General features: G+C 44.3%; 1 protein-coding gene across 1 annotated transcript; it reads right to left on the minus strand.

The window, feature by feature from the left end:
• Positions 1–17,685: 17,685 nt before the first annotated feature.
• On the minus strand, positions 17,686–105,053 carry LOC138261029 (metalloproteinase inhibitor 1-like). The gene is made up of 6 exons (XM_069209644.1): positions 104,952–105,053; positions 86,078–86,243; positions 77,028–77,125; positions 73,042–73,156; positions 64,081–64,196; positions 17,686–19,001 (listed from the first exon to the last, which is right to left on the minus strand). The coding sequence occupies exons 2-6, from the start codon at positions 86,199–86,201 to the stop codon at positions 18,789–18,791; spliced, it is 666 nt and encodes a 221-aa protein (XP_069065745.1). The 5' UTR covers positions 86,202–86,243; positions 104,952–105,053; the 3' UTR covers positions 17,686–18,788.
• Between the last annotated feature and the right edge of the window lie 39,126 nt (positions 105,054–144,179).

Below are 144,179 nucleotides of genomic sequence, written 5' to 3' on the forward strand. Positions count from 1 at the left end.
CCATTTGGAATGGATGCACTCACAGGGATGATGGCCTGCTGGGGACAGCAGACCACCATGTCTGTGACTGCTTTTTAAAGAAAGCAGTTTTTTTTTAAATGCAGCCCATTTTCCTTAAAAGAAAACAGGATGCATTTCAAACAAAAACTGAAAAGCTTTCTTTTCATTTTTTCAGAGGGACCACTACCAGCTCTGAAAAAATATTTTTGCATCTATTCACAAAGGGGAAGGGGTCCCATTGGGACCCCTTCCCATTTGCGAATGGGTTACCACCAATTTGAAATTGGTGGTAACTGCAATTGTTTTAGGACTGCAATTGCAGTCACGAACCAATCAGATATTCCCCCTTGGAATGCCCCTTCCGAACTGCGAGTTGCAATCCCTATTTTGCGATTTGGTATTTGCATGCCTGTTTTCAAAATAGGGATAGTACATTGGGAAAGACCATTATGGGGTCACAAAAGGACCTTTATTTCTTAGGAACATGGGACATAACAAAGAATACCTATAACCCATGAAGTAGCAACAAACGAATAAAGCATAGTTTGCATCTTGTACACCATTCTTAGATAAGGAACAAATACGTTCATACTTGCTTCCCCCATACTCCTTTTTATGGTTCCAATATAAAGACAGTTTTACCTAAAATTCACATAAGAACTGGGAACCTTATGATCAGTCACATTAATGAAGAAAAAACATGGATTCAGCAAATATTATAAATTAGATTTTACAATCAACTCCAATTCCTTCTTTTTTGCAAGATCCTTCATGTAACTAGCAGCATTCAGATTTTGCAAGACTCTCTTAATAACCCAAATTAAAATTAGCATGTAAATACACTAGAAACATTAAAATGTATTGCAGCAACATAGCTCACATAGAACATGGCTTACTGAAGAAACTATAGGCCCTTTTAAGAGTTTGACACAAACATGGTGGGTAAGCAGTGCTTAATTTGTGCTTGTTGTTTCCGGTGCTGAGCACCGGCACTTATTTTTGCGGGCCGGTGCTTACTCTTCTGCCTCAAGCATTAGCTGCAAGCAATAGACACATATAGGAAAGATGGAGAAAGGGAAAAACGAAAAGGCGTCACAAAGAGAGAAAGTAGAAAGCTGCTGGAGTTAGGTGAAGGGGCAGGGAGGGGCTCTAAATGGATTGAAGAGGCCTGAGATAACTTCAGGATTGCGCCTCCTCAGTATTCCGTGTTCCCACATTTAATTGCAGCAGCCGCGTGTTTGAGGAGTGCTTTGGGCTCCAGCACGTTTTTATTTACAAATTAAGCACTGTGGATAAGCCTGTCTGCCAAACTGACAGTGCTCGAATTGCATTCAGAGTCGGGCAGACTGTCATTTTTCCATTGGCATTGCCACTGCTGGCTCTGCATACAGAAAGTCTTCACTGAGGGCCAGAAAGTGCATCGTATCATCTGCCAGATGGTATATACAAAGGGAACATAGAGGAGGAGACCACCATGATCCTGAAATTTATTGTGAGGAACTACAAGAGACTGCATGGTCTCCAGTCCTACAGCAGCTGTTCCTCACAGAAGGCAGCTTTATGTCAGCAGTTGGCCATGGCAGTCACTGCATTGGGGGAGGAAATCCAGATCATGAATGACATCAAGAAGAAGTGTCAGGATGAGAAGAAGAGGGTGAAGGAGAAGTACACCAGGATAGAGGTGATCAAGGCTCTCCCAGTTGTACAAACAGAAGCCTACCTCCGACTCACCCCACTTTAGAGGGATGTCCTCTCCATCATAGACCCGCAGCTGCTCCATGAGCTGCCTATGACTGATGACCGCAATGTGGTGCCAGGTATTTTGCAATGTAACAATGACACTAAATGACTGTTTACGATACTCATTAAATGTGGCCATGAATAGTGTCCCAAATAAGAGCTATCTGCATGGAGACTCTGCCCCTCGTGTGTCTCAGTTGGTCTATTACACTATAAGTACCAGAATCCTTTGTGATGACAATAGAAATTTACAATACCTCAGTCACAAACAGTGAGCAATCACTGCTGTCTCATATACTTCACACTGGTGTATGGCAATAGAAAAGGTCCCTCTTACATTTACCACTGCTGTTTGCATGTAGATGCAAATGTGTAGTCATGTCACAGGTTGCACATAACCAAACATCTTGGACATGGCTGATGCCCTTTCTGTTCTGTTGCCACATACATCCAGAGAACAGTCACACACTGGAGCACTGATCCCTGCACCATCAGTGAGGCAACGTCATGGAGCACAACAACCCATATCATCAGCACAAACTGGTTCATAAATATGGCTAGGGAAAGCAATTCCCCCATATTCTGCACCAGTCAATTCATAGGTAATGTACATGGAATGCATGAACTGTGTCAAACCTGTGAAGTGAACTATGTATGCTTGTGTCTCACGTGTCAACTACTATGTTCACTGAACACACACATAACATTGTAGGCCCTGTGACGTTGTCCAGAAAGGTACAGCCTGCGGTGACCTCTGCAACATGTATGGGTGTGACTTCTGGTCTGTGTTGTAAATGTCCTCAGTATGTGGTGTCTGTCTATTGTCACTGTTGTCACTCATCCCCATATGCTCATATATGGCTCATAACAGTATGCCCCACACCAACCTGACCTGTTGGCCAATGATATATCTACCAAATCTGTATGTGTACATTACCTACCCATGGGTTCATATGGGCCCTCATGTACACTGATTTTTGCCTGGGTCAGTGCAGGAGGTATACATGTGACAGGTCTCAATGACTCACCTCTTGGGGTGTAAGGTGTTTGTGCCTTCCTAGGTATATATGGCTCTGTCACTCTGGGGAACTGTCACAAGTGTTCCCTTTGTTCATGGAATTTCATTCAAGTGGAGAGTGAGGCAACACAGTGATTGGTCCACTCCACTCCACACAGGCCACTTCAAACCATGCAAAGTGGCCTGCTGTGGCTTCATAGACTTCACTTACTGGTGTGTGCAGCTAGAGTTGCACTAGGACCACACCGTTGACAACATGACCGCCCTCAAGAACGCTACCCGCGAACACCACCACCTGATCCGCGCTGCCAAAAGGAACTTTTTCACCGACAGACTGGACAAAAACAGACACAACAGCAGAGAACTCTTCAGCATCGTCAAGAAGTTCTCCAACCCCAGCGCCAACGCCGTCACGCCGTCACAGGATTTGTGCGAATCCCTCGCCACTTTCTTCCATCGCAAGATTAGCGACCTCCACGACAGCTTCGGACACCAGACCCAACCAAACACCACCGAACCGGCATCCATGGCCATCACCCTCAACAACTGGACCCACATCAACACGGAAGAAACCAAATCCATCATGAACTCTATCCACTCCGGCGCCCCTTCGGACCCCTGCCCGCACTTCATCTTTAACAAAGCCGACGACATCATCGCCCCGCACCTCCAGACCGTCATCAACTCTTCTTTTTCTTCTGGTACCTTCCCCGAATGCTGGAAACACGCCGAAGTCAACGCCCTACTTTAGAAACATACGGCTGACCCGAGCGACCTGAAAAACTTCCGCCCCATCTCTCTTCTGCCTTTCCCAGCCAAAGTAATAGAGAAGACCGTCAACAAACAGCTGACCACCTTCCTGGAAGACAACAACCTGCTCGACCCCTCACAAACCGGATTCCGAACCAACCACAGCACTGAAACCGCCCTCATCTCAGTCACTGACGACATCAGAACCCTGATGGACAACGGTGAAACAGTCGCCCTCATTCTGCTCGACCTCTCGGCTGCCTTTGACACCGTCTGTCACCGCACCCTAATCACCCGCCTCCGCTCCACCAGGATCCAAGTCCAGGCCCTGGACTGGATCGCCTCCTTCCTCGCAAACCGTTCCCAAAGAGTTTACCTCCCTCCGTTTCGCTCAGAACCCACGAGATCATCTGCGGCGTACCCCAAGGCTCATCACTCAGCCCGACACTCTTCAATGTCTACATGAGCCCCCTCGCCAACATCGTACGCAAGCACGACATCATCATCACCTCCTATGCCGACGACACCCAACTTATACTCTCCCTCACCAAGGACCCCGCCAGCGCCAAAACCAACCTACAAGAGGGTATGAAGGACGTCGCAGATTGGATGAGGCTCAGCCGCCTAAAGCTGAACTCTGAAAAAACGGAAGTCCTCATCCTCAGCAACACCCCGTCTGCCTGGGACGATTCCTGGTGACCCACGGCCCTCGGCACCGCACCGACCCCCGCAGACCACGCCCGCAGCCTCGGCTTCATCTTGGACCCTCTTCTCACCATGACCAAGCAAGTCAACGCCGTGTCCTCCGCCTGCTTCCTCACCCTCCGCATGCTCCGCAAGATCTTCCGCTGGATCCCCGCCGACACCAGAAAAACCGTGACCCACGCCCTCGTCACGAGCCGCCTGGACTACGGCAACACCCTCTACGCCGGGACCACAGCCAAACTCCAAAATCGCCTGCAACGCATTCAAAACGCCTCGGCCCGCCTCATCCTCGACATACCCCGCAGCAGCCACATCTCCGCACACCTGAGACACCTGCATTGGCTCCCAGTCAGCAAAAGGATCACCTTCCGACTTCTCACCCACGCACACAAAGCCCTCCACGACAAGGGACCGGAATACCTCAACAGATGCCTCAGCTTCTACGTCCCCACCCGCCTCCTCCGCTCCTCTGGCCTCGCACTCGCTGCTGTCCCTCGCATCCGCCGCTCCACGGCGGGTGGGAGATCTTTCTCCTTCCTGGCGGCCAAGACCTGGAACTCCCTCCCCACCAGCCTCAGGACCACCCAGGACCACTCCGCTTTCCGGAGACTCCTAAAGACCTGGCTGTTCGAGCAGCGATAACCCCCCCCTTTTTCCCCTAGCGCCTTGAGACCCGCACGGGTGAGTAGCGCGCTTTATAAATGTTAATGATTTGATTTGATTTGATTTGATTTAAGAGTGATCCTCCGGGGCCATGAGGGGCTCATTGAGTTGTCCCCAAGTCCATCATGGAAAGGTGGAGTCACAACCTCTAGATACTTGCTGACAAGATGCCAGGAAACAACTGCTAAAGTCATGTTGTTGGTGAGGGGTGTATTGATACAAGCAGGCTTGCATTTTGTGAGAGTGGTAGAGTGTGGCAAGTTGGGTGTAGAGGAGGAGAAGAATGGGCATCTAGTGGTTGAACAGCACATTATGAAAACAGTAAAGCTGGGGACCAGCCCAGCTTTTCTACTTGAGCAAGATGTGGGCTAATTTAATACTGCCAATATCCCTTTGCCAACAATATCACAAATGACTGAACCTCTGAATAGATGGCCACAGGATGTGTGCTGTGCGGTATACAGTGTGAGGTAACACAGAACATGATATTGAACACAGACATTTGAAACACAAGCCAAAGGGTAAGTGCACAGCAGAGATGGCTTCCCTCACAGTCGATAATTAGCAATGTTGACCTGTTGGTGGGGGGGGAGTTAAATAAATGTCAACCAAACCTTGTTTGATAATTGTGTATATCAAACATGTACCTGTCAATGTACTGACACATTCTGATGTGCAAAAAGTGCCCAGCTCTTCATGTTCTGGAAGACTCCTTTACAAATTAGCACATACCACATCATACTTAGGATGCATGATGCCAATGAAGATGTAGGTGTGTCCAGAGGTAGCCAGTGTAGGACACTCAAGTCATTCCCGTCCTATAGCTCTCAGTGATGTCCACTTACATGTTTGCCTATAAGTGTGAAACATTGTTGATCTGGGGCTTGGTGTAACTTGTAGATCACTTGTCCATATCTTTAACATGTACATGTGGAATAATCGCCATCACCCTTTGCTATAAGTAAAAGATATGTATGTTATGTTACAGCTGCTGCCAGGACAACATCACTAAAAAGGATAACACCATCCAGGGGGTTAGCAAACATCCTGGCTGCAGCAGTCAAACCCACTGCCATCCATCCATAAGGTAAGTATGCCATATGGCACAGTAACCTATTGATAACCCACCTTTGAACAAGAACCAATTCCTTGTGGAAGTAGATGAGCATATGTTGCCATTTGTGGATCTCTCCTGTAGCTGGTGTGCAACACGTACCCTAAAAAGATTAGTGATGCTTATGTCAGGTGTGCATAATCACATTTAATACATGGGGAATAGTAACCAAGGTGCCACCTCTCTCCAAAGCTGCTGGATCACAGAACAGTTCTTCTGCTACACACTCAAGGAGCCCAGTCCAGCAGCTGACATCTAGGGGGATCTCAGTACCATATAGACCTGTGGTTGGAACTGATGAGTTTGCTTAGGTATTTCATATGTGCATTTGTTAGAAATGGGGTCTTTGGTTGGCAGTCAGGTTACCCCCTGTCCAAGCAAGGAGCCTCACTCTAGTCAGGGTAAAGGAGAATCACCCTCAGTTAACCCCCACTCACCCCCTTGGTAGCTTGGTAGCTTGGCATAAGCAGGCAGGCTTAACTTCAGAGTCTAGGTGTGAAGTATTTGTACCAACACACACAGTAACTCAGTGAAAACACTACAAAAGGACACAACACAGGTTTAGAAAAATAGGTAATATTTATCTAAACAAAACAAAACCAAAATGACAAATATCCACCATACACAAGTCAAGTTATGAATTAAAAAGCAAAAAGAGTCTTAAATCCTTAGAAAACAGTGCTAACATTCTTGAAAAAGTACCTGGGTTTCGTCAAAATAACACTGCACGGGCGAGTGTGCATTGGAAAAGGCCAACGATTCGTCGATTACTCACTTGCCAGCAAGACCGTGCGTCATTCCTCCTCTGGACGGGTCGATGTGCATTGTTTTTCCTCTCCACAGGGGAGCGATTCATCGATCCGGATAGGCACCTCAGGTCCGGGCAGGGTTTGCATTGTTTTTCCGCACGCGAGCGAGGTTTGCGTTGAAAATCCAGTTGCACAGTATCTGAAAACAGAGCTATGTGGGGTTGCAACGTTAACAGCCTCCGTCAGCGGGTGTTGCGTAATGTTTCTCCAGCGCGAGCGTTGATCTTCCAGTCGCGATGCAGATGGAGCGCTGATTTCAGCTGTGAGGCTGGCGGCGCATCATTTCTCAGCCCCGTCTCGGAAGGTACATCGAAAATTTCCCTACACGGTGGTCTGTGGGTGGATTTTAAGCCTTTGTCTGCCAGCTTCACCTTTCAAGGGCCCAGGAACTGGATAGGGCACCACTTGGCAGGGCAGGAGTCTCAGCAGAGAGTCCAGGTGCTGGCAAGGGAAGTCTTTCATGGCCCTGAGACTTCAATAACAGGAGGCAAGCTCAGGACAAGCCCTTGGAGATTTCTTCACAAGCAGAAATGCACAACAAAGTCCAGTCTTTGTCCCCTTTCACAGGCAGAAGCAGCAACTACAGGATAGCTCCACAAATGCAAGTCACAGGTTGGGCAGCACTTCAGCTCTCCTCCTTGACAGGTTCCTCTTGATGTCCAGAAGTGATCTAATTTCCAGGGGTTTGGGTGTACTTCTTATACCCATTTTGGCCTTTGAAGTAGGCCTACTTCAAAGGAAAGTCTCTCTTGTTTGTGAGATGCTGCCTTGCTCAGGCCAGGCCCCAGACACACACCAGGGGGTTGGAGACTGCATTGTGTGAGGGCAGGCACTGCCCTTTTAGGAGTAAGTGACCACTCCTCCCCTCCCTCCTAGCACAAATGGCTCATCAGGATATGCAGGCTACAGTCCAGCTCCCTTTGTGTCACTAGTGTCACTGTCTAGAGAGAGGTGCAAACAGCCCAACTGTCAAACTAACCTAGACAGGGAATCCAAAAACAGGCAGAGTCACAGAATGGTTTAAACAAAAAGATGCCTACTTTCTAAAAGTGGCATTTTCAAAGACACAATCTCAAAACCAACTTTACTAAAAGATGTATTTTTAAATTGTGAGTTCAGAGACCCCAAACTCCACATGTCCATCTGATCCCAAAGGGAATCTACACTTTAATCATATTTAAAGGTAGCCCCCATGTTAACCCATGAGAGAGATAGGTCTTGCAACAGTGAAAAACAAATTTGGCAGTATTTCACTGTCAGGACATATACAATACCTAAGTACATGTCCCACCTTTAACATACACTGCACCCTGCCCATGGGACTATCTAGGGCCTACCTTAGGGGTGTCTTACATGTAAAAAAAAGGGCAGGTTTAGGCCTGGCAAGTGGGTTCAGTTGCAAAGTCGAATTGGCAGTTTAAAACTGCACACACAGACACTGCAGTGGCAGGTCTGAGACATGATTACAGGGCTATTAATGTGGGTGGCACAACCAGTTCTGCAGGCCCACAAGTAGCATTTGATTTGCAGGCCTGGGGCACCTCTAATGCACTGAACTAGGGACTTACCAGTAAATCGAATAGGCCAATCATGGAAATCCAATTACACATACATTTTACATAGGAGTACTTGCACTTTAGCACTGGATAGCAGTGGTAAAGTGCCCAGAGTACCAAAAACAGCAAAAACTGTGTCCAGCACACATCAACAACCTGGGACACAGAGGCAAAAAGTTAGGGGAGACCATGCCAAGGTTGACAAGTCTAACAGCATTGAACACCTCAATGTCACAGTGTGAGCTGCCACATTTATAAGAACTTAACCCTGATCACATGTGGATCATCCGTTGAATTGAAGATATATTTTGACCAATATCTGTGTTGCACTGCATCGTGTTGTAAGCCACATACTTAGCCTGTTGCAAATCCTGTCTCACAGGTGATGATGACGAAGATCTGATTCCGGATGAAGGAGCAACTACCAGTGCTGTGTGCTGAGTAATCTGACTGGCAAACCCACTTCTCTTCCGAGTTGCCTTGTCAGCTTTCAGAACAGCACAGGAGGAGAAGGAGGAGGAGGAGAAAGTAGTGGAGGGGGGAGATCAGGGGCTGAATACAAGTAATGTGAAGGCAAATTCCCAGACCACTCCATTTGGCCCATGCAGCTCACCAACAAAGCCCAGATCTCCTGTGTTTGGCATGGTGACTCCTTACACAAGCCAAAGGATACCTATTCTCCTTAACACCGATCACAGCTCACCTCTTCACAGCCCTCACATCCAGATCAGACATGTTGGTTCCCCTACACCCTCCTACTCTGACAGTATCTCCCTGGTCTTCTATCCAACATCTGAGGGACTTGCCAGCCCTGGTGAGGAGTAGGTAGACCCTAGGCACAAATCTACTCCTCAAAACCTCCCATTTGGGACCACCTCTCTGCTCTTGGACCTGCTGTTTGTATTCTGAGGACGTCAAAGGTAGAGAGGGCTGTCAGGTATACATGTTGCAGAGCTGGAGGAAGATTTTTTCCATCAGCATTCAGATGTGAGGAAGGATATTTGTGACATAAGGGCTACACTGTCTGACATGTCTACCTCACTGCAGGACATGTGCCAACTCCCACAGTTGGTGCACAGGATGACATATGTGTTGGAGACAAAGGATAGATACTGGCAAGACATGGGGAAGAGGATAAATGACATCATGGCCTTACAGAGGAAAGAGAGTTCAAGACAGCATGCATTAAGATGATTTAGGGAATACTCAAAATGATACCAAATCCTTCACAGTCAGTGCATGGAGGGGAACCAACACATCTACCTGTATCATCCCACCTCCAACCCCTGGTTAGGTGACCTGCACCGCCCCCCCAAATCCATGATGGGAACACTCACCTTGGTCACGGCCTCAAATGCACTGTCATGTACTCTCCCTGTACAGGCTCAAAGACCCCCTGTCCGCGCAGACCCCCACACTGGACAGGCTCAGACATCTCCCGTCCAGGCAGAATCCTACCCTGGACAGGCTCAGGCACCTCCTGTCCAGGCAGACTCAAACACTGGATTGGCTCAGACACCCGATGTCCAGGCAGACCCCCCCACATTGGACAGGCTCAGAATGGATCACAGGACCATGCAACCCGGGGGATTCCAGCAGGCACCATATGGATGGAATAAGCCTCAGACTTTTCCTGTCCCCACTACGGTAACTCTCACCATCTGGCCTGAAACACTTCCCTCACTGGGTTGGAAAAATATATGCATACGCGGACCACCACGTTGTGAGGCAATGCAAGTTTGGGCAATCTAGGCACACAACTGGGTTTCTGTAACTGGGACGTCATTGGAATAGCGAAGGTGGGAGACCTATGGATGAATGGCACAGTCCTTTCCTTCTCAGATCTTCTGGCAGAATACCAGCTGGCACCCACAGAAACATTCTGGTACCTACAAATCCAACACACACTATTTTCAGTGCTACTGAAAGGGGCAGACCCCCCAAAGTCCACCCCACCTGAAGAGTGATTATTAACTGAATGCATGCCCAAGAAGGCCATTTCTCTTACCTATCGGAAACTCATTAATAACTCCCCTGACGTTTGTGGGAATTTGAAGGGCCAATGGGTGCGAAACCTGGGGGAACTGGACATTGGGGAATGGCAGGAGGCTCTCGCTTCCCCGAGGGAGGTGGCTGTGTGCTCTAGATTCTGGTTAGTCCAACTGAGAATCCTCCACAGAAGCTACTACGCTTGCACAACTTTGGTAAAGATTGGCAGGGTGGCTCGCCCCATTTGCTTTCGAAATTGTGGTGAGGGGGGACTTTATATCATATGCTATGGAGCTGCCCGGTCATACAGGGTCACTGGGAATCAGTGGTGTCATGCCTCAACACTGTGTGTGGGAATGTTGTTCTGCTCTCCCCTAAGTGGTGCCTGTGGAATATATGGATTGAAACAGATCTCACCCACTTGGACCGGGTATGGATGAGCCTGGGGTTGATAATAGCGAAACGTAATATTGCGCCTACATGGAAAGCAAGTCGACCGCCTGAACTGGCGGACTGGAAACTTGATCTGGACTGGTGCATGTTTGCATGACGCGTGATATACGCAAGCAAGGGGTGCCCAAAGAAAGGGATTGGAATCTAGGGAAAGTGGAATGCCTATAGAGGTGGTTTGTGTACTCCACTCCGACCCAGGGGGGCAGAAGACCGCAACCAGACATGATTGTATGTTTAGGATGTGCTTTGATTTTGCCACAGGGGGGAGAGAGGGAGCCATGGAGAATCCTCTGGGAGTAGTAGCGTGATCAGACTAACATCCTAATGTCGTTCACTATGCTGCCACAATGTTTTGTTTGTTGTTCTTTTGCAATAAAAATAATTGATTAAAAAACAATGTGGGTAAGACATGATCACTATGACCAACTGTGTACAGTTGTATCATGTGGAATCCAGGGACTAAGTTAACCTTTGTGGCAAGATCACCCTGCCAAGTGTAGACCTGGTAGCCTCAAAATATTGCATATCATCTGCTGTGTAGCATAGTCTGATCCCACCTAAATGCTTCAATGGGTGTACAAGTGCAAACCAGACGTTGGCCCTGACCTTTGCAAAGCTGTGGGTACATGCATTGGGGGATGCCTGAAACTATCAGCCATTCTACATGACATGTGCCACATTTGGCAGTTCAAGAATGCCAGTTGGTGCTGTACACCAGTTAGCACGTGTGCAAAGTTAGCTCAGCTAGTTAGCTGTTAATGCACTGTTGTAAGGACATGTACATTTGTTCATCCTTGGGAATTCTGGAACCATTTTGTGTGAGACAGGTATTCTAAAGTCAGCCATTACTCCAGGATACAAGAAATGATATTTTACACTAATGATACACACAACCAAGGCATGCATGTCACAGCATCCGACATAAGAAATGTGACCACTTGACCTCACATTCGACAGTGTTTGGACCATCTATTTGTCATTGCACCCATCAGTGATAAGGCCCTTCCTTCAGCAGTCATGGTGGAGGCATTGTATTTCTTCACATAAAACCATGAGTGGTGGCTATTTCCCCTGTGGTGTCCAGCACACTACAATTCCCGGAATGCATCTTGGTCAGTGCTTCCAAAGGGATCCCATGGGGCATTGGCCCTATGACTGCTGCTGCAATTGTTGTGATTTTGTGCAAAGAGACATGAGAGGCACTGAAAGAGCATGTATGTCACAGCATCTGTCATAAGAAATGTGACCACTTGACCTCACACTGGACAATGTACGGACCAGCCATTTGACATTGCACTCAGCAGTGATAAGGCCCTTGCTTCAACAGTCATGGTGGAGGCATTGCATTTCTTCACATAAAAGCATGCATGATGGCTAGTTCCCCTAAATTCTCCACCACACTACAAGTCCCAGAATTTACTTTGGTCAATGCTTCCAAAGTGATCCCATGGGGTTTTGGCCCTATGACTGCTACAGCAAATGCCCAGATTCTGTACATGATGACGTGATACATGTTTGTACAGCTCTGTTATCACACCATGCTACCAGACACAGCATGCAGACAATGCACTCGCCAGATCTCTGCTGCTCCAACTCCTCCAGCTGAGCATGAAGGGCTGGCCAGGCTGTACTCAGGACCCTCTTGTGCAGTGGTGTGAGGTGGGGCCAGTGCACGTGGGGCTGAGAGGACTGCCTCAACAGTTCTTGGGCCCTTAGATGGGCCCAACGTTTCAGGTCCTCCCAGTGCTTGCAGCACATCCTGGCCAGCCAGTGGTATACGCCCACTGCACTGCAGCACTGCGCAATCTGCACCCAGAACCTGGCACATGTGGCATTGCTCAAGTGGTCCTCGGAGACCCCATGAAGCTGATGGTAGTGGTCCAGCACCACCCCCCAGTTAAGATGTCCAGTTATCTTTCAATGAAAGAGGGCGCCCTCTCATCAACTTCCTTAGCCATGTTGGGAACAGTAAGGGTGGACTGAGCAGCAGGATGGCGGAGGATCCTGTCCATAGCAAAGGATGACTCCGAATGGTTACAAAATGGCTGCCTGCAACTTCCTGTCAGGGACTGCCTGCCTTACATTTCCTCTGTGTCACTTCCTGTTGATTATCATTGGGTTCCGGCCCGGTGCCGGATTCTACGCCCGAGTGTGGATCATCCGCAACCGGAACATATGCTCTGCATTCGAAGTGTCGGATCCACTTACGGGTGTGGCACTGTAATCAGAACGGAAATCCTCAAAAAAAAGAAATTTTAAGTGAAAAATCAAAATCAAATGTGACATATGCAAGCATGTAGGGATTGCAGGTTTACTGGGGTAGTAATTGAATGTTTTGTGGTTACACTTTACACTATAGGACTTCCCAGCACAGTTTTTAACTTTGCAGTGCATTAGGTAGAATTGGTCAACAAATCTCTACTCAATCTTGGGAAACTGTGCTGTATCACCAACCCAGGCTTAGGTTGTCATGTCAATCCCTGGACACATAGTATCAAGTACACTAAGGGCCAGAGAAAGACTGGGAATCCATTGCAGCACTGACTAGTTTCTCATCCCCTCCAATACAGAAACCGTAAGTTCAAGTGTGTGGATCATGCAGGATTGCTGATTTTAACTGGTTGCACATATAGGCATGCCAGATTTGAAACAATAAACCGTAATTAGACTTTCCCCCTTCCCTCCAGTGCCTGTGACAAATGCCTAATACACCCCTGGCCAGTCAGGACATGCCCAGGACCTACACACTACTGTCAGTGGCCCCTCATCATTGTATATGGGTTGCAATCACTACACTGCAATATCTCATGGCAGGAAAATGCACCTTTGTTAATGGGGCAGACCTTCTGATGTGACACCTTCACCCCAATGAGCAACACCCTTTGTGAAGCAGGGGCCTCTTGTGATACAATCTAGGGAGGTCTCACACATGCTGATCTTTGATCCCCAGAGCCAATGAGGCCTTAAGTTATGTCTGACAGGCTAGTCCATGACATATGCACATGAAACATGCACAATCTTTTGACTCCTGGGAACAGCATTTGTATACAGACATCAGGTATGAGAAGCAAAGTCTCAGGATGGCTTGCTGCAATGGTCCTATGCGGAGGCCCAAACTTTGTGTCAGCTACATTATAGAGGGTTGGCTCAAGGAGGCTTTGAAATATGGGACGCCTTCATTGTAAGCATTGAAGCTAAGAATGACGTGCACCCGCCTTGAGCCCCCTATACATATCACTGCACTGGACAGACACATGGTTTTCCCTGCATTTGGGTCTGTTAGTGTTGCCTTCTTGACCCCCCTGACGAGCTACTGTGCTACTGCAGCTCCCATTTGCACGGTAGATACCGGATGGGGAGTTCCTATCCTCACACGGCCGGTCATAATATAGCCAAGGCTGCCCCCTTGATACTATCGTCCGACACAACTAGACAAGCACAACGGGGCGCTGCTGAGCGCTCTGTAGTTATGTGATCGTGCTCCTCATATCAGACACTAGCATTCCACCCTCATATATAATATAACTTCACTAATTCTTATTAAGTGGCATAGTTAATTGTTGTGGTTTCAATAGTACCTTTGTATGATTATTATAATTCATGCCTCTATGACTATGTAATTGTTTTATTCATCTATGTGAGCACCTGCTCTGTGAGTCTCTGCTGCAATTAATAAAGAGATTTGAAAAAAAAAAGTCTCAGGATGGCTTATGCAGACAGAGTGTTAGATGTCCACCAATCATCATTGACAAAAGACTGCAAACCACATGAAGGCCATGACACAAATGTTGCTCAGGTGAAAAAAGTGTCAACCAGCTAGTCACGCACCTGCATACCCTGCCCTCTATTTTGAATAATGGCCCAGTTGCCTGGATTTAGACCTAGCTGGGGGTCCAGGTATGTGTAAGCTAAAAGGTAATGCTATGTTGTGGAATATGCAACAGGCTACTATAATCTTGCACACAACCTGAAGAGATACATCAGCAACCCCCTATACGGTCAAGACATATAAATCTTGACTTTATGAGCCCACAACTGCCTTCAATGATGGCTCGTGTATGTCTGTGTGCCCTATTGTATCTCTGCTGAGGTACAGTGGTTGTATGTCTAAATGGTATGAGGGGAGAGTGCATATGCAGCATCTCCTGAGGAAGGAAAAGGAATGACATTAAAAAAATGTCCCTCATGCATCTGTATAGTACATGATGTATGAATTAGTACATGCTGTGTCTGTTTGGGGCATGAATGTGGGATGAGGATCAGTTCTGCCTGATGTTTGTGCACATGTACATACACAGTTATACATATCATACTTGTGTGGTGCTTACTGAGTAGCCACATGTTGCCAAATTCTCCCACTGCTATCTGCCGGACACGAGTTGACCTGCGGAATACATAGTTGTCATGGGTACTTCCTGAAAATACTGCATGCACATCAATGAAGCTACCACTTGCATCACAGACACCCTGCATGTTGATAGATTGTCAGTGGTGTCTGTTGCATAAGATGTGTACATTGTGGCAAGGTGGCTGGAGGGCCTCATGAGTGCAATCAATTGCACCCAGCAAACATGGGAAGCGGGAAATGAGGAAGAAATCCCTATATACCCTTTGCCCTCTGGCCAGTGTATGGAGCATTCGTATGTGGCGATGGGCATTCTTATTGATGCAGCTCAGTTCCTGATGCAGGCATCAGGACTGGGTTGCCTGGTAGATACCTACAAGGTCTCCTGTGACCCTCTGGAATGACCCTGTAGCAAAGAAATAGAGAGCTGCTAAGATCTTGACATAGGCTGGGATGGCGTGAAAGCGGCAGGTCACTGAGTCAAGGTCCTGCTCCCACTCACAAACCATCTCCAAGATGAAGGAGGGAAAACGATATCTGGCCAGGACATCTTGGCTGGACATCCTAAAGAGGCTTATCCTTTGTTTAAAGACCCTCTCTACTCTCCTCCTTCTTCTCCTCAAATGATCCTGTCGCATAGCAAGTGGCAAACCAACAACATATTTAGCAACATGTTGCAAGGTCTGAAGAGTTTGTATGTGTCGGCTTTGCTTTTATGCATGCTGCAAGGCCAGGACTGGGTGTGGGCTGAGATGTTTCAGCTGGGCGGGGGATGGTAGGCACTTACATAGGTGTGCCATCATGCATTGCTGCCTGATCCGGCCCGACTGTGGATCATTCAGCCCATGCGCGGATGATCTGCCACAAGCGCCAATGATTCGGCCGGAGTACGGATGAGCCGCCTGAGTGCAGACGTAAAGATACTACTCGTAACATACCTTTGTGAATACCCAGAAGTCATAAACTTACACTTTTGTTCTTAACTTAGACCAAAAGTGTAAGTGTACCTTTGTGAATCGAGCCTGTCGTTTCCAGCACAATAAATTACTCACAATAGGTATCAAAAACATTTTTACTTTCAGTTCACATCAAAAGCAATCATGACTCTTATTGGCCCAAAAAAATGGTACCAATGTCTTTGAATTATTGTCAACTGAAGGCATAGTTTAAATCAACTAGGATAACTAATAAAAATGAAAGAAGCATTGGCGGGACAAGGCATTGGCCTACCTGCCTTGGCAATGATTTACACTTCTTTTAGTGTATGTGCACATGTGAGAAGGAAAAATGCTGCCACTCACAGTACAATAGAAGCAGTGGTTTAAGTGGGCTGGCATATTGCCCATGCTGTATGATGTGGTAGACAGAAGCAAAATGTGAATGACAGATAACCAGACTAATGGGTGAAAGGCAGACCTATTTCACCCCTATGAATTTATGTAGCTTTTTAATCAGATGTTTTATATAACATGAGGCTAGTTATATGACTAAAGCTGTCCCTGGGCCAGACCTAATGAGGCATCTTGTAAATCTGTGATAATGTGTATATTGATCATCAAACTTTGTGGAAAGAGTTTGAACGATAAAAGGAACCTGGACTTCGCTGTTCATGGCCTCTGTCAACCAGCTGTCATACATGGTCTTATCAGTCTCTGTTTTCATTTCATCATACCGCTCAGGCCTGGTGTGTTGCATCCTTCTGCCCTTACTGCTGGACTTGAAATAAATGTTATTTCTATTTTTGGGCATAACTCAGTCCTGCTATTCTATTCTTCTAGGTCATGCACACCTTTCCATCAGCACCAACATATTGTTAGTATCCTCTGTCATCAGATTTGGTTATTGGGAATTATGCTTCAATTTTGTAAAACCAGATGAGCATTCATTTTTTCAGTCAGATGTATTAGGAGCATGTCCTCATCCCTTCGACCTTTTTCATCTGTTCAGCATAACTAAATCCTAACTTGCCTGTCTATCCTTTTATAGCAATCCATCTGTCCACAACACATCAGCTCTGACCTCATGTCTCCGATAGTCGCACCACACACTGCACACAGTCCTGCTTCAATACAATTCCCAATTTAACAGTCAGCTCCACAAGCTGCGCCGGTCTTACTTTGCAATGCCTTGCTTTGGATTTATGTACTGTTTAAAGAGCTAATATCTAGCTACTGGTTTGGAAGCATTTCCTAAAAGAACCTATTGGTTGCACGCTAGCATTTCTGCTATTGAAACTATTCACTGAGCATCCTCTAGCTTGCACAGCACCTGGTATCTGACCACAAAAGGTATGTGCTCTTCCTGGCTCCAAGCATGGATGACGTCCTGGTACAGGATCATGAGCTACATTCTGCACTGCTGTGGCAGTGTGACTTGTGAAATGTTATCACTGGCTTCCTTTCGGCAGACGTTAGACAAAATAAGGCACAACAACAAAGCCCACGCTCCTTCATGAGTTGAATCAACAGATTATGGTGTGTACAACTTCTCCCATTACATACTGACCAGCAATCTCCAATTTATATAAAGAATGAAGACATGAGAACATTGCTGATTGTTTATTCACGTTTTTTTCTTTCAAAATGCTAGATAAGCAACTAGAAGTCATCAAAATTCACAATTAAGTCATAATCACAAAAACATTGCTCAATAAGATTAATATAGTTGTAATTTACTTAAAACATAAGAAAGAGCAACGATGTAATGCAGAAACTGACCTTATCACTCCACTGCCACAAAACCAAGTTCTGCCATTCACGAAGGAATGAACTATATTACGGACAAGCGTGAGACACAACGAACTAACGGGCATATTTAAGAGGCCCTACTGCCACCTTAGCGCCACCATAGCATAATTTATTTTACGCTAATATGGCACTAAAGTGGCTTTTTCCCCGCACTATAATTACAGAGCGACACAATGCAAGCATTGCGTCCCTTTGTAAACCCTTGCACCACATTATGCCTGTGCCAGTCATGTTGGATGCAAGCGGGCTTTCGGCGGTAGGAGGGCCACAAAAATGGCGCAGTGAAATTTAACAGTTTTCACTACACCATTTTTGGCGTCATTTTTAATGCGTGCTCAGAGCAGGTGTTAAAATTACGCTCTCCAAGAAACCTGTGGGCCTCCTTGCTCTTTGCTGCACTAACGTCAAAATACTTGATGCCAGTGTAGCAAAGCGCCGCAATAGCATCAAAAATGTTCACGCTATTGTGCTAACGACCACCATGGTGCACTGTATTATAAATACGACAAAACCATGGTGTTGTTAGGTGCCAGTAGGGGAGGTGCTGACAAAGTGGCGCATCAGCTCTGATGCGCCACGTTTTCCTAAATATGGGCCTAAATACGCAAGGATGTTGCATGTGAAATGAATAGAAGAAAACAACTTGTGTTTGTCTTACTATAATATTTTTGGGTGGGTTCTACAACACTATGCAGAAGGTTGACACATTTATACACCACGATGAAGTATATATATGTTTCTAAACCGGGACATCTCTAGAGAACTGATATATCAGATTAAAATTACATTTCCATGTTTGAGGTGGCTTTGGTTGTATGTGATGAAAACAGGTTGGAGATACCTTACGTCATTACTGATTTTGTGATTAGGTTGCTTATCTGCAAAGATGTGCCATAGATCTACACTACTGTTGTTTCCAGCAATGTTGTGGATAAGGTTGAGAGCAAGGTGTCATCTGGCTGCCAGGTGCAGTGACCATTCTCATTGCGTTCACACGTTTGCTCTTTCTCTTCTCGGTCACTGTACTCTGAATCCAGGGGATTCCAGTCGCCACCCCAGTTTAAAGTGCAGTAACTACTTGTATCCTTGCTGCATTCTGATGGATAGCAGATCTACGGTGATGAAAAAGAAAAGCGCAGTCATTAAGAAACTAAGTTAACTTGAAAACTGCATGTATACTATAGCTAAATCTAGAAAAACAACTCTTCTGATTATTTTTTTTAAAACAATTTTTCGTAAATGTCTTTTTTATATGGCTCAAAGAATCTGGGGCCAAGTGTACTAACACTGAATTTGCCAGAAGTGGTTCTAAATTGCACACTGACTTTTTGCTAATACACTGATTTGCACAAAAGACAATTGTTGATGGACAGTTTTGTCCTATTATAAAGTTATTTTTTATATTTACTTTTTTTCATTTTAACATTTTTATTTTGGCCCTCATATTTGAATCAGAGGCTACAAGTCCAGGGTCTGCAAAGTGTCATTCTCTTCCTACATCAACGTTAGGGGGTCTATATAAGTCAGACTGCTTCAGGAGGAGAGTTTCCGAGTGGCTGGAATTAACATTACCAGGCTAAACCAAGCTATTAAGAGATGATTTGCTTGGTTAACAGCATGCTCACTCAATTTTAATGGATCAACTCTCACAAGAGGATCATTATTTGTGACGAATAATGGCCCCTATCTTTTTCTGCTCCCATTTACTACCTGCTTTGAGGAGAGGTTGTAGGTAGAAAGGGAACCATTTCGCGCATAGAAGGAGGTTGGACAGGGGCTATAAAGCATTTGCCTTAAAAGGCCCCAGTTCTCCTAGAACCACTTGGGATTTTGCTAGGTACTTTTCCACACCTGAGTAAAATCCAAGTATTCCCTGGCACTTGTACAATGGAACTGATGTGATTGACTCAAATGGGTGTTGCGGTCTTGAGACAACCCGCTTCGCGGTGGCGGTCGGATCCCCGCACTCCAGGCGGTCTGACTGCCACATTGCGACCCTGGCTATTGGACTGCCAAGGGGACCGTTGTCACCGCTCGGAATAAGGTTTCAGACAGAAGGTGGACTTGTGGTCAGCCACGGCAACACTTTACTCAGCGCCGCCATGCTGATCACGACTCCTGTTTCTGGCAGCCTTTCCATGATGGGGACCCTGGTGGAAACACAGTGCAGGGGGCCACAGGGGGGCCGCTGCACTGCCCATGCCAGCCATGGCGGCGCTTAACTCAGTGTTGCCATGCTGATCACAACTCTTTTTTCTGCCAGCCTTTCCGTGGCAGGGACCCCTGTGGAAACACAGTGCTGTGGGCCACAGGGGGGCCCCTGCCCAGCACCCTCAGAATGTGCACTGTCTGCTCTGCAGAGCAGACAGTGCGCATTCCAAGGGTGCTGCTGTGCTACGTTATTGGCCTCAGCTCCCTTAACAGAGCCAAGGCCAATACCGTAGCACAGATCCCACCAATGTGACCAGTGGGTTTGTTGTAATACGATGTTCCCGCTGGTCAGCTCAGTGGGAACATCGTGATACGACTGGGGAAGGCAGCCGGTATGATGGCTGACTCCTGCTCGCAGCATTGGCGGTCAGAGTTTTCCGACTGCCAAAGTTGTAAAGAGCCCCATAATATATTTTTAAAAATATTGAGCTACAGAAATTGAAACAAAAATATTGTGATGCAGAAACATCTTTGACCTTAATATTGACCTTTTTAGTAAGTGATACCGTTTTCAAAAATATCTGTGGTTTTAATAGCATTTTCAATAATATACGGTCTGATTCAGAGTTTGACACAAGGGGTTACTCTGTCACAATGTGACTGATATCCCAGCCGCGTATTATGATCCCATTATGCCCTATGGAGATCAGAATACAGCAGATATCTGTCACGTTTTGATGGTGTAACTCATCTGCCAAACTCTAAATCAGGCCCATAGTTGTCAATAATGTTGCTTTTAAATTAATTTAATGTGCTTAAGTAATATATTATTTTAAATTTTAAATATTGTTTGTATAATTTTTAACAATATTTTTATTTCTAATTTAATTTTGAATAGTAATTTATAGTGTTGTTGCGGGATGTGAGGTTTGTAGGGGTACAGGGTGGTATGTTAATTAAGTAAAATTACTTAATAATTATTTAATAATTGTTATTAATTATTTAATTGTTATTAATTATGTTAAGTATGTACATTTTACGTTTTTCAGGTATATGTTAGACGTGGGTTTCTGGGTGTGGAGGCATGTAGTGCGGGAAGTGAATTAAGTTTAATTAAATAATAAAAAATTAGTAATTTGTATGAATTGTTTATTTGATTATTACTTATGTTAATTGTGCAATAATCATATTTTTCATTTATATATTATGTGCTGACTATTGGTTTTATAGGGGTACACAGTTGTTTTCACTTACATATTCAGTGTGGGCGGTTGGGTTTGTAGGAATATAAGGTCAGAAGTGTATTAGGTAATAATTAATTATCAATTAATTATTAATTTCTTATAAATCATTTAATTCATTAATAAATATAGGTTGTGTAACACTTGAATTTTTTAAGTTATATGTTAGGTGCAGGCTGACGTGTTTGCTATAGGGTGGGAAATTAATTATTAATAAAAAATGTTTAATTGATTATTAACTATGTTAATTGTGTTGCATTTACTTATTTTAGCTATAATTCAGTGTGAGCTAGTAGGTTTGTGAGGGTGTAGTGTGGTAAGTTAATTAAGGAAAAAGCAAATTACAATTTTTAAAAATGATAATTAAATATACATTTTTTGACTCATCATATTAACTGTTTAGTCAATTTTTATATTCATATTTTTTTTGTTTGAATAATAACGCTCATATTAAGAGTTTTATATTTGTTACAAGTTAATAGGGCTATGTTTTATATATGTTATGGGTCTGTTGCACAGTCTGAAGTAGAAATAGTAATTGTTACCCCTCTGAAGGCCAACATATTTCATACTGTTGCACAGACTGGCTTGGAAATAGTACATTTTACCTCTTCAGAGTTCAATACTTTCCCTACTGTTGCACAGACTGGAGAGGGAATAGTAGATTTACCCCTCTGAAGTCCAACACTTTCCCTACTGTTGCACAGACAGAAGGTGGAGTAGTAAAATCAACACCTTCAAAGGCTAACGTTTTTCCGACTGTTGCAGAGACTGGAGTTGGAGTAGCTAATTTTACTCCTCCGGAGTCCAACGCTTTCCCTACTGTTCACAGACTGGAGTGGGAATAGGAAATTTAACCCCTCAGGAGGCCAATGCTTTCCCTAATTTTGCACAGACTGAAGTAAGACTACATTCAACCCCTCTGGAGTCAAACTCTTTCCATTCTGTTTGACAGACTGGAATGGGAATAGTACATTTTACCCATCTGGAATCCAACGTTTTCCCTACTGTTGTATAGACTGCAGTTGGAATAGTAAATTTAACCTTTCCAAAGTCCATCGCTTTCCCTACTGTTGCACAGAATGGAGTGGAAATAGTAAATTCTACCCCTCTGAAGACTAACACTTTCCCTAATGTTGTGTGCATTGGAGTAGCAATAGTATATCTATTATTCCAGGCTTTACTATTTTTTCATATTGTTTAAATATATGTAATATCATTATTTGTTTATTTGTTTATTTATATATATATATATTGCAAAGTCCAAAGCTCCAAACGGGCCCACAACCCAAGGGGCACTCCGGTAGAAATATTATTACATCCCACAGAAAAAAACTGTCACTCAGAGGGAAGGTCAAAAAGAGTATTTACTCCAAATACAATGAGTTTCGGCCACCTCTGCGGCCTTGATCAAACAATTAGTTCAACATCTTCCCACTGTCAGATAATAACAGTGAACATAAACAATGTACAAAATTCCCAACAGGATGCATCGTTTCCATCTTGGAATGTAGCACTCTGAAAACGCTGTAATTTCTAATAAATATCAGAGCTGGTGATATCGAAATTTCACAGGCTTATAATCACATGTGCTCTGAATTCAACAAGATAGTTAAGTACACATGATTTGATTTAACATACAAAATATCAATCGCAACATTTCTTATCCATGTGATGAATCCCACTCTTGTATTAATATCGTATCACACTGTTTCTTGTCACATAGAATTCATTCTGTTATTGCATGAAACAGACCTAAATGGGGCATACCAGAATGGACTAACTTTTGCCCCTCATTCAGTAATACTATAATTATACTTAACTCTAACCTTGCGAAATGATATTTATAACAAAATCCTTCACTCAGACATGTGTTCTCAGCATGTTTGTAATATAGCATTATATTATTTACGAAAACCAGCTCATCAATGTCGTTATATATAACACATTTGTCAAATCCCTGTGTCTCTCCAGGATTGTTTGCGTACAGTGCAATTACTCCTCAGTCAAGCCCAAGTGGGTGTAACCCCGACCAATCAGTGTATCCAGACTCAGAATTACAAAATCAAAAAAGAGAAAGAAAGAAAAAAGCTGACTCAGTGAAATGTGTTCTTAGTCCCAAATCTATAGAAACAAAACAAAGAAAAGAGGGGGAGGAAAGCAAAAAGAGCAGAAATAATCAAATTATCAGAATTTCTGATGAAAACCAGTGATATTTATTCTACACATTTTATAAATATTTTCTTGTAAAATAGGCTCTGATATACTTTCATACCTAATGTAAGTCACTCTCAACCAACAATATTCTTCATATTTAAAACAACACATTTTCTATCAGTAATCTTAGACTTATCTAATGGGTTTGTAGGTAAATGCTAAGTTCCTCATCCAGGTTTAAACCGCCAGGGCTCAAGGTTTCACAATCAATGATTAACCTGATTCCCTCTGTCGTTGTCTGAGAGTTTGATTTTCTTCTTTGGGATTGTGTTAAGTTTGCTCTACAGCACAGAAGAAAAGTTTATTCTGGTCACTCCCATGTTTCTCCCTGAAATGTCTAGCTACTGGGTATTTAACATCCCCATGGTCAATTGTTCTAAAGTGTTCTTGAACCCTTTTCCTCATGGTGCAAACAGTGCTACCAATATATCTTAAGGGTCACGGTCATGTTAACATATATACCACATATTGGGAACTACAGGTGAGGAACTGTTTTTTTTCTGTTTCCTCTTCCCAACTATGGTATATTCACTCACATTGGGACTGTTTTTACAGGCCTTATACTGATCACATGGGAAAAAACCTTTCAGATCCATTTCCCTATTATTTTCACTTAAGGTGATATCATGTCGTATTAGCAGATCTCTTAGGGATTTAGCCTTTCTGAATGTGATCAACGGTCTTTCTCCCACTTCACCTCTAATAACAGGGTCACTTTTAAGAACTTTCCAGTGTCTAGTAAGTATTTGTCTAATTTCATTGACATTGCTATTACGGGTAAAAATACATCTTTTTATCATATCTGAGACAGGCAATTCATTCTCAAAAAGAAGAGATTCCCTATTTACCTGGGGCACTCGTTTTTTTGCTTCATTAAAGACCCAATTGGGATTTCCTCTCTCCTTAAACCTGGCCAATATGTTCTTGGTTTCCTCTCTATATGCGGTCTCTGTGCTACAATTCCTTTTGGCCCTAAGGAGTTCCCCATATTGGATACTCCACTTCAAACTTGCTGGATGGCCACTATCTGCATGTAGGACACTGTTCGCAGCTGTGGGCTTTTTATACAGATGTGTATGTACCTCCCCTTTAACCACCTCCACTGTAGTATCAAGATGTTCAATTCTGGTTTTGCTCAGAGCGTATGTAAACACTAAATTCAAAGAGTTCCTATTCAGGCAATCAATAAACTCCTTTGCGCTATTCTCTGAGCCACTCCAAATGACAAACAAGTCATTGATGTACCTGAGCCACAGGGCTACTTGTTCTATATATTTATAGAGGATTTCATCAGAAAAAATCTGTTCCTCCTAACATCCCAAAAAAAGATTGGCAAAACTAGGGGCAAAACAAGTGCCCATCGCCGTCCCTCTGATCTGGCGATAAAGATCACCATTAAAGAGAAATATATTGTTCTCCAAATAATTTCTCATCATCCCCAATATCATGTTGATATGGTCATAAAGTCTAATGGGTCTTGCTCTTAAGAAATGTTCACATGCAGCTATACCCAAATTGTGATCAATAGTGGTATATAAAGAGCTGACATCTAAAATCATAAGACAGAAATTAGAATCCTACAGGATGCCATTGACTTTACCCAAAAAGTCCTTTTGTCTCTAACATATGGGGAAGACAGGAAAACTGTCACCCACGCCCTGGTCAGCAGCTGACTGGACTATGGAAACGCCCTATATGCAGGAACATCAACCAGACTCCTCATCCACGCACACAAGGCCCTCCACAACACAGGCCCAACCTACCTCAACAAAAGACTCACCTTCCACAACCCCACCCGCAACCTTCGCTCCACCAGCCTCGCCCTCGCCTCCGTTCCCCGCATCCGCCGCACCACCGCCGGAGGAAGATCCTTCTCCCACCTGGCCGCCAAGACCTGGAACTCCCTACTGTTCCACCTTCACCAGACCCAAGACCTCTTAACTTTCAGGAAACACCTAAAGACATGGCTTTACGACCAGTAGCTTTCTCCCCCCCCAGCGCCTTGAGACCCTAACGGGTGATTAGTGCGCTTTATAAATCGTACGATTGATTGATTGATTGTGCGTATTCTCTTAATACCTCATCTACATATTTAGACACATTCCCTGTACCACTTTCTCTAGAAGAGACTATTGATCTCCCAGGGGGATTTTTCAGGTCCTTTTGTACCTTGGGCAAAAGATAAACTACTTTTAATCTAGGATGTTTTGTTTAAAAAAATTGTATTCTTCCCAAATTAGTAACCCTTTGCCTCTCCATTCTGTGGGTTTGTCCAAGAGAAGTACAATACTGTTGGCATAACTAGTTCTATTCACTTTCAGGTAAAAGGTGTCATCATTCAGTTGTCAGGTAGCTTTTTTTTACATACATATCCCTATTGAGCACCACAATGTTTACTTCTTTATCTGAGGGCCGCATCATGATCTTCTCATCTTTTGCTGATGTCTCAATAGCTTGGTGTTGTGCTGGAGTCAAATTGATAAAATTGTTGGTATGGATTTTAATTAATATTTTTTTAAGGTTGCAAATTACTGTCTCCTGAAATGTATCAATATTGTTATGTGGAAGATAATGGCAAAAGGTTGAAGGTAACCTAAAGTCACTTTGACAAGAATCATCATGTAAAACACCAAGAATATCCAATAACCTCCTGTGGTGTCAAGTCCTTCAGTTTCCATTGCCAATTCATGTAATGTTGTAAGTACCTCTATGTCCCTAATTGTCAGAGTCTCTGCCAACAGGTCCTTTGGGTTAGGATTGCTTTCAACTTTGGAAACATGTTTGAGTTGGTGAAACTTCGATAACTTCAATTTTCTTACAAATTTGAATAGGTCAGTTCTAATGTTTACATAATCAAACGTCCAAAGAGGACAGAAGGAAAACCCCAGATAAAGTACTTCTTTTTTGGGATCCGTAATGTCTCTATCTGAAAGATTAATAATTGTTTTATTAATCAATTCTTGATCCATTAATTCTTTGTTAAGGGGCCTCTGTTGGTTTTTCCCATTTGCCCCGATATATTTGTTCCACTGTTTCCATTTCCTCTGCCTGTTCCTCTGTTTCCTTTGTTTGCTCCTCCTTGTCCTCTTCCTCTGCCTCTGTTTCGTGCGGTGGATCCCCTGCCTCTCCTTCTTGTGGTCATAAATTCCTGTGCTACCTGTTGTTTCCTTCTTAGCAGTCAGTATTGGTCTAAAAAAGTTGTTACTTTTTGACTACTGTCACTACGCGAAGTTATATCCGAGAACACAGACATGTCTGTGTCTGTTCCTATGTTATTGTCACTCCCACGTGTTTGTGTTTTTTCTTCCACACAGTCCACATTACTGACTGCTACCTTTCCATTCTCTACATTGTACTTGCAGTTGTATCTCAGGGTTCTACCTTTCTCATAACCACCCCAATCTCTTTGGAACTTGCATTGTTTTTCTGTTTTAATATCATCCTCATGTATTTTCAACCTATTAATTTCAGATTTGAATTGATTGATTACCTCTTGTTCAGGTCTATCTTGTAGTTCTTTCTTAATGGAATCTATCTCAGTTAGTAGTTTTTTCTATCCATCCATGCATATTTAATCCAAATTTTGCAACATTCTTTATGAGCTTATAGCTAAATTATCTGCCAACTCCTCCAACATTTGTGGGTTAGGTGTCTCGTAAGAGGGCATAATGTGAATTCTAAGGCCCCTTGGGACCACCCCATTGTCGAAATAGTTCTGGAGTGATGTGGCTTCCCACCATTTAGATATTTTAGCTCTGTTTAGCTTTTCAGATTTTTTGATTCTCTCACACACATTGTGTTAATTATCTCCTTGTTTGGACAGTCTTGGTTCCCCTGAATGAATCACTGCAAACAGAGCCTGTGCAGCGGCCCTTCTGGTATTGTCAATTTACTCCATTAAGAATTCCCAAACGTTACACACTAATCTTAAATTTAGAGGGACCCTCAATCTTCTTTCCCCTGTCCTAAATGGTCAGGTTCCCTCTGCTGGACTGTTCACTCTTCCAATGCCGAGTTTGGTTCCCCTTTGTGTCTGTATGCACTGTTGCGTAAAAGAGGTGTGCTTGCTTTGATCAGCATTTACAGTTCAACGTATTTTAACTAACAAGTACTGCGGATGAGAGAGGGTAGTCCACCCAGGTATCATTCCGAATTCAGGTCCAAATACAGGACCCCCTATCTGAAGGAAACCCTGCATGTCATTCAACTCTCCAGGCACCTCCCGTCCTGATAGGTCTCTCCCTCGGGACTCACCTTTCACAGACGCACTCCATCCAGTGTCGTACCGAACAGTCTCTAAATCTCTTCATTCCACGTAGCATCAATGAACAGCTTGCCGGTTCCAGCTTATCATATGTTGCCTGTGCACACCATACCAAGCCCACAACAAGTCTCATTGTGGACGAAACTAGCCGGTTCGGGTCCCGTATAAAAATTGCAAAGTCCAAAGCTCCACACGGGCACGCAACCCAAGAGGGGTGGAGCGTGCAATGGCAGAGCCCTCCGGTAGAAATATTCTTACATCTCACAGAAAAATATGCTCACTCAGAGGGAAGGTCAAAAAGGGTATTTTCTCCAAATACAACGTGTTTTGCCCGACTCCGCAGCCTTGATCACATGATTAGTTCACCATCTTCCCTGTGTCAAATAATAACTGTGAACATAAACAATGGACAAAATTCCCAACAGGATGCGTTGTTGCCATCTTGGATTGGAGCACTCTTAAAACGCCGTAATTTCTAATAAATATCAGAGCTGGTTATATCGATTTCACAGTCCTCTACTCACACTTGTGCTCTGAATTATACAGGATACGTAAGTAAACATGGTTTGATTTAACATATCAAATACCAATAGCTACATTTCTTATCCATGTGGTGAAATCCACACTTGTATCGATATCGTATTACAGTGTTTATCTTGTCACATACAATTCATTATGTTATTGTATGAAACAGACCTAAATGGGGAAATGTGTATCAATACATCATTTATACCAGAATGGACTCATTACTGCCAGACATTCAGTAATATTGTAATTATACTTAATTCTAACCTTGCGAAATGATATTTATAACAAAATCATTCACTTGGACATCCTTCACTCAGGCCAGCTATGCAGGTTTGTACCTAGGCTGGTGGGAGGAACAGGTGCTTGGGAACATCAACCTTTTTGAAACCCACGTAGTCCTCTGGGTCAGATATATTGATGACATCTTTTGTATCTGGCATGGTGATGCAGATATGACAGGTAAACTTGTTGATATCCTAAATGAAAACTCTTTAAATTTAAAGTTTTCAAGTCGGATTGACTCTAAACCCATTGAATTTCCTAATGTACGAATAAGCAAAGAGAATGGGAAGTTGACGAGCACTCTAAATAGAAAAGAAACAGCTGGCAATAGCTTGCTGCACGCTATGAGTAGACACCCCATTAGCTTAATACAAAGTATCCCATATGGTGAACTACTACGTGCTCAACGAAATTGCAGTTCAGACGTGGCTTTTTTATCGGAAGTCAAGATCATGACTAAGAGATTCAGTCAAAGAGGTTACAGCCAACATGTCATTTTCAAAGCTGTACAGAAGGTAATGCAAGTCAACAGACAAGATTTACTAGTAAAAAAGTTGAAATTCCAACAAGATAAACAACCTATAAGGTTTATCACTACGTACCATAGTAGTATCTATGAGCTTAAGAGAACCTTTAGAAAATATTAGCCGGCTTCGAAAACAGATGACATTTTGGCAAAAAGTCTTGATGATTACCCACACTTTATCTTCAGCAGATGTATCTCTCTAAAAGATTCACTTAGCATGTGTCTTTTACCACAAGGGGAAGTTAGAAATCCAATTCAAGGTTCTTATGTGTGTGTCAAATGTAAAGCCTGTACACATAGCACCAACACCAACAGATTACAATTTCCTACATGCCCAAAACCTTTTGACATCAGAAAGCATTTATCATGTACTTCGGAGTATTGTGTTTACACATTAATTTGCCCTTTTAATAAATATTACATTGGCAGTACCATTCATACAGTCAAGAAAGAGTTCTGGAACATGTGAGGGCCATCAGTCATAATGATAAAACTTATCCAGTTGCCAGGCACTTTAAAGAATTTCAGGACCCAAAAAATTATTTATTAAGATGTGTTGTTCTGGAGAGAATTCCAGTTAGGGAAAGAGGTGGGAATAGAGTATTGGAGTTGAGAAGACTTGAGTCAAGATTTATTATTGGCCTCACCACAATACAGGCCATTGGACATAATACAGATGAGGAATTGGCAAGTCATATGGACGAATATCAATGTTGCAGGGCTCGGAGAATAGGGCCAGATGTAGCAATTTTGAATTTGCGATTCAGAAATTGAGAGTCGGTGCGATTCGCAATTTCCGAATCGCAAATTCGGATGCAGAACGGTGTCTCCGACACCGTCTGCGAATCGCTATGGGGTCGCAAAGACCCACCTCATTAATATTAATGAGGTGGGTCGCATTTTGCGACCCCATAGCGAGTCCCTGCGCTCACAGGGATGGTGGCTCCATATCTGTGACTTCTTTTTAAATAAAGCAGTTTTCTTTTTTTTGTATTGCAGCCCGTTTTCCTTAAAGGAAAACGAGTTGCAATACAAAAAAAAATAACGAAACCATCTGTTTTTGTTTTTTCAGAGCAGGCAGTGGTCCATTGGACCACTGCCTGCTCTGAAAAAACATTTTTGGCAACATTCACAAAGGGGAAGGGGTCCCATAGGGACCCCTTCCCTTTTGCGAACGAGTTACCACCAGTGTGACACTGGTGGTAACTGGAATTGCTTTGCGACCGCGTTCGCAGTCATAAAGCAATTTAGCATTGCGGTGCGAGTCGCAAATAGGAAGGGGACACCCTTCCTATTTGCGAGTCACATTCACATTTTGAGAGTCGGTACCGACTCGCAAAATGTGAATGAGCATCGCGATGCGCATTTTGCATGGCGCAAACTGCGATTTTCGCAGTTTGCACCATGCAAAATGCTACCTACATCTGGCCCTTGGTTTCTTTGCCCCCTCAATCATGACGATGGTTTGTCTGTATATATATATGCTTATTTTAAGGGCAATTTTAAAAATATGTTTAAAAAACATGTTAAAAATATGTTTTTAATTTTTATTTTTATTCACTTGATAGGTGGTAAAGCAATAAAACTATTGTATCCTTTGCAATGATTTATCCAGATTTTTTATCTTTGAACATCATAACAACTCTTGTCATTTGAGCAAAGTGTGAAAACTCAAACTAAAATTGTTTGCCCACTTGGGCTATACATGTTTGATTAAAAACGAGAATGTAACAAATATAGTATAAAAAGCAAAATACAATAGATAATACACTTGGGTAGATATGATTAAAGTGTACGATTGTTTATTGAGAAACGATTATATAAGATCGATAGTTATCTGAGTATCTAGTATTGCAATTTTTGCAAATGTCATTATTATTTACACTAATCTAATTAAATTTACTTTCTGGCAATCTAATAGAATGAAATTACTGATGTGTAAATAAAGCATGGACCATCGAATGTGATATTGGTCCTGCTGGTTTATTTTATTTTATTTAATTCCTTTATTTTGCTTTAATTGTTTTATTTAGATGGTTTAATATGATTAGAGTAATTCAAATTTTTGTTGAAAATCGTTCAACGATCGCCGATATGGGCTGTGAAGTTTGGTCACGATGTGATCTGATGTAAACGTCAGGGAATAAAAGGTCCAATTTAATTGGTGAGGTATAAACAAGTGCCATGTTAGTTGTTAATGTCAATGTTGAATTATGTTAGAATATAAACTTGCAACAGCTTAAATTGCAAATTGTTCGAGCACAAAATTATTTTAAAGATGGCTGACACTTTTCTGTTATATTTACATGGCTGCGAATTCAAAGTTCGTTTTAATTGTTAACTGTTGTTTGATGCACTCAGCATTTACAAAAGAAAAAGTCAAAGGGTTATTCACCCGTGAACAAGGAAACTTCGTTTCCGAAACGCGTTGGGTGTTTGTTTGCTCATTAAAACTTCACTTCGACTAAGTGGTGTGACGGAGACTCGTTATTTTCAACCATAGCGAGATAAGACGCCTCGCCCTGCCAGATAACTCTTGTTTGGATTTATGAGGGTCGCGACCTGGTTTCTGTCTGTCGTGTTGTTGGCATCGGAAAAAGCAACGTTTTTGGGGCTTTTTTATATATATAATTTTTCATTCAATATTTTTAGTAAATGTCTTTTTGATTTTGTAAATTGTACATTTATTTAATATTTTGCATTTGATTTGCAATTTTTTCTGTTTTTCTGTTTATATGTGTGTACATATATATGCTTCTAGGTATATATGCTTTTTAATAGTAGTACATTTAAAATAAAATCCCTATAATGTAAAATATATAAAAATATATATTTTTAATGATAGTGTTATGTTTTATATATATGTATATATCAACATACAAACACATATATTTATGAGTATATGTTTATGTAAGTATATATTCATATATAGAATTAAATGTTTAGTTTATAATATAATTTATGTAATATATTAAAACATTTAAGATTTACTATTTATATTAAAAATCTATATTTTGATATGTTTCAATGTTATTAGTGTAAAATATTGTTTTCGATATTTTTATACTTACCTTTATAGGTTTGGGAAACATTTTTGAAATTGATATTTTTGACACTATATTTATGTGTCACAATTTGTTTGTGATCAATATTATGTCACTGATCAGCTGAAATGGTATTCCTCGACCAGGATACAGCTCCAGCCCTGTTCTAATGGGGCCCCATGAGAAAATATCATTAGGAAGATGGAATTAATTCAAACAGACCATATAGTTCTCTTCAAGACAGAAGATTATTCTAAAGTCTGTGCTCCGAAATGCAGCAGTTTTTATGTCTTTCAGTTTTTATCAAAATACCCATAACCTTTGCTTCTCATCTCACAGGGTTTTTTTTTTATAATGATTTGCTTCATGCAGTATTGCAAAAGTCACACTGCATATGAAGTAATCAAAACATACAAAGACTTGGAGGTCAAGCATATAAAAACATAGGAAACATAAGACATTTGAAGTAGTGCTAATGCTAATATTGACGTTACATATGTTATTAAATGTCATATATAATCTCTGATTATGTAAAACCTAGTAATACTGTATGGTTTAAATATATTTTTTGTGTTTTTATGAACTTTTTCACTGCAAGAAATTCATGAATACTTCAATCATTTTGCATATTTGTGCTAAAATCTGTATGTTTCATTCCAATTTTCATGCACAGTCCATTGTCATTAGTTTAGGTTTACAGTGAACAACCTAGAAGCTGATGTCCTAACATCCATTACGGAATCTCACCTATTCATATTATTTTCGTATAAACCCTAGATTTGTTGATCGCAGATCATAAAATACAGTGCTTGAAAATTCAGGTTGTCGGCAAGTATTTGAGCCCCTTCTGGTGTGGGGCAACATAAAGTTAATAGTTTCCTATTTATATTTTTCTAAGAACCCAAGCACACAATCAACTAAACCTATGGAAATGTAGCTGGTAAAACCATTCCTCAATAGAATTAAACACCAGAGATATTCTTCATTTAAAAACATACATTCTAGTTTTAGATACATTCTACACACATTGGAGACCAACACTTAATATTCATAGTTAGATAAAAAGCACCAGTATAGAATGACTTTGAAATTACTTATCTATCCTCCTCTTTTCCTTTTGCTGCTTTCAGGCATAGTGTGGGCCTTTTTAACTTGTTTTCCTAATCTACTGGGTTAAATAGTATTTATGGATAATATGAAAGGTGTGACAAACCACTGTGCTCACTCTACTGAGTGGTCTGTAAAAAGGCTCAATGTTCATGTTGGACTTCTTGGCAGTGACAGTCTGCAAATCAGTGCCCACTGAATTTGCTTTTTCCTTAAACTTGAATCCATTTTGGACAAACTACTTGGCACATTTAGCTTTTGTAAAACTCTGTGAGAAAAGGCACACACACTGCATGAGTAGCATAAAAGTCAAATAAGTAAAAAAAGGGTTTATTGTGTAGTCCTTTAGAATACAAATAGCTACACATGCATGATTGCCTTTTTATTTGAGGGTCAATAAAAGATCAGAAAGTGATCATTAACTGTTAATCCTAACTTTGAGAGCAGAGCCATTTGTCAGTAGAAATACAGCCAATAATTGAATCCACAATCCTTCAAACACACCTGTAAAAGTACCAAATCAGATGCAGTGAATCAGACTAAGGGCCCTTTCACGAATTTGGTAGACGGAAACACCTGTCTACAAAACTACTGACGTGATGGTAGCAGCAATGCTGGCTACCTCCCGGCTAGCCTTTGCACTTGTTTTCCCCCAACCTTTTCATTGCATTAAAACTGCCATGAAAGGCTGGTGGAGACCAAGGTTGTTATCAGCAAGGAGGCGCTGCACCGCCGTCAGCCCGTCAGGATCACTGATCCTGGCCGGGACGGCAGTGGGTTGGGGGGTCTGTCCGCCAACCTTGTAATGTGGCAGCCAGACCGCCACAACTTCAGTGGTCCGATACCCACTCCGGCATTGGTGGTCCTCGTAATCAGGCCCTCTGTCCATCACATTTGATGTGGCAGTGCCCTTCCTACAGAGCAACTTCTTTGTGCCCTATGATGACTCCTCTCTTATGGGGAATCATGTTGTTATATTTAATATGCTTGACCCACACTATACTAAGACTTCCAAGAGCAGTAAGAGCTCCCAAAGTGGCAAAATGGCAAGAAAGGGATTGCAAAGATAGCAAACATAAACCATTGCCTGCTCTCAAAGTAAATAAAAAGGCTCCTTTTAATTCAAAGTGTAATTGTTATAAAAATACAGTATATTGAATTCGAAAAAGGGAGGGTAAGTAAGTAAACAATGGTCAGCTGTACTGGATGTTGCTGTGAGGCCTATGTACTTTTAACAAACCAGAGGTCCATAGATCTATAAACTGCCAGAGATGTGAATTCAACATTTGTCTTCCCGGTATTGCCTCATTAATTTAAGCACTCAGGCCCTCTTTACGAGTCTGGCGGTAATGAGACCGCCAGCCTCGCGAGCCGTATTACGAGTTGTGAGGTTTGGCTGAAACCAAACCTCCACAGCTCCGCCTGGCCCGCCGGTGTGGTCGATCCAATGTGGCCGGCGGTGACCTCCTCCAATCCGGTGGCAGGCCTCAGGCTGCCGTTGGGATTACAAGGTTGCAAACCACTGGGCTTTCCATGGCGGTCACCCCGCCACAAAAACACTGGGGGTCACGCACCCTGCGACAGGAATCTCCATTCCCGTCACCGGCACACACATACACATATGTCCACTCACATGCACACATCCCCCCACCCATCCTCACACTCCCGAATCCCCCTCTTCATGCATGCATTCACATACACACACATGCAGCACAGGCATACATCCACTCAGACACCCCCAATCACTCGCATGCATCCACTCAGACACCCCCACTCACTCACATGCATCCACTCAGAAAACCCCACTCACTCACATGCATCCACTCAGACACCCCATACACGTGCACATACATGCACACACTCACTCACATTCATTCTCATACACACACGCATTAACCATCCCCCCTCTGCACACATGCACCCAAACACAGACACACAGACCCCCTCTCCTTTCGGACACCCACTTACCTTCTGAGTCGAGAAGAACGACCGGGAGGGGATGGGTCCTGGCGGTCTTCCCTCTCCGCCACCACCACGCCAGCAGGACACCGCCAAGCAGTATTACAACTCGTAATACGGCGGACTGAGTCATGCTGGCATGGCGGTGCCGGCGAGGGAACAGCCTCTGCACCACTTGCCACCAGAACGAATGATGGCTGCTTTCCACCTCAATAATGGTGGAGAGCAGCCACCACTCGTAATATGGCGGTCTGCTGACCGCCACCACTGGTGGTCATCTGCCGGGTTTGGCCTTGGCGGTCAATGAAATTGACCGCCAAAGTCGTAATGAGCGCCATAGTCTCTCCCTATTCATGAGTTTGATGACCATATTCAATGATTTATAGACAATAATCACCCTGCTTTTCAGTTTAGGATTGTCACATCCTCCCCAGCCCGGGAGCATGCACAAGAACATGCCACATATGGAGCGTGTAGTTAGCATCTTTATTCATCAGTGTACAACATTCAACTGACTTCTCAATATCCCAGAACCATTAAAGACCACACCTTAACACCTCCCAGATTGATTGCATAATCTCTTGCTTGAATCTGCCCCAGGCAGTGGTGTCCTAGTGCTCACAGTCCTAGGTCACATCTCCTCCCCTTGCTAACCCACTCGCTGCCACGCCTTATCCCCCTCAGGTGCCAGGCCTTTTTTTGGCTATTTGCAGCAGTTTTCGCTTAGGCCCTCATAACATTTTGTCCACATAAGCTACCCACGCCAAATTGGCATCCTTTTTTCCAACATCCTAGGTCTTCTAGAGGTTCCCAGAGTTTGTGGTTTCCACTGAAGGAGACCAAGAGATTAGCCAAAATACAGCAAACATTTAGGGGGTCATTCTGACCCTGGCGGTCGGTGACCGCCAGGGTCACCGACCACGGGAGCACCGCCAACAGGCTGGCGGTGCTCCGAAGGGCATTCTGACCGCGGTGGTTCAGCCGCGGTCAGAAAGGGTAAACCGGCGGTCTCCCGCCAGTTTACCACTGCCCTAGAGAATCCTCCATGGCGGCGGAGCGCGCTCCGCCGCCATGGGGATTCAGACACCCATGAACAGGATGGCGGTAGGGGGTGCCGCGGGGCCCCTGGGGGCCCCTGCAGTGCCCATGCCAATGGCATGGGCACTGCAGGGGCCCCCGTAAGAGGGCCCCACAAAGTATTTCAGTGTCTGCAAAGCAGACACTGAAATACGCGACGGGTGCAACTGCACCCGTCGCACCTTCCCACTACGCCGGCTCAATTCTGAGCCGGCGTCCTCGTGGGAAGGTAGATTTGCTCTGGGCTGGCGGGCGGCCTTTTGGCGGCCGCCCGCCAGCCCAGGGCAAATCTCAAAATACCCTCAGCGGTCTTGCGACCGCGGAGCGGTATTTTGACGGGGGAACATTGGCGGGCGGCCTCCGCCGCCCGCCAATGTTAGAATCACCCCCTTAGTGTTTTTTTTTTGTTTTAAAGGAGAAAAAGGGCTGCAGAAGAAGGCTTCTGGTTTTGTCCCTGAAAATGGCATCAACAAAGGGTTTGCAGTGTTAAAATCACCATCTTCCCAGCTCTCAGGAACAGGAAGACTTGAATCAGAAAACCCCATTTTTTAACACAATTGTGTCATTTCACTGGGACATACCCCATTTTTACTATTTTTTCTGCTTTGAGCCTCCTTCCAGTTGGTGACAGAAATGGGTTTGAAACCAATGCTGGATCACGGAAAGCAAAATTTCTGAAAAGTAGACAAAATTCTGAATTCAGCAAGGGGTCATTCGTGTAGATCCTGCTGAAATACAAAAATATTGAAATTGAGGTGAAAAAAACAGTCATTTTTCTCCATGTTTTACTCTGTAGCTTTTTCTTGCGATGTCAAATTTTTTCAAACAATAAACCGTTACATCTGCTGGACTCTTCTGTTTGTGGGGAAATAAAGGGCTTGTAGGTTCATCAAGATCCCTGGGTACCCAGAGCCAATAAATGAGCTGCACTATACTGGGTGTACAGCAATTCATTTGCTGAAATATAAAGAGTGAAAAATAGGTATCAAGGAAACCTTTGTATTTCTAAAATGGGCACAAGATAAGGTGTTGAGAAGCAGTGGTTATTTGCACATCTCTGAATTCCGGGGTGCCCATAATAGCATGTGAATTACAGGGCATTTCTCATATAGACGTCTTTTTTACACTCTGTCTTACATTTGGAAGCAAACATTTTTAGAGAAAGACAAGGGGCAATAACACTTGTTTTGCTATTCTGTGTTCCCCCAAGTCTCCCGAATAAAAAGGTACCTCACTTGTGTGGGTATGCCTAATGCCCGCAGCAGGAAACACAACATGGACACATCACATTTTTACATTGCAAACTGACGTCTTTTTTGGAAAGTGCCTAGCTGTGGATTTCGATATCTAGCTCAGCGCCTAGAAAAATCTACCAAACCTGTGCATTTTTGAAAACTAGACACCTAGAGGAATCTAGTATGGGGTGACTTGTGGGGCTCTTACTAGAATTCTACCCAGAATCCTTTACAAACCTCACAATTTGGCCAAAAAAATACCTTTTCTTCACATTTCAGTGTCTGAAAGTTCTGGACTCTGAGAGGAGCCACAAATTTCCTTCCACCCAGCATTCCCCCAAGTGCCCCGATAACAATGGTACCTCAATTGTGTGGGTAGGCCTAGTGCCTGCCACAGGAAATGCCCCAAAACAAAACATGGTCACATCACATTTTTCCAAAGAAAACAGAGCTTTTTTTTTTTTGCAATGTGCCTAGCTGTGGATTTGGCCTCTAGCTCTGAAGGCACCTAAGGAAACCTACCAAACCTGTGCATTTTTTTAAACTGGACACCTAGGGGAATCCACCATTGGGTAACTTGTGAGGCTCTCACAAGGTTCTGTTACCCAGAATCCTTTGCAAACCTCAAAATTTGGCGGAAAAACCACTTTCTCCTCATATTTCAGTGACAGAAAGTTCTGGAATCTGAGAGGAGCCACAAATTTCCTTCCACTCAGCATTACCTCAAGTCTCCCGATATAAATGCTACGTCACTTGTGTAGGTAGGCCTCGTGCCCGCGAAAGGAAATGACCTGAAACACTATCTAGACACATCAAAATATTTTAATACAGAACTACCTGTTTTTGCAGGGGTGGGGGGCACCTACATTTTTGGTCCTGGGCTCAACAGTCATATCGGAAAACCTACGAAACACAAACATTTCTGAAAACTAGACATACGAGGGAGTCCAGGGAGGTGTGACTTGCGTTGATCCCCCAGTGTTTTCTTACCCAGAATCCTCAGCAAAGCTCAAATTTAGGAAAAAAAAAATCTAATTTTTCCCACATTTCTGTGTAGGATCACCGCACCAAGACAAATTTCCTACCACCCAACGTTCCCCTGTAAAAATTATACCTCACTTGCATAGGTAGGCCAAGTGCCTGTGACAGGGAAGAGACAAAAACATGCCGACATTGAGGAGAAACCAAAGCAGATCCAAAAGGGCAGTTTGAAAAAAAATATTTTTAGGCTAAGAAGTGGGGCAGAATTTTTATCGGTATATCGGTTCCATCACAAAAATGTGGGAAAATGTGTGATTTCCAGCAAAATTGGAGGTTTGCAGGGCATTTTGGGTAAGAAAATGGTGTGGGGTGCATGTGAAGCACACCACCCTGGACTCACCCAGATGTTTAGTTTTCAGATGTGTCTAGGTCTTGTAGATTTTTCACTATGGCAGTGTCCCAAATTCCAAAACGTGCAGCCCTCTCCATTCCAAGTGGGACAATTTTGAGAGTTAGCCAAGTTCTCATGGCCCAAATGTAAAACCAAAAACCCAAAATAATCAAATGACCTCTTGCTTGCCGTGGGATAACATGTTTTAGTGTGCAGGGGACAACTGAAAGATTGTTACCCCCTTCAGTTGGGGTGGGGGCATAACCATGTCCATACTGGTTGGTAGCAACCAGCCCACTATTTATGTTTTTTAATCCCTGGCATATCGTATCATTTCTGCCCCCCCGGGCAGTGGATTGGGGGTAATTACCCCATCTGCCTACCAGTGGGCAGAACAACTTTGTCCCCATTTATTTGGGGTAGGGGTATGGCCATAACCCCACCCTCTTTTTTTTAAATAAATTCTTCCCTGGTGCCTGGAGGGGTTTTACCCCCCCCCGGGAGGCAGATGAGCCTTACAAAAATAGGCCGATCTGACCCCAAGTGGGGCAGAAATTGCCTAAAATTAATTTGCACCCCAGGGGAGCGACCCTTGCCTAAGCGGTCGCTCCCCATGCATGAAATTGGTGCCAAAAAAAATCCCTGGTGTCTAGTGGTTTCAGATTGGCCTAAGAAAAATAGGCTGATCTGCCCGCAAGTTGGGCAGAAATGGCGTAAAATAAATTTGCCCCCCAGGGGAATGACTCTTGCCTAAGGGGTCGCTCCCCATCTGTGAAAAAAAAAAAATCCCTGGTGCCTAGTGGTTTCTGCATCCCTTGGGGGCTGATTGGGCAAATAAAAATAGGCTGATCTGCCACCAAGGCAGAAATGGCCTAAAAACAATTTGCCCTCCCCAGAGGAGCGACCCTTGCCTAATAGTCGCTCCCCTTATCAATGTAAACAAGTACAAAAAAATCCCTGGTGTCTAGTGGATTCGGCCTAATCAATAGAGGCTGATCTGCCCCCGGGGGCAGGAAAAGCCTAATAATTATTTGCCCCCCTGGGAAGCGGCCCTTGCCCAATGGGTTGCTCCCCTTATGTAGTACCACAGTAACAAAACTAAAAAAATCCCTGGTGCCTAGTGGGCATTTCTGCAGCCCGATCCCTTTGGATCGGGCTAAAGAAATGCTTACAGAGACATGAAAGGAAAGGCCTTTCCTTTCCTTTCATGCCTCTGCCTGCCCCCTCCTCCCGAGCGGATGAGAAATGCTAAGCATTTCTCTTCCGCACTGTGCTGGAAGCAGGTGACCTCTGATGAGGTAAGTGCGCAATCGTGTGCTGACCTCATCACACGTCACTGGGGGGATTAGAGGGGTCGGTGGAAGGTGAAGCAATTCCCCTTCCATCCTCAAAGGGGGGGTGTGCGCTCCTCCCGTGGCCCCGGTGCAGGACGAGCTGTTCTCTTCCCCGGTACACGTGAACCATGTGCGAGGACAAGGCCACCTTGCCCCAGGCACCGTAGCAGTTAAACAAAAAGACAGAAACAAAAAAATGAACAAATAGCAGCATTACATTTTCTTGATCAGCCATCTGGGCTCTTGCACAGTTCACCCAGACCATGTGACATGAGATAGTTGAGCTGTACCTGGGGTGGATCCCGAGTGTACAGGGTCTGGTGTCTGATTACGGCGTTCAGGTGGGTCAGCCATTGGGCTTGCATCGATCGATGATCGGGGAGATGGATGTTTGAAATTTGACAAGTCCCTAGTGATGGATTTTCCAGGATGATGCACCATTATTATGTGTCCCTCGCTTTCACAACTTTCAAAGGTTCCACATCAAATGGAAGATTGGTCTTCACTTTTGCTTTTGTTTAACAAGAACCCAGTCACCCTCATTGAACATGATCTCCTGAGTTCGGTGATGCTGATAAGCATATTTTTTCATCTGACATTTCCAAGCAGCGTCAGTAGCTCAAGCCTCGTCATCATTCAGGGTTTGCTGGGGGTCCACAACAGTGACTTGGTTTTTATTCCTCTCCTGAACATCAGGGTGGCAAGACTCTCACCAGTGGTTGAGTGAGAAGTTGATTAATGGGCACGGAGGGCTTGACCTAATGCACGAGTCAGCTCAATTCCCTCGATCGATGCACGTTGGATCACTGGTTTCAAGGTCCCCATAAACCTTTCCATGACACTGTTGCCTAGAGTCTAGTTATAAACTCCTTTAACTCCTTGCTGCTGAACGGTGGTCCACCACAATGGACCATTGTCAAACTTGATGGTGTCTGGTCTGCCCCTCACTGCAAATTATCACCCAATCACTCCATGACTTTGTCGTGAGTTGTCAATAACATGTCCTTCACCAGAGGAAAACAGGAATGCTCGTCGATGACCACCATAAGATGGTGTTCATTTACCAGAGGCCCAAAGAAGCCTACGGCTATTCTTTCCCATGCATGCGCAGGAAGATTGGACATGGTTAGTGAATGCTGGGTCACCTTGGAAGAGAGGCAATGGCATAAATGACACTCCCTTAATTCTTTCTCAACCTTCCTGTCCAAGCAAGGGAAACACTTTTGATCTCTTAAGGCCCTTTTGATGGCTACAATGCCATGATGACCTTCTTGAGCAAGTTCAATGACTTGGGGTCTGATTATGAGTTTGGCGGAAAGGGCATCGTTGTTGAAACAGTGTTGGAGCAACCCCACTGACCTGGTCAGTGAACTGCTCTGCCTCCGTGCAACTCCACCAGCAACTGCAGCCCATCTGTCTTGATCACCAACCCTGGTCAGGATTTCTAGGCCCTCAGCCACCTGCAAGCTCCTGCCTGCGCCTCATCCCTGGTGTCTAGTGGGAGAGCTCTGCTCTTCGGCTAGTCTGACGCGTTTTGCCTTCTATTTTCCATTATGTGCCCTTTCCTCTCTATTCCGGTTATTCTCGCTTTCACCCTTGTTTTTCTGTATTTTTTCCCTTTTCCGTGCTTTCCACCTCTGATGCCCCCGCAGCCCACCCCCCTTTTTAGCGTAGTTTTTCCGCTCCCGTCTCCCAGCTGTCCTCTACTCCCCCCTCTCCCTACTTAATTTGCGGCCATGCGCAGAGGGCGTGCCGCTGGCGCGCCAAAGGTGTGCCAAAGGCAAGCCCGACTGCACCCGTCCGCAACCCGATCACAACCAGTGCCAGGACCCCTGGACCTCTCACCCGCCACCTCTACACGCCATCAGCTCAATCGCACTCAACCCAGGACGTGACAACAACTGTAAGCAGGCATCACCAAGAGACACAAAGGGACCCTTCACCTGTTGCCACTGCAGATTCACCAGCCTGCACAACTCCACCCCTGAGGACCCACAAAGCAGAACACAACCTCAGATGCATCCTGACCAACACACGCTCCATCCACAGGCAGACTATCAAACTCTGGAACCTCAACGACACAACATCCCCGGACGTCGCCTTTCTCACAGAAACCTGGCTAAATCCCTCCTCAGCTCCAGACATCGCCATCACACTCCCTGACCCCTACAAGATCATCCGCAAAGACTGCACGAACCACCCAGGGTGAGGCATAGCCATCGTCCCTGCGCCTCTCCACCAACACCGAAGACACCACGACCAACATGGAACTCCTCCACTTGCAGATTGGAACCAACCCAAACACCACGTTGTGGGCCACCCTCATCTACAGGCCGCCTGCCCCCCCCCCCCATTCTGCAACACCAGCGCCGACCTGGCCACCCACGCACTCGCTTCCAAGGACTACATCCTCCTCAGGGACCTCCACTTCCACTGGGAAAACCCCATCGACAACAAGTCCACGACTCTGCTCGAAAAACTTGCCAATCTTGGACTCAAGCAACTTGTCACTTCACCCACCCATTCCGCCAGACACACAATGGACCCCATCTTCACCGCCAGCAACCACATTTCCATCATCACCGAAGTCCATTGGACCGACCACCGCTGTATCCACTTTACCTTCAACAAACCACCTGACCGACACCTCGCTCACCGACCCAGCCGCAGGAACTGGAATAAGATCTCCAAGGACCAGCTACTCACCAGCCTCAATAACTCACCCCCTGAGTCGACTTCGACACAAACACAGCCAAGGACTCTGCAACAACCTCTCCACCTACTTCCACCATATGATATAAGACATCTACAACAGCTTCTCAGCTGAGGACAACTCCACACCCACCATCATCATACCCACCACCGAAGCTCCTCCAAACCCCACCACCTACTCAGTTGGGCCAACATCTCTGACGAAGAAACCCTCAACATCATGAACTCCATCCACTGCGGCTCACCCTCTGACCCCTGCCCCCACAACATCTTCAACAAAGCAGGCAGCACCATTGCACCCAAACTCCGGCACATCATCAACTGCTCGTTCAAAACCGCAACCTTCCCAGAAATCTGGAGCCCTTACTGAAGAAACCCACCGCAGACCCAGATGACCTCAAAAACTTCTGGCCCATCTCTCTGTTCCCCTTCCCAGTGAAAGTCATCGAAAAAGCTGTCAACAGACAACTCACCAAACACATTGAATACAACAACATCCTGGACCCTTCACAATCAGACTTCCTGAGCAACCACAGCACGGAGACCGTCCTCCTCGCCACCACAGATGACATTTGCATCCTCCTAGACAGGGGTGAGACTGTGGCTCTCATCCTCCTCGACCTGTCCGCCGCCTTCGATACCATCTCCCACCACACACTACGGAATCATCTCTATGATGCCCGCATCTGCACAGGGTACTAGAATGGATCACCTCCTTCCTCACCGACTGGACCCAAAAGGTCAGACTCCCCCATTCTACTCAGAGGCCACCAAAATCAACTGCAGCATCGCACAAGGCTCCTCTCTGAGCCCCACTCCCTTTAACCTCTACATGGCCCCACTAGCAACCATCGCCAGACACCACGTGCTCAACCTCCACAATGGAATGAAGGCAGTAGGCGCATGGATGAAGGATAGCTGCCTCAAGCTAAATCCCGACAAAACAGAAGTCCTCGTCATCAGCAACAACCCCTCTGCCTGGGACGATTTGTGGTGTCCCACTGCCCTCGGAAGCACTCCGGCCCCTACCGACCATGCCCGCAAGCTCGGTTTCATCCTGGACTCAGCACTCTCAATGGACCGTCAAATCAGCGTAGTATCCTCTGCCTGCTTCAACACCATGCGCATGCTCCGGAAGATCTTCAAATGGATCCCAAACGAATACAGAATAACAATCACCCAGGCCCTCGACAGCAGTCACCTAGACTACGGCAATGCACTCTATGCCAGAACCACTACCAAGGTATGGAAAAGACTTCAACACATCCAGAATGCCTTTGCCTGTCTCATCAAGAACGCCCCTAGACACAGACACACCTCCATCCTACTGAGACCAGCACTGGCTCCCAATAGACAAGAGAATAACATTCAAGCTTCTCATGCATGCCTACAACGCCTTTCATAATGCCGGACCAGAATACCTCAACCGCAGACTCCACTTCTACACGCCCACCAGACAGCTCTGCTCCGCCAACCTCGCCGCCATCCCACACGTCTGGGAGACAACAGCTGGAGGAAGATCCTTCCCACACCACGCCGCCAAGACCTAGAACTTCCTTCCCATCCACTTCAGAAGACATCCTACTCTACCGCAATTCAGAAAAGACCTCAAAACCTGGCTGTTCAACTGATCCCCACTGAACATAAATGACTGTTCACTTGCTGCCCCCCCCCAGCGCCTTGAGACCCTAGCAGGTGACTAGTCTGTTGGCTCTACAAGTCTGTTGATTGATTGATTGATTGGACTCCCTGGCCACAAACTTGGTGGTCCGCCCGCTGAATTTCAATGTTGGCGGGTTGCTGAATGAGAGACTGCCGGAGTCCCGCCAACTCCTCTACCCATTTGCGACCATCTCAATGGCGGCATGGGGAAAAGCAGCTGTCAGAGGATGGTATAGACAAGGTTTCTGCCATACGGATTATGAATTGTCTTTCTGTCAAAGAAGAAAACAGGAATGCTCGTCGATGACCACCATAAGATGGTGTCCGTTCACCAGAAGCCCAAAGAAGCCTACGACTATTCTTTCTCATGCACGCGCTGGAGATCGGACATGGTTAGTGGACACAGGTTCACCTTAAGAGAGACGGAATTGCATAAACGACATTCCTTTAATTCCTTCTCAACCTTCTTGTCCAAGCAAGGGAAACACTTTTGATCTCTTAAGGCCCTCTTGGTGGCTACAATGCGATGATGTCCTTCATGACCAAGTTCAATGACTTGGGGTCTGATAATGAGTTTGGTGGAAAGGATACCAGCGTTGAAATCGCGTCGGATTCTCTGGCCACCAACTTGGCAGTCCGACACTGAATTACGATGTTGGCGAGTTGCTGATTGAGAGACATAGTCCTGCCAAATCCACTATCCATTTGAGACAGCCTCAATGGCGGAATGGGGAAAAGCAGCTGTCAGAAGGCGGTATAGACAATGTTTCTGCTATCTGGATTAAGAAGCGCCTTTCTGTCGAGCCAACTGTGGTGGGGAAGCCACCTATTTGAGACAGCAGAATTGTAGGAAACTAAGTGCAAACTCACCCATTTCCTTTTCTTTCCTTCATCCTCCGACGTTGACCCCTTTGTCCAGGGCCCCCTTCACAGCAGCAAGGTGACCTGGAAGGAAACGACCCCGCTGGGGCCAAAATCGAGGTAAGTATGGTTAGACTTTTCATCCTTGGCGTGGTCTCCCTTAACTTTTTGCCTCTGTTCCCCAGGTTGTTGATGTGTGCTGGACTCTGATTTTACTGTTTTTGTTACTCTGGGCACTTTACCGCTGCTAACCAGTGATAAAGTGCAAATGCTCCTGTTTAAAATGTGTACGTAATTGGTTCTCCATGATTGGCATATTTGTTTTACTGTTAAGTCCCTAGTAAAGTGCACTAGAGGCACCCAGGGCCTGTAAATCAAATGTTACTAGTGGGCCTGCAGCACTGGTTGTGCCACCCACACAAGTAACACTGTAATCATGTCTCAGACCTGCCACTGCAGTGTCTGTGTGTGCATTTTTACACTGTAAATTCGACTTGGCAAGTGTACCCACTTGCCAGGCCTAAACCTTCCCTTTTCTTTCATGTAAGGCACCCCTAAGGTAAGCCCTAGGTAGCCCCAAGGGCAGGGTGCAGTGTATGGATAAGGTAGGACATTTTGGGGGTTATTCCAACTTTGGAGGAGGTGGTAATCCGTCCCAAATGTGACGGATTTACCACCAGCCGTATTACGAGTTCCATAGGATATAATGGACTCGTAATACGGCTGGTGGTATATCCGTCACTTTACCGTCACTTTTGGGACGGATTACCACTTCCTCCAAAGTTGGAATAACCCCCATAGTAATGTGGTTTATATGTCCAGACAGTGAAATACTGCCAACTTCGTTTTTCACTGTTGCAAGGCCTGTCTCTCTCATAGGATAATATGGGGGCTACCTTTAAATATGATTAAAGTGTAGATTCCCCTAGAGAGTAGATGGACATGTGGAGTTTGGGGTCCCTGAACTCACAATTTAAAAATACATCTTTTAGTAAGGTTGATTTTGAGATTGTGCATTTGAAAATGCCACTTTTAGAAAGTGAGCATTTTCTTGCTTAAACCATTCTGTGACTCTGCCTTGTTTGTGGATTCCCTGTCTGGGTCAGTTTGACAGTTGGGTTGTTTTTCACCTCGCACTAGACAGTGACACAAAGGGAGCTGGGGTGTGACCTGCATTTCCTGATTAGCCATCTCTGCTAGGAGGGAGGGGTGGAGTGATCACTCTCATCTGAAAGGACTGTGCCTGCCTCTGACAATGCAGACTCCAACCCCCTGGTGTGTGTCTGAGGCCTTGCCTGGGCAAGGCAGGATTTCACAAGTAGGTGTGAGTCCCCTTTGAAGAAAGGTGACTTCAAAGACTAAAATGGGTATAAGAAGGGCACCCAAATCTACAGACTTTAGAAACACTTCTGGAACCAAGAGGAACATCTGCCTGGAGAAGAGCTGATAGCTGAGGAAGAAGTGCTGCCCTGCCTGTGACTGTGCTTTGTGGAGCTTTCCTGCAGTGCTGCTTCTGCCAGAGTATGAGGGCAAAGACTGGACTTTGTGTGCCTTCCATCTTGTGAAGAAATCTCCAAGGGCTTGATTTAGAGCTTGCCTCCTGTTGTCTGAAGTCTCAGGGACAGCAAAGACTTCTCTCTGCCAGCACCTGGAGTCTCTGGAGAGACTCCTGCTCTGACAAGTGGTGCCCTATCCAGTCCCTGGGCCCTTGAAAGGAAAGCTGGTGGAAATCCAAGGAAATCGACTTCGGACGACTCCGGAGCGACGCCGCTGCTGAATCTGGTAACGCCGCCTACACCCGACGGCGTGACCTTCGCTGGAACGCCACACTCTTCGCAGGCCCGATGCCACAGCAGCCCCGCTGAAGTCCGCGACTCCGTGGAAGTCACTGCACCACGTCGTGACCGACGCCGCTCGAAGTGCACGGATTCAACGTTTCGCACAGACGCTGCGATCCCTGCCTTTGCGCATTGGCTTGTTTTCAGTCTTCACCAAAGGTACTGTACTTGGGGGTCTACACGACTCCGTGTCCGGCGCCGCTGGTGTCGGCTTGTTGGGAACAACTCCGTCACGACGCCGTCTTAACATCTCATTGAAGCATTTTTGTTTCTAAACGCTATTTCTGAGTTTAATCTTTAAAAATTCATAACTTGACTTGTGTATGTCGGATGTTTGTCGTTTTGGTGTTGTTTTGTTTAGATAAATATTTCCTATTTTTCTAAACTGGTGTTGTGTCATTTTGTAGTGTTTTCATTAAGTTACTGTGTGTGTTGGTACAAATACTTTACACCTAGCACTCTGAAGTTAAGCCTACTGCTCTGCCAAGCTACTAAGGGGGTAAGCAGGGGTTAGCTGAGGGTGATTCTCTTTTACCCTGACTAGAGTGAGGGTCCTTGCTTGAACAAGGGGTGACCTGACTGTCAACCAAAGACCCTATTTCTACCATTGGTGATCAGCGGTTGGGATTTGGACATGTATTTGTACTTGACATACGGTAATTAAGTGTACACTACTGTTTGAGTTCAGACCACTACGTGGCCACATACTACTAGTCTTGTGATTTTATTTGTTTTCTATTTGGACTGTTTTTGCTCTGCATTCATTTTTTTTCTCGCTGATTCCTTGATTGACTTTCTTTGGAACTTCATTTTGGAACTTATTTTTCTGCCTTTGGAACTTTACACTTGTTTTTGAATCTTCATCATGTCCCATGCTGGAGATGCATCAGTTGGAGCTGACTTTGACCTTGAGAAATTGGAGAGTTATACCAAAGCTCAGTTAAAGCAGTTCTGTAAAAGTTTTGACTGTCCCATTAAGAGCTCATCCAGGAAGGAGGAGCTGCAAAAGGCGCTGAGGGCCTGGGTGACAGCCAAGAGCACTGAAGGGCACACAGAGGATGAGGGAGATGAGGAGGATGAGGAAGAGTGTTCAGTACACAATGGCACTGTGGGTGGGCCTGTTATGTCCAAGGAGAAGGTCTCCAGGGCAGGTAGCAGTGTCTCATCCAAGGGTCTGACACCTGAGGAGTTACAGAACAGACAGGCAGAAAGGGAGTACCAATTGGAGCAGAGGAGACTAGCCCTTGAGGAGAGGAAGTTAGCGATGGCTCATGAGCTTAGCTTGAGAGAGATGGATCATAGAAGCCAGTCCAGTAGAGATGGTGGCAGCAATCCTACAGTGCAGCCTGAGAGAAGGGTACACATCCCAAAAGACCTTGTGAGGGATTATAAGAGGGAGGATGATATCTACTTGTGGTTCAAGGGTTATGAGTCAGCTCTCCACATGAACCTGGTCCCTGAAGCTCATTGGGGGGAAGCCCTGTGGAAGCATATTGAGGCAGAGGGGAGGGACACACTGACAGCCTTAGGGGATGCTCAGGATCTCACCTACCCTGTCATGAAGGAGGCCTTACTCACCAGGTATGGACTCACCCCTGAGCAGTACAAGGAGAAGTTTAGATCCTACAAGAGAAAGGTCCCAAACATGGTTGGAATGTGTTGATTCTTTTTGCAGGTAACTGGATGGTTGGGTGAAGGGCAGTAAGGTAAACATGTATGAGGGGCTTTATAATTGAATTGCTTGGGAGCACTTGTACAGTTTATGTTTTCCAGAGCTGCGCTAGCACCTCATTGACAGCAAGCTGACTGACCCCAGGAAGCTTGCACAGGAAGCGGACCGCTGGGAGAGCACCAGGGTCCAAAAGAGGTATGTGGGAGACCACGCCAAGGGTGGGCAGGGTCTCTCTCAGAAGAAAGGGGGGGGGGTTTAGGCCAAACAGGGGGAGTTCTCTAAAGGGCCCCAAACTGATTCCCAGGGTAAGGATTCCCAACCCCCCAGTGAAAAGAAGCCATGGTTGTCCAAAGGGAAGCCAGTGGCAGGTGGTCCCCCACGTAAGTGCTATGCATGTGACCAGGTGGGTCATGTGAGGGGGGACCCCAAATGCCCCAAAAGTACACTGGCACCCACTGGTGCACCATCCCAGGGTTTGCCCAGTGTAGCGCTTGGGGAGGAGTTGGTTTCAGGTGGGTGGGAACCAGCAGAAATGACCCTTGTCTCACTAGGGGACAGTGAGATGGTCCAGAGAAACCTAGTGCCTGATAACACTAAGAAGTACAGGCAATGGGTGACCATCAATGGACAGAGGGTGGAGGCTCTGAGAGACGCAGGAGCCAGTGTGACTACAATGAGGAGTCACCTGGTGTCTGAAGAGCAGATTGATCCCCGGGTACTTCACCAAGTAGTTGTGGTAGACAACTCTGAGCGCCTCTGCAGAGTGATGCAGGTTCCCTTTGAATGGGGGGTGGGGGGGTCTCAGGTTCCTGGAAAGTAGCTGTGAGTCCAACCATGCCTGTTGATTGTTTGCTAGGTAACGACCTGGAGGATTCCCCTTGGAAGGAGGTGGAACACAGGTCTCACTTGGAGATGTTGGGTCTGCCTGGGTGGGTATGCGTATCCACCCGGTCTATGGCAGCCAATCAGGGTAATCAAGAACCCCTGGAGCCTGAAACAGTGGTCCAGGGGACTGCCAAGAAGAGGAAGGTTAGTGGGCACGGGAAACAGACCCAAGGTTCCCACGGTCCAGGAGGAGGCAGACACTGAGGGTGAAGCCCCGGAACCTACAGGGGAGCAGGTGGCTGAACTGGGGGAGGTCCCTGAGCTGTCACAGTGGCAGCAGGAAGGGGGACCCACCAGGGAAGCATTCTGCACAATGCAGAAGGAGTGCCCTACCCTTGAGGGGCTGCGGCAGCAGGCTGCAGCCTAGGCGGCTGGCGAGGCGCCAGGTACTCACCTGATATATTGGGAGGATGGCCTCCTGTATAGTGAGCCTAAGGTTCCTGAGTCTGGGTCAGCTCGTATGCTGGTGGTACCCCAGTGCTTCAGGGCCTTCCTACTGGGTTTGGCTCATGATGTGCCTTTGGCAGGATATCTAGGGCAGGACAAGACCTATAAGAGGCTTGTCTCCCACTTTTACTGGCCCTTGATGCACAAGCAGGCAGCTGCTTATTGTAGGTCTTGTCAGACTTGTCAGGCAAGTGGCAAGAGTGGGGGGAAATGCAAAGCTCCCCTCCAACCTTTACCTGTAGTCAGTACTCCCTTTGAAAGGGTAGGGATTGACATTGTGGGGCCTCTGGATCCCAAGACAGCCGACAGCCATGGGCAACAGGTTCATCCTGGTCTTGGTGGACCATGCCACCCGGTACCCAGAAGCCATTCCTCTAAGGACGGTCACTGCCCCTGTGGTGGGACGTGCCTTGATGGGAGTTTTTACCCGCATGGGGTTCCCCAAGGAAGTGGTATCTGATAGAGGTACAAACTTCATATCTACTTATATGAAGTCTCTGTGGAAGGTGTGTGGAGTAACCTACAAGTTCACCACCCCTCACCACCCCCAAAGTAATGGTCTGGTTGAGAGATTCAACCGCACCTTGAAAGGCATGATTCAGGGCCTGTCAGAGCCCTTGAGGCGTAAGTGGGACGTCCTCTTGCCATGCCTTCTGTTCGCTTACAGGGAGGTGCCTCAAAAGGGACTTGGCTTTAGCCCCTTTGAGCTCATCTATGGCCACCCTGTGAGGGGACCGCTCAGTCTGGTGAAGGAGGCTTTGGAGAAAGCTCCTAGTAAACCACCCCAGGATGTATTTAGCTACATGCTGGCACTAAGAAACCATACTGCCCGCTTCAGGAGTGTCGCTCAGGAGAACCTGGAAGCAAGCCAGGAGGATATGAAACGGTGGTACGACCAGAATGCCACTCTGGTTGAGTTTCAGCCTGGACAAAAAGTGTGGGTCATGGCACCAGTGGAGCCTAGGGCTCTTCAAGAAAAGTGGACTGGGCCTTTTGAGGTGGTGGAAAGAAAGAGCAAGGTCACCTATCTGGTAGACTTGCAATCCCCCAGGAACCCTTTGACGGTCCTACATGTCAACCGCCTCAAACCACACTTTGAGCGAACTGAGCTATCCATGCTCCTAGCGACAGATGACGGGATGGTGATGACTGAGCTATCCATGCTCCTAGCGACAGATGACGGGATGGTGGAAGAGAGTGAGCCTCTTCCTGACCTCCTGTCTGCAGGAGAGAAAGATGGGTCTGTGGAGGGAGTGATCCTCTCCCCCTCCTTGACTGAGGAACAGCAGAGGGACTGTTGCCACGTGTTGGGACAGTTCTCCTCGCTGTTTTCCCTGATCCCAGGAGTCACACACCTGTGCACACATGATGTGGACACTGGGGACAGTACACCTGTTAAACACAAGGTTTACAGGGTGACTGACAGGGTCAGGGCTTGCATTAAGGAGGAAGTCTCCAAAATTTTAACCCTAGGGGTCATTGAGCACTCCAGCAGTCCTTGGGCCAGCCCAGTGGTATTGGTCCCAAAGGCTGCTGCTCCTGGTGCCACTCCAGAGCTTAGGTTCTGTGTGGACTACCAGGGTCTCAATGAGGTCAGCAAGACTGACGCACACCCCATCCCCCGAGCTGATGATCTCATTGATCGGTTAGGAGCTGCCAAGTACCTCAGTACGTTTGATTTAACATCTGGGTACTGGCAGATTGCCTTAACTGAGGGGGCAAAGGAGAGGTCAGCATTCTCTACCCCAGATGGGCACTTCCACTTCAATGTGATGCCCTTTGGGATGAAGAATGCCCCTGCCACCTTTCAGAGGTTGGTCAACCAGGTGTTGGCAGGACTGGATGAGTTCAGTGCCTCCTACCTGGATGACATTGCTGTGTTTAGTTCCACATGGGAGGAACACCTGCAATACCTCTGGAGAGTGTTAGAGGCCCTGCAGAAGGCGGGACTCACTATTAAGGCGAGCAAGTGCCAAATAGGGCAGGGCTCTGTGGTGTACTTAGGACACCAGGTGGGGAGTGGCCAGGTGGCACCCCTACAGCCTAAGATTGACACGATTCTGGCTTGGGAGCCTCCCAAGACCCAGACTGAAGTGAGAGCCTTTTTAGGTCTCACAGGATATTACAGGAGGTTTGTTAAGGGATATGGTACCATTGTTCCCCCTTTAAGTGAGTTGACTTCTAAGAAGCAACCCAAGAAGGTGATCTGGACAGAGGCTTGCCAGAACGCTTTTGATGCCCTGAAGGCTGCCATATGCACCTGACTACTCCAAGGAGTTTGTTGTGCAAACAGATGCCTCAGAGCATGGTATTGGAGCAGTACTCTCACAGCTGAATGAAGAGGGCCTAGATCAACCCGTAGCCTTCATTAGCCGGAGGTTACTACCCAGGGAACGTAGGTGGAGTGCCATAGAACGTGAAGCGTTTGCTGTGGTCTGGGCACTGAAGAAGCTAAGACCCTACTTGTTTGGGACTCACTTTCGAGATCAGACTGACCACAGGCCCCTCAGATGGTTAATGCAGATGAGGGGTGAGAATCCAAAACTGTTGAGGTGGTCCATTTCTCTACAGGGGATGGACTTTATGGTGGAACATCGTCCTGGTACAGAGCACGCCAATGCTGATGGTCTGTCCAGGTTCTTCCGCCTTAGTGATGAGAACTCCCACTTTTAGCTGGGGGGGACACGTGTTAGACTTTTCTTCCTTGGCGTGGTCTCCCTTAACTTTTTGCCTCTGTTCCCCAGGTTGTTGATGTGTGCTGGACTCTGATTTTACTGTTTTTGTTACTCTGGGTACTTTACCGCTGCTAACCAGTGCTAAAGTGCAAGTGCTCCTGTTTAAAATGTGTACGTAATTGGTTCTCCATGATTGGCATATTTGTTTTACTGTTAAGTCCCTAGTAAAGTGCACTAGAGGTGCCCAGGGCCTGTAAATCAAATGTTACTAGTGGGCCTGCAGCACTGGTTGTGCCACCCACACAAGTAACCCTGTAATCATGTCTCAGACCTGCCACTACAGTGTCTGTGTGTGTATTTTTACACTGTAAATTCGACTTGGCAAGTGTACCCACTTGCCAGGCCTAACCTTCCCTTTTCTTACATGTAAGGCACCCCTGAGGTAGGCCCTAGGTAGCCCCAAGGGCAGGGTGCAGTGTATGGATAAGGTAGGACATATAGTAATGTGGTTTATCTGTCCTGACAGTGAAATACTGCCAACTTCGTTTTTCACTGTTGCAAGGCCTGTTTCTCTCATAGGATAATATGGGGGCTACCTTTAAATATGATTAAAGCGTAGATTCCCCTAGAGAGTAGATGGACATGTGGAGTTTGGGGTCCCTGAACTCACAATTTAAAAATAAATCTTTTAGTAAAGTTGATTTTGAGATTGCACGTTTGAAAATGCCACTTTTAGAAAGTGAGCATTTTCTTTCTTAAACCATTCTGTGACGCTGCCTTGTTTTTGGATTCCCTGTCTGGATCAGTTTGACAATTGGGTTGTTTTTCACCTCGCACTAGACAGTGACACAAAGGGAGCTGGGGTGTAACCTGCATTTCCTGATTAACCATCTCTGCTAGGAGGGAGAGGTGGAGTGGTCACTCTCATCTGAAAGGACTGTGCCTGCCTCTGACAATGCAGACTCCAACCCCCTGGTGTGTGTCTGAGGCCTTGCCTGGGCAAGGCAGGATTTCACAAGTAGGTGTGAGTCCCCTTTGAAGAAAGGTGACTTCAAAGACTAAAATGGGTATAAGAAGGGCACCCAAATCTACAGACTTTAGAAACACTTCTAGAACCAAGATGAACCTCTGCCTGGAGAAGAGCTGATAGCTGAGGAAGAAGTGCTGCCCTGCCTGTGACTGTGCATTGTGGAGCTTTCCTGCAGTGCTGCTTCTGCCAGAGTAAGAGGGCAAAGGCTGGACTTTGTGTGCCTTCCATCTTGTGAAGAAATCTCCAAGGGCTTGATTTAGAGCTTGCCTCCTGTTGTTTGAAGTCTCAGGGACAGCAAAGACTTCTCTCTGCCAGCACCTGGAGTCTCTGGAGAGACTCCTGCTCTGACAAGTGGTGCCCTATCCAGTCCCTGGGCCCTTGAAAGGAAAGCTGATGGAAATCCAAGGAAATCGACTTCGGACGACTCCGGACCGACGCCACTGCTGAATCCGGTAACACATCCTGCACCCGACGCCGTGACCTTCGCTGGAACGCGACGCTCTTCGCACGCCCAACGCCGCAGCAGCCCCGTTGAAATCCGCGACTCCGTGGAAGTCGCCGCACCACATAGTGTCTGACGCCGCTCGAAGTGCACGGATTCAACGTTTCGCACAGACACCGCGATCCCCGACTTGGCGCATTGGCTTGTTTTCACTCTTCACCAAAGGTACTGTACTTGGGGGTCTACACGACTCCGTGTCCGGCGCCGCTGGTGTCGGCTTGTTGGGAACGACTCCGTCACGACGCCATGTTAACATCTCATCGAAGCATTTTTGTTTCTAAGCGCTATTTCTGAGTTTAATCTTTAAAAATTCATAACTTGACTTGTGTATGTCGGATTTTTGTAGTTTTGGTCTTGTTTTGTTTAGATAAATATTTCCTATTTTTCTAAACCGGTGTTGTGTCATTTTGTAGTGTTTTCATTAAGTTACTGTGTGTGTTGGTACAAATACTTTACACCTAGCACTCTGAAGTTAAGCCTACTGCTCTGCCAAGCTACCAAGGGGGTAAGCAGGGGTTAGCTGAGGGTGATTCTCTTTTACCCTGACTAGAGTGAGGGTCCTTGCTTGAACAGGGGGTAACCTGACTGCCAACCAAAGACCCCATTTTTAACAAGTATGTTTTGCAGGTTTCTCCCATTGACTGGACTGGGCATATATGGTCCGGACTCCAGCAATGGAAATGTACTCATACAAGCAATTTTTTCACATATCGCATGCATATGTGTACATTTCACAATTATTTAGTTAAAATGTACACACTTGCATGAGCACATGAAAAATATTTCTTGAATTACTGACCGTGTCCCGCGCGAATCCCCTGCCATCAGAAGCACCGCTGCCGGGCCATCGGTGACACCTAAATACAGAAGACGAAAGACTGACGACTTCATGGTGTTTTTGGGGCTGTTGCCAAGCAGAAAGGCGGTGAAAGCACCAAACTCGTAATCAGGCCCATACTGTCTCAAACTCGCTGGTATGTCACTCCAGGATCCTCTTAACACACACAGGGGGTCATTCTGACCCCCGCCGGCGGCGGAAGCCGCCCGCCTGGCGGGAACCGCCAGAAGACCGTACCGCGGTCAAAAGACCGCAGCGGTCATTCTGACTTTCCCGCTGGGCTGGCGGGCGACCGCCAAAAGGCCGCCCGCCCAGCGGGAAAGCACCAGCAACGAGGAAGCCGGCTCCGAATGGAGCCGGCGGAGTTGCTGGTGTGCGACGGGTGCAGTTGCACCCGTCGCGATTTTCAGTGTCTGCTAGGCAGACACTGAAAATCAATGTGGGGCCCTGTTAGGGGGCCCCTGCAGTGCCCATGCCATTGGCATGGGCACTGCAGGGGCCCCCAGGGGCCCCACGACACCCGTTCCCGCCAGCCTGGTTCTGTCGGTGAAAACCGCCAGAACCAGGCTGGCGGGAAGGGGGTCGGAATCCCCATGGCGGCGCTGCGTGCAGCGCCGCCGTGGAGGATTCACAGGGGCAGGGGAAAACCGGCTGTAAACCGCCGGTTTCCCTTTTCTGACCGCGGCTTTACCGCCGCGGTCAGAATTGCCCTTGATGCACCGCCAGCCTGTTGGCGGTGCATCCTCCAACCCCGGCCCTGGCGGTCCATGACCGCCAGGGTCGGAATGACCCCCACAATGCCTTCTTTAATGACAGACAATTCATCTTGGACATTTCGGTACTTTTGAAATTCAACTCTCTTTTCATGACTGTGCTGAAATGGTGTTTTTAAGGACATGCAAGTCCTTGTCGACATTTGTAGCAGTGATAATTGGTTCACTGGACAGAGCCACAGACGTGATCTACTTGAATTTGATGAATTCTTCAGCAGTTTACAACAATGAGCTGTGACGTTGTAGAGGTATTTGTGAGAAATAATCAGCAGGGTTTTGATTCTTTCCGGGTTTGTGCACAATCGTATAGTCATACTCTTGTAGACGTAATCCCCACCTTTCAGTGGAAGAGGGCATCTTTGTCTTTGGATTCCTGAAAATGATTACAGTGCCTGGTGGACTGTGACGATCATGAAATGCTTTCCATACAAAAAGCACATGAAAATGTTTGCAGGCCGACACTACAACTAAAATATTTTTTGCCGGCTCGGAATAGGTACCTTCTGGGTTAGTCAAGCTATGAGCGGCATACGTTACGATGTGTCTTCAAGCATTTGGATGCCCATTATGCTGAGCAGGATTGCTCTCACCCCCACCAGGCTTGCATCAACAGTGATCGAAATGTGCAGTTTAGGATCAATGCAAGCCATCTCAGTAGCATTTTCAATTGCATGTTTTATACTTTTGAAGTTGTAGTCACATTCAGTTGACCATCAGAATTGGACATTTTGTTTAGACAGGTCTTGCAATGAGACACTCACTATGACAAAGTCATTAATGTACTATGAACAATTGCTGGCCATGCCCGAGAATGACCATACCATGGTTACATCTTGAGGAGGACTGGTGGCTTTTAGTGCTCGTACTTTATCAGGATCATGAGTCATCCCTCCATCAGAAAATATGTTCCCAAAGAACTTGAGTTTTGTTTTGTGAAATTTACACAGAGCAAATGCTACTCTGAGGTTTGTTAGATGAACATGATTTTGTGCAATATCTCCTGCCCTCTAGTTCTACAGGCCTAGAAACAAGCAGTGATCTCCCACATCCCAAAAGCATGATGGTAACCTTTTTGTACAGAACATCTAGTAAGGTAATAACAGATCGATATTGTATTGCTAAATACTGCCCTATGACTTTATAGGTGATTGGATTTGCCTTTACTGCTCTTTAGGAGTACTAGCAGTGCTTCCTCAGTCTGTTCGCTACTGGAGGTCCTGACATCAGACGTAACCATCTCTCTTTTGCTTCCTTTACTCTATTTTGCCCTATGAGTGACTTAGTAATGAGTGATATTCCTCTTATTGTTTATCGAGTCCCTCCATGCAGAGACTTCAATTCTATCATCAGAGGGGGCCCACATACCAGTATTTGAATGAAACCGCCAGAGCACATTCAATGCTTAGTGTAATGCTCAAGAAATCAGAACACCTCATAAGCAATTAGGGTCAAACTGGCATATGGGGCAACCAGGCAGTGCCTTATGGGCTGGTCTGACAGGTCACTGTGTGAACCCGTTTTTTGGCTATTTGTGGGCATTTTTATAGTCTGCTGGGCTGGTTTTTACTATTGTTTCTCTGATATTGAAACAAACATTGCCTGCAGCAAGCTCAACTCCATTCAGCTTTCCATACCTTGCAAAACACTTATACAGCAAGTTCAAAACAGCCTCAATTTGCAAACTTAGGTCACTTTTAGCTATCCCTGTCACTAATGGTAGAGGCTTTTATTTGGTGCCCGGTCCTATTTTCTATCCCATTCCAACCCTGTACGTAATGAAGAACAATCACAGGAGAAACCCATACTCTTGCACGCATACACACAAATTAATACTAGGCTAAAAATGCCTACCAAAGCACAACTAAAGTATTCAAAAAAGTGATTCTTGGAATATTGGAATTAATCTCAGTCACTGGTAATTACTCAAGGATTCACCCCAGTATATTGGACGGTTCTCGTTGGAGCAGGGTCAAGACTGATTTGGATATGGTTGGGTCCAAACTGAAGTGGCATGGTGTGCAAAATAACAATGGTTTGGGATGCAGCCTGAGTAATTACGAGTAGCTGAGATTAATTCAAGCATTCCACCCATCACTCTTAGTATACTTAAGTGTGTCGTCCAAAGTGGGACAGGTATTCCCAGATGTGGGTCCTGTGCACACTGTGTCACTAGAATCAAGGTACACCTGGCTGATGGGCCCTATTAAGGGTGAAACCAGTCTTAGGTTGCTTGTGTTCTGGTTCAGGGAGGACATGGCCTGGTTGGAATGTTCCTTTTTGGAGCAGGGCCAAGACTGATTTACGTATGGCTGGGCCCACACTGAGGTGACATGGTGTGAAAAATAACAATGGTTTGGGGTGTGGGTTTGAGCAATTACCAGTGACTGAAATTAATTCAAGCATTTCACCTATACATTGTTGGATACTACAGTGTAAGAAAGTCATACTTTTGCCCTGATCACCCCCACTTTTTGACTGATACTGGTAGTTCCTACGCTGACTGTGCTCTGAGCTCTGGTAACCAGACCCAGGGCCAGTGCTCTATTAAAAGAGATATGCAAATTATGCATAATTATAATTGGTTTTGACAGCCTACATATAAGTCCCTAGTATCTAATAGGGCAGAGAGGATAAGATGCCCAGTATATGTAATGCACTCTAGTGTGCATTGCAGCATTGCTGTAGTGCCTGCTGTCATTTAAAAGGTAGTGCTGCTTTGCAGGCTGCTTCTAAAAGTAAATAATATGAACATTCAAATATGGAAATAAAAGTACTTCCAAAGTCTCAAACTACCTTATTTTTACATATGTCAGGCTTAAGGTCTCCCCTAAGTGCCCCAGTGGTCGGGTACATAGTAACTACAAGCGGGGACATTGTAAAAGATGTTTTGTATGCCCTGGCGAGGGAAACCTGCCAATTTAATTTTCCTCACTGAGGTACAGTAGTTCTATAGGCTAACATTGGGAAACATTTTTAAAGTAGAACTATTAATAGAAATAGGCTACAATTTCCATTCTTGGACTCAAAATCCAATATTCTGCCAGTTAGATTTTTTGTTAAGCCAAAATCTATCTCTTCCATTTTCCCCAGGCAGATAGAGCCCCAGTAATGAGATTATCAAGTGGCCTGGTGAGGGAGTGTTTAGGGAAATCACCAATCCAGTGAATGGCTTAGCCATATATTAACTCCAAGGAGGAATTTCCTACACTTTAAATTTTGGAAGAGTAGTGCTTACTGGGATTGATTTTTGCCACACTTCACAGAAAGTGGTTACTCCAGAGGGTGGCACCCTGCACCCCATTCTGTCAAGGTGCTCCCCTTCCTTGCCAGCCCAGGAGCACTGGATAAATATGTGCGAGTTGCTCAGCAACTCAGATCACTGTCTCAACTACAAGGAGAAGAAGGACTGCTCACTGGAACCCTGGTCTGCACCAAAAAGGAATGCACTGTGCATGACTGCACCTGCTGCACACTGAGGAAGTACAGCTCTGAGGCCTCGGCCTGGCTTCAAGACAGGGAAGGAGTGGACTCCCTGACAACAACAGTGTTAGAAATGGGATCTTTGGTAGACAGTCAGGTTACCCCTGTTCAAGCAAGGACCTTCGCTCTAGTCAGGGTAAAAGAGAATCACCCTCAGCTAACCCCTGCTTACCCCCTTTGTAGCTTGGCAGAGCAGTAGGGTAACTTCAGAGTGCTAGGTGTAAAGTATTTGTACCCACACACACAGTAACTTAATGAAAACACTACAAAATGACACAACACAGGTTTAAAAAATAGGAAATATTTATCTGAACAAAACAAGACCGAATCCGGGCAGACCTTGCGTTGTTTTTACACGCCCAGCGGTACTTGAGTCAGAAATCCAGTCGCACGATGATACGAAAACCACGCAGCGTGGGTTGTGCTCTCCCAGCCTCCGTCAGCGATGCTGCGCATCGTTTCTCCTGCTCCGTGTGTCGATTCTTCAGTTGCGTTACCAGCGAGCGTAGATTTTCAGCTGCAGAGCCGGCAGCGAGTCATTTCTTCAACCGCTGATCGGAGTCGCGTTGATCTTTTCCCCACACAGCGCTCTGTACATGGATTTCCTTTTCTTTAGGCTGCCAGCTTCTCCCTTCAGGGTCTCCAGAGACTCCAGGTGCTGGCAGAGAGAAGTCTTTGCTGTCCCTGAGACTTCAAACAACAGGAGGCAAGCTCTAAATCAAGCCCTTGGAGATTTCTTCTCAAGATAGAAGGCACACAAAGTCCAGTCTTTGCCCTCTTACTCTGGCAGAAGCAGCAACTGCAGAATAGCTCCATAAAGCACAGTCACAGGTAGGGCAGCTCTTCTTCCTCAGCTCTTTAGCTCTTCTCCAGGCAGAGGTTTCTCTTGTTTCCAGAAGGGTTTTCTAAAGTCTGCGGTTTTGGGTGCCCTTCTTATACCCAGTTCCTCCTTTGAAGCAGGCCTACTTCAAAGTAAAGTCTCTTTTGAATGTGAAATCCTGCCTTGCCCAGGCCAGGCCCCAGACACTAACCAGGGGGGTTGGAGACTGCATTGTGTGAGGACAGGCACTTCTCTTTCAGGTGTAAGTGACTACTCTTCCCCTCCCTCCTAGCACAGATGGCTCATCAGGATATGCAGACTACACCCCAACTCCCTTTGTGTCAATGTCTAGTGTGAGGTGCAACCAGCCCAACTGTCAAACTGACCCAGACAGGGAATCCACAAACAGGCAGAGTCACAGAAATGGTATAAGCAAGAAAATGCTCACTTTCTAAAAGTGGCATTTTCAAACACACAATCTTAAGATCAACTTTACTAAAAGATGTATTTTTAAATTGTGAGCTCAGAGACCCCAAACTCCACATGTCCATCCACTCCCAAGGAGAATCTACACTTTAATCAGATTTAAAGGTAGCCCCCATGTTAACCTATGATAGGGACAGGCCTTGCAACAGTGAAAAACGAATTTAGCAATATTTCACTGTCAGGCCATATAAAACACATTACTATATATCCTACCTTAACCATACACTGCACCCTGCCCTTGGGGCTACCTAGGGCCTAGTTTAGGGGTGTCTTACATGTAAGAAAAGGGAAGGTTTAGGCCTGGCAAGTGGGCACACTTGCCAAGTCGAATTCACAGTTAGAACTGCACACACAGACACTGCAGAGGCAGGTCTGAGAAATGATTACAGAGCTACTTATGTGGGTGGCACAACCAGTGCTGCAGGCCCACTAGTAGCATTTGAGTTACAGGCCCTGGCACCTCTAGTGCACTTTACCAGGGACTTAACAGTAAATCATATATGCCAATCATGGATAAACCAATTATATACAATTTACACAGGGAGAATATGCACTTTAGCACTGGTTAGCAGTGGTAAAGTGCTCAGAGTTCAAAAGCCAACAGCAACAGGTCAGAAACAATAGGAGGCAGGAGGCAAAAAGATTGGGGATGACCCTGCATAATTGAAAAAGTCCAACAAACAGGTTAAAAGAGCTTTACCTACAACATCCCTACCAAGGAGGACCCAGCTGCTCACCTTCAGCTGGACTTTTGAGGATGCGCCAGGTGCAATCTTAGAAACATAGTCCCAACCTCCAAAGGGCTATCTCAGAGCTTCTAGACTCTTGGATTGGTGGTGTGGACCACTGGAAATCCAAAGGAGGACTTCTGGAAGGAGATCCAAAAATTTGGAGAAGGTTGGAGAACTCCAGAAGGTGACCGGCCTATCGACGAGAGTCAAGCCCCCGTCAATGAACTGCGACCTGGCCTGAGCTTTTCACAATCCACTAGACTGCCAGGAGGTGACCGGGAACCCACGCTGAGCCAAACCGAAGATATTGCATAGAATCCCGGCTTGACGAGGAGCCTAGCCGGACGAGGAGAGAAAAAGCCTCCAGAAAAACAACTAAGTTTGAAGGTAAAAGTTTGATAGAGGCTTCCCATTCAGTGTATCCGAGTAGGGCTCCATCGCAGTCAGCCTCAAATTGCGACTTGGTCCCAGTCAAGTGCGACCAGGTGTCCCTGGTCGTGCCATTGGTTTTTAAGCATAGGAAAGCAAGGAAAGCAAATATTTGTATTTATTCTTTAAAAATTCATATCTCCGGTTCCTTAGATTGGATTTTAGTTGTTTTGATGTCATTTTAAATATAAAAATCTTTCCTATTTTCATAAAGTGGTGTTGGATTTGTATTGTGTGTTGTGTTTTGCTTATCTAATGTATTGGTGTCTTCTAAGTTAAGGCTGTCTGCTCGTTGTCAGCTACCAGGGTTTGAGGAAGGTATTCATTTACAGAGTCCTTGACTGGACCTTACAATGTGATTGTGGCCTTATTACTTATTACTAATGACAAGTCCCTACCTATCACTACTAATAACTCACTTCTCAACATTCAGTGTGTCATGCTAAGTGGTAAAGGTCTGCCCAGACTTGGGTGCCGAGCACACTGTGTCACTGGAACAAGCGATACCTCGCTGGTGAGCCCCAATGAGGGCGAAACCGGTCCTAGGCTCCTTGTGTTCTGATTCGGGAATGACAAGACATAGCAGTTTGAGTTGGACGGTTCCTATTGGAGCAGGGGCAAGACTGATTTACAAATGGCTGGGTCCCAAGTGAGGTTGCATAATGTGCAAAATAACGATGGATTGGTGTTTGCTCCAAGTAATTACCAGTGGCTGAGATTAATTCAAGCAGGCTTATTAAAAAGGCATTTTGCTAGAGGTATTATTCATTTTCCTAATAAGGTAGCTGAACATGTGATGGGTGGTAAAGACCAAAGATACTCCATGTCATTATATGGTTTAGATCTACACAGTGTATAATGGAATAATATGTGTCCGTAAACTCCCCTCTGTTGCCTTTTTATGATATACATTGCCTATATCCTTTTCTTTTTTTCTACACTGCTGCCTTCAGCCCTTTGAGTTCACGAGGGCCACAGAAGACAAATCCCCTTTACTCTGATGATTTTATACTCTTCTTAAAAGCCATGCTAACAGAAATTAACATACACTAGGGGGAAAGGGCTACTAAGTACAAATTGATTATGCAATTGGCAAAAGATACAACTGAATATCTGATCTGTCTATGTATATATATGCTGCTCTCTGGTAAAACAGATCAGAGTCCTCTAGATAGAACATTCAACATTAGATCAATTACCGGGCTACCCTGCATTGTTTTAAAGGCTCTTTTAATAATATTGGTTGTTTTTCATGAAACTTTTCAGTGTAGAATTAAGCCAATTGCCTATAATAAAACAATGATTGTTCGAGAATTACTAATTGATACATGTATAGTTCATAAATTCTCTCGTTATTTTAGTGGCTTTCCATAATTTATAATTAATATCTCATTATTTTAACTGTACACGTTTAACTTCTAACTGGAGTTTTTATAACTTTGTAATCAAATTGATATAAATCTATATGGTAAAGTAGTAGTAACACAAGGCAGCTATTCTGAACTACCTCTAAGTCACATTCAGTACGTCCACGTGCCATTCAGTACCTCCGTATGACATGCAGTACCTCCACGTGCCATTCAGTACCTCCGTATGACATGCAGTACCTCCACGTGTCATTCAGTACCTCCATGTGACATGCAGTACCTCCACGTGCCATTCAGTACCTCCAAGTGACTTACAGGCCCTCAAGGCCCTCTTCTCTTAAATGACATCCCGAACTGTTTGGCAACTCGTTTGTTTTTTTAAAGTTTGATAGAATTGAGATATTGTTCTTGCAATATATCTGTTTGTTTTCTAGTCTAGTTGATAAAGTTGTACATACAGATCCTTCTTTCACAAGCCCCTCGCCTAGTAAAACTTTGGTACAGGTCTATGAGACTTCCGGAGGACATAGAAGTTGATAAAAATAATGTTTTTTCCAATTCCCTCCTAGCTCTTTGCTGTGCCGCTGGTAAGTGATAACTCCTTATTCATCAAGCATTGAAGCATCAGGGCTCGAAGGTTACTCACTTTGCAGTCACAGTTGTATGCACCTTCGAACCCACTTTTCTGAGCCTCAGGTAACTGACTCCAAAGCACAATGTAGTTGCAGTGGATCACCTCCAGGCGGCCATTCATCATGTTACCTGTCAGTGAAGTGATAAAGAAAAGGCACTGATTAACTCTTGTTACATCACAATATATTATGTTCATGACTTTGGAAAAAGTAATTGCTGGGCAAATCTTGAACTGCATCAGTTATGCATTTGTGGTTTTCCCTCCAGCTTCTCTTCCCACTGGCCTGACTCCTTTTTATTTTTGCCCGCAAGCTTCATTTTTCTTACATTTTCCACAGGGGTTGCCTCAGTTGAAAATATGCCAGAACTTCAGTGTGACAGAAAATGATTCAGGGTGTGAATTGTTTATATAGCCTGCGGTATTCCTGAATATTTATCATGGCTCCAGTTCTCATGGAACAATGTTGGCTTTATGGGATCAAACCACATACCCCGTAGCCACACCATGTTATTTATCCTTGACTCTGAATACACTTCCTGATCCTAAGGCGTAACACATGCTCCATAATTTGTGGTTTGAATCTGGCTTCCAGAAATGATTGATTCAATTTCAGTACATATGAATTCACCAACCACCTTAAATTTACCTAGCTTGCCAGACTCATTTGTCCCTCCCAGCATGTCAGACAAACGCCACTGGAGTGCAACCCAGCCCTTCTCCATAGGGGAGGCAAAGGAGCCACAGCAGAATGTTTCCAGAGGGTAGGGCCAGTGCTTAACATGAGTCAGTGGTTTCTGGTGCTCTGCACTGGCACCTAATTGTCAACACTGGCACTTAGGACAGTCTGCCACACGGGGGCACAAAAACAGATTTTTATTAATTCAATATACAATAAAATGACTAATACCTGCTTCTAAAGACATTCTTTTAGCTTTGTGGACCCGGAATAGTCCACATTGTCACACTGGTAGGGTGTGATGGCCAGTGACATTCTTTTAGCTTTGTGGACCCGGAATAGTCCACATTGTCACACTGGTAGGGTGTGATGGCGGTGGTTGTGTCATTTCTGACTTTGGCAGCGCTGGCAATGGCAATGGGTGGTGCAAGCTGCAGTGACCTCCTGACCAGGGCCCTAGCACTTCATTTTTTACACATTCAGCACTTGGTTGGCACTCGGTTGGCCTGATCACTGCTGGGAACGCCAGCTTCTATGCCACCCTCCACACTGAAAGTCACCCAGCCTCCTGAGTAGGGTACCATCTAGGTGTGGGAGCGTGAATTTGAAGATGCTGCAGAAGAGATTCAGAGTGAATGCATTCATTCTATGATGTGGTGGAGAGTTTACTTGACGGAATTGAGATTGGAGGCATCCTTTAATATGGAATAACGTAGAAGGAACCCTTGAGAGACTACACATCAGAAAGCTGCAGTGTTTTAATTAGATCTTGTTCCTTCTTCGTCAACTCTCATAGAGAACAATGGCAACACCTTTGATGTGTGAAATATGTCTCTATTCTTCTTAATGTTCTTGGTGGCATAACCATTCCAAGATACCCATTAGAGTTCTATCCTATCATTTATGCTTCAGCCCTTTGCCTCCTTTCTTATCATCTCAAAGTTAATTTCTAGGATCAAGAGAGAAATAATAAACGAAAATACAATCACATTTGTTTACCATAAAAACAACTCTTATTTGTGTTTCTATTTACAGAACCCGAAAAGGGGTGTTGTCTTTCGTGCACAGAAGCTTTAGTCTGGCCAAGCACACACATCCCTCCACTCCCAATCGCATGCCTGTGAGCACCTAAACATTTTAGCTGTGAATTATCAAAAATGTCATAAAGACTTGTTTCCCCCCACCTCACTGTGCAGTCATTTCTAAAACCATTCTTCTTAATTTCTGAAGTAATCATAATCCCTTCTTCACAAATAGTTTATTCATTTAGCAGTAATCTTCTGAAGTAGCCTAATTACTTATCTGTAATCTTCATTAATCCGAGTTCAAGACTTGCAGGTCAGTCCTCACAGAATGAGGATGAGCCCTCAGCCCCAAAAGCGCTAATTAATTTACTTGCCTTCTATTAAATTCCAGCAAATAAAAGTTTTTACTTTTCCAAACTGCTACTTATCTCCTTCCTGCTCCTCTGACTATGAATCTTTTCAGCCAGTAGCCAGCACAGAATACATGCCAAGCATTGGCACAATGGAAGTGGTCGGAGGAGCCACCGGGGAAGTAGGGGCATCCTGTCCTGTGATGATGAAAGGCCTTGGAGTCAGAGCAGTTGAATATCTTCGTAAGAGGTGCCAGTGTTTCGCCAATATTTCCCAGAGCTGCCAATGGTTAGTATTACATTCTCTGATCGATATCGGGCTGTTTTGTTTAGAAGATTGTCTTTCTTTTTTCAATAAGATGTCAAACAATATGGCATGTCTCATCATGACTCTTGGGCTTTTACCTGCAACTTCTAAAAAAAATCCTTACTTGAAACCTTCCACCGCAAATCTGAGAGCTAATATTTATTTCCTCCTGGCTGACATTTATGGTTAGCTTCATGCTGTTTTGATTATAAAAAAATTATCATAGTTTTTCGGAGTGTTTCACAGTCTCCTTTCCAAATTATAAAAATGGCGTTGATTAATCTTCGCCAAAGATAAATACGCTAAGAATATTTTTATTAATGGTGTTCTCTGCAAATTCTTATTTCCACCAACCCATCACAATATTAAAGTGTGACAGGGTAAATGTACATCCCATCGCAGTTCTTCACCTTTGTAAACATGTGAAATGGTTATGGGTGAGAACAACTTCCATCTTTTTTCACATTTGTGAATGGTCGATAAAACGAACCCATCTTGATTTAAGGAAATACTCGACTGATTTAATATCATCATGTTGTTGAAATACATCCAAATATGTTCACAAAGACGTTTTTTAAGTCCATCCTGCTACACAGGTCGCATTCGCAAACTGCGAGTCTCAATACCAAATGTACAACAGTGTCTTCAACACTGTTAACGATTCGCAGTAGGTCGCAAAGGGACCTGCCTCATTAACCCATTCTGTGTCTATGGGAAAAAGCTTTCGTACATATGGCCCTAATATTCATGAGGCAGGTCGCACTTTGTGACCCATTGTGAATGGCTACAGTCACATCGATGGTGGCCTGCTGAGGACAGCAGACCACCATGCCTGGGATTGCTTTTAAATAAAGCAATCTTTTTTGTAATGTAGACCGGGATGCATTACAAAAAGAAAACTGCATGTTCTTATAAAATGTTTCCACCCATATTTGAAAAGGGGAAGGGGTCCCTTTACAAATGGGTTACCACCAACTTGAAGTTGGTGGTAACTGCGATTGTTTTGCAACCGTCACAAAACAATCATACAAATGGGTTACCACCAACTTGAAGTTGGTGGTAACTGCAATTGTTTTGCAACCGTCACAAAACAATCATACATTTTACTGCGACTCGCAATTAAGAAAGGATGCCCTTGGCACAGCCCTTCCTGACTGTGACTTGCAAACCTATTTTGCGATTCGGTAAATAGATTACCAAATCTTAAAATAGTATTTATACATACCAAAGTGCTTTTATCTGTGCCCAAACGACCCGATTCTACAAATAGCTCATAAGGGGTTAGAGCCCCTGCATGACCTGCAATAGTCTGTAGCAGTGACTTCTCTCCCTCCACAAAGATGGTTAATGATGGGGCCTGCAGCTGCAAAGACTTCTCGTTCATCGGGGTTGTTGCCGAAGTTTAAAGGGGATGCAGATGCTGCGTCATTAATGTTTGTAGCAGACATTTTAACTGGTGTACCCGCTCCTTCTGCTGTTGACACGCCATCTTTAAAAATAGTGATTAGCTGGTTTAGCGGCCTTAAGAGAGTAGACTGCAGGTTTAGACTTTCTGAAGCAGTTCCAACTCCACCAGACTCATCAGGTCCTTGACTCAGTGGCCCAGATGCAGGAGAGACTAGAGTTTCAAAAAACTCAGGAGCGCTTAAGTCAGCCTTGTCCCTTGAGCCCATGACGTCTATACAGCAGTTCAGTGCCCCAGAGAGCATCACCCCGGGTATGCACGCCCTGTGCTTAATAGATTGCTAGTAAGGCTTATGACCGCTGACACAGGTTCTACCTAAGAAAATGTAGGGTTGATGTGGTTGGTTTGGCTACTGTCATGATGCTCCAGATCAAGGAGGTTTTTGGGGCTCATGGGACAGACCTCCACCACTTCCCGCTCCCATGCTGAGGCGTGCGAGAGGCTACCCGAGCTGGCTCTCTGCCTTTCATGCCTCCCTCTGTCCCTGCCTTTACTCAGTTTGCCACAGTTGCAAGAGTCTGTTTTAAAGGTACCTGCGTTTCTGGAGTTTCCAGACTGAGATTTAGCACTGGCCATATCAGTTCTCAGTTCTCAATACTCAGCTGCTGTTTCTGTATATTGGCTAGCCAGTGCCACTCCTGTGTGGAGCCAAATTGTTTTAGGGACTCCCAGTGACCAATACAGTTCTGCCGTACCTTGGTTAGAAATGCACACCTCTAGGGCTCAGAGCTCCCGTCTCATTTAGGAAGTTATCCAGCTGTTAACAGTCAACAGTCAGTGACAATGTGGTCCATCAAGTTTTTAGTACGCTGTGTTGAATAATCCTTCGCAGAAGGGTAAGGAATAAGGATATCAGAGCATGAGCCGGGTTAGCGAAAATGTCAATTACAAACAGATTCGACAGTCCAGTGATAACATTAAGAGGGATTTATCTGCGCTCAGTGCCTGGCAGCAGGAAAGGTTTTAGCTGCACCTTTAATAAAGTTCAAAAGCTCAAAAGTAAATTTGTTTTTACAGATATCACTCCTCCCCATTGGGGACTCACCATCTCTCACCAACTCCTGCTACTTCAACCTCAGACCTTTTGGAAGATGTCAAGTCGACCACTCGTCATAGTGATCATCATATAACTTGTGACCAGGATAGAAGCTGCAGGTTATAGGGCAGTGTGTTAGAAAAAATGCCTACCCGGGCCCAGGAAGGTTTTGGAAGGGAGACAAGGCCCTGGCAGGACGGCCGTTCGTCTGAGGTGATCCGGTAGTGGCAGTGGTGAGCAGGAGATGGCAAAGACATACACTCCAAAATTGTTCACCAAAGGTTTATTGCTAAAAAAAAAACATGTAAAGTGTACAGGGAGTTTGTCTGCACTTCCTGTGCACTTTACATGGTGTTATGGTATGCCTGCACTTCCCATGCACTTCTCATGGTGTTTATGGAGCAATAAACCTTTGGTGAACAATGTTGGAGTGCATATCTTTTCCTTGTTGGATGGGGCCTTGGACATTTGCATAGATCGTCTCTCACACCAATAAAGCTCACCGCTGGGCCTCTCCTCCTCCATTTTGCTCACTTTATTATTTTTATTTTTATTGGCCTTAGGGTTCTGTGCAATTTATCACTGCTAACCAGTGCTAAAGTGCTTGTGCTCAATCCCCTAAGAACATGGTCAAATTGGCTTATCCCCAATTGACATAAATAATTTAAAACCCCCTTGCCAAATCCTAAACTCCCTTTTTATAACACATACATCACCCCTAAGGTAGGCCCTAGGTAGTCCAGAGGGCAGAGTACCTTCTAATTTAAAGGTTGGAATGTACCTTTTAAGACAGAAGGCTCCAATAACCTTGAACCCATCATCTGGACACTGGCATCTGTGAGCTTGGTGCCATCCCAGTTCTGGACCCTTGGAAGTGGCTCTGACTGCCTCTTTGGATCAGGGGAAACTGATACATCTCCTCTGCTGCATGGCATAACCCTGAGCAGAAGTGACACATTGCCATTGCTTTGAGTGGATTGGATCCATCTCATCCCATCGTCTCATCAGAACTGCCTCTGCATAACGCATCCTGGTCGCACAGGACCTTGCATCCGTCATCGACAGCAGCCTCCATGATGATGCCATACTTCTATTTGTTAGGGTGGACCCAGGAGTCATGGCCTCCCACTACCTGAAGCCAGACCTAAATGTGGCCACCAGGGGCACCCTAAGAAAATTTTGTGGACCAACTGAAGAACAGAAGAGGACTCGACCTGCTGACTTTTTTAATTAACTCCCAAGTCATATTCCATTTAAAAAGATTAAGCTAGCCTTTTCTGCCTTTTATCCACAACAGCATGTTGTTATCTTCCAGAGAGAGTGTTAAAGTTCATCTGCACCTAAACACTGATGTGTTAAATCATCAGGGAACACAAGTCTGAAACAAACAATCCAGCATCTATGTCTCAGGGTTTAACAGTAGATATTAAAGGTAACATGTAGACTGAGTTGATATATTTTCATCTCACTGGTTTAGACCAGTTGCATCTCAGATTCAAAAAAATCCCGCTTGATTTTGTAGTGCAGGCTAAATGTCGGTGGTCAATATCCTATGTGAATCCCTGGAATTAACCAATGAGTTGGTGAGGCCTTCATGCCATGTTATCACAGGAGGTCATGCTAGACTGCCATAGCATTCACTCTTGTGCCAAGAGTCGATCCCATCATGAGCGGAGCTGAGCCCAGCTGATAGTGTGTTTTCCTTCCAAAGGCACACTTGCTTCCTGGGTGAAGTCTGATAAACACAGCTGATCCATTGTGAACAGCTATGCAGTGCACTGGGCCCCAATAAACTTTAGAGGCAAGGTAGCTATTCCATGCTCTTATAGTGTAGCTCATAGAAGAAGAGCTAGTGTGGTGGGCCGCTAGAAACATTCTAAACAGGTTAGAACTGTTCATTTTTTTCTCACTGCTAGAAACATGCACAAGCGCTGTTTTAATATATTCTGTGTGGTTATTATTCATGTACACAGCCGCAGACTAAGGGGCAGATTTAAGAAGGCCTAGCATCTCTTTGCACCACATTAGCGTCATCTTTTTTTATGCTAATGTGGCTCAACGAGGCAAAAATCTCTGCGCAATATTTACAAAGTGGCACAATGCATGCATTGCACCACTTTGCAACACCATGCGCCACATTATGCCTGTGCCAGGCATCATGTATACAAGGGGGGGGGCATTTCAGGATTAGGAGGCCCGCAAATATTTCACAATGAAATCTACAAGATTTATTTGCTCCGTTTTTGGCATTGTTTTTAACGCCTGCTCAAGGGCATGCGTTAACATGACGCACCCATTGTAATCAATGGGTCTCCTTGCACTTTGCTACACTAGGGTCAACATTTTTTACACTAGTGCAGCAAATTGCCACAATAGCATCAAAAATGTTGGCGCTATTGTCCTATCTACCGCCCGGTGTGGCATATGTTAAATCTGGTGCAACCATGGTGTTGTTAGGTGCCAGTAGGGGGGCACTAAAAATTTGGGGCATCAGAGCTGATGTGCTACTTTTTCATAAATCCGGGCCTAAGAAGTTAAAAATCTTAATGGGAACAATGCTTAAAAGCATCCGGCCAGCAAGAGGACTTGCTTCGGAGCAAATCTTGAACTTTTCCCTTTCTGAACTTTTTTTGCCAAAACCAAAAGCTTCAGCAGGACCTTGTTCAATGCCTATCCAAATACGTGAGGACTTAGGTGGATATAGTCTGCAGCTCTGCTCCACCTAAGGATTTTGACTTCCATTTTTGCGACCAAAGGCCACATGTTTGAAATTCAGGTTTTGCGACTCGCAAATTGCGAGTCGCAAAACCTGATGTACAACAGTGTCAATGACACTGTTTGCAATTCCCAATGGGGTCGCAAATGACCTACCTCATGAACATTCATGAGGTAGGTCACAATTTGCCACCCCATTGGGAAAGGCCGCCCTCACAGGGATGGTGGCCTGCTGGAGACAGCAGACCTCCATGTCTGTGACTGCTTTCAAATAAAGCAGTTTTTATGTTTGAAATGCAGCCTGTTTTCCTTAAAGGAAAACTATATGCATTTCAAAAACAAAAAATGAAAAAATATTTTCGCTGCCATTCACAAAGGGGAAGAGGTCCCATGGGGACCCCTTCCCGTTTGCGAATGGGTTAACACCAGTTTGAAACTGATGCTAACTGTGATTGTTTTGCAACCGCATTCACGATCACAAAACAATCATACATGGGACTGAGACTCGCAATTAGGAAGGGAACACCCCTTCTTAATTGCGACTCGCAAACTCTTTTTGCGATTCAATAAATAGATTACTGAATAGCAAAAATGGGTCTGTACATCCCACATTGCATTTTTCAAGTCGCAAATGACCAGATTCGCCGTTTGCGACTTGAAAAATGCTTCGTACATCTGGCCCCAAATCCCAAGATAAAACCTCCACCGGATCAAACCTAGTGGGTGTATCTGATTCATGCTCCATCGAAGTCATCTTGAAATCACACCTGGGTCCCATTTTACCACGACAATTGACTACCATTGGTGGTTAGCTCTTTTAGCAACATTGTCCCATAATCTCTAAAAAGTCACATCTCAAGCTCCATTTACCGGATTATTGTTTTGGAGTTATTTTAGTTTTAAATGAAACTACAGGTTACTAATCCACTTATTGCTTGGTGTTTTGACTTTATTACTGTTACTGTTTTGGTACTCCATACATACCATACACATAGCTTTAAGTTAAGCCTGTCTGCTCTTTGCCATAGCTATTATGGATCTGATCAAATGTTTAATACGTGCCTTTGAGGGTTCACCTTGACAAGAGTTGTGATTATTCCTTGGGGTGGGCAGTGACATATTTTACATTAAAATCCATTTTTTTACAGATGTTAATGACACAAATACCAAAGACAGCAGTGGGGAAAGAGTTTTCTACTTCGCAAATCTGACTCTCATAATAGACCATGCACTGGAATAACTACATTTCCTGCATTCGCCTTCTGTTATAATCTGAATTGTATTTCTGTTTTTGGTTTTTCCTATTCAGTCCCATGTGTTCTGCATCCGTCTATTACTAACTTTGGGAGCTACGTACCTCATCCCAAATGTTCATTTAATATTATTAGAAAGGTCTTACCTGTGATCAAGTATTTCTTATTGTAATTGCTCTGACTGACGTAATATTCACAATAGTATAGTGTTGAGGTGTAGATAAACTTTAGGTTCTGGATCTCAGCGCTACCTTTGAACACCTGCAGAGGTTGTTGAAAAAGATTCAGGATTTCAATACTTTGCCATATCTATCAGCATTGCTGCAAACGTTCTCCTCACAGTTTTGCTTTCCTTGCCCTCAGCCAGAAGGGTGTATTACAGTGAAAGAAGCCTCTAATACAGGCAGCTTGTGCCTGAGTTTGCTCAGATGCAGTTTAATGGTTAGACATAGATAAATATAACAGACTGATCAATCTTTTTTTCGTACACTATTGCTCCCCCATTGAAGCCATCTTATGTGTTATTGTCTACAGTCCTGACATTTTAAATGGACCCATGCGCTTAAGTGGCACACATCACACACTTTATTTATGTTTATTTGTATGTTTATTTATGTATTTATTCATGTTTGATTATTTACCTATAAGGCAAAACAAACAATAAACCATCGTATTCAGATACACTAACATATACACTTCAATTCAAATTCAAATTCAAATAAACATAGTTTTTATGAAAAATATAACCCTTCCCCCTACATTAGCAATTAATAGGTTACTATTGCATCTTTTCTTTGGTCTTAGAAGCACCCTTTTTAAGTAGGCAAGACTCTCTGAGTTACCCAGAAAACATCCATGAGAACTGAGGCTTCCATATCCAATGGAAAACTCCTAACTTGTTCAAAATTCAGAAAGTAAAACCTTCACAAAAGAGAAAAATTAAAACTTATAAACTGTTAATCAGGTATACATTTGGCTGTTATCCATCTGTCTAACAAATAAAGTATGTGATGTCTCTATCATGTATAAAAAACGTCCTACAGTATATAAAGTGCTTATTGATTGCTGAAGTGTACAGTTTTGAACTTCATGACATAGCAAAGCCTATAAATATAATTGTGCAAGAGAAGTGCTCAGAAAGTGCTTGACAGATTTAAAACAGCTCTGCTATTGTACCATACACGCAATAATCATTTCTTAAAATTAAACTAGTTTAAATATAGTCTCACGTGTTCACATTTTATAACAAGTTAGATCAATTTGTCAACCTTCCAATTTTTAAGGTCTCTTAGTACTGGGGTTAAAGGTCTCGCCATTCTAAACTGTGGGCAAAAAACTATCAGGTGTGACATTGGGGCTGAGACAGTTTTCCAAAAAAGTCACAACTGAACATCACTGTCCCCTTTAGAAACCGTGCAAAAGGAACCCAGCACATCCAAATATTCAGAACAGTGTCCTTTATTCTTCAATTCAAATTATCCGGTATGACATCAGCCAGAATGTTCAATGTGAAGACAGCCTTCACGTGTTTCGTTGTATCAACGACTTTCTCAAGGCTTGCTGATATAGTATGTGGACACAAAGGCGGTCATTCTGACCCTGGCGGTCAAAGACCGCCAGGGCGGAGGACCGCGGGAGCACCGCCGACAGGCCGGCGGTGCTCCAATGGGGATTCCGAACGCGGCGGTAAAGCCGCGGTCGGACCGGCAACACTGGCGGTCTCCCGCCAGTGTCCCGCCGCCCCATTGAATCCTCCAAGGCGGCGCAGCTTGCTGCGCCGCCGAGGGGATTCCGACCCCCCCTACCGCCATCCAGATCCCGGCGGTCCGACCGCCGGGAACCGGATGGCGGTAGGGGGGGTCGCGGGGCCCCTGGGGGCCCCTGCAGTGCCCATGCCACTGGCATGGGCACTGCAGGGGCCCCCGTAAGAGGGCCCCTAAATGTATTTCACTGTCTGCTGCGCAGACAGTGAAATACGCGACGGGTGCAACTGCACCCGTCGCACAGCTTCCACTCCGCCGGCTCGATTCCGAGCCGGCTTCATCGTGGAAGCCTCTTTCCCGCTGGGCTGGCGGGCGGCCTGAAGGCGGCCGCCCGCCAGCCCAGCGGGAATGTCAGAATTACCGCCGCGGTCTTTCGACCGCGGAACGGTAACCTGACGGCGGGACTTTGGCGGGCGGCCTCCGCCGCCCGCCAAGGTCAGAATGAGGGCCAAAGTGTGCCAGTTAGGCCCGTATTAGAACATTCAGAGAGAAGAGTCCTTCTATATATGAAGGTACCTCTTTTTGAGACGACGAAAGACGTGAAGGCTGTCTTCACATTGAACATTCTGGCTGATGTCATACCGGATAATTTGAATTGAAGAATAAAGGACACTGTTCTGAATATTTGGATGTGCCGTGGTTCCTTTTGCTCTATTTATCTACTGTGGACCAGTTGGCTTACGGTCTACACACCCTGTGGCTGGGTGTGGAACTACCTTGGCACTCCTGAAACTTATATACTTCAACTCTCAACATGATTGACTATCTCTTCATATTCATAACTTAAGAAAAAGTCTTGGAAGTGCGCACCAGTGCTTTACACAGCCACAACCCGCTCTTGAAGTTACCCTTTAGAAACCATATTGACCTTGTTAATGTTAGTCTTCAATTTGATAAACCCAGACACGTGTCCTAATCTCAATTTTAGCATTGACCTCCTTATAATATTGGCATTTAGGTTGCTTAAACACTGTTGCAGTTATTCCTTCATTTCCAGGTCTTGGAAACGTCTCTGATGCTCTGTATACCCAGAGTCCTCAAGAACTATTTTAAATGCTGACTCAACAACCATTTCAGCACACTCTTTCTAGGTATTGTAATGGACCACACGTTTTAATCATCACCATTCGAGAGAACCTTACTTTTATAAAACTCAGGGCCTCCCACCAGGAGACGTGATTTCCCATCTGAAAGAATGAATTTATAACGAACTTCAGCAAGCACTAACCAGCAAAGACCAGCCTTGACATATTTAATACTCGTTGATAATATTTAAAGATTATATTAAACAGAACCAGTTCCACCCTCAAGGCAGTGTTCTTTGTCCCTCTTAGTAGACCAGGCCAGATCTTCCAGATATGTATCTCTGTAGTTTGGATACTCTTAAAAGCTTTCTCATCAAGTATTTCATTCCCACCTAACAGAATATCAACAATTTCAAGTTATATGTCACTTTCAGAACCTTAACTGATTGTGTCACTGTTCAAATTTTGTCCTCTTTAGGACTACTGCTGTGGCTTTTCCATCATGTATCATGTTTTCAAAGGGGCTATTAAGATTGAGATTTATTTTTAAAATTACTCTTTAATACTTACACTCGGACACAGACTCCAGTTTTTGACCGTGTACTCGCCACATTTGCATCTTTTGATTTTTAATATGCGAGGACAAACCATAGTTTTGTTTTGGACTTGTTAATTGGCAGGTTACTCGCTGTGTAGTATTTAGAGAATTTGTTTTGCTGCCTCAGCAGACCCAGTTGGATAAAACCTAATAAGATTGTGTAGTTTGCTCATAAAAAATAGAAGATCGATGTTTCTCCTAGTTTAGGAGTTAATGAATGGCCTAACCTCAATGATGTTGACACGCCAGCATTATGTATGGGAAAAAAGGAATTAGCTTAATCCTTTTTAATTTTTCCTAAAGAGTTCCCAACAATCCTAATAGCTTCTTAAATAATAGGTGTTTTATTAACCCTTTTCTTAACCATGTGACCATCGGAAGGATAAAAAGCAAAGCCAGTCGCACTAACCTTTGAACCTGTGGTCATTACACTATACAAAACATTGCAGCAACTGAGTTTGTCATCTCACATCACTGTCATAAATACTTTGCTCACTGTGGCCTACATACAAGAAATGATTGTGTTTGTGTGGTGTGCTTTTTAAGTGTATCACAATGTTCCTAAATGTTTGCTGCCACCACGAACCACTGCTACTACCATGGAAACACTCAGCCCTAGAGGAAGGGAAGCTTAGCTGAAGTGAATAACATAGCCTGAAACCTACAAGGCAGTGATAAACTCTTACTGACAAGTCGAGTCGTTCGCCCCATTCTCTGAATTCAGGAAGATAAACTAGTGCCCTTACCTGTACTATCTCAATTTCATACGTAATCACTTGGTAATCTCCATAAAATTCATCGGTCGCATCAGTGAACGTGGCACCAAGAAACTCGGCATGCATTACTGAAAGAAACGCAGGAAATATAAATTGGTAATTTCAACTCAATCAAATTAACTACGGGTTTAGTATAGCAGGCAGGTCAATGGGTTATTAAGCCCACATAGCACTGGAATCTCATCTCTTTACTAGACTGGCAGAGTCCCCGAACCCATCGGTTGATGTCAGCAACCACATAACAACTAAACGTGTCCAAGTATGCTTTCCACCCTGAATGTTCTCGAGTTACAAACATGCATGAGGCAAAGCCAATTTAAAAAAGCTCCCGCTAGGCAACATAATTAAACAGAAATAAAATATTACGAACATTAATTTTAATTATAGGTCAACGTGTGTGTATCTAATAACTTACTTATATATTTTAGTTATATTTTAGATCCGGGTTGCTGGGTTTTAGGGGTACACGGTGGGGGGTCAATTAAGTAATACATATAAATTAATTATTAATTGTTAATTATTTTTTAATTGATTATTCATTTTGTAAATTGTGTAATGCATATTTATTTTAGTTACATGCTAGGTTTTTATGGGTATACAGTGAGACGGTAATTAAGTAATAATTAAATAGCAACTATTTATTAATTGATAATTAATTATTATCTAGTTGATTAATAATTAAATTATGCAAATAGTTTTTCTCATATATATATATATATATATGTATACATATATATATACATATATATATATATATTTCATGTTAACTTGATATTGAGTTTGATATTTTTTTTTCAAAATTAATAGGGTTATTCATATATGTAATGTGTTTAAGTGTAGTACTTTCCCTACTGTTGCTCAGTTTGGAGTGGGAATAGTAAATTTAACTCCTCCAAAGTCCACTGCTTTCCCTACTGTTGTGCTGACTGGAGTAGGAATGGTAAATGTAACCCCTCCAGAATTTAAATATTTCCCTACTGTTGCTTAGACTGGAGTGGGAATAGTAAATTTAATTCTTCCAAAATCCAACTCTTTCCCTACAGTTGCACAGACTGCAGTGGGAAGAGTAAATCTGAACCCTCCAACGTCCAACAGTTTCCTTACGGTTGCTCTGTTTGGAGTGGGAATAGTAAATGTAACCTCTCAGAAGTCCAGCACTTTCCCTACATTTGCACTGAGTGGAGTATGAATAGTAAATATAACCCATCCAGAGTCTTACGGTTTCCCTACTGTTGCTTAGACTGGAGTGAGAATAATAAATGTAACCCCTCCGAAGTCCAACACTTTCCATACTGTTACACAGACCTGAGTGGGGATAGTAAATCTTACCCCTCCGAAGTCCAACACTTTCCCTACTGTTGCACTGTTTGGTGTATGAATAGTAAATTTAATCCCTCTGAAATCCAACACTTTCTCTGCTGGTGAGCTGTTTGAAGTGGGAAAAGCAAATTTATTCCATCTGAAGTCTATCACCTTCCCTACGTTTACTCTAACTGAAGTAGGAATAGTAAATGTAGCCACTCCAAAGTCCAACACTTTCTCTACTGTTGCCCTGTTCGGAGTGGGTTTAGTAAATTTAGGGGCATATTTAAGAGCCCCTAGCGCCACCCGAGTGTCAATTTTTGTGACGCTCCGCTGGTGCTATGCACTGCACTGCATTTACAAGGTGGCGCTAAGCCATTTTTTGTGGCTTAATGCCACCTTGTAAATACGGCTCCTTCACACACAGCACTTTGCGTGGAAGGGGCGTGCAATGGGTGTTGCTGTGGGTGTGCCACGTAACACTCATTGCATTTTGATGCTGCCCCAGATTTACGAGATTTTATAAACCTGAGTCAGCGCTAAAAATCTAACCCCACTCCAGGGGTGGCGTTAGAGTGGCACAACAAGGAGAAATGCTTTCATTTTAAATCGTTTTTTGCTCTTTCAAAATGCAGCACACATAGAGGGAGCAACTCACCATTGAAGATTGTTTTTGTGGAGGAAGATGTCCCTTCCTGCACAAAAACAAACTCACCCTCAAAGCAGCCATCCTTGCACTATGGTGCAAGGGTGGTTGCATTGGCACACAGCAGCACCGGGCATGGGGGAAACACAGGGGTGCTCCGTGTTATTGTAAATAAGACGCATCCCTGCGTTTTGAAAATGACGGTGCGTGACGCTGCCAAATTTGGAGCTGCATCGGGGACCGTCATTTTCAATTAAATCTGGCCCTTAACCTCTCCGAAGTCTAACACTATCCCCACCGTTGTATTGACTGGACTAGGATCAGTAAATATAACCCCTCCAAAGTCTTAAGATTTCCCTAGGGGGGGCAGAGACTGGAGTGGGAATAATAAATTCAACCCCTTTGAATTCCAAGCTTTCACTAATGTGGTGAAGACTAGAGTAGTAATTGTAAATCTAACCTCTCCAAAGTCCTATATTTTCCATAGTATAGGGCTGAGTGAAGTAGGAATAGTATGTTTAACTCCTTTAAAGTCCTATGCTTTCCCTACTGTTGCAGAAACTGGATTGAGACTAGTATAGCTAATACTCCCAGACTCCTAAATTTTTCCTAATATTGGTTACATTTAATTCTAAGAATTATTATTGTTTTAAATTTTATATTATTTACTATTAAGTCTATTTTTTAAGTTTTAATTATTTGTTGTAAATGTGTTTATTTGTCTATTAGAATTTCATCCCATTCCTGCCGCGCAAGCCCCGAGGCTGTGCAACCATATAACTGTGTGTTTATATAAGTATATATATATATATATATATATATATATATATATAGTATAAAATATTAATGGAACGTTGTATGTTAGATGTTTTTAGATGTACTACTTTATACTGGATAAAAAGTCTAAAACAATATTCGTTTTTGGATAATATTTGTGTAAAATTATATGTCACTATATTTTTGTACTTACCATTATGAGTATATTTGAGAAACAATATTTTTGACATGATATTTGTGTCAAATGATATTGTTTACCTCAATATTGTGAAAGTGATCCCTATTTTAAAGGTTTAAGTAAAAATAGTACTTGAAAGTACAAAGCATAAAACATGTTAATCGCCGGACCGGGACAAAGCCACAAGTTCATGCTGAAAGCGATGGAGCATGGGCCAGATATAGGAACTGAGTTAGGCCCTCTGAGAAATGTACCTTTAATCCAGGTTGCGGTTCTTTGCAATGTGCAGCGGCAGACCAGATAAGTCATGGGAGTTCCGTGTCGAAGAGGCATCGCGCAGATGTGGTGGGCTGCGATACAGCTTTGCCTTGAGGGTACATCACACATCAATGGTTACGAGGAGCTGCAAGGTTGCGATGCTGGTGTGCATTGAGGCTGCGTTGAGCTTCTTCAGGTCTGATTAGAAGCTGAGAGACCAGCATTGAGGATATGTTGTGCAGTGGCAGTTTCAGTTATCTGTACAAGCTGTGATGCGTGCTTCGTTGGGGCCATGTCATGCTGCGTTGGTTCTGATGAGGAGCTACAAAGAGCTGCGTCAGGTTTGTATCATACTATGTCAATTCTGATAAGCTCAAAGCTCGCAGAGCACATTTAGCCCCACTTTCCAAGACTGGAGTAGCACCACTTGGGGTGTTAGGACTCACAACAGGCAGAGTTTGTAGGAAAGTACCATCTTTCTTGGCCTGTCACCCCCAAATTCTGACTGTTTGTCAATGTGTTTTGCCTGTCTCACTGGGATCCTGCTAGCCAGGACCCCAGTGCTCATAGTTTGTGGCCTACATGTGTGTTGTCAGTATGCTTAACTGTGTCACTGAAGTTCTGCTAACAAGAACTCCAGTGCTTATGCTCTCTCTACTTACCAAATTTGTCACTATACTTTAGTGACTCCATATTCCAATTCTGATTGGCACTCTGGGCCCCCTTATAAGTCCCTAGTATATGATTACTAGTTACCCAGGGCATTGGGGTTCCAGGAGATCCTTATGGGTTGCAGCATTTCTTTTGCCATCCATAAGGAGCTCAAACAAACCTTTCATCAGTACTGCCACTGCAGCCTGAGTGAAATAGTGCACACACTATTTCACAGCCATTTTACACTGCACTAAGTAACTTGTAAGTCACCTATACGGCTAACCTTCGTTTCCTGAAGGCTAGGTGCAAAGTTACTGTGTGTGAGGGCACCCTTCTACTAGCAAAGGTGACCCCACGTAGTCCAGGGCCAATTCCCTGGACTTCCTGAGTGCTTGGATACCATTATATGCGTGCACTGCATATATGTCAATACATATATGTAGCTTCACAATGGTAACTCCGAATATGGCCATGTGAGGTGTCTAAGATCATGGAATTGTCCCCCATTCCATATCTGATATTGGGGGTTAATCCCATGCACCCTGGGGGCTCCACCATGGACCCCTAGTACTGCCAAACCAGCTCTCTGAGGTTTTGACAGCAGGCCCAGCTGCTGCCACCTCACAGACAGGTTTCTGCCCTCCTGGGAACTGAGCAGCTTAATCCCAGGAACGCAGAACAGTGCATTTCCTTTGAGAGGAGGGTGCTACACTCTTTCCCTCTGGAAATAGGTGGTACAGACTTGGGAGGGGTAGCCTCCCAGAGCCTATGGAAATGCTTTGAAGGGCACAGATGGTGCCCTCCTTGCATAAGCCAGTCTATACCGGTTCAGTGACCCCCAGTCCCTGCTCTGGTGCGAAACTGGACAAAGGAAAGGAGAGTGACCACTCCCCTGTCAATCACCACCCCAGGGGTGGTCCCCAGAGCTCCTCCAGAGTGTCCCTGGCGTTAGCCATCTTGGATTCCAAGGTGTGGGGACCCTCTGGAGATCTCTGAGTGGCCAGTGCCAGCAGTTGATGTCAAAGACCCCTCCTGATAGGTGCATCTGGGTAGGTAGGCAATCCCTCTCTCAGGGCTATTGAGGCTCTCTCTTCTGGGTGTTTCCTCAGATTCAGTTTGCAAGATTCCTCCAGGACTCCTCTGCATCCTCTGCTTCAGCTTCTGACCGTTGGATCAACCGCAGACTGCTCCAGGAACCGCTGTAACTGCAACAGAGTATCCAGGAAAACTCCTGTGACCTGCAACTTCAGCTCCAGCCAGCTTTTGCAACAGTTTCCAAGGTGTGCATGCACTGAGGACTGCCTGTCTTCACCCTGCACCAGAAGAACCGAAGGAATCTCCCCTCAAGGGACAGAGTCACTTCCCTGCTTCTGCAGGCACCCTTCTGCGACGACAACCGGTACTTTGGGACTCCTCTCCTGATGACAAAAGTGCTCCCTGGAACACAGGTGGTAGACCAAAGTGACCCAGACTGTTCAAAGATCCAGCTGTCCAAATTTGGTGGAGGTAAGAGCTTGCCTCCCCGTGCTCCGACAGTACCCCTCTGTACTGCGTCTTCTGCAGCCCCTTGGGCTTCTGTGTACTTCTTTCAAGAATCCTTCATGCACAGGGTAGCCCAGGTCCCCAGCACTCCATCCTGCACTGCACAGCTCCCTGAGTTGTTCTCCAGCGGCGTGAGACCTTCCAGTGTAGTGCTGCAACAACCACACTGTGCATCGTCTTTGTCCCCATGTTCTGGGACTCCTGTGGATGCTGCCTGGTCTTCTGAGAGCTCTCTGAAGTGCTGAGAGCCCCCTCTGTCTCCTCCGTCTGAGTTGAGACCCACAGATCGCTCCAGGAACTAGGAAGCTCCTTTTTTCGCAAACCGTGTACTTGCTTGAACCAAAGCTTGTTGGCGGAATCCAGTGACGCAAACAGCCTGCATCTAACAACTCAACATGGGACATGACCTGCACCCAGCAGGAACCTGCAGCCATCTTCTTTGGTGCTCTTCTGTACTTTTCTTCTTACCGGAGAATCCACTTTTGCACCTTCTTCTAGGTTGGCAGGGGCTCCTGTCCTTCCTGGACTCTTCTTTGACTTCTGGACTTGTTCTCCTCTCTCCACACGTCTTAAGGTCCAGGAATCCATTATTTGTTGCTTCCAGTCTTGCTTGGTTCTTGCAAAATCTCTTATCATGACTTGTAGTGTGTCATGAGGAAACTTGCTGTACTTTACTCCCGCCCTCCTGGGCTCTGGGGCGGGGTACGTTACGTACCTTTGGTGTTTTCCTACACTCCCAGGGCCCCTCTACAGACTACACTTGCCTAGGGTGAAATTCGTTATTTGCATTCCACTATTTTAGTACATTGTTTGGGTTGCCCCAGGTCCTTTGCAATCTATTGTTATTTCTACTGTTTGCACTATTCTATGACTGTTTACTGACCTGATTTTTGTTACTAGTGTATATATTGTGTATAATACTTACCTCCAGAAGGAGTATTGCCTTGAAGATTTTTCTGGTCTTGTGTCACTAGAATAAAGTACCTTTAGTTTTGGTAACACTGAGTATTGTCTTTTATTGTGCATAAGTACTGTGTAACTATAGTGGTATTACAGGAGCTTTGCATGACTCCTAGTTCGGCCTAAGCTTCTCTGCTACAGCCACCTCTAGACAGCATAAGCTGCTAGAACACTGCCTACATTTCACTAATAAGGGATAACTGGACCTGGTATAAGGTGTAAGTACCTTAGGTACCCACTACAAACCAGGCCAGCCTCCTACAGAGTCCAGGTGTGGGCTCAAGATGGTAGCAGTCTGTTCTGTCCCTGAGGCTCTGAACAGGATGCCAGACAAATAGACCTTGACGTCACTCTGGTGGACCTGGGTTCAAGATGCAAATCCAGTCCTTCTCACTCAGACTGCAGGGAAACAGAGCAGGAGAGTAGCAGAGCAACATTGTAGTGGAGCAGCAGAGCAGTCCTTCTTGCCACAGAGCAGCACAGAAGACCTTCTTCTGAGCCCCCCACAGGTTTTCAGTTTATTTCCAAGGTTTTTTAATATTAAGTAATATTAAATTACCTTACTTTAATCCAACCCTCGCTGTGCATGTGGGTGGGTGTTGGGCGCCGGCCTGCCCTGCGGACAACCCCTTTGTAGGCATCAAATCCCACCCTACGCACAGCCTCGGGGCTTGCGCGGCAGGAATGGGATGAAATTCTAATAGACAAATAAACACATTTACAACAAATATTTAAAACTTAAAAAATAGACTTAATAGTAAATAATATAACATTTAAAACAATAATAATTCTTAGAATTAAATGTAACCAATATTAGACCCACAGGTCAGGAAGTATACAGAATAGTTGGGTCTGTGGGTTCACTGTTTATACCTGGTGCCCACTGTGAAGTGGAAGATGTTTCTAGACTACTCCCCTTACAGAGGTGTCTGGAATTTCCTCCCTCCCTTCCTTGGCCCCAGCTTGTCTGAGATTACAAAAGACTGGTGTGAAACCTGTTGTGAATGCGCTGAGGCAGAGTCTTTGTGATGTGCAAGTGGGGTAGGTGACAGCTCCACCTCCCCTATCAAGTCAGAGAAGTCTCGTCCTGCCAACACCTATTCCCCCTTTGTCTCACTGTCTGGGAGTAATACACAAAGACCAACTTCCAGCTACACCTAGTAATGTGACCCAGGATATAGGCTGCAGGCACCAAATGGTTGGGACAGGAAAATGCCAACTTTCTGAAAATGTCATTTTCAGAATTGTGACTTAAAATCCAACTTTCCCATTAAAGGGGGCTTAAATCCCATTTTTTAGAGACCTGGGGCCAGATGTACGAAGCTTTTTGCATGGCACAAACAGCGAAATTTGCTGTTTGCGCCATGCAAAAAGCACATCGCAATGCTCATTCCCATTTTGCGAGTCGGTAAATGTATTCCCCTTCCTAATTGCAATTCGCATTGCGATGTACAATTGCTTTGTGACTGCGAACGTGGTCGCAAAGCAATTCGCAGTTAGCACCCATTTCAAATGGGTGCTAACCCATTCGCAACAGGGAAGGGTTCCCCATGGGACCCCTTCCCCTTTGTGAATGGCCCTATAAACATTTTTTCAGAGCAGGCAGTGGTCCTATGGACCACTGCCTGCTCTGAAAAAATGAAACACAAACGTTTAATTTTTTCGTTTGTGTTGCAACTCGTTTTCCTTTAAGGAAAACGGGATGCAATACAAAAAAAAAAACTTTATTGAAAAGCAGTCACAGTCATGGTGGTCTGCTGTCTCCAGCAGGCCAACATCCCTATGAGTGCTGCGAATCAGAAGAGGATCGCAAATTGTGACCCACCTTATTAACATTAATGAGGTGGGTCTTTGCGACCCCCTTGCGATTCGCAGATGGTGTCAGGGACACCATCCTGCATCCGGGTTTGCGACTCGCAAATTGCGAGTCGGTCAGACTCGCAATTTGCGACTCGCAAACTCGGACTTTGCTACATCTGGCCTGCTCCTAATTTAAAGTTATCACTTATTAAATGTAATGAGGTAACCCAATGTTATCCTATGGAAGAGATCGGCCTTGCAATTGTAAAAATTGAATTCAAGATTTCTTCACTAAAAGGGCATGTAAAACTTAAATGTGCATGTCAATGTTTTAAACACAATGCTTCCTGTTTTATGGTCCGTTAATAGCCTACCCTCTGCAACGTTTATGTATTAAAAAGGATGGATTAGGTTGAAGTTGCCAGTTCAATATGACATTTCAAAACTTCTCACACAGGTTGCATTGGCACGTCTGAGATAGATTAAAAATGCTAGTTAAGTAGGTGGCACAATCAGTTCGGCAGACCCACTAATAGCGTTTAATTTACTGACCCTGAGTACATGTATAAGTACTTTAATAAGGACTTACAAACGGGTGTAAGCCAATTTCACCAAGTTTATTGAAGAGGGCACAAGCACTTTAGCACTGCTTAGTAGTCAGACTAACCCACAATCAAAAGTCCAGGACCAGGTAATCAAAAAAGCAAAAAATCGGGATGTACTAAATGGGTGCAACCTATTTTACATTAGTTTCTGAACCCATTCCTACACTCCACCCCAAAGTATGTGCCAGCTATGTTTGTTCCATACAATCACCTAGGCTGCTGTGATATCCAGGTTGAAAACTTCAAGCAGTCAATGAAAACTGAGCCAGTGTCAATCATTCAGATATAGGAAACCTACCAACATCTGAATTGCAGAAAGTCTTCTGTGGATGGGGCCAAAAGCAGCTGCAGCAGTCTATACATGGATACGCTGAAATTGACATGAAAGCCATTACAAGCCACAACCGGATATTGGCATCCATAGTGATAATGCTGAAGGGCAGGACCTTCAAGATGTCTGTTTCCTGGCATGATAGAAGAAAAAAATGAGATTATATGTTTCAAATCTGTGAAATAGAAAAGTTGGATCCAAGTAGTTAGGTCTTTCTCCTGCACGAACGTTTGTTCTTTTTCTACAAATGTAAACCTTCAAATAAAATTAGGCCACATAAGTAATGAAACCTAAAATAGCCACACAAGTCAACAAATAGACTCTCGGCACTGATGCAATAGAGAGTTGACAGCTGCAAATGGAGAGATCCTCCCATCTCTCCTTTCTTCCTAACACTTGTGTGCTAGACTAACTAACACACCAAGTTAATATCTTACTTTCGTCAAAGAGAATTGAAGCAACAGTAAACTAACCATCATTGGAAGTCATGTTTGAACATTTCTAAGTATATACCATTTGAACTGTGCCAATCGCTCACTGTACCATAACTAGTGGTGGTCACCCTGTTTGTTCAGGTAATGCAATTGGTGACTTTCATGATTTGTTCACTTCACAAACTTGCAAAGTATTGTTTTGCTTGTTTTCTAATACCACCTAGAAAAAATGTTGGCACAAAAAAGCAGAAACCAGACAAGCAAACAAAGTAGCAGAAAAGTTAATCTATGAGTTTTACTTTCAGCTATCTGGTGGGAAATTTCCATATCAGGTTGCTGAGTTTTGTTTGTGCTCAACTAGTTCTTCTGGATCTATCAAACTATATTGTCATCTTTTTCAGCAGATCACATCTTATTCTAAGAAATTGTGGACGGTTCTGAGAAACTCTCAGGCCACCCAACTGTGTGTACAGCAATAAATACCCAAAGGACCTCATGTGGCTGGTATAGATCCTCCCTACCTAAGGAAGCAGCAGCGAGATGCTAAGCTTAAAACGATGAAGAGAAAATTGATGAATATTACTGAAATAAATAAGTAATCTAATCCTTCTTGAAAATGATATGCCTGGAAAAAAGGTTTCTTCCATACAAGAATTCTTAAAGGTTTATGGATGGAATTAATACAGACATTGCATCTGAGTCCGGAGTCCTGGGGAACTGGACCACTGATGCTTTTATGTCCAATCAGATCTGCGGTCTAATGTCAATTATTTAGGGTTCAGAAAGTAGCTAAAAGATTGGCTATTTAGACAAGCATGTGACTAGTCCTTAGTAGTATAGTGGTCCTGTTGTCCTTGTTTCTATCACCAAAAGACCTTTCAGGTGTACATGTGCTTTATAAGTATCCATAACACAACAACATTGTTAGAAATGGGGTCTCTAATTGGCAGAGGTATACACCCTTGTCCAAGTAGGGATCACAATCCTAGTCAGGGTAAGTCACACACAATCCAAATTATCCTTTGCCCACTCCCTGGTAGCTTGGCACTGAGCAGTCAGGCTCAACTTAGAAGACAATGTGTAAAGTATTTGTACAAGAACTCATACAGCAACACAGTGAAAACACCACAAAAATACACCACACAAGTTGAGAAAAATAGATAATATTTATCTCAAAACAATAAGGTCAAAACGACAAAGATTCAATAAGCACAAGTTGAAATATCACTTTTAAAAGGTTTCAAAGACTCTCAATCCCTAGAAATAAGCAGTTGTCTCTTTGTTACCCACAGTACCTGGTATGCGTCAAAAATAAGGACGCACGGAGACAGCAGAGGAGGAGATGCGTGGAAAAATAGGGTGTTGTGTCTAATATTCCGACGTGGCACAGACGATGTGTCACTTCTTTCCACACTGCAAGGGGTTTGCTTTGTTTTTCGCAGTGCAGTCTTAATTCCTCACTGCAGTGTGGGGATATTTTGACACCCAGGGATGATGCGGGGAAAATTCTTGACACGCTGGAAGAAGGCAGGGGTGCTGCATCGACACGGTTGATGATGCGTCTAATTTTCTGTCGCAATGCAGGCACTGTGTTGAATTTCCAGTCGGGAAGATGGGGCTGTGTCGTTCCGGTCAGCTGTGCAGCGATTTCCCAGTCGCAATGCAGACTTTGCGTCGATTTCGGCAGGTGGTGTGTTGATTTTCTACACATAAAGAAATTATGTATTTTTGGCCCTGGGACTTCAGAAAACCAAAGCAAGCTCAATCCAAACCCTTGGAGCACTTTTGGGGAAGGCAGAGTCCTTCTTGGCAAAGTCAGAGGCCAGCAGGGCAGCAGGGCAACAGCAGGGCAGCAGTCCTTCTCAGCAAAGCAGTCCAGATGAGTCCTTTGGGTAGCCAGGCAGCTCCTCTGACAAGGTGCAGGTGTAGGTCCAAAAGTGTCTGGTTTGGTGTGGTTAGAGACCTAGTTAGATACCCAAAAATGCCTTCGAAGTGGGGGAGACTTCTAAGAGTGGTTTTGAAGTGCACAAGTTCCCCTTTCAGTTCAGTCCTGTGTGCCAAGGTTCCAGTAGGGGGTTTAGCAGTCCTTTGTGTGAGGGCCGGCCCCTGGTCTTTGAAAAGTGCCAGGCCCTCCACCCTTCCAGCCCAGGAAGACCCATTCAATATGCAGATTAATGCAGGTGTTATTGAGTGCCCTGTGTTTGTGGTTGTCTGGATGACATGCACAAGGGAGCTGTCAACCAGCACAGACCAGACATTGATTGGAGGCAGGCTGTAAGGCACAGATGGTTTTCAGTGCAGAGAAATGCTCACTCATTAAAAGGGGCATTTCTAAAATAGTAATTTAAAATCCAACCTCACCAATAAGCAGGATTTCCATTACCATTCTGGCCATACTAAATATGACCTGGTTACCCCTTTCAGATCAGAATCTACCACTCAAAAAGTATATGACGGCAGACGTAATGCAAAAGAACAGGCCTCACAGTAGTGAAAAACTAATTTAGGAGTTTTTCACTAGCAGGACATATAAAACACATATGTACATGTCGTGCCTTTTACTTACATAGCACCCTGTCCTGGGGATTACCTAGGGTCTAACTTAGGGGTGACTTATATGTAGGAAAAGGGGAGTTTAAGGCTTGGCAAGTACTTTTAAATGGCAAGTCGAAGTGCCAGTGAAACAGCACACACAGGCATTGCAGTGTCAGGCCTGAGACATGGTTAAGGGGCTACTTACGTGGGTGGCACAATCAGTGCTGCAGGCCCACTAGTAGCATTCAATTTACAGGCCCTGGACACATGTAGTGCACTTTACTAGGGACTTATAAGTAAATCAAATATGCCAATTGGGGATGAACCAATGTTACCATGTTTAAGGGAAAGAGCATATGCACTTTAGCACTGGTCAGCAGTGGTATAGTGTGCAGAGTCCTAAAACCAGCTACAACAATGTAGAAAAGTGGAGGGAGACAGGAAAAAAGTTGAGGGCTGACCACCCTAAGGCTGTCACATCTAACAAACTCCTAAATTGTATTGTTGCTTTCCGTGAGTCAACGGCAAAGTCCCACTTACTTACTGACAATTTCAATGATTCCAATTGTTCCTTTTCACAGTTCTTGTAAAAACTGCACCCCTCAGATGCTTATCCTTTCGCTAAGCAGAAAATAGGTTTAGTAGTTTAGCAAAAATAATATTGGATATTGTTTTTTCAGTTGAGGGGCTGAAATCAGCACTTTTTTTTATTATGTAACAAAGAGTATCTTGTTTCCAGGGTGAGAGCTCACACTCACAGAGGAAGAGGTCTGTAACGAGAAAACGGAGGTAATGCATCAAGGAAGCATTGCTGTGCTGTGTGTAACAAACCTAAAGACTGGGCAGTGACATTCTCCAAAGATTTTTTTTTTCAGAAGAAATGAAATGATAATTGTATGAAGTATGCTGCAACAGTGCACCGTAGACATAGGGCCTCATTACGACCCTGGCAGTCATGAGACCGCCAGGGCAGTGGTGGATGTTGGACCGCCGCCAAAGAAGTGGTCCGGCCTCCACATTATGATCATGGCGGAGCTGCCATGGTCGGACTGCCGACACCGCCAGGTTACCGCCAGCCAACAGCCTGGCAGTCTCGGAGGTTTGTAATGCACACCCTGGGGATTATGACTCCCCATTCCGCCAGCCTTTTCATGACGGTTGGATTGCCATGGAAAGGCTAGTGGAATGTGGGTGTTGGGTGCACCTCGGGGCCCTTGCACTTGGAATAGGCACTGCAGGGCCCCCCATGGGCAGAGCCATTGCGCTTTCCACTGCCTGAAATACGGGCAGCAGAAAGCGCAACGGGTGCTGCTACAGCTGCTGCACTGCTACTTTGCCACCGGCTCGATTACACGCGGGCATCAATGTTAAGCCCTGTTTTCCACTGGGCTGGTGGGCAGAAATGCTGTTTCTGCTCACCGGCCTAGCGGGAAACTTGCATAAGGGCGGCGGTGTTCTGGCCGCACAGGCGGTCAGATGGCGGGACAAGTTTGGCGGGTGGCCTCCGCCACCCACCAAACTCATAATGAGGGCCATAGTGTACCTTAGCCAAGAAAAATATTCCACCTCCATTATTTCGATGTATGAGAAATATACATTGTACATTTGCACAAAGCCACGCCTTTTGATTTGGGATGAAATAAGAAAAACATGGTCAATGAGTGCCTGAGGTTGTAGAGTACTTTATTAACCACTACACAATGCCTTACCACTACATCACCTGCACCTGTTTAGCTACCACTACATTGATAGGGAAAATACATCATATTTACTTTTATATCAACTATCACGTCTAAATCCCTATCTTTTAGTATTACAATATATAGTTGTTTTCAAATGTGCTTTTAATTTTTTGCGTTAATTTTAATCTTACAGGAGTTCTTATTTATTTTTATTTTTTCTAAGTGTTTTTGATTCATTTGTAATTCATTTGAAGTAGTAGATCCTCAGGAAGAGCAAAGTAGGCCCACAAACCTATGTGGGTTCATAAACCTAAACAGAAGTCTGCGAACCACCCCCCCAGTAAAAATACAAAAGAAAATGGAGACCAGTATCCACACGATCATTCAAAGTCCATGCACCGTGTGTTTTGATGACCCATGGCAAAGCTCCTGACCCTGTGGTCTGCCAAAAGCCATGCGCAGCAGTGATGGGCCACCCATAGAAGGTTTGGCATAGGATCTTGCTAAAGGCCAGGCTCTACAATCCATTCCTGCTTACATAGCTGGCTTTGGCTTCCTACATGTGGTTGGCAGTAGGGCCTGTCTCACGACCAAGCCCTGCATCCATAATCTCTATGCATGGTGAGTCACCCGCGATGCGTTGGGCACAGGGCCAAAATGAAGGACATCTATGTTGAGATCACACATTTGTGGGTGTCAAACCAAAGTGGAGACTCGCAGCCAATGATGTCTCTAAATGGGAAAACCAGGTGTCCCTACCATTATCAAACATATGGTGTCATACTCATGTGTATATATAAATGTCCTTTAATATGAAACAAAAAGGCAATGAAATGGAACTATAGGCCAAATTAACCTGTGCTTAACACTCTTGTAACTCGGCACCCAGTAGCCAGGCTTAAATAAGAGGCAAAGTATGAAATATTTGTGCAGCATATAAACAGAAATAAAGTGAAAGCATGACACAAGTAAATTTCCAAAGCACGTTAGAGTAAAAGAATAAGTTTGAATAAGTAAATTGACACCAAAACAAGAGAAATCTAATCAGTAGAACCGTAAATATGCAATTGCAAAATTTTAGTTAATTATAGCATCTAAAAGCAAAAAGCACCACTTGCGGTCATCTGGTAATGCTCGACCTGGGGAAAGTCACAAGTTCAGGCTGACCATGGGGTGGATACAGGGACCAGGTAAGCGCTGCTGAAAAGGTTGCCTTCTTAAAGCCTGAGGCGAAGAATTCTGTTTATTGTGGAGGAGCCCGTGAGGAGTGGGGAGAGTGTAATAGATGGTTGTTGCTTTAGCACGAAGAGCCAATCTAGCACCACCAACAAACATTGCTGGAGCTTCACATTGGAGGTTGTCATGAGCAGCAAACGGACCTGTTCATGGCTGTGAACAGCCCAATAGTTCAGGATTTCACCCTTATTCTCAGAAGGAGCTCATCTAGGGCCAACCAAGGGTCCAGGACCTGGAAAGCACCTCTTGGGGAACAGAACTCACTCCAGAAGAAGCCATCAGGGCTCAGGCTGGTTCAGTGCTGCAGGTCAGTTGCAGGGAGGCCTCTGGCGCTTGTTGAGTCCATGTAGCTCAGACAGGAAGTCAGCCAACTGACCCTTGGAGCCACTCAGATTGGCCTGGGATGAAGGTAGCACATCCATTCTCCCTTCTCAGAAACCAAGGCAATGCTGAAGCAGCAGGGCAGTCCTCTGGTAGCAGGAGGGCAGGCCTCTGAGTGCAAGGCAATCCTTCTTCTATAATGCCCACAGGTCAAGGAGCATACTGATGAGTTGCTTTGGAGGTCCATTACTTATACTTGGTGCTAGCCTTTGTTTGTAGCAAACACCCTGCCCTACCCCACATCTTGTTGTGGAACGTTCTCCCTTGCCCTTTCCAGGCACCAAAAAGTCTGGTATGACAAAAGGTTAGTGCTAGGTTCCTTTGTTTGTGCTGGAAGCAAGCACTTAAAACTGCAATTGGGGCAGGGCACAGCTCCACCCCCACCCATCCCGCCAGGCTGGCCCCTTCTGCCCACACCTAATTCCCTTTGGGTCACTCTCTGTGTGGAATACACAAACCCCAACAACAGAGTTGCAGAATCATGTGACTCAGGACACTGACAAAATGCACAAATGGTTAGCAAAAGAAAATGCCAACTTTCTAAAAGTGGCATATTTAGGATTGCGGCTTAAAATCTGACTTTACCATTAAAGTGGATTTTAAAATACAATTCATTTGAGACCAAGCAGTATATCTCTTCCTTCCCAAAATCCAAAGTTAGCACTTATTAAATGTAATAATGTAATCCAGGGGCAGTCAATGAGAGAGATACGCTTCACAGTAGTGAAAAACGAATATAGGACTTTTTCACTACCAGGAAATGTAAAAGTTAAACCCACATGCCCTACTTTTTAAATACCATGCACCCTTCACTATGGCCTTTTAGGGCAAACCTTGCAAGTGACCTATAAGTATTAAAAAGACAGTTTTAGGCCTACTAAGAGGTTTATTTTTCCAGGTCAAAATAGCAGTTTAAAACTGCACCACAGACAGCAAGACAGGCTTGAGGCATGTTTTAAGGGCTTCTTTAGTGGATGGCACAATGAGTGCTGCAGGCCCACCAGTATCATTTAATGTACAGGCCCTGGGTACATGGTGTACCATGTACAGGGACGTACAAGTAAAGTAAATGTGCCAATTAAATATGGTTCAATTTTATCATGTTTTAGGGAGCACTGGTTGGCTGTGCCGACAACAATAAGTTTAGAAAATAAGAGGGGTGAAGGAAAAACGCGTGGGGGAAAATCCGCCAAGTATGTCAGCTCTAACATGTACATCCTGCATATATATTGTTACTACTAAAAATACAACTCCACCAATCAGTGGCAACAGGAACTCAAGGAGAAACTCACTTGGAAATACTAATAACAACAAGTGGTGGTAATACCCAACCCAAAGGAGAAACGTGTGTTTGCTGGGAATGTCCTAAATGAAAATTAATGGAGTTAGATATACTGAAGTTCGCATGTGATTGTCTTTTGCCCTTGAATCACAGGTACATTTATGCCATACACGAGTAATGTATGGAAACACATTTGACCTCTGCTATCTTCAGCTTTCAAGTGAACCAACAAAGCTCAAAGTTCCCGAAATTTACTCACTAAGGACACAGCAGCCTTTTTATAATGTGCATTCTAATGATAGGTACCCTTCATTATAGCTAGGAAACTTCTCACTAACAATATGGTGGAAACAGTTGGATGCAGGAGCAGCTGACGGTGCTTTGAAGGGGCGGGCGGCGCGTGTGGGGGGGATTAATTTAATAACGCTTCCCTTCACTCACTGTCGCCACCGCCACCACGCCGCTCCTCTCCTGCAGGCTACAGGCACAGGCACCAGCCTGCCCTGTGGCCAATCCTAACGCTGCTCAGCGCAGCATTAGGATTGGCTGGGAGGGCCCAGCCAGGGCGCTGCCAGGCAAACTGGGAGCCTGTGCCCGCTCTCTCCAGCCCGGCAACACAGTGCCAGGCTGGAGAGAGCACAGTGCGCATGTGTGTTTGGCCGGAGGAAATGGTCAGCCAAACATACATGCGCACTGAGGGGAGTGCTCTGTGAACTCCCCTCCATGGCTGTCATTCCCAATGCCCCACCCGTTTTACTACAAAACGATAATAAACATAGTTTATTATTGTTTTGTTTTGTAGTAAAAGGTTTGCAGCTGCTGGTGGGGGGGGCAACGCTCCCCCGCTATAGCGGAGGAGCCGCCACTGGTTGGATGTGGTGTATGGTGAACTAACCCTGCTTTTATACCTTCCTGAGCAGGCAGAGTGTTCCCTGTTTAGAAGGATCAGAATCAACCTATTCATCTCAGATGGGCTGCAATACCTTTCAAGGGACAGTTGCAACATTACTTAGGAGGCTGCCATAGTTTGGAAGATCAGAAACATCACTCATCAGAATGGATTCTGTTGCTTGAATCAGACACTACCAAGAGATCTCGGCAGGGCTGGGCATTACTCATCACAACTGAAATTTCTAAATGATGCAGAACAGCACTTCTCACCGGTGATGAGAGGAGCTTGATAGGGCAGTTCTTGCACTGCAGGATCTATCCATGTGTGGTAGTGAAGAATGCCAGTACTTGAGAAAAATGATAAATTAATACCTGGGCACAAAATATGGAGTTACGAAAAATTTAAAGATGGTAAAATTAAGGGTAAATATGTTTTGTCCCCAATAAAATGCTAACGTTGTCTTGGGGAGTCAAGTGGCACACAGAGGGTTTCAGACCAAACGTTGGCACTTCCAAATGGATGGAGAAAACTCAAGTGATAGGTAATAACCCCTGCTCTGTGAATCCCTCTTCTGTATGCTTTGTGTAATCCGTCTGCTGTCCAAACTTGTAAGGTATCTGCAACTTGAGAAACAACACTGCTTTCTAAAGCTGTAAAGCATATGTGAAGCTTGATTGTGCACTGCCAGAGATTGCAAAATATGTTTATTTTTTATTCCCTTTCTCTTTAATGAGGTTCTCAATCATAACATCAATAAGAACCTATTTGGAAGGGGTGGGATAGAAAAAGGAATGTAAATGAAATCTAGATTGATGATATGGTACTTGATAGGCTACATATAACTGAATTTTCTGAACTTCCTGCAACACTTAAGATTTGTTTACGGAACTTGTGCTTCTCAGTATACCGTTTTGCCACAATTTTCCCCAAATTGTCCAAGGGCAATCAAACCTGCTACACTGATCCAATAAAAGGACAGTACCTGCAACTCTCCTGGCAGGCAGAGGGGCTGCAGGGGGGCGTTAAGCGCAGTTGCAACACCTTGAGAATAATGTGCAATGTCAGTCTCTAGTTTTTTTAACCAAATTTATTGTGAGAACGTGCTGTAAAGGTACACCATTTAGCTTTTTTTCAAACTTTCATGAGTGGAGAACTCCCCTCCAAAACCCCAATCAAGAAAGTAAAGCTCATATTTAGGAAAAAGTGGTGCATCAGCTATGATGCGCCACTTTTTTTTAGCCCCCCCCCCCGTCCACCGGCAGCTAACAACACCATGGTTGTGCTGTATTTATAACATGGCTCACCATGGTGGTTGTAAGCACAATAGCGTCAACATTTTTTATTCTATTTTGGAGCTTTGATACATTAGTATAAAAAATGTTGACAGTAGTGCAGTAAAGTGCAAGGAAGCCCATGGCTTACTATGGGGATGTCATTGTAATGCCTGCTATGAGCAGGTGCTAAAAAGTACGACAAAAATGGTGCAGTCAAATCTTTCAAATTTCACTGTGCCTTGTTTGTGGGCCTCCTAGCACCGGAAAGGCATAATGTGGTGCATGGGGTCACAAAGTGGCACAATGCATGCATTGAGCCACTTTGTAAATATTTTGAGGCAGAAAAGCCACTTCAGTGCCGAATTAGTTGTAAAAAGAAATGATGCTATGGCGGCGCTAAGATGGCGCTAGGGGCTCTTAAATATGCCCCTAAGACTCTTGCTTCCCTCGCTCAGATCCAGGGCAGGTGTCACGCCCTCCTGCTTTCAATAACCGCCAGCTGACAGAGGCGATAGCTCACCTTGGAAACATTCCAGCAGATGATGGGAGTTTTACACCTTTTCTATTGCGTGATGCGTGTGCAAAGCACATATTTGCTTCCAGCTCAACAGCTGCACCCTATATGTCACAGTCCAACCACTAAAATTCTATTGCTCCTGTTCCCGGACAGGGATATGTCGCCTCGCCCTCTTAAAGTACAGCTCAAGTCACGTGGAGACTCTGTGAACATCTGCGTGCAAGTGAGCTACCACTCTCTTGATATGAACTATTCCCTCATTTCAAAGCAGTGGGAAGGAAGAAGTGAAGAGTCAGGCCCAATGGAATTGAATCATTTGATTTGCTGGTCATTGGCTGATGGCCATTGGCTGATGGTAGCAGCCAATCTTTAGCTCATTGAATCTTATGCTTATCGGTGGTTTGCCATTCGGTGGACATTTTGGGTGGGTTTTTGCCAAATCAGAGCTCTGTAAAACAAAACAAAATCTGCCAGACATTTCCCACTTTTTTCCCACACAACTACATTTGAATAGTCTCCTTGCCGGATCTGCCAGACCTTTCCCACTTTTCTCCCACTAAATTTCCTTTGAATAGTCTCCTTGGAAACAGTCACCTCAGCCACATGCACGTTTATGAGGGGTAACCATGGGTAACAGCTGCTACCTCTGGCTAGCCCTTTGTTGTCCCCAAATCCTACTCTTGCTACCCCCTCTCATGGGCTGTGAAGGAAGTAGCGAGAACTTTCTGTAATGTTCCATCCTTGTCCTGAGTCCAGCTCCTTGGTTCAAACAGAAGGCTTCAGAGGGGCTAAGGGTGGGGCAGCGGATCACCACTATGTTAACAGCAAGGGTCAAAGGGTGTGTGTGGTGTCTCTCTCAATAGCAATGGCATTTTGGTAAATTGATGTCCATGTTCAGGAAAGTGGGTCAAATGCGATATGGGCCCCTTGCAACCAAACTCTGAGAAAAAGTGGCCGCGAAACATGCATGCTCCTTGTTGCACTGACAGAGAACACAGATATGAGATACATCACCTTATATAAAAGTTCAAAAATCCAAATGAACAAACGTAAATTGTGCATTTTTTCTTTTTCTCCAGAGGTTCTCCTACATCTTTTCCATTTCGGCTAAGTTTGAGGTGCTCCCAGTTCAAGGTACCCCAACAAACCTGAAACCTGGTTATCTTCATAGTCACAATTGGTGACGCCTGTGATAGATGAGGCCCTAAAATGGCCACATATCATCCTGACCTGCCTGTACTTTGCCCTTGAGCATTTGTCAACATGGTGCTGACTGTTGGTGCAGCTCGACCGAGGATCGGCTGGGTGCAAAGGAGCCTCCATCTTGGTTCTGTTGAAGGACCCCCTAACCCCTGCCCCTTCCTTATTTTGGCCGTGCGTGGCTATGGGTGCCCTGTTAGTTCCTGGTGGGGCACTGAGGAAAACATGGCTGCAAGCTGGAGTGTTATTAGTCGGTAGCATGATATTGATGTTGTGAGGTGACTCTACAGGATTAGGCCTCATGTCAGTGTGCCAAAACAACTGTTGTGATAGTGCCCCATGTTTTCTAGATGTTTAGTTGTGTCCTGGTTTGTTGATGTGTGGTGGGTTTCCAACTTCTCTTTACTAGATTGGAACCTGCTAGAACTTTGGTTACTTGTTATTTTGCCAATAGAATAAGTTCATCTGCAATGTCTTATGATGTTTCACTGCATGTGGATGGAGCTTCCTTTTCTGCATTGCAGAACACTTCCTGAGTGATGACCTCCCCTTTATACATTTCGCCTGTGTTAGGAGTGATTAAGTCCTGCTGTTGACTACCACTTGTCTGTAACTTGGGATAGGGATACATTGTGTGTTTCCTTCCTAGAGGTGTGGCTGGTTGTTCCCATGTGTATTAGTGGGGGGTTTCATTATGACATGAACCACCTGGATTGGCTGAGTGGGGTGCTTTGGAGCATTTTTGCTCAGCAGAGGTGAATATTTTCTGATTAAGTGAAATATTAGTGGTTGTGGAAGAGAGTTCTACCAGTGCTCTCCCAGATTTCTTGTTTAGCTTGTTTAGGTGTCATTTGCTAATAGTTTTAAATGTTCTGAATCTGTTGGAGTCCTAGATGCATGTTTGGATGTGTTGGGAGTAGCTGGATCATTTAAAGAGAGATTTAAGGAGTCATATGTGACTATCGGTGGTGAATTATTGCTGTGTCTTCACAGTATTCTCAAAATCGTTTGTACTCTTTACGTGCCTGCTGCGTTTGGCTGATTTGGTCATAGGTCTGATAAATTTATAGGAGGACTTTTCTGAAATTTCTTGAGTTAGTGAAACGAACAGGGATGTAAAGTTTTTGCAAAGTTTCAATGCAACAGCTGTAGCAGCATGGAGGTCATTTAGGGATCGCCAGAGGTGGCAGTTGCAACTCCCAGCTTGCCCCTTGCGACCCCTGGCAGTGCGTCTGCGACACCTGGCCTCAAAGGTGGCAAAATCAGTGAAAGGAACACAAGGGCAGCTCGTTGTTATGGACGTTGCTTGGGCTCCACTTCTTTGTTTTCAATCAGTTTTTTAATTGCACTAATAATGAATAGTGTATTATTCACTATTAGTGTAATAAAAAATGGAGTACAGTTTGCTGGAACATATCCCTGCTTTGTACCTCAGGTAATTAAAAAAACACTTTTAAATGTATGTTGTGTCATTGCTTGAGGGTGAAAGTGTGCTTATGTAAAAGAGTTTGTGTAGGAGTGAGTGAATGTGTGTGAACGCAAGTGTGTGGGAGTGTGTTTGTGTAAGCATCTGAATATGAGTGAATGTGTGTTTGTGCAAGCATGTGTGTGTGTGTGAAAGCAAAGATGAAATGGTGCGTGAGGTCACTTCCGGTACCCCTGGAATTTTGGTGAATTGACGTCCATATGCATTAGATCTATGATGTCAACTATTCTGGACAAGTTGATGTGTTAACAAGGACATTTTCCTTAAATGTTACTATATCAGTGATCTTTTCTAAGAAATAAATATTTTTATTTATGATTTTCAGCAGTGCTAATTGTTCTTTATAAGACCAGATTGGGCCTCGCCAGTGTCTGCCATTTGGATAAAGTAGGGCTTATTTCACCCATGGTGGTTAAGATGGAGTAAATCAGTGGAGGCGTTTCCTGTTTGCTATTAAAACCACGTGAATGTTAAGTTAGTGGTTCCCATGATCCCACAGTTTTTTTTATTGGGGATGATGTCTGAGTTCTTAGATTCAGAATAAGATTATCTATCTCGATCAACAGTTTGGTGATGTACAATGAGTTTGCCATCCCCATTCTGGAATATTTGGTGTGTTGAAGTAGGGATTTGTAGCAGTGTGGGACTATTCACTGCGGTGCAAGGGCTCAAGTCGAGTATCCTGACTGTGCAAGGGCTCTAGTGAGGTGACCAGGGTGTTGGATTCACTCTGTGAGGCAGTGAAGTTTAGGGTGCTTCTCTGTGTAGTTCTGTTGATCCCATCCATTCCATTGTCACAATGACTGATTTTTGTGCTCCAGTACAGCTGGTGTGAGTTCTTGTGTTTAACTGGGGTTCAAGTTTTGATTCTGTTTCAACTGCTACTACTGTTCGCTTGCGTTAGGATGTAAATTCCTTTGCATAGAGACGGACGTGTGCCCATGCCCTGAGTGCCCCAGCTGTAATGATGTCTGGATTCCTGGTGCTCATTTTTGTTGTGAGAGGAGTGAGCTGCTGCACTGATTGAGTCATTCTCTGTGTGCAGGTTCAAGTCGGCAACCCCATGGGCCAGAGGGCACTGCTGTGAAGTTTGCTGTGCCAATCAGGCCATTATCCATGTGCGGTGTTTGTCAGCAACCCCATATGCCAGAGGGAGCCACCGTGAAGTTTTCCACTGTGATCAGGCCATCACCTTTGAGCAGTGTGTAAGTCAGCGACTCCATATGCCAGAGGGAGCCATCGTGAAGTTTGCCATGCCAATCAGGCTGCCTCCAATGTGCGGGTGTGTAAGTCGGTGACCCTGTCTGACAAACGGAGCCGCCATGAAGAGGAACCTGATGCTGAGCCGATAGGGCTAATGCCTGAGTGAGGAAGAGGTGTGGTGTCCCCGTATGGCAGAGGGGGCCAACAGAGGAAGTGAAGGATCAGAGCTTGGTGGATGCCACAGTCATGAGGAGAGGCCACCATGTGGACCCATGCTGGCCAGAGCACAGACAGAGGATCGGAACTAGAAGCAGTTAAAAAATCCCTCCCCTGTGGTGAGGACAAAAGGAAACTTAACGTGGCATTGGATGAGCACCAAGGATACCCAGGTGGGGATCCTGAAGGACTGCATGTGTGGTACTCTAGTGGTAGCTCCTGCACCTGCTGCATCCGGGAAAGAAATGCTGTCCAAGACTCTGGTCGGACGACCCCTGCTGGTGTGGTTAAGATTAGGCAAAGGGTTATAGGACCCTGTGGGAACTTGCCTGCCACATATTGCTTCAGTGCTGGAACACTTTTGAATTTTCTAACAGACTAGAAGTGGGACTCCGCATTCTCAGGCTGCTAGAGGAGACAAACCTGAATGTCACCTATAATGAAAGGGGAATAAGTGCTATCGCTTGTAAGAGGGAAGAGGAACTCAGAAGACTGCCATTAAACACTAGAGTCCTGACCTCAGGGGGCTGTGTGTATTAGTTGTGTATGCTGTATTTTACTTTGTGGTCATGTATAAATACTCTTTTTATCATAAAAGAAAGCATTTGACTGGGAATCATGTATTGCTGCTACTGAATGTATTTTGAGGTGTGAGCCTGTGTTCACCACCCTGTGTCTATCTCCCCCTCGGGAGGCCTTGAACTGCTTACCCCGCTGTACCACTGAGAATCAAGTGCTGATGGGGTACTTGGCCCAGTTGCTAAGACCCCATAGATGGCCAGGTCTCTGGGCATCAGGAGCAAAAGGTCTCAACCCTCATGTTTGGGGCCAGTGGTTCCTGCTTGGACTGTGTACCTCTGAACAAGGTTCTGACAGCTTGTTTCGCTGTTCTGGAGCTAAAAGTGGTATCTGTGCAAGGTCATACCAAGGGTGTATTGATCTCTGTCTTTGGTTAATGGTTTCGAATTTTCTGGCCTCCTTGGATTGGTTGGTTGGTTTCCTTACGGAGGTCTGAGGGTTGCTGCCTGACCCTATGAGGTCGGAAGTATGGCCTTAAACTTGGGGGATTTTTGCCTGTTCTTTAAGTTGTGGTAGCCTGATTTGGTAATTCCAGGGTAGGGGCAAATGAAAAAGATGTGGGGCCAGGTGCTCCGGCGATTTCATAACCTGGCTGACTGATCATTGTTTTTATCATTGTTTGGAAATGTAGGCTTCCCAGGTTCCAGTGATGTACTGCTGTTTTGATATATTAGACCATGAAGATTTTTTTTGCTTCAGCTGTTTTTTTTTGCTGGTTCTGTAGCTGTTGTGGCTGATGTTAAAGAGCTCTTTTTGTATTTTCCTGTGACTGAAAAGTTTGGTGTAGTATATTAACTACGATGCATTTAGAATGAGATCAGGTCAGCTGTTTGGCTTGCTTACCTGGTGGTGCTTGTTAAGGGTTCTTTGCTGCTTTACAAGAAGGCATTTGCCCTTTTTGTGTGGTCCACGGAGAACAGAAGTTGTGATGAATCACCTGGAAACTACAATGACAGCAGTGCATCAATGTCAACCTGGGAAGCCTGAATCTCAAAATGATGAGGTTTTCTACATAATCTCTTTTTACAATGGGAAGGGTCAGGAAGGAGGTACAAGGAAGCACCCGCCGGTCCTTGATCTCAGATCAATGTAGATTTATGACTTTCAAGAACTCAAAAAAGTTACCTGAAGTGAGCCCGCAAACCTGCAACAGTCACATTTGTAACCCTGGCAAACCTTTGTGCGTTCAGTTCTTGCATGTGTGAACATTCATTTGTATATTTGTCCATGTGCAAATCTATGAAAGTAAAGAAAATAGCTAACTTTGGCTTTGCTTTTTTAATTTCTGTGGAAAACATTATTTTCTGCATAGAAACCTCCTTCCGTGCACCTTCACCCTTTTCATGGAAAAGGTTTTACATCTGCCTTGTCAGGTCAGGAGTGAAGGTTATATCTACCCATAAAAGTATAACTTTGTAGGTGTGCATAAACTCAAATGACATCCTAGCCCTCAACCTCCCACTTTCTGCAGTACATTAACTCACTTGAAAGTCTCTGAGTCAATAAAGTCCTTTACAAGAGCAAACACATCTTTTTCAGGTGTAACCTAACTTACAACATGCAAATGTTCAGCTATTGTTATTCTCACGGTATTTTCGCTGAAACTAAGACAAGAAAGGGAGCCGATGCAAAAGTGGAAAACTGTCACATCCACAAATCTGCTACGATCAAAACATTTACATAATTAAAGAAGTGGAATATTAGAGCTCCATGGTGATCAGAAAACTGTTCTCAACAGAACTGATGGATGGACAGGGTATGCATAAGCAGAGAATGCAAATATTCAAAGAAATGACATAAATATAGCCCTGGTATATCCATATTCCAGTATATTCAGAAAGATGGCATAATATCAGCCTTAATAAAATCCAAACCATGCCATAATCTGAGTTGGTCTTATCAAAGCTCTGATAGAACGACAGTATTAAAATTGTCTTTAACCTCACTCCCTTTTCACCAAATAGGACAAGTAGATTTCCCGAGCCCTTATCTCTTGGACAAGTAGATAACTTCTACCTTACCTCTTCCAAACACACCAACTGCTCCTGAAGGTTCCCCCCAGGGTATTTTTGGAGGTTGGAAGAGGTTGCATTGATGCCTGCTTGGGGTAAAAGCTATCTACCACAAACCAACCTTTTACTTGCTAGAACCATGTTGAACGTGCTAGGTGTTTCCAGAGGTTTACAAAACCATTCCTGTCTCGGAAGAGGGTCACAAGCATTCTCTCAGTCCCGTTCTCACTGGGAGATAACACCACAAGCAGCCTCCTGCTCAGGCGCTGCCTATACTGATGATGCTTTTGAAGAAACTGTTGTGATCAGTGGCGCAACAATACTTGGGGGGGGGTGCAAAGTACATGAAGGCCCTCTCTCCACAGCACAACACCTACCACTCTTGCTGATGGGGGTCTCTGGAGCTCGCCCTCCATACATCGGTGGGACATATGTTACACCACTGGTTTTGATTTTGGTGAGTGCACATGTAAAACCTATGTTTCTTCTTGTCAGGTGAAATAAAAATCCATACAATTGTCCTTCTAGGTCCTTCGAATAACCCTGAGCATTGTAAACCTATAAAAACCTGAAGTGTTAAAGTTTAGCGTTGATTCGAGATTTGACAACGTTTTCAACTTATGTGTGGTTGAAGTTCAAGGTGATCAACCTCTAAATGTATCTTCCAAATTCTGCATGTAAACAAAAGTAATGTGTAACAATTATTGCTGGAAATATTTGGTGCATTTATGTTTAGTTAAGTTTAGTTTAGTTTACTTAAGCTACATTGTGGGCTCCTGCTATAATGCGCGTACACCACTGGTTAGTACATGTTAGCACCTGGAGAAGTCTGTGTCAAGAATATCCCCACTGAGAGCAAAAACTGCAGTCACTTGGGACATAAAATTTGGTGACTGATTTCAGCTTTCCTTCAAGACTTAGGAAAAGTCCAAATGTTTAATGAAATCCAGTACCTAACAAGGTGTTTGGTCTGTTGGCCGGATCTAATCTCTTGATTCTTCCGAGGTGATGTGATGGGCCTTGCAAAGCAAAAATATTAAGGATTCCTTCCAGGATTACTGCTGAATAACAGTGCTCTTCGGTGGCTTTAGTAGCTTACTCCCTTAGCTCTGTGGCTACCCATGAAAAAGAGCTGCCACGTCTTGGATGAATAGACCCACTTAAGTGTGTCTAGAATAAGGTTACAGTCCCACACAGGTCCCTCTGGTCTATGTTTCTATGGTCAATTCTTGCATTGAATTGAATTTAAATTGCAATGATATAGTGTGTACTACTCATGAGGAGGCGTTGAAGAATAGAACATCACAAGTAAGCTTGTGGTTTTTTTATAGATTAAGGTTTGAGGTCAATATGATTGTGTTACATGACACCCTTCACACTTTAAACCTTCCCTGGGACCTTCCTGCGTAGATGTACTAAACCCTAGTGACTAGAGGTCTGGTTAGAGAGTACACTAGCATAGAAGCCGAAACAAACCAGAAAGACATTTTACATTGTATTGATATTTAGATAGCGGAAACCTAACCGGGAAGCATTGACCATGTATATCTACAGTGGATTTACATTTTTGTATTGCGCAATGACAGGTCACATTTTAGGCAGAGCAATGTTAAATAACTGTCCTGCAGTCACACAGTTTTTAGCCACGTCCAAAGATCGATGTCAGAGGCCAGGTGCCTAGAGTCCAAAGAAAAGAGTGTAGCCAATATACCTCACTGTAATATACGCAAAGTTTCCATTGCATGGGATCAGGGAATCAAAGTTCAAATGGTTAAGGTAGTCTTCGTATCCATTTTGAAAGATAAAAATAAATTCATAGACAGACAGTCCGATAGATAGATAGATAGATAGATAGATAGATAGATAGATAGATAGATAGATAGATAGATAGATTGATTGATTGATTATGTACCTTCCTTGGTAAGACTGAATTCTCTCTCTGGGTGACCAGCAGCTTTGAGTCCCTTCCTCTTCTGTTCCTCCCCGGGCCAGAACTGATGGGCAGCCAGATGTACCTGTGCCCTCACCAAAGGCCCCATGCAACCTTCATTAAATAAGGACTCGTCACACATTAGATAAGGAGCAAAGAGAAGAGAGGATGAGGCGAGAACTAGGCAAGAAGCCAAAGTAAATGTTTAAGAGGCAAAATTGAGAGTGCGTGAGAGTAAAAAGTGAGAAACAGGAGAACGTCACAGGGCTGTACACATTTGAGGGACTGCTCCTTCACACACTTTCTTGAGTTATGTAAGAAACGTCGCAAAGTTTGTGAAGATTACATATCAAAAATAAAATACTTAAATAAAATGCTTTGGAAAGATCCTCTGCAAATTACAACTGTTTGTGCATTTTTATCAGGAAAATTATATTCCATTTAATTAAAAATTTCTGAAAATGACACCTGCGATTCCACATGTTGAGGGATAATTTTTAATGCAAAAGGTATAGTTGTAGGGAAAAATAGCAGAGGCTCAATTGGAAAAGGCGTTCAAAACATCACATTTTTGAAGTGGAAAATCGTGGTCTTTGCCCACTTCTTCCAGTGGAATAAAAACTTTCCAAACCACCAACAAGAAGGAGTAACTGAAAAATAACGTGCAAAAAATAACTATGGCAAAAATCAAACTAAGTTAATAAAGAAAGGTAATTACAAAAGAAAAAGAACAAAAAACTGAGCAGACATATTGCCTGTGAAAGGCTTAATTCCTAACTTTTGACACTCCACAATATTCACATAGCTTATGTGTTAGCAAAATCTTTGACATGGTTACACTAAACATTAGGCCTGGGTGGATCTCTTAGATTTTCACTTCACTGTAAAATCAGCACGAACTGCACCACTTTGCTGCATCTTTCTGCAGCTCAGGTAGATTTTCTACTCGAGTGGTAGCTTTCTCAATGCGAACAATTGTGACCTGTCGCAACTGCCTGCAGTGAGAAATCTCACTGGGAGGAATTCTAGCACCCAAAATTCACACTAGGGGACTCAGACATTTGCTCGCACTTTCCATCTTAACACTGGCAAGCTGCACGCAAGAAAACTGATGTGGCATTTGTCGGAGTTTTGTCAAAACTCTGTGTTCCAAGCAGATCGCGGTCTGTGCAAAACTCTGCTAACTCCGGCAGCAGAGCGGAATGTTTTACCCACCCCTACTAAACATGTCCATCCCTTAATGTCGAGGAGTTAGCCCCCGTGAGAGGGGGATGATGTGGGGTAAAAGTCTGAACTGCCGACTTCAGAGCAGGAGGAGTCCCGGAGTAGAATTACATCCTGTGTTTCTGGGCAAATCACATAGGGGGTCATTCAGACCTTGGCGGATGGCGGAGGCCGTCCGCCAAGGTACCGCCGACAAATGACCGCACCGCGGTCAAAAGACCGCGGCGGCCATTCAAACATTTCCGCTGGGCCGGCGGGCGCTCTCCAAAAGAGCGCCCGCTGGCCCAGCGGAAATGCCCCTGCAACGTGGACGCCGGCTCAGAATTGAGCCGGCGTAGTTGCAGGGGTGCGACGGGTGCAGTTGCACCCGTCGCGTATTTCAGTGTCTGCAAAGCAGACACTGAAATACTTTGTGGGGCCCTCTTACGGGGGGCCCTGCGGCACCCCCTACCGCCATCCTGTTCATGGCGGGTTTCCCACCATGAACAGGATGGCGGTAGGGGGTGTCTGAATCCCCATGGCGGCGGAGCGCGCTCCGCCGCCATGGAGGATTCAATGGGGCAGCGGTAAACCGGCGGGAGACCGCCGGTTTACCCTTTCTGACCGCGGCTGAACCGCCGCGGTCAGAATGCCCTTGGGAGCACCGCCAGCCTGTTGGCGGTGCTCCCGTGGTCGGTGACCCTGGCGGTCACCGGCCGCCAGGGTCAGAATGACCCCCATAATGTCACCAAGCATTCAATTCAGCACCTTGAGACCCTCATGGGTGTTTCACTGCGCTTTACAAATCATGGATATATTTATGTGGTTCTCGGTTTATTAATTTTCAGATAGCAACTGTTAGACCTGACAACCTTAGGGTGGTCATCCCTAACTTTTTGCCCGCCTCCCTCCACTTTTTAGACACTGTTTTTGCTGGTTTTAAGACTCTGCACACTTTACCACTGCTAACGAGTGCTAAAGTGTATATGCTCTCTCCCTTTAAACATGGTAACATTGGATCATACCCAATTGGACTATTTAATTTACTTATATGTCCCTAGTAGAGTGCACTATACGTGCCCAGGGCCTGTCGATTAAATGCTACTAGTGGGCCTGCAGCACTGATTGTGCCAACCACTTAAGTAGCCCCTCAACTTTGTCTCAGGCATGCCATTGCAAGGCCTGTGTGTGTAGTTTCACTGCCAATTCGACTTGGCATGTAAAAGTACTTGCCAAGCCTACAACACCCAGTTTTCTACATATGAGACACCCCTAAGGTATGCCCTAGGTAACCATAGGGCAGGGTGCTGTGTAGGCAAAAGGCAGGACATGTACCTATGTAGTTTACATGTCCTGGTAGTGCAAAACTCCTAAATTCGTTTTTACACTGCTGTGAGGCCTGCTCCCTTCATAGGCTAACATTGGGGCTGCCCTCATACATTGTTTGAGAGGTAGCTGCTGATCTGAAAGGAGTGGGAAGGTCATATTTAGTATGGCCAGAATGGTGATATAAAATCCTGCTGACTGGTGGAGTTGGATTTAATATTACTATTTTAAAAATGCCACTTTTAGAAAGTGAGCCTTTCTCTGCACTTAAATCTTTCTGTGCCTTACAATCCACATCTGGCTGGGTTCAGTTGACAGCTCCTTGTGCATTCACTCAGACACACCACAAACACAGGATACCCAGCCTCATTTCCATACATCTGCATTTTTAATGGGTCTTCCCTGGGCCTGCTCTCACACAAATGACTGCCACACCCTTCTACTGGGAAAATTTCACTGCACGCCGAACCGGAAGGACGCAGCCCGACTTCGCAACGAGAAGATCAACTCAGCGGCAGCATAGCGACCACAAATTCAATGCACGGTCCAATGGATCGACGCCTAGCCGAGCCGGAACAACGCAGCCCGACTTCCAGTGAGGAATCGACGGAAGCGCTTGCCGTGTGGTAGAAAATTTGACGCAACACCCACCGGATCAACGCAGCTCCTGTGACTTCATCCTGCCAGCGCAGGAAATCCACTCACCATCCCCGGGGCATCTGAAAACCCCACAACACGAAGAGGATCCACGACCGAGTGCCGGAAATTGACGCACAGCCTTCCCTGGTGGAAATTAAACAACGCATCGCCATGTGCGGCCCGAGAAATCAACACACACCCCTTTGTTTCCACGCCTCTCCTCTGCAGCCCTTTGCAGAGATTTTTCACGCAAACCAGGTACTTTGTGCTTGAAGGAGACTTTGTTTGCTTTTAAAAGACTTAAGACACTTTATATCACTTTTCAGTGATATCTCTACATTTACTTATTGCATCTTTGATCGTTTAGGCCTGCATTTATCCAGATAAATATTATATATTTTTCTAAACACTGTGTGGTGTATTTTTGTGGTGCTATATGTTGGTATTGTATGATTTATTGCACAAATACTTTACACATTGCCTTCTAAGTTAAGCCTGACTGCTCAGTGTCAAGCTACCAGAGGGTGAGCACAGGATAATTTGGATTGTGTGTGACTTACCCTGACTAGAGTGAGGGTCCTTGCTTGGACAGGGGGTAACCTGACTGCCAACCAAAGACCCAATTTCCAACAGCAACCCTGGTTGCACACTCCATCACAGTCCTCTGTTTCTGAGCTCTGATGTCTGCAGCTCATGCACCAAATCAGAGAATTTCCTAATTAACTATATGTGCATTATACATTGCAATGTCTTTAACAAGACATAGGTGCACATCTCTAGTGTGAATCAGTACACTCAATGATGCAGAGCCCCTGTCCCAGTATGGCCTGTTAATGCAGCTGTGAGCTCCTGTGGACACGCATCAGTGTTCCCAGTTTCTCACACTTGCTGTGCCAGTGTTTCCATTCTCCTGCAAGTGTATCAAGAGCCTGCTGCAGTCACTGCAATGGAGACTTTGAGCTTCCTGCAAGCCAGTGGAAGGGGCTCTGGTGGACTGCTGCAAAAACGTAGATCCTGTGCATTTTTGGTTGTGAGTAGCCCAGCAGCTTCTGGACCAGTACCTATGCAAACACGTGCTTCTCAGAAATGTTTTAAGGCATGAGCAAAATGGACAACTGCCCAGGCCTCCTACCTTACAAGAGACCTCCCAACCATCCAGAAAACAAATGTCCTCTGTAGCTTATTTCTGTACATTTTTGTATAGAAAACTTCAACAACTTCAACATATATTTCAATATTGTTAAGCAACAAAGGGCTTGAATTAGAAGAGAATGTGTAATAAAATTCAAAGTTGTTCCAAACAGGAGTCCACAAAATATTTCCATCCCATGGCCCCAAAAATCCTTAAGATCACACTGTTGCTACTAGGCATGTCCTACAATTCCCTGCACAGTAAATACCATTACAGTGACAACACTCAATGGCGCAGAACAAAGATACTGGAAGTCCTTTACAACAAGGCGCCTCACTTTAGGCACTGTTGTAAAATATCCTGTTCCTAGCGGGTGGTGACCTCACTCTCTTTCTTCTCTCTGGCAGAGGACTTTCCACTTGGTAATCTATATTCTCGAAATCCATTTCAACTTCTACTCAAATTAAATGTTTCCTTATTATTTGTTAGCAGCACTTCAGCGGACTACTTACAATTATAAATATTCTACATTTCATTGCTGCTTAAAATGTATATGACTGTAAACAAACGTTATGATATTTCATGTTAGCTGAGAAAAACAAGGCATCTTTATATCAACATTTTTATTTCTTAGGAATATGGACCATAACACACAGTATCGAAAATCCATGAAGTGGAAACAAATGAATAAAACACGATTTACATCTTGTACACTATTCCCAGTTGAGACACATCTGTTCAAACTTGCTCTTGTTCTCCCCTACTCCTTCTTATGGTTCCAATCTGAAGGCAGTCGGACTTAAAATTCTCATAAAAATGGGGAACCTCACAGACAGTCACATTAATCAAGAAGAATCTTTGATCCAACATAGAATGCAACAGAAAATGTACAATCAACTTCAGTCCCTTGTTTTTCCTAAACCCTGCATGTAGCTAGCAGCTTTCGGATATTTCTGTATGCTCTTCAATAACCAAATTAAAATTAGCATCTAAACATTCTCTAGAAATATACTAGCATTATTCAATTTCACTGCAGCAACATAGCTCGCTTAGAAAAGGCTCACTGAAGACACTACAGGGCATATTTATGAAAAATGGCGCACAAGTGCGCTAGCGCAGTTGTGTGTCCTTTTTTTTAACGCAAGCTAACACCATCCTCTAATGCCATCCATGCGCCATATTTATAAAATGACGCATGATGGCTCTAAGAAATGGCTAACGTCTCAAAAAAAAGACTCTAGCCAGTAACGGATGGCGTTAGGGGAAATGGCACTAGTGGGTAAAAAATGATGTTAGGCTGATTAGCGACACAATATCTGCCGCTAGTCAGCTTTGCGTCATTTTGTGACGCACAAGCAACCAAAAAATGTCTTTTGTCTAAGTATAGACAATGCCCACCACAGGAACCAGTGTCCCCAGGGCAAGCCCAACATACCCAGTGCCCACGTAAGGGGCCCCCCAGTGGCACACCACACACATACACATACCTCCAACCTACTTGTGATGGGCTCCCTCCTCCTGTAGTGTTCCTGTGGTGTGGGTGGTGGTGATGCTGGGGGTTGGGCTGGGCATCATTGTGCCCATGCCATGGTGTTCCCCCAAAGGAAATGGGCCTGCCAGCACATTAACGCCTGGTGTGATCAGGCGTTAACTAATGACGCTAATCGGTCTTAGCAACATTATTTAGTTGTCTTAGTTGTGTGTCGTTTCTGCGTCGGGCATTAAATATGGCGCTGGGGGGCTAGCGTCATTTTTAGGAAGGGAACGCCTACCTTGCATCTCAATGACACAAGGTGGGGTGGTGCTTCCTAGAAATGGTGCCAACACCAATATTTTGATGCTAGATGGGTCTGGCGTCAAAATATAAATATGGAGTTTAGCTAGCACTGCTCTAGCGCCAAAATAAATTACGCTAAGGCAACGCCAACTGCCCATAAATATGGGCCAATGGGCCTTATTTAGAGTTTGGCATAAATATGGAGGTGCTGCCTAACTGAAGCTAATTCATCTTCATTTAGAGTCAGGTGGACATGTTTCAGACAGTGGTGCCTCCACTAGCTCCACCTGTAGAAACTGTACATTAACAGCCAGACAGTGCTGAGGTAGTTCGTGTAGGTCAATCACACTGTCCACCCTGTTTAGCAATGACCCTGTGATGTACTTTTTTTTCAGTTGTTGTTTTCTGGGACCATCAAGGAAAAAAATATATAAATGCCCCTTTCTCTCTGGGAGAAAATTTCCAGGGTGCAAGGGGCAGTAAGTTTTTGTAAAAAAAAATAATAAATAACTCTGCTTTGGGAGTTTGTTTTTAAAAAAAAAAAAAAAACGTTTTCTGGGACCGCTCAGCAAACTTTCAGGGCCTTCAGAGGAGTTGCAGCTAACGTATAATCTATATTGAAACATTTGCCAGCCACTGTATCTATGATAATGAAGAAAGAAATGTGTGCACCAAATATAGTTTAAACCTAAACTTTCTTTTGGGCATAGCTGAAAACAGCCATTTTAAATAAATATGTTTGCACACTTAACTATGAGGCTTCTAAGGAAAGCATAAACCTCTCTTGGTCAACTCTGCATAAACCGTGCAGTGTCAGCTCTCAAAACATAACTAAAGTCATGAATAATTGTGAAATAACATATGGCACAGATCCAGTAGGGCACACATCCAGAGGCATAATGAAACAGAGCATGCATGGACATTTCAGCAGTGATATACAGGCTAAATAAAGAAACAGTGCCAGTGTGAGGACTGCAACCTGCGAGAAGCCCTCATCATGCACACACAGGGGTACAGGAGCCTGCAGGAAGCAGGGTCTCCTAATGTCCAGGCAGCAGAATCAAACATGTCTGTGAAGCATGCATTGCTCTGTGTGGAAGCCCTGAGAACCGTAACATGTGCACACCGGCTGCTGCACTGGTGCAGAAGCGGGAAGAAGTGAAGTGTGTGGTGGGCAGCACATAGGACATATAGAGAGTACTGTGAGAATAAATATGACTAGAATCATTAAGTGTCGAGGTGGGACAAGGGGAAGAGGAAAGAAGACACAAAAGATGTGTGGCAACTCTCAGCATGGAGGGGTGGGGGGTAACGGAGGAGGGCATTGCAAACAAAGCACAAAAGTGCGGAAAAGTGTGGGGAAAGCAACAGAGAAGCTGGGGGTGGGAGAGTGACCCACAATACAAGGGGGCAGTGGTATGAAGCAGACTTAGCGTACAGGAATGGAGAAGAATAAGAAAACATACACTCGCATGGAAAGACAAAAGAAAAAGTGAAGGGGAAGCAGCACAAAGGGGAGCAGAGGAGAGCATGAGAACACTCCACTCACATGGAGTGACACAAGAAAAAAGGTAATTCCCTGCATTTAAGTAGTGGAAGGATACAAGTCACCCAATCGAAAGGATGGTAAAGAGGGTATGCTCACGGGAGGGGCAAACATAATAAGGAGTAGGAAAGCTCTCAAATAAAAAGTAAGCAAAAGAGACTGACAAATAGCCAACCAGTGGTAAATAATGATCGATCTATTGTAAGTTTGTGGTGTGGTTCACAAGCAGTCTATCTTAAGTGAACATCTAATTGCTGTTTGAAGACGAGACCTAAAAATAGCCTGAGGCACGTCTGTGTTCTGACTGCTACCCTATTCTGTTTTTTTATACCTCTTACACCTAGCACCATAGAGTGAGATTAGATTATTTTCACTCAAGAATAGGAGGATGCATGTGGGCTGCATTCAGGGAGGACCTGGCTTGGCAGTTCAGGCTGGACTGTTCCCATTGGAGCAAGTTCAAGATTGAAGTGCATATAGGTACATCCAAACTGAGGTGGCATTGTGTGCAAAATAACAGTGGCTTGGTATGCGGCCTGAGTAATTACCAGTGGCAGAGATTAGTTAAAGTATTTGATTCCTCACATTTCGCATACTTTTGTATGTTGCCCTGAATGGGACGAGTATGCCCAGACATGGGTGCCGTGCACAATGTGTCATTGGAACCAAGCTATGCCTGGCTGATGAGCCCATAAGAAGTGTGAAATTGTCCTGAATTGCATGGTTCTGGTTCAGGGGGTGCCTGGTTCAGCAGTTTGGCTTGCACTGTTCCCACTGGAGCAGGATCAAGACTGATTGGCATATAGCTGGGTCCAAATTTAGGTGCTATTGTGTGCCAAATAACAATGGATTTGGATGCAGCCAAGAGCTATACCCACTAGCTGACATTAATTCAATCATTCCATCCACAGCCTTTTATATAATTTAGTATGTCGCCCTAAGAGGAAAGGGTATAGCCAGATGTGGGTCTTGTGCAAATTGCATGACTGGAACCAAGTTATACTTGGCTGATAAGACGATAACCAAGTAATTCCTGGCTGATGAAACTGGTCCTGGATTGCTTGTAATCTAGTTCAGAGCGGACCTGACTTGGCAGTTTGGGCTGGACTGTTCTCACTGGAGTAGGGTGTTAGACCTGGCATCCTTGGTGTGGTCCCCCCTGTCCTTTTTGCCTTTCTGTTCATGTTTTGACTTTGTGCTGGACTCTGTTTTTGTTGTTGTTGGTACTCTGGACACTTTACCACTGCGCACCAGTGCTAACATGAAAGTGTCCCCTGTGTAAATTGTATGTGTAACGGTCTTTTCCATGATTGCCATATTTGATTTACTAGTACGTCCCTAGTACAGTGCACTAGAGGTGCCCAGGGCCTGTAAATCAAATGCTACTAGTGGGCCTGCAGCACTGATTGTGCCACCCACAAGTAGCCCTGTAAACATGGCTCAGAGCTGCCACTGCAGTGTCGGTGTGTGCAGTTTTAACCAGCCAATTCCACATGTCAAGTGTACCCACTTGCCAAGCCCAAACCTCCCCTTTGTATCCATGTAAGGCACCCATAAGGTAGGCTCTAGGTGGCTCCATGGGCAGGGTGCAGTGTATGTTATAGGTGGGACATGTACTGATGTGTTTTACATGTCCTAACAGTGAAATACCGTCAAATTTGTTTTTCACTGTTCCAAGTCCTATCTCTCTCATAGGTTAACATGGGGACTGCCTATAATTTCTTTTAAGTGCAGTTTCCCTTGGGAGCAGATAGAGATATGTGAGTTTGGGGCCTTTGAACTCACAATTTAAAAATACATCTTTTGGTAAAGTTGTATTTTTAATTGTCAGTTTGAAAATGCCACTTTTAGAAAGTGGGCATTTTCTTGTTTAAACCATTCTGTGACTCTGCCTGCTTGTGTATTCCCTGTCTGGGTCAGACTGACAGTTGGGCTGTTTGTGAATCTCCACTAAACAGTGACACAAAGGGAGATGGGGTGTAGCCAGCATTTCCTGATGAGTCATCTGGGCTAGAGTGGAGGGAGGGGTGGTCACTTACACCTGAATGGGCTGTGCATGCCCTCACACAATGCAGTCGCCAACCCCCTGGTGCGAGTCTGGAGCCAGTCCTCGGCCAGGTAGGATCTTGTGAACAACAGAGACTTTCCTTTGAAGTATGCCAACTGCAAAGCCAGAAAGGGGTATTAGTACTGGACCCAAACCCCCAGATTTTCAGAGTACTTGTGGATTCAAGAGAAACCTCTGCCAAGAAGAAGAGTGGAAGAGCTGGAGGAGGAGTACTGCCCCTTTGCCTGTGACTGTGCTTTGCTGGTTTGGTCTGCAGTTGCTGCTTCTGCCTGAAAGAGGACAAAGACTGGACTTTGTGGTATATTCCTTTTCAGAGTGTGTGCTTGAACTAATCGCTGCCTTTGAGATAAGTCTGACTGATTGTGCCAAGCTACCAAGGGAGTGATCAGGGGTTATCTAAGTGTGTATATCCATTGCCCTGACTAGAGTGAGGGTCCCTGCTTGGACAGAGTGCAAACTGACTCCAACCAGAGACCCCGTTTCTAAAACAGGGTCAAGACCGATTTGCATATAGCTAGGTCCAAACTGAGGTGGCATGGTGTGCAAAATAAAAATGGATCGGGATGTGGCGTGAGTAATTACCAATGGTTGAAATTAATTCAAGCATTCAATCCATCATTTTTTGTATACTTTTCCTGTGTCATAACAGACCTTGTTGCTCAGTGCAAAAAAAGGGGAGCACACTGCCTCACACTTCAGCAAAAAGTTGGCCCCAATACATCTTGGTAAATGCAGTCAGATTCGTTTCACATTAACAAAAGTAATCAAAGTCTTTCACCTTAGTAGGTGCAGCAAGTGCTGTGTATCTCTGGACACGTGTTTCTGGGTTTCGCCCGTCATCAGCAGAGAGCAGCATATTTTGTGGGGTTGCTTGAAATGCCACCAAAAAAGACCTTGTTGCTCATGTTACTAGCAGCACACTTGACTCTCATACATTCTGCCATATTGGGATTTATAATCAGCAGTCTCAAGGTGATTTTGGAGAAAGGATTTTGGTGGATAAGTATGTAAAATACTGCAAATACATATACACACTACACAATCAATGTGCTCATGGTTATATTAGTTTATGTATAAGTTTATTTTACTTTGTAGGTGACATTACTTATGCATTATGTCTTTGGATCATGAAACCTTATTTAAACCCGAATACCAAAAGTGAGTACCTATATAATCAAACCCACAAGAGAACACACTCAGTGATAGAGTGCGCCTGGGTTATCCTCAAATGGCAACTCAGGTGTCTGCATAGGAGTGGTTGAGCACTGAGATAATGAAACTTGGGGGAGCCTCCCCACAAAGCACAGGAAGCTCACTGAAGAGCTCTCAGGTCAGGGCCTGTGCTGAGGGGGCCCCCTGTACCTCAGCCGCACCACGGGGGTCCCTTCCTGAACCTGTTGAAGTACTTTTAGTGGTGAAGCCCAAGTGTGCAGCTGGTGCAGTCCTTCAGAGTGCAGCATTCAGGTGCAGGTCAGGGGTCCAGCAGGGCAGTCCTTCTTCTGATTTTGTTCCTTGTAGGGATCTGAGGTGTGGGTGCAGCTCTGCCAAATTTATCCTTGCTTCTCGGGTGAAAAGCAAGAGGACCAACTGTCCATTCACAGGCAGGCCACTACACCCTTAGATGACCACTTCCTGGGAAGTGTAGCAGAAATCAATCCCAGGGAGCAACATTCCTTAAAAATCCAAAATGGAAGAAAGTGAATTTTGGAGGTTAGGTATTGCTGAGCCCACCCAGTGGTGTGGCCAAAAATTCTTAACACACCCCTCTCCTGCCCTCCTAATCTAATCAAGAGAGCACCTGGCTATCTGGTGTTGCAGGAAATGGGGGAGGTCCTGAGCTGCTCCAAATGTCCTTCCCTCCTTTGAAGACCAGTTTGGCTGCTCTCTCTAAACCAGTTTCACCATCTGCTGTAAGGCCTGTCTTTAAAATGACCCTCAGCAGTGCACCTATGGGGACACTACCTATGCTGGGGTCCCTAAACCTACATGCCCTACCATATACTAGGGACTTATAGGTAGGTTGGCATAGCGAGTTATAATTACCCTAATTTTATATACTCATTTTACACAGAGCACAGGCCCTGGGACTGGTTATCAGTACCCAGGGCACCATCAGAGTCAGGAAAACACCACCAAAAAGTGAAAAATGTGGGCAAAAATCTAAGGGGCTTCAGCAAGCAGCCCAGTTTTCTCACAGTTTTAATCTTTTTTTTTTATCGCAGGCAAGCTGGAAATGGACATGGAGCAAGGGGATGCCCAACACCCCAGGGGGGTGGAAACCTCTGGAAGCTTCTCCAGGTATAAATATTGGACCCTTAGACCCAACTATTCAGTACACTCCTGGACCTGTGGATGCTATAGAAGAAGGACTGCTGTGTTGTTTTGCTGCCAGAAGGACTGCCACTCTGCTGCCCTGCTACCCTGATGCCCTGCTTGCTGAAAAGGAAGACGTAATCAATCAATCAACCCTCAAAAAACCCAAGGCAGACCCAAAGGACCTCAAGAACTTCCGGCCTAACTCCCTGCTCCCCTTCCCGGCAAAAGTCATTGAGAAGGCTGTCAACAGACAAGTAACCCACTTCCTCGAGGAGAACCGCACCCTGGACCCTTCCCAATCCGGATTCCGCAGCAACCACAGCACCGAAACCACCCTCAACGCCGCCACCGACGACATCAGAACCATACTGGACAGCGGCAAAACCACAGCCCTCATCCTCCTGGACCTCTCAGCCGCATTCGACACCATCTGCCACCACACCCTATTCTCACGCCTCAGCAATGCTGGAATCCACGACAGAGCCCTGGACTGGGTCACCTCCTTTCTCACCGGCAGAACCCAGAAAGCCCGCCTCCCCCCATTCTGCTCGGAGGCCACCAAATTCATCTGTGGCGTATCCCAGGGTTCGCCCCTCAACCCGACCCTCTTCAACGTCTACATGGCCCCACTCACTAATATCGCCCGATCCCACAACCTCAACATCATCTCATACGCCGACGACACCCAACTGATTCTCTCCCTCACCAAGGACTCCGCCAAGGCCTACCTCCACGAAGGAATGAAGGCCATTGCCGAATGGATGAAGAGCAGCTGCCTCAAACTCAGTTCTGACAAGACGGAAGTCCTCATCTTCGGCTCCACCCCCTCAGCATGGGATGACTCCTGGTGGCCTGCCACTCTCAGAATCACTCTGACTCCCACCGACCACGCACGCAACCTAGGATTCATCTTGGACCCTTCACTATCCATGACCCAGCAAGTCAATGCCATCTCCTCCTCCTGCTTCAACACCCTCCGCATGCTCAGAAAGATGTACAAAGGAATACTCACCGAAACCAGAAGAACAGTCACCCAAGCCCTCGTAAGCAGCCAGCTGGACTACGGCAATGCCCTCTACGCAGGAACCATGGCCAAACATCCAGAAGAGGCTGCAACACATCCAGAACGCCTCCGCACAACTCATCCTGGACATCTCCCACCACTGCCACATCACAGACCACCTGAAAAACCTGCACTGGCTCCCAGTCAACAAGAGAATCACCTTCAAACTCCTCACCCACGCTCACAAAACACTGCACAACACCAGACCAGAATACCTCAACAGACGACTCTCCTTCTACACCTTGACCCGGCATCTCCGCCGACTACAACAGGCGATAGATCATTCTTGCACCTCACCGCCAAAATGTGGAACACTCTTCCCACCCACCTGCGCCAGACCAAATACCTCCTTACCTTCAGGAAACTTCTCAAGACATGGATGTTCGAGCAGTAGCAGCACCTCCACTCCCTTCTACCCCCTCCCCTCCTCAGCGCCTTGAGACCCTTACAGGTGAGTAGTGCGCTTTACAAATTCCTGATTGATTGATCAATAATAGCATTTGTAAAGCGCAGCACTATCACACCTAGGAGTATCTTGGCACTGAGGGTGCTCTGTTTCCGTCGAAAAGCAACTTCTTGAGTCTCCTTCTGAATTCCACCAGGGAGGGACCTGCTCAGAGGTGGAGGGGTAGTCTGTTCCAGGACTTGACTGCTGTATAGGAGAAGGAGCAGCCTCTGCGTCAGCTGCGATGATGCAGTGGGTTTGTTTGAGGTTTAGCGAGGTGGAGCGTAGTTGTATTGCTGGGATGTAAAAGCTCAGTCGATAGTTGATGTAGGATGGCTCTAGGTTGTGAAGAGCCTTGTATGCGAATGTGAGGATTTTGAATTGGCATCTCTTCTAGGCAGGGAGCCAATGGAGGTTCCTGTGGTGTGGGGGGATGCTTGAGCACTTGGGGAGGTTGAGGATGTGTCTGGCTGAGGTGTTCTGTAGAGTATGGAGTCTTTTAAGTAGCTCGGAGGACACTTAGGCTTGGAGAGTGTTGCTATAGTTGAGGTGGCTGGTGACCAGGGCGTGTGTGACTGGCTTTCTGGTGTCAGTAGGGATCCATTTGAAGGTTCAGCGGAGCATACGGCGGGTGTAGAAACAGGAGGAGGCGACTGAATTTACTTGTCAATTCATGGATAGTTGGCAGTTGAGGAGTGTTAGACCTGACAACCTTAGGGTGGTCACCCCTAACTTTTTGCCTGACTCCCTCCACTTTTTAGATACCGTTTTTGCTGGTTTTAAGACTCTGCGCCTTTACAACTACTAACCAGTGCTAAAGTGAAACTTGAGCTCATACCTAATTGGACTATTTAATTTATTATAAGTCCCTAGTAGAGTGCATTATGTGTGCCCAGGGCCGGAGGATTAAATGCTACTAGTGAGCCTGCAGCACTGATAGTGCCACCCACTTAAGTAGCTCCTGAACCTTGTCCCAGGCCTGCCATTGCAAGGCCTGTGTGCTGTTTCACTTCCAATTCGACTTGGACCTTTAAAAGTACTTGCCAAGCCTAAAACTCCCCCTTTTCTACATATAAGACACCCCTAAGGTATGCCCTAGGTAACCCATAGGGCAGGGTGCTATGTAGGCAAAAGGCAGGACATGTGCCTGTGTAGTTTACATGTCCTGGTAGTGTAAAACTCCTAAATTCATCTTTACACTTCTGTGAGGCCTGCTCCCTTCATAGGCTAATTTTGGGGCTACCCTCATATATTGTTTGAGTGGTAGCTGCTGATTTGAAAGGAGTAGGAAGGTCATATTTAGTTTGGCCAGAATGGTGATAGAAAATCCTGCTGACTGGTGAAGTTGCATTTGATATTACTATTTTGTAAATGCCACTTTTAGAAAGGGAGCATGTCTCTGCACTTAAATTCTTCTGTGCCTTACAATCCACGTCTGGTTGGGTTTAGTTGACAGCTCCCTTGTGCATTCACTCAGACGCACAGGATACTCAGCCTCACTTGCATACATCTGCATTTTGAATGGGTCTTCCTGGGCTGGGAGGGTGGAGGGCCTGACACTTGCATGCAAAGGACAGTAGCCTGCCCTCACACAAAGGACTGCCACATCCCCTACTGGGACCCTGGCAGACAGGCTTGAACTGAAAGGGGAACTTGTGCACTTCTAAGCCACTCCTTGAAGTCTCCCCCACATCAAAGGCACATTTGGGTATTTAAACAGGACCTCTGCCCCTACCAACTCAGACACTTCCTGGAGTTGAGAACCTGAACCAGAACCTGCATCCTGCCAAGAAGAACGGCCTGGCTGCCCAAAGGACTCACCTGACTGCTTTCTGTGAAGGACTGCTGCCTTGCTGTCGCCCTGCTGCCTTGCTGCTCTCTGGCTGTGGTGAAGAAGTGCTCTCCAAGGGCTTAGATAGAACTTGCCTCCTGTTCCCTGAAGTCTCAGGACCAAAATGTCTTCATCTCTACAAGAAGGACTCCTTGTACTGCAAAAATGTACGCACAGCATGCCAGAAAAGATGCACAGCCTGCACCGTGGTGAAAAATTCACTGCACGCCAAACCGGAACGATGCAACCTGACTTTGCAACGAGAAGATCGACGCAGCCCCAGCGTAGCAACTGGAAATTCGATGCACGGCCCACTGGATCGATGCACAGCCGAGCTCGGAATGAAGAAGCCCAACTTTCAAAGAGGAATCGGCGCAGCGCCTGCCATGCGGTAGAAATTTCGACGCAACACCCACCGAATCGACGCAGCTCCTATGACTTCATCCTGCCTGCGTAGGAAATCCACGCATCATCCCTGGGGCGTCTGAAAACCCTCCAACCAGAAGAGGACCCACGACCGAGCAGCAGAAATCTACGCACTGCCGTCCCTGTGTGAAAACTAAACGACGCATAGCTGTGTGCGGCCTGAGAAATCAATGCACACCCTTTTGTTTCCACGCATCTCCTCCTTTGTGGTTCTTTGCGGAGATTTTGCACGTGTATCCATACTTTGTGCTTGAAAGAGACATTTATTGCTTTTAAAAGACTAAATGCACTTTATATCACTTTTACAGTGACATCTCACTGTACTTATTGCATTTTAATCGTTTTGACCTGCATCTTATCAGATACATACTATATATTTTTATAAACACTGTGTGGTGTATTTTTGTGGTGGTGTACTGTGTTATTGCATGATTCATTGCACAAATACTTTACACATTGCCTTCTAAGTTAAGCCTGACTGCTCGGTGCCAAGATACCAGAGGGTGGGCATAGGAAAATTTGGATTGTGTGTGACTTACCCTGACTAGAGTGGTGTGATGGAGAGGGCATTGGTCCGAGTTCTTCTGTCCACCAGCTGTGGTCCCAAACTGAGGTATCTTTCCTGAAGATCAGGACTTCCGTTTTGTTGGTGTTTTGTTTGAGGCAGCTGTTTTCCATCCATGTTGCTACGTTGGTCATGGCGTTGCGGAAGTTGGCTTTGGCTTTGTGGAAGTCTTTGGCGGGTGAGAGGATTAGTTGAGTGTCGTTGACGTAGGAAACTATATTGAGTCTGTAGATTCTGACGATGTCTGCAAGGGGGCCATGTAGATGTTGAACAGAGTTGAGCTGAGGGAGGCTCCTTGGGGCACGCTGCAGGTGATGTTCTTGGGTGTAGAAGTAAAGGGAGGAAGGCTGATGCTCTGCGTGCAGCCTGAGAATAAAGAGGTGACCCGCTTAAAGGCATTTTATTGAATGCCTATGTTGTGGAGTCTGTTGAGCACTCCACAACATAAACTGGAGCTGCACTCTTAATCCCAAACTCAAGTGACCCCAAAGGTCAGTCAGCTGACCTCCTGTTCTGAGTTACAAAGACTAAACAAGCTCCAGAGGCTACGTCCACCTGCCCTGGTGTGGCCTCAGTTGAGCTCTCCTGACGTTTTTGGGCTCCTTGCAAATGGGCCATATCTTGCCACCCACGCTGCCGCCAATGCAATGTTCCAGCGAACCTGACTCTTTGCGCTATAGCAAGCACTGATGACACCCGACAGGGTAAGATTGGCACAAGCTTTGTGCTACAGCATCGTCAGCTCATGAGGATTGCCACTACAAAGCTCTAGGCACAACACACGAAAGGATCTTTGAGCTACTTTGACAGCCATCCACAATCCAGCACCTTCAATTGCAAAAAGAACGTTTTGCGTTGGACTGTGAAGGTAACTCTTTCAATGGCGCTAACCTGGTCCCTGTATCCAGCCCATGCTCCATCTCAGTTGGCCAGAGCTTGTGACTTTCACCTGGCCTTTTACAACCAGATAGCTGCGGGTGGCGCTTTGTGCTTTTTAGGCGCTATTTTCACTTAAATATTTAAAAGTGCATATCTCCAGTTCCACTAACTGGACTTTTGTCATATGGGTCTAGAATTATTTATTATATTTTCCTCTATTGTTCTAAATTGGTGTGGGATTTTACTTGATTAATCTGCTGCATCAATACTTTACACATGTCTTCTAAATTAAGCTTGATTGTTTTGTGCCAAGCTGTCAGAGGGCTAAGCACAGGTTAATGTGTGGTTACTTGTGATTTCACCATAACAGAGAATTGTGGTTGATGTTTGAGAGGGTTTCACCCCACATACCAATAACACAATTGCCTACAAACAAAATGACACCAACATTACAAAAATTGAAAGAGTAACCATAAGTTACATTTTTTGCAGAAATTGTGTTAAAAAGCAGCAGGTGCCAATGTTAATTAATGGTCATTGCAGACCAGAAGTTAGGTACAATTTCAGCATGAAAGTGATGAAACGCAGGTCGGAATACACCAATCAGGTTCCTCCCAGTCAAAGGTTTTACCTTCTCATTTAGAGGCATGTTTACAAGAAATTGGAGCATCGGTCGGAGCATCGGTCCCAATGCACTTTACTTGCGTGCCCTTACCGCCACCTAACGACACCACGTTTATGACTCATTTACAATACGGCTCACTGACTGTCGTTAGGCCAATAGTATAAAAAATTTGACGCTTTTGTGGTGCTTTGCAAGGTTGGCACCAAAAATGATGGTGCTAATCCTGCAAAGTAAAGGGAGGCCCATTGAAAACAATGGGATCGTTGTTTTAATGCCTGCCTTAGGCAAGCATTAAAAATGGCCCTAAAAATTAGGGGTGGGTGACAAATTCCGCTCCACCGGCAGAGTGTGCAGAGTTTTCCCCACTCCATGTGGAGTGCGGAGTTCCGAATAACTCCATGAAGTGAGGAAGAGTTGGTGAGCGCGAGCGAGAGCGAGAGAAATCACTAAATTGGTGAGCGCAACCAAGATTTCTGATTGTGAGTGGTAGACCACGATCGCTCACAATGAGAAAGCTCGCGTTAAGGAAGCTGCTGCTCGACTAGAAAATCTTCGAGTGTTAAAAAGAAGTTAGCGCCCTTGGCACTCTGCATGATGCCGTTTGCACTGATTTTACAGCGCAGGAGAAACTCCCATGCTGAAAATCAGTGCGAACAGTGCGCCTTACCCTTCTTATGGCACTTGGCAGAGTTCTGTGCAGCAGAACTTCGCAAACTCTGCCCAGGCCTACTATAAATGGCACAGTGAAAGCTTGTAAACTTCACTGTGTATTTTTATGAGCCTCCTAATGGGGGAAATGCCTCACTTGCATACATTATGCCTGGCGCAGGCATAATATGGCACAAGGGTCTACAAAGTGGCGCAAAGCATGCATTGTACCTCTTTGTAAATATAGCGCTACAAAGAGGTCACCTTAATGCCACATTAGTGAAAATAATGATGCTAATGTGACGCAAGGTGGTGCAAGGGGCTTGTTTATCTGCCCCTTAGTATTCTTAGTCCCAAACAACCATATGAGTATGCTTCTAAAGCCCATGGGTCCTCAAGGGAGGTACTCGGAGACTCAATGTGTGGCAGGTAGAGGACAACAGCAGGGTCCAGCCCAGGATCAGATGTCAATGGTCTGCTGGTTACTCCCAGGGAAAGGCTTCTTGAAGCTTGTTGTCTCCTTTAGCCACACAGGAGGTCAGCCAATTGACCCTTGGAGCCTAATTCGTTGTCCTGGATACAAGAGACAGCACGCCTGTGAGAGCTTCCCCAGTCAGAGATAGCAGGTCCAATCCTCTTTTGATCTTCTGCAGGTTCATAAAGTGTTCCTGGAGGTGCCCCATTTATGCCTTGCACCAGGTATTGCGTGGGGATCGCTCACGGCACTCCCTAAACAATGGGGTGAGAGTTCCTGAGACCACCTCTATCCATTTATTCAGTAGTTCCTGTTTGCCTTACTGCAGACAGAGCCACATGGCTATGTGAACAGGCATTTTCAAAATGGCAAAAGTCTTCTTCCACCCTAAACTTGGGCTCTAATGGGTTGGAAGTGTGTGTGGGAGTGTCATAGGGAAATCAATAGTGTCCTCCCACATCTAATACTAAAATCCAGTTCGAAGGAAGCACTGTAGCCACAAGAAACCCAGAGAAAGATGTCTGGTAGGATAAAAGCAGGATCCTTCTACGACCAGCCTGGGGTACACAAGAATTGTATTGGCATCCTGTTCTCTGTCTTTCAATGTGCCCCAACAGTTACATGCGGCTCAAAAGACCAATCAAGCAGGATTTGACAGTGTGCTGTTGTAGGATGCCCACAGCCCCTACTCGTAGTTTTCAGTGAAATTCAGAGCAATTGTCTCTGCCTATTGAGGTCACCTCATTTCTTGCTCCTGGGAGGGATTTCACATGGAGAAGCTGGAGAGCTAATGCAAACTAGCCTTCAGGATTGAAAGCATGGAAAAAGTTACATTTGCTTAATATTTATTAAAAATCCAAACTTTCCACTGAATCATTTTTTTGAGAATAGTTTTAAATTATTTTTGTAGCTTGTCCCATTCCTGAGGTACAGTGTTAGATTTTTTATCTGAACAGTTGTTTTCTACATGGGACAGCTAGGCCTGCAATAGTGAACACAGATTTTTGTGCCTTTTTTGTGAATATACATGGAAATATTAATTTCCTGTATGTCCCACTGTTAACTACCATGCACCCAGCCTTGTGGGCTACAAGTATTACATACATAGGGGTGACATACAACTGTTTAAAAGGGAGGTATTCAACTGTCAAAATAGTTATTTTATCAGACCAACCTGCAGGTTTTACACTGTAGATATCAGTTTCCCAAGGTAAGCCTGTCACCATGTTTGCAATGCCACCATAGTGGACAGTACAGTAGATGCTACAGTCCACAAGTAAAATTTAACTTCCAGGTCATGGGTGCCTGTTCCACACCATCCATTAGAGACTTATAGGCAAGATAAAAATGCCAATTAGGAATACGCCAATTCAACCAGGTTTACAGGGAGTGCACTGGCACCCTATTCTGGATAGCAGATTAAAGCACAAGAGTTCTGAAACCAACAACAACGTAGGGCCCAGCAAAGGCAAAAACATTTAGAGTGACCACTCAGAAATGGTGGATTTCCTACACCACAAAGAATCTCCATACACAACATTTTAGAAGACTCACAGTCCATAGACTCTGATCTCCATGCCTTCTTCAGTCACACAGTACGCTGCACACAGTCCTGGTTCAACACAATGGAATAGACACCTTTACAGACCCCTCATTCTTCCTTTCCAGTACCTTGCTTTAGATTCCTGAACTGTTGCCAGAGCTAACAGTGGGCTACTAGCTTTGTAAGCATTTACTGGAAGTACATGTTGCTTGAACACATGCATCACTGCTGATAAAACTGGACACTGTGTTATAAACAGAACCAAGGGCCTGATTACAACTTTGGAGGAGGTGTTAATCCGTCCCAAATGTGACGGATATTCCACCAGCCGTATTACGAGTTCCATAGGATATAATGGACTCGTAATACGGCTGGTGGTATATCCGTCACTTTACCGTCACTTTTGGGACGGATTAACACCTCCTCCAAAGTTGTAATCAGACCCCAAGTTTCTGACCTCAAGAGAGATGTGTTCTTTAAAAATAGGCTCACATACTGGTACAAAATCCTGGCCTAGTTTCTGCACCTAATGTGTAAGTGTGACTTTTTAAAAATAAAGCAGTTAGTTAAAACAGCCACAGATTAGTGCTGTCTCTTTCCACATGCCACAAACAGAAATGTCATCACTGGCTTCCCAGAAGCTGAAATGAGACAAAAAGAGGCACAACTCCAGAGTCTACACTCTTCCATGAACTGAATCAACTGATGATCTAAATTCTTGAACAGCTCATTTCTAAGGTGTGTACAAATCTTCCCATTATATGCACACAAACAATTTCCAATTCATGACAATGAGAAGGATATGAGAAAAATGGCAATTGTTTATTACATTTTTTTTAAGTATTCCAAGAGCTGCTAAAAATCATCACACTGCAGAATTAAGAGATAATTCTGAAACACGTTGATCAATAAGATTAATCTTTAGATTAGTTGTATTCAATATATTTAACTCAAAATAGATGGAAAGCACAAACTGAAATTATTGCTTTTTTTTATACAAATACAGCTATATATATATAATATATCAATATAAATATGTGTGTGTGAGTGTGTGTGTGTGCGTGGTTGAACTATGAAAAGACAAAAAAGCCTAAGGCAACACCTTTTCAGTTATAGAAATTGAGAGTATCCAATCACTTTCTATAAGCTAGAGTGGCAAAACATGCTAATATGTAGATAGTGATGAAAGGTAACAACATTTATTGAGATGAGATCTAACAAGTCGCTATACAGGCTGGCGCCTCAACATTGAAGTCCTGTGTTATTCCAGATCAGAAATTTAACCTCTTAATTCCAGCAGACTGAAAGCAATAGGGAGAGATGGGGGGATCTTAAAATGGATACCCAGTCTTAACAGAGGAACTAATATTAGGTCAAGCATTGCATCAATCATGTGATAAAGTAAATTTCAAAATATCTCCTCTCCCTCAGATGGGAAACCTAGAAATGAAGCAAAAATAAAGTGGGTGAAGTGTACTTCAGTGTCCACCAGTTTAGCATAAGAAACAGATTTTGAAGTGCCTCGACTGGGAAGTCAGATTCAGAGTAATGAGACCTCTCATTGTCCGAAGGGGATTCACAGACGGGAGTGTACCTGAAGCATGAATTGGTGACAGTATGAAGTTCGCCCACTAAATCTTCTAAATACATTTTTGGACCATTGGATCATATTCCAAAGGCTGAACTCAATAAGAGTTATAACAGAAAATGAAATCAGAGAAATAAAGCCGAAAGTGAGTGGTATAAAGCCAAAGCTAGAGATTTTTTATTCAGTAAGAATAGCTGAAGCAAAAAGCACATTTGAGACTTTGAAAGAATCATGCACCATTCAGCAAAGATGAATACTGTGATCTGCAGATTACATCAAAGATAAATACTTGGACACTCATTCTTCAAAATGGACATGCATTTTGGTGGAATCCTACAGGGCATTTAGGGCAAAGCGCCATTTTGAATAAATTAGTCAAGAAGATTCTGCTCTGGCCACTAAGGGCTTGAAAATCTACTGTGCATATGGAATCCTCTTTCAAAAAGGCAGAACTGGTGTGCTTATTCAAACTATCAGGACACCAGGATTAAGGAATAGAAAAATTGTGTCAGGAAAAGCTTTGGCAGCTAATTTGTGGAGCCGAGGCTCCGTCTCCCAGCAGATTCAAATTTATAGGTGGCTGTCTTAAAAATAATATTTGCTAATTTCAGTGGCTAATGAAAACTTTAAAAACGTGCGGGTGTGGTGCACAAGACTATATGGTACATCATGTATTTTGTGATTTACTACGGGGTTAAGGGTCATTGTCATTAGTGATTACATTCCCATCATCTTCAATAGGAATTTCAGAGAGCTTATTCTACAGACAAGGGGCCCAGATGATGTCTTCCTGCTTGTCAGAGGCAGTGAGATATAAACAAGTAGAGTGCAGTGAAGTTGGATAAAGGAAAAATAAAAAAAAGAGAAAAGAATTGTGATAAATCTCCATTCAACAAGTGGAAAGAAAGAGAGGGGAAGAAACAATATGTGTATATACATGATGCTTCTTACAGTCAATGTGAACAGTTACACATATGAAAAAAGAAATTAAGTGAATATGCTGTTGGAGACTAATTTCACCACTGTGAATAAAGATCTACTTCCGAGATGCTTATGATCACTTCAATGTATGCCAGTTTTGATTAACTGAATTGACCACAATTTTTTTTTTTATGTTGTATTTCTTTATTAGAGATTTGTAGAACCAAAAAATCGAGTACAGAAAAACTAACATAGTGAAGAATGTAGAAGGCTGAAATCATGCGGGGTTACAACATGACCACGGGAAAATAAATGGTAAACATGCTTTAACATCAAAAACAGCATTCCATAATACAGTGTAACTAATATTCCAACATAAGCAGCATCATAGTTATAGTAAGAAACGACCACGATTCCAAACAAATCTCCCTGGCAGTATTCACAGTTGGTCCAGATTGTTAGTTTTGTCAGATTGTTAGGTTAATCCCCACTCATTAATTAAGTACCTCCAACCTCCTTACACTATAACCACCACATCTGTGGGTGACAGAGAGGGGAACCTCGCAAGGTAGGGACGTTACTGGAAAAGCCTATGGAAGGGGATGTGTGGCTCGTGTATATTCCAGGTTCCGCAATACAGGGGTAAATGATAGAAGAGAAGGAGGAAGGTCAGAAAAAGGACAGGGCGGACTCATAGGTCTGGGGAGGCGGGTCAATGGACATGCAGGGAGGGTCAAGGAGGGGGGATATGTGATGAGATCACTTGACTGATTACCCTGTCAAGCACACTTTGGGGGGTATTAAGGCGTTAGGGGCGCCCCCATTTAGTACATAGAGTTTGAGCGAATAGAGATCATGTTAGTAGAGGAGTGAGGATAGTTGGTGCTAGACTTGGAGCCCTAAGAATAATGAACGGCGGTCGTGATGCTCCACTGCTGAAGGATTAGTTTTGAACTGTAAGGTAGAGGAGCCAAAATCAGCAAGTAGGAGACAGAAACAGGGGCACAATATTCATGAGAAAGAAGAAAGAGGGGAAAAAATGAAACATAATTATGAAACTATGAGAAGGGTATAGGTTGGAAACAGTAACAAGAACGGGAACAAAAACAAGGACAAGAACAAGGGGGTCAGTCGGGCGAAAAGTAAGGAGACGAGATGGGGACGTAAAGGGGAAGGGTGAGGGAATGTACTGTGGTGAAACCTGGGGAAGAATATGTGTTGTAAGAGCTAATTCGTATAGAGGGTGGTAGGTACTGAAGAGGAGGGGAACCCCATAAATGGGTGATAGATGAGCATATCCCATCTGCTCCACAGCTTGACCACAATTTATAATCACATAAACATCATTTAATCTGTCTTTAAGTTTTCTAATTATCCACATAGATCTATAATCTCTTGTTGCGTACCTCACCTCATATGTACTAAGCATTTTATTGTTGGTTTTACCAAAAATGTATTCATTTATTTTGCCCAGTTCATCACTGCTTACAATGATGTGTGGCAAAGTCAATCCACAAAACTGCAATGCGTTTCACATCTTAATAGAAATAGTTTACAATATTTCACCATTCTACATTACCAGTATTCAAAGATATCTGTTAAAATAGTTCCTATGGTGAAATGCAGTGAGAAAGCACCTAAAAGTGTCAGTCTACTAGGTGACATTACAAGAGTTTTAAATAGGCAGGCATGGTTTGGTGAGTGATGGCAATTCACAGTAACTAACAGGAACTTAGGGAAAGTAAGTGCTCACATTTCTGTTTTTTCATTTTAAGCACTGCACTTTACTATGATGAGTTTCAGATTGGGGTTGCACATCTAGGAAGTTAAGGTAATAGAGAAAAATGAGTTGGTGAGGTCTTTTATTCACTGAGAACTCATTGCAATGCACCATGTTACATATTCTCATAAGCCCACTTTTTTCTTGAACAGACTAGTTTCTAAACCCAAACATCTCTGGGGAACTGATCTATCCAATTACATGCTAGATTTGCATGTTTGAGGTGGCTGTGGTAGTGTGAGATACTTTGGTGCTGTTTGAACTGCTTCTGGATTTTTGGATTAGATTGTTAACTCCTATGGCATGTGATGGATCTATGCAACTCTGTTTTCTTCCACAATTATGGGGAGGAGGCGGAGAGCTATGCATCAATTGGCTGCCAGGTGCATACACCCTTCGCATCAAGTGCACACTTTAGATCCTTAAATTCTATGTTATTCTTCTCTGGATCTATGGAGTAATCCCATTGGTTGCCTCCACTGAGTCTGCAGTAATTTCTTTTATCACCATTGCAATCCCAGGTAGAACAGATCTAAAAGAATGAAAACAGAAACCACAGTCATCAAGTGGAAACTGAGTTGACATGAAAACTAAATGTACAGTTTAGATTAAATCCTAGCAAAATAACTCTTGTGATTAAATTTATTTTAAAACAACATTCTCAAAACTTTTTTATATAACTCAAAGAATCTGGGCCAGACGTACTAACAGTGAATTAGCAAAAAGTGGTTGCAAACTGACTTTCATGCTATTAGATTGCATCACAAAAATCATCATTTACAGTGGATCACAATCTGACCAACCTCATGAATAATGTTGTGGAAGATCACAAATTAAGAACCAATGCAATTGGAGGCCATCACAGGGATGGTGACACATTGGACCTGTTACAGAGTAAGTTTTATTAATAACATTGAAGTACTAAAGTGTAAATTAATGAATGTAACATGTAGTTTTAATAATGAAATTGAAGCACTACAGTGTAAAGGAATGAATGTAACGTGTTTAAAAGCCTAACTGAAAAATATGTGTTAGAAAAATAAATGTGTGCTAGTAGTTGGTGAACATGGTGGACCCATAACAATGTACGTTATAAAGAATAATAATGTCTAATGTAGAAATATTTCATTATTCATAATCATATACACTAGAGAAGATGAATTATCAATGAAATACTAAGTTTGTAATGATTATTAAAAGTTTTATTTTATTTGTGTGTTAGCATTAGTGAAAAGGCCTACCTTTAGTATTTTCTAAAGGCCTGTGTCAGCATTTCCTAGAAACTCGATGTTCATTCTTCATTTTTTTGCTGACCTTACAAAAAACGTTCTGGAATGTTAAATGTTAGTTATTCAACATCTTGAGTGATTTGCACACTGTGGAAAAGTTATGTTCCTTGCTTGTTGCATTTGTTTCTTCTTGAGATGAGATAATAAGTGGTAGCCTAACAATGGGCTTCAGTGCTCAATGTTGATGTCTTGTAATCTGTAACGATTGTATTCAATGGCAGAAACTGGTGACCAGAGATGAAAGAAGATGAACCAATCCAGGGTGCAAAGGACAAAAAGAGATACTTCCAGAGAGTAAATAAAAGTTCATTGGCTACGCACTAAACCACCCCATAGTCTTGTCCAATAGAAACTTAGCTAGTTACTTTCTAGGATTTTAATATAGCAAAGTTTAGATGATGTAAGTTAGTTCCTTTGCAGTTCATCTGGAGTCCTGAAGATTCTTTTGTTCTACGCAGGAGAGGTGATGTGTTTCTGTTTCTTAGATCTTTGCTTATGATCTATCAGTTCAGATATTTAGGTCCAAACTATACTGAACTGTTTCCCCATTCATGACCCTGATGATGCCCAATGAAGACCAGATGCTCCACTGATGAAGACGTCGCTGCCTGGTGATTCATTTAGGAGAGGTATAATCAATGTGCATTTGTCTTTCTTGCAGGTTTTTCTGTTTTTCTCACTTTTAGAAAATTCAACCGCTTTTTGCATAGCGCCATAGTAAGATGTTTTCCAAATCAATTTTTGGCCTCTTTTTCTTTTTGCATGAAGTCCAAACATGCTTATCGAATTGGAGTAGTCAGGGATATCCAATTCAAAATCTAAAATTGACTGTTAAATAAATTGATTGTAAATTATTAATCTCCGATAACTAAATGTATTCTATTTCTATTTTTCCTCTGTTGTTGTTGTTATTCTGCATTGTACTTCTTGAGTGTTTGATGATAAATGCTTTAGCTAGCTTGAGGTTCTTCAGACGTTTTGGTCAGCCTGTGCTATTCTTGTACATCTATCATTTGGTTTTGCATATGATATATGTGAACTTAGCATTGTTAATCTAAAGGGCAATAAATGTTTGAACTTTACTAAACTGGTGTGGTTATGCATGATCACATTGGTCATGGTGCGTACAATTTACTGACTCCAAAATAAATATTGATGTTTAGTGGCTTAACATTGTTTAATGTTGACTGTTCGGTTGTTCTCTAATGCCTGTCTGGGTCCAAAGATCTGAGTCGACCTCTAAGGCTAATAGATGATTTACCCTATATGTGGCACCTTATAAATGATAATAAAAAGAATATAAGGCTAGTCACACCCACAGACCATGTCTGTGGCTGCTTTGTAAGTAATTGTTTTTTCAAATGCAGTCCATTTTACTCACAAACGGAGTCAGTAACCTATCAACGTTTTGCAACAGAAATAGTGGTCACACAACATTCAACATAGCATTCCAAATAGGAATTTGGAAGGGATGTACTGAACACACCCCTTCCCTGTTGAAATTCAGTATGCATTTCTAACCTCATTTTGCAATTCTGTATTGCACTTACTGAAGTACAAAATGGGTTTAATACATAGTAAAATACCATTAAGTGGTCACAAACTTTGTGATTTAGCAGATCATAATGCTTGCGTCCACTGATTGGCTTAAAAACCTGGATCCTAGCTTTTATGGCTGGCAATTGCTTTCAGGACTAGAATGCACAAAAAGAGAGATGGGCTGTTTTTTCCTAATACAAAAGTCACTTTTTTCATTTCTTCATTTCATTTTTGTCCACATGCATGGATCACAGTAGACAGCTCAGTGCAAGTAAAGTGTCATGCTCGTCCTACATCAACAGTAGGAGCCATTTAAAAGTCTGATTTGGGTGTGGGCAGATGAAGTGGCTAGAATTAACATTCCCCAAGATGTTTTCCCCGAAATGGAAACTACAATGCTCAACCAGTTTTAATGAGTCAAAACCAACATGAATATCACTATTCATTGAGAAATGATGGTCCTTTCATTTTTTTTATTCCATTTACCACCAGTCTTGAGGAGGGGCTAATAGTAGGAAGGAGAAATTGCTATGCTCCCTGTGCCATAGAGGTTGGGCAGTAGCCAGGATGAACTTGTTCCCACTTACCCAACCCCCGCCCTCCAGGACCATCTGAGTATTACTAGGTGCTTTTCTACTCTCAGTAAAATATGGCAGAGAGTTCCCACATCAAGCAATCCCAGCTGCTTGAAGACTGTGACAAATGTGATTTTCTGAAGCGATATCCCTCTGGCATTCCATCAAATTATAATTTCAAAAATATCGTTTAACACAAATATCATGTAAAAAATATGGTGATGTCAAAAATATCATGGGACACAATATAGAAGTTATGAATATTGTTTTTTATGTGCTTTATATGATCTTTTTAATATAGTTATATATCATCATATTCAATATAGTACATAATATATTTCTTATTTATTTAGGTGAGTTTGGTTTGTTTTTGTGTTACACATTGTAGGTTATTTTAATGTTAAGTATGTTTAATTATTGTTCATTGTTTTTTATTTGGTAAAACATTGTAAGGTGTTTTTTTATTTTATGTCGGCTATTTTTTTGGCAGGTTGTGTATAAGATAAGATGCTTTTTAAATTTAATTTTTTTTATTTTGAATTGATTTTATGGGTTTTTATAAGTATTAATTTGTTAAATAGATAATGAATTATGTACTTGGGGCCAGATGTATGAAAAGTTTTTGCACTCGCAAACGGTGCGAATCTCAAAAAACGGTTGTTTGCGAGTGCAAAAACGTGGTCTGCGATGCATGAAAGGCATTCGCAGACCAAAAATAAAAAAATCGCAAAAATAGTGTTTTTTTGCGTTGCAACCTGGTTTTTCCGAGTCGCATTTTGTGATTCGGTATTTCTAGTAGGAAATTGCGAGGCGCAAAATGCGATTTGCAAATTCCAAGTCGCAAATAGATGCATCAAAAAATCGCAATTTGCGAATTTTCACAGAATGACATTTTGCTCATGCAAAATACCACTAAGTGAAACCAGGTGGTAACCAGGTGCAACCTATATAAAGAGGCCCAGAGTGCCTCAGACTCTTTTCCACAATGGCTGCACTCTACGTCATGGCGAGGAGGATGAGGATCTTGGCAGGTTTGACGAGAGGAAGGAGGAGACAGGAGCGCCTTTTCAGAGTGCGCATTACACTATTTGACCTGACAGAGGAGGAAATATTTGAGAGGTATAGGTTGAAAGCCATGATACTTGATCTGATAGCTGAGCTACAACCCATACTGCAGCGCAGAACACTAAGGACTCACAGCATACCCACCCATGTGCAGGTATTATGCTCCCTCCACCTACTCGCCTCAGGGAGCTATCAAGTGGTCATAGCAGCAGCTGGAGTGGTCTCACAGAGTACCCTCTCCAGATTTTTCAATGCATTTATCAACGCCATGCTAAGCAAACTCCAACAGTACATCAGATTCCCCCACACCCCACAGGAAATACAGCAGACAAAAATAGAGTTTTACCAGATAGCACAGTTCCCCCACGTCCTAGGTGCCATAGATGGCACACATGTGGCAATCTGTCCACCATCAGCCACAGAGTATGTGTACCGAAACCGTAAATACCAACATTCCATGAATATTCAGGTGATATGCAATGCCTCCTATATCATTACTGATCTCGTGGCCAGGTACCCAGGGAGCACACATGATTCGTACATCTTTCGCCACAGCGGCATTCACACAAGACTGCTAGCTGGGGAGTTTGGTGAAGGATAAGGTAATGTCACTCTGTACACTGGTGCATAGATGGCGAACCCATGTCAGATGGCTCAGTTACTCATCACACCTTCTGTTCCTTCCAGGAGACAGTGCCTACGCAGTGCACACCCACATGATGACGCCCTACCTCAATCCCACAACACCAGCAGAACGGAGATACAATGCAGCACACAGGGCAACCCGCAACGTGGTGGAGCGCACATTTGGACTGCTGAAGAGTCGCTTCCGTTGCCTCCACAAAAGTGGAGGGGCACTACAGTACAGTCCAGAGACCACATGTAGAATAGTGGCTACTTGTGCAATCTTGCACAATATAGCTACAACCAGGGGCATACCTATAGAAATCAGTGACACTGAATCAGATGAGGATGACGATCCCATACCACCTCTACAGCCAACAGACAGGACCAGTGCAGCAGAGGGAAGGCAAAGGCGTGCCGACATCACACACAACCATTTTAGACGTGAGTATGAATGACAAAAATCCACTGACAACTGTACCTGTAGTGATATAAATTTATTACCTTACATCAGGTAATGAATGAGTGATAAATAAAGTAAACAGGTGATGTTAGAAATGCAAATTAACACATGAACAGAGTCACGCACTATTCCGTCATAGTGGCAACAGCAGTGTAATGGCAGCAAGAGTCACTTTCTCCTCCCACGCACACCACTCGGATGCCCAATTAAGTCACTGGCACCTTGATTGTCCCCTTCAGTGGCAGTGCGGCGCCTGGCACTGCGCCGTCTGGTGTCTGCTGCTGGTACGGCAACACTACTGAGGCTTGAACTGTCCTCAGTGTCCCCCCAGGCTATCTCACTGGGAGTGGCAGATCTCTGTCCCATTACATGTTCAATCACATTTGTGATGTGCACAAGTCCCTGGACAACGTCCCTACTGGTATGTGCAGCCTCCACTTGTGCCGCCACTGCGCGATGGGCGATTAGTGCTATTGAGTTGGCCATCTTGTTGGAGGACCTGCAGTAGCTGCCAAACATTGTCCGGAATCTGTGTTCCTGTCTGCGCCGGCTAACCCTTTCATGGCGCAGCTCCTGGCCGAGGTCACGGACTGCACTAGTTGGGTCCCTGGTGTCCTCAGAAGCCTGCACCTGTCCCTCACGCAGCTGTCAAATGTTGCTATTTAGTGCGTCCAGTTGCCGATGCAGGCCCATCATGTGTCGGTTGTGCAGTCGCAGGTTCCGGTCCAAACTAAGTATGCGCTTGTTTTGCAGGCGCTGCTGCTGCAACATAGCAGCCTGAAGGCCCCCGAACAAGGACGGACCCTCACCTGCCTCATGAGGTTGCTGCTGGGACTCTGTTGCAATCCTGCGTGGTGCTGGCTGACCCCTGCCCTCCAGAATCTGGCTGAGCCTGTCTGGTGCAGACGGTGTGCTTGGCCCTTCCTGCTACACATCCGAGTCGCCGCTGAACTCTGGCAGTGGTAGTGCCCTGGGCCTGCGGCGGACAGTGGAGATGTGGAGGGACCCACTGGTGTTGGTGTCCGAGGGCTGATGGGTGTCCGTCTCCCCTACACATGGACTGTGTGTGGCTGCTGGTCCTGGACCACCTGCAACAACAATATGCAGCATGTCAGTTCTGTATGTTACATTATCTGTCAGAAAATGGCAATAAAGGTACAGGTACTGCTATACATGATGTTGTGTGTGTTGTGTTACCTTGGGTGCCACTATACTTCATTACATTGTTATGCTACTGTCTGTACTAGTTTGTGGACCGCAACTCCCATAATCCATTGTTGTGCTGCTTCTAAGATGTGGACTGGACTACTTCACACACTGTTTCACATTACATGCTAATTCCTAAGGGGCTTTTGTGCATACACATATCGGGTTCACAAACAACATTGCACTTACCTTGGCTGGTACTCGGTGTACCGGAGGTGTTGATGTCTGTGACCCCTGTCACAGCTTCAGGGAGGAGTGTGGATTCCACCAGGACCTCCAATGGTGTGGATGGTGCTTCGGTTGGTGGTCCGCCACCTGTACCCCTGGCATCCGCAAGTCTCCTTGCCACCCTCTCCTTTGCACGGGAGCGCATGTCGTACCACCTTTTTTTAATCTCCTCTATGGAGCGCTGTGCCACCCCAATGGCGCAGATTTTTGCTTGAATGTCCAGCCATAATCTTCTTTTTTCGCTCTCAGGAACCTGGAGTGAAGATTTCCCGAACAGGCGGTCATGGCTCCTCACCACCTCTTCAGTCAGGACCTCTTTCTTGCTTCTCCTGTGATGGTCCTGGGGTCTCCATCCTGGCTCAGTTGTTTCTGCTCCTGCTGAGTGCTGCTCTGTGTGGCTGGGCTGCTCTCTCTCAGGATGCTGGTTTGGGTGTGGCACCTGAAACTGCCTGGTATGACTCATTTCCTTCTGGTGATGTCATCAGGCTCCTCCAGGTGTGCATTCTCGAACTTTCTCGCAATTTGCGATTTTTTACTGAATCTCAAAAAAAATCGCAAATTGCGAGAATGCAAATTGCGATTCGGTAAATGGGCCTCACAAACCATAAATAGCAATTTTTAAGGAATCGCTAATTCTGAATCGCAATTTTGTTACATGGCCAATTGCAACTCAGAAATAGAGATTTCTTAAAAATCGCTATTTGCGATTCGCAAGCTCATGTTTTCATAAATCTGGCCCTTAGTTCTTAGTTTTGTATAATAATTTTAGATGCTACTATTTCTTTAGATCATGTTATAGGAAGGTGCCCTTTTTGGATGGTCACCACCCCACACACACATTTGTGCTCTAGATGCTGTTGGTTATGACTCTGAACGTGCACTAGAGCCTGCTAGCCAGGCCCCAGTGCCAGGGTTCTCTCCCTAAATTGGAAAATTGAATTGGTATCCCAAATTGGAAAGTACTTTAATTCCTTATAAGAAGCTAGTAAATGTTACCAGTGGTACCCAGGGCATAAGTGTTGTTTTTTTGTCTTTTAGGTTCCATATTACTAGATTGCTATTGTATGTTCCCACAACAGTTTTAGGGTACAAATTCATACTAAACGTGTCTTCTAGTGGGTTTAATGCCATGAGTTTAATGCACTATTTGCAAAGTTTCTGTAGTATCTGTTTGTGTTTTTATGCAGGACTACTATTGATGTTAACAAATTCTTACCACTTACTTTGCTAAAAGTTCTGCTTGTTTACCTGCATGTTTTTTTTTATTCTTTAACTCTCTGTTGGTAGTTTTGTTACTAGTTTCTTGACTTTATTAGTTACATGAACAGTTGAACTATTGAAATTTACTATGGAAATACACCTACAATCTTCAATGAATAGACTATTGCAATGTTTTATTTTTTCGTGGGGTTACATAATGTAAAATCAGCTAGATTTTTACACTTAGAATGCCGTTATGCTTTGTTGGGTTCCCACAAATATTTGCCTGGTGTCTGAATATCAGTGCTCCCTCTGCTGATGAGGAGGCATGAATATCTTCACCATTAGAGTAAGTACTGTTATCTAATTCCTTGACCCATATTCCTGGTGAATCCAGTGGTACACCAGAATTCTTATTGGTTTTATTTTATTATCTACCCCTTGTTGTCTATGTTAGCCATTTTTCTGCAGATGTACCTTTCTTGTTCTAAACATCTACAACTATTGAGCACTCCCTGAGTGACTGTGTAGCATTTCCTTGTGTTTTTTTGTCTCTCCCTACATCAAATATAATTTGTTGATTTGATTTCAATTACCAAAACCTTCATACATCCTACCTCTTTTTGGATTACCTTTAGATGTTAAGTGTGATGTATGATTTGTTCTAATAAAGTCGCCTATATTGGGTTTTTTCCAGCTGCTGATCAATAGCCTTCACCATTGTATGTAGCATTTCAGTCATTACAGAAATATGCCTAGTACAGATTTCAGTTATCTCTTTTTTCTGTTTGATAGACGCATCTACAGCCTTCATGATTTATCTCCCTACTTTCTTTAGCAGCCCTGTCCATGGTCCGTAAACTGGACAGTTCAGCTTTGTTAAAGCCTCTAGATCTTGCTGTTGATCTGATAATTTATCATCTCTATTCTGTTGCTATAACTTCAGGGGCTTCTTCAACCAAAGCTGTCCAAAACAGTTTGGCAGAGGCAGAAATTTCTGGGACAGCACTAATGTGGCTGGCCTCTTTTCTTCAAAACAGAATCTTTCAACTCTTTCTACTCTGTGAAGAAGATAAACAGTCTGAGATATTCTCCCTGGTGTGTGGTGTGCCTCAGAGATTATAAAAACATATGACTTTACTGAAATATTATATGTGGATAACACCCAAATTATCATAAGTCTCTCACATGAAACAGACAGGACCTCTGTCCTCCTAGACAAATGCTTGAAGCAAGTAGTGGATTGGATGGCCGTCAGTAGCCTCAAACTAAATGGAGACAAAACAGAGGTGCTGGTAGTAGGAAATAATCCCTCACGGTTGATAAAACTGAATTGACCTGTCTGGATGGGCAGCCTTCCCACCCCAAAGGAAGAGATAAAAAGCCTTGGAGTATGGATTGATAAGAGGCTCACTATGGCAACATAGGCAGAGACACCAGTGGCCACTTGCTTTGGTCTCCTTCGGCCCTTGAGAAGATTACTGAGATGGCTACCAGACTCAACACGAAGAGTCTTGGTGCAAGGCCTGATTATTTAATACCTTGATTATGGGAACTCCCTATATTTAGCTATCCTCAAATCAGTCATTTAAGACTGCAAATTTTACGAAATGCAGCAGTTCGAACGGTGCTGAACATCCCTAAATCTCAGTCAGTAACTGCTGCCAGAGGAACCTTTCACTGGTTACCAGTGCACAAAAGGATACACTTTAAAGTGCTTTGCCTGGCACATAGAGCAGTACACAACAAAGGCTCTACACTTATTCAGGGACTATTGAAACCCCTTCTTGCATCAAGACCTCTGCACTAATCCAATCTGCAATTGTTACCAGTGCCAAGGATCAACAGAGCAAGAGCTGGAGGCCGCTCCTTTGCCTTTATTATTCCTATGTTCTGGAATGCCCTCCCATTGAAAATGAGGAAGACTGAATGAGAACTTAAATTCAGATTTTTTTTAAAGCCCTTCCTCTTTGAGTGATGTAGCTTGGTGAGTCCATGTACCCGCCACTGTTTAGCACTGAGAAGCCCTGGCGGGTAGCCATGTACATTATAAATCCTCAAGACTAGACTACACGGGATCAAAAGGAGAGCCGAAAGGCATTAACCTTTGTTGCTGCTATTCCAATAAACTTTGTGACTTTCAATGTTGTTGGGATGCAGACTATTCAGTGAAAATCGTATTGCAGTTTGGTTCTCTTGAAAACTACATGGACTCAAAAAGGTGCCTGTTACTTCTCACCTCAATGCCTGAATACCTCTCAAAATTGGGTGTGTGTATATTCCTCTTTCTGGGTGTGGGTGTGTGTGTGGGGGGGTGTTTGTGTGTGTTAAAAACATAATTAAATAACAGTCAGTACAATTTCAATGAATTCAACACAACAAAATGTACTACATATTAAATAAAAAATATTAGTGAGGGTGGATTTTTTAAAAAATATTGTTTAAAAATATTTATATATCAAATTAAATTAATATATTTGAGTCAATTAACACATTTACTTTGGTGAGAATGGTGCTGTAACATTTATTTTATTAGAGCTCCGTTAATAACAAATATTTTAAATTAATTTGCATTATATTATACCATATTTTTATGTAATGTTTAAAGAATATATAGGGTGATCACTACCACCGTAGTGAAGATCGCAATTTACGTGTGCACAGTTACTAGAAGTGACGTTACACTTGTAGTTCATGTTGTCGGGGTACAGACCTGTAACTCTACACCTAGATGTAGCTCTGCACTCACAGTAATCTACATTCGGAATGGCAAATAACAAAAAGTGTAGAGTTACATCTGCACTCAGCATATGTCTGTACTGCGAATTAATAGTGAGTAAAAAAAATATTCACACTCAGAAATGTTGAATAGCAAAAAAGTGTAGAGTTGCATCTAGGTGTTGTAGCAAATATACAGGAGTAAAGTTATGCATATGTGAATAGGCACCTATATATGGCAGGATGCTCAGCGTCATTGCCTTATACTTTCGGATGAACTGCAGTCAGCTGGTGTAAGCTCCTTGACTAGAGGCGCTAAATAGTCTATCTATATATGACTCCAAGCAGGACAAGCTATCCACATATGAAAAGGGCTATTATTCTAAAATTTAGAAAATGATTGACAGGCTTATTTACGTGGTGGGAGAATGTCTTGTGTTCTTCCAAAATTCGAAGCCTAATTTCATTAGCAGTATTGGAATTCCAGGGGTACTCACTTTGCACTGACATTTGTAGGCACATTCGATTCCTTTTCTCTGGGCGTTAGTCAACTCCTTCCAAAGCACAATGTAGTTACAGAAGATGACATCCACACGACCATTCCGCATGTCACCTGTCAGTGAAGTGAGAAAGAAAAGACAAATGAACATTGAATTACTAGGCAAATCGTGAGCTGCCTTCATTGACCCTCTTGTCAATGGCTTGACTCTTTTTATTTTGCCTATGCGTTTCCTTTTTCTTAAATGTTCAAAAGGATAGCCACTGTTGTTCCACTGGGTCAGGAACTACACCATACCTTCATGATTTTGGCGTATAATGAATCAAAATGCGAATATTTTATGTAGTCTGTGTTAATCCAGGATATCTGTCATTGCCCCGTATTTTATGAAGCAATGTTTGCTTTGTGGGATCAAATCACAAACCTTATAGCCATTCAGTCTGAGTTATCCCAAACTTACAATACACGTCTTGATCCTGAATCCTAAAGCACGCCTTCTCAAATCCCATAGTTTCTGGTGCATAGTTTGAATTTGGCTTCTACAAATGACTGATCTATTTTTTTATATATGAGCTCACTGACTTCTGTATCTTTTCCTGGCATGTAAGCCTTATTTGTTCCGCGTAGCATGGCAGACACATGCTGCCAAAGCACAATCTAGCTAATCTCCACAGAGGAGTAAAGGACCAGCAGTAGAATGTTTCCTAAAGGTAGCCCTCATCACTGCTGGGAGCTCTAGCCCTAACCCTCCATGCTGAAATCCACTGAGCCTCCGGATTATAGGAGCTTCCACTGTGGGGGGTTAGATTGGAAGATGCTGCAGGGCAGACTCAGGATCCCATCATACAGAAAATTTAGTGAAGAGTCAACTCACTTAGGGGGTTATTCTAACTTTGGAGGAGGTGTTAATCCGTCCCAAAAGTGACGGATTTACCACCAGCCGTATTACGAGTCCATTATATCCTATGGAACTCGTAATACGGCTGGTGGTATATCCGTCACTTTACCGTCACTTTTGGGACGGATTAACACTCCTCCAAAGTTAGAATAACCCCCTAAATTTCTAGTCAGAAGGCATCCTTTAAAAGAGTAATAGACAATGGACCTTTGATGGAAAAACAGGTAGTCACCACCTCAGCACAACACAAAGAAAATAGAGAGGACACCCCTGCAAGGCACACACCAACAGTGTCAATGACGTGGTCAGGTACCTGCAATAATGCGGATGTTATGAATAACACTGAAAACAACCAGTAGTTTTAATGTGGGCTGATCAGCAAATACATGGCTGAAGGGGACTGGTTTGCAACTATTGATGGTGTGAAATCGGTAAAACACCTTAAATTGTCATTAGCCAAACATAAACAGCTAAGAAATAAGATGGAAGGAAGCCGTGAAAAACTACATGTGTGAAAACAGGAGTATTATAATTCGAACTATTCCTTCTTTGTGTTCTACACATAAGAATTATGACATCACATTTTGAGTAATTTTATATGTCACTATTCATGCTGTTGATGTTGCTGCCATAAACAGAGTACAATATCAGTTTCCATACTATCCCCGCATCATCAAGGGATTATTTAGGATCAATAATGAAATAATTAATAAATGCAATCAAAACCTCTGTGTGCACCCAAAACAATCCTTATTCCATTTGTGATGCCCACACTATTTACAAAACCACAAAAGGTGTCGTCTCACCCCCACAGAGGTTTTGGTCTGACCACAGCCCATGCATCCTTCCATTCCCAGGCACCTGACCTCAAGCTTCTAGACATCCTAGCTGTGATTTGTCCAGTATGTCATAACTAACAGCATCATGTGTTCCCTACCTGAATGTGGGGTCGTTTCTAAAAGCCTTCTTCTTGGTTAAGTTCTGTAAAAATCATAACCCCTTCATCCAAAGCAGCCTAGAGTCTGGTGTACAAAGGGGTCTAATTACAAGAAAGTGGCGCATCAGCTATGATGCGCCATTTTTCTTGTGCCCCCCTAACGTAACCATGGAAGTGTCGTATTTAAAATACTGCACACCATGGCGCAGATTAGCACAATAGCATCAACATTTTTCACATTATTGTGGCGCATTGGCCAACTAGCGCCGAAGATTATGGTGCTGGTCCAGAAATGTGTGGGGATGCCATTGGAAACAATGTGAGCGTCACTTTAAAAACGACAGGAAAAATGGCGCGGTGAAATCTCATAAATTTCACTGCACCATTTTTCTGGGCCCCCTAACAGGGAAACTCCCCCATTGCATACATTATGCCTGGTGCAGGCATAATGTGGTGCAATGGGTTACAAAGTGGCGCAAAGCTAGCATTGCGCCACTTTGTAAATCTGGTGCGGGGAAAAAGCCTCCTTGATGCCGCCTTAGAGAAAAAACTAATGATGCTAAGCCGGCTCAAGAAGGAGCTAGTAAATATGCCCCAAAGTGTTTTAGCTTACCAAACACTTAGATTCAGAAAAACAGAGCGTTTGTGAAAGATGAAACTCTATTTCAACCATACTAAGCCGTTTAACGATTCAGAAAAGTTTTACTGAATTGTTAAATGAGTTAAGGAAATCATTAGGAATCGCTGTTTAGAAGAGGTGCATTGAGAGCATTCCTTCTAAATACCCTTTCCTTATGGTATTGGTTAATGTTTTGTGACCAACATCCAGTCACAAAACTTCAATATTTGACCACCTACTCAAAGGAAGCGGTGAGCCATTCCCAAACGGGAAGGGATCCCTAAGGGACCTCTTCTCCTTAGTGAATGTTGCCAAAACGTTTTTTAGGAGTAGGCAGTGTTCCAATGGGCCACTGCCTACTCCTAAAAAATACTTGTGTAACCTTTATATTTTTTTGTAAATGCATCACATTTTCCTTTAAGGAAATCAGGCTGCTTTTAAGGCTGATTTATTGAAAGCAATCACAGACATGGTGGTCTGCTGACCCCAGCGGGCCTTCATTCCTGTGATTGTGGCCAGTCGTAGTGAATTCTGAATTTTGTATCCAACCTGTT

The sequence above is a fragment of the Pleurodeles waltl genome, chromosome 10 (assembly GCF_031143425.1).
Source record: "Pleurodeles waltl isolate 20211129_DDA chromosome 10, aPleWal1.hap1.20221129, whole genome shotgun sequence".
NCBI lineage: Eukaryota > Metazoa > Chordata > Amphibia > Caudata > Salamandridae > Pleurodeles > Pleurodeles waltl.

Coding starts and splice junctions, on each gene's coding strand:
- LOC138261029 (XM_069209644.1), bottom strand. CDS start 86,201: ATGGATGCCAATATCCGGTTGTGGCTTGTAATGGCTTTCATGTCAATT. Junction 64,197..73,041: donor TAAGAAATACTTGATCACAG/GTAAGACCTTTC, acceptor CTTCACTGACAG/GTAACATGATGAATGGCCGC. Junction 19,002..64,080: donor CATACAACTGTGACTGCAAA/GTGAGTAACCTT, acceptor TCATCACCGTAG/ATCTGCTATCCATCAGAATG.